This window comes from Oncorhynchus kisutch, linkage group LG22, assembly GCF_002021735.2.
Source record: "Oncorhynchus kisutch isolate 150728-3 linkage group LG22, Okis_V2, whole genome shotgun sequence".
Taxonomy (NCBI): Eukaryota; Metazoa; Chordata; class Actinopteri; order Salmoniformes; family Salmonidae; genus Oncorhynchus; species Oncorhynchus kisutch.
The window spans coordinates 45,137,377-45,281,555 of NC_034195.2; the positions used below are offsets into that span (position 1 = coordinate 45,137,377).

The window sequence follows — 144,179 nt, forward strand, 5'->3', positions numbered from 1 at the left end:
TGCAGACTGTACTGTGCGTATCCAGGCTAAACAGCCTACGGTATCTCCCCCTCCATAAGTAACCTCCATGCAGGTTTTGACTCCACATGTATGTAATCATGGATTGGATGTACTTGATATTTCCATTTCAACATCTCTGGATTGTTCTGAGAATATAGGCTGGCCTCCCAGTCTACCGTAGATCATCATCTCGTACATGAATGCGTGTGACAGCCAACCATGCACACTGGATTATTTATACCACTTGCGTAAGATAGCGATGAGTCAACGTTAGATGAAGAACGTGGGAGATTAAATAAAAAATCAGGCATCATCACACTCAATTTCAGTACGTTGTATTCTTGCTTAGAGAGACCACTATTTACCCCTTAAGCTAGACTGGCTGCCTTGCAGCAACTACTGGACAGAGAGGCTGTTAACAACCAAACAAGAGCCTCTTTTCATACAGATTGTATCTAAACTCAGCAAAAAAAGAAATCTCGTTTTCAGGACCCTGTCATTCAAAGATCATTCGTAAAAATCCAAATAACTTCACAGATCTTCATTGTAAAGGGTTTAAACACTGTTTCCCATGCTTGTTCAATGAACCATAAACAATTAAGGAACAAGCACCTGTGGAAGGCAATTAAGGTCACTGTTATGAAAACCTAGGACACTAAAGAGGAATTTGGTGGTTGGTGGTTGAAGATATCCCTCTAGTGGTGTGGGGGCTGTGCTTTGGCAAAGTGGGTGGGGTTATATCCTTCCTGTTTGGCCCTGTCCGGGGGTGTCCTCGGATGGGGCCACAGTGTCTCCTGACCCCTCCTGTCTCAGCCTCCACTATTTATGCTGCAGTAGTTTATGTGTCGGGGGGCTGGGGTCAGTTTGTTATATCTGGAGTACTTCTCCTGTCCTATTCGGTGTCCTGTGTGAATCTAAGTGTGCGTTCTCTAATTCTCTCCTTCTCTCTTTCTTTATCTCTCTCTCGGAGGACCTGAGCCCTAGGACCATGCCCCAGGACTACCTGACATGATGACTCCTTGCTGTCCCCAGTCCACCTGGCCATGCTGCTGTTCCAGTTTCAACTGACCTGAGCCCTAGGACCATGCCCCAGGACTACCTGACATGATGACTCCTTGCTGTCCCCAGTCCACCTGGCCATGCTGCTGTTCCAGTTTCAACTGACCTGAGCCCTAGGACCATGCCCCAGGACTACCTGACATGATGACTCCTTGCTGTCCCCAGTCCACCTGGCCATGCTGCTGCTCCAGTTTCAACTTCCACCTGACTGTGCTGCTGCTCCAGTTTCAACTGTTCTGCCTTATTATTATTCGACCATGCTGGTCATTTATGAACATTTGAACATCCTGGCCATGTTCTGTTATAATCTCCACCCGGCACAGCCAGAAGAGGACTGGCCACCCCACATAGCCTGGTTCCTCTCTAGGTTTCTTCCTAGGTTTTGGCCTTTCTAGGGAGTTTTTCCTAGCCACCGTGCTTCTACACCTGCATTGCTTGCTGTTTGGGGTTTTAGGCTGGGTTTCTGTACAGCACTTTGAGATATCAGCTGATGTACGAAGGGCTATATAAATACATTTGATTTGATTTGATTTTGATTTGAATTCTACTGACTCTGAAAAACACCAAAAGAAAGATGCCCAGGGTCCCTGCTCATCTGTGCGAACGTGCCTTAGGCATGCTGCAAGGAGGCAAGAGGACTGCAGATGTGGCCAGGGCAATAAATTGCAATGTCCGTACTGTGAGAGGCCTAAGACAGCACTACAGGGAGACAGGACGGACAGCTGATCGTCCTCGCAGTGGCAGACCGCTTGTAACAACACCTGCACAGGATCGGTACATCCAAACATCACACCTGTGGGACAGGTACAGGATGGCAACAACAACTGCCCGAGTTACACCAGGAAAGCACAATCCCTCCATCAGTGCTCAGACTGTCTGCAATAGGCTGAGAGAGCCCGGACTGATGGAGGCCTGTTGTAAGGGAGGTCCTCACCAGACATCACTGGCAACAACGCTGCCTATGGGCAAACCCACGGTCACTGGACCAGACAGGACTGGCAAAAAGTGCAAAAAAAAAAAAAATGGCCACCGTTTTACGGTCTCCTAACCAATTGTGCTATTATGTGTTTTTTTCTTTCAATATTTTAAAATGATTTTGTACATAATGTTTCTGCAACCGCATCTTACAGCAGAAAAGAGCTTTGGGATATCATCATATTCTATATACTTTCGGCCCGTCTTTGGACACTGTGCTATCTAACCTCCAAACAAGCTTCAATGCCATACAACACTCCTTCCGTGGCCTCCAACTGCTCTTAAACGCTAGCAAAACCAAATGCATGCTTTTCAACCGGTCGCTGCCTGCACCTGCATGCCCGACTAGCATCACCACCCTGGATGGTTCCGACCTAGAATATGTGGACGTCTATAAGTACCTAGGTGTCTGGCTAGACTGCAAACTCTCCTTCCAGACTCATATCAAACATCTCCAATCGAAAATCAAATCAAGAGTCGGCTTTCTATTCCGCAACAAAGCCTCCTTCACTCAAGCCGCCAAGCTTACCCTAGTAAAACTGACTATCCTACCGATCCTCGACTTCGGCGATGTCATCTACAAAATGGCTTCCAACACTCTACTCAGCAAACTGGATGCAGTCTATCACAGTGCCATCCGTTTTGTCACTAAAGCACCTTATACTACCCACCACTGCGACTTGTATGCTCTAGTCGGCTGGCCCTCGCTACATATTCGTCGCCAGACCCACTGGCTCCAGGTCATCTACAAGTCTATGCTAGGTAAAGCTCCGCCTTATCTCAGCTCACTGGTCACGATGGCAACACCCATCCGTAGCACGCGCTCCAGCAGGTGTATCGCACTGATCATCCCTAAAGCCAACACCTCATTTGGCCGCCTTTCGTTCCAGTACTCTGCTGCCTGTGACTGGAACGAATTGCAAAAATCGCTGAAGTTGGAGACTTTTATCTCCCTCACCAACTTCAAACATCAGCTATCTGAGCAGCTAACCGATCGCTGCAGCTGTACATAGTCTATTGGTAAATAGCCCACCCTTTTCACCTACCTCATCCCCGTACTGTTTCTATTTATTTACTTTTCTGCTCTACTGCACACCAATATCTCTACCTGTACATGACCATCTGATCTTTTATCACTCCAGTGTTAATCTGCAAAATTGTAATTATTTGCCTACCTCCTCATGCCTATTGCACACATTGTATATAGACCCCCCCTTCGTTTTCTACTGTGTTATTGACTTGTTAATTGTTTACTCCATGTGTAACTCTTTGTTGTATGCTCACACTGCTATGCTTTATCTTGGCCAGGTCGCAGTTGCAAATGAGAACTTGTTCTCAACTAGCCTACCTGGTTAAATAAAGGTGAAATAAAATAAAATAAAAAAAATCAGGACAGCGATCACTCACCTCGGATTGGACGAACATTTCTTCAACAACAACAATAACCAGGATTCAAACGATATTCTCCTAACACCCCACAGGGCAGACATCCCAATTATTCGCAAAAGGAAGCGACACAGATGACGAAGAGCCGGATGCCTCGTCCAGACCCGCAGAAGACAACTAGGAAAGCTGCCGTTACCGTCCATACTACTTGCCAACGTGCAATCATTGGACAATAAACTAGACGAGATAAGATCATGAATATCCTACCAATGGGACATCAAAAGCTGTAATATCCTATGCTTCACCGAATCGTGGCTGAATGACGACATGGATATTCAGCTCACGCGATACACCCTGCACCGGCAAAATAGAAGAGCACACTCCGGTAAGACGAGGGGGAGCAGTCTGTGCATATTTGTAAACAGCTGGTGCACGAAATCTAAGGAAGACTCTAGATTTTGCTCGCCTGAAGTAGAGTATATTGTGATAAACTGCAGGCCACACTACTTGCCTAGAGAGTTCTGAACTATACTTTTCGTGGCTGTTTATTTACCACCACAGACAGATGCTGGCACTAAGACCGCACTCAGTCAGCTGTATAAGGAAATAAGCAAACAGGAAACCACTCACCCAGAGGCGGCGCTCCTAGTGGCCAGAGACTTTAATGCAGGGAAACTTAAATCAGTTCTACCAAATCTCTATCAACATGTTAAATATGGAACCAGAGGGAAAATATTCTAGATCACCTGTACTCCACACACAGAGACGCGTACAACGCTCTCCCTCACCCTCCATTTGGTAAATCTGACAACTCTATCCTCCTGATTCCTGCTTACAAGCAAAAATTAAAGCAGGAAGCACCAGTGACTCGGTCTGTAAAAAAATGGTCAGACGAAGCAGATGTTAAACTACAGGACTGCTTTGCTATCACAAACTGGAACATGTTCCGCGATTCTTCCGATGACATTGAGGAATACACCACATCAGTCACTGGCTTTATCAATAAGTGCATTGAGGACGTCGTCCCCACAGTGACTGTACGTACATACCCCAACCAGAAGCCATGGATTACAGGCAACATTCGCACTGAGCTAAAGGGTAGAGCTGCCAATTTCAAGGTGCGGGACTCTAACCCGGAAGCTTACAAGAAATCCTGCTATGCCCTGCGACGAACCATCAAACAGGCAAAGCGCCAATACAGGACTAAGATTGATTCATACTACACCGGCTCCGACGATCGTCAGATGTGGCAGGGCTTTGCAAACTATTACACACTAAAAGGGAAGCACAGCCGCGAGCTGCCCAGTGACACAAGCCTACCAGACGAGCTAAATCACTTCTATGCTCGCTTCGAGGCAAGCAACACTGAGGCATGCATGAGAGCATCTGCTGTTCCGGACGACTGTGTGATCACGCTCTCTGTAGCTGACGTGAGTAAGATCTTTAAACAGGTCAACCTACACAAGGCTGCGGGGCCAGACGGATTACCAGGACGTGTGCTCCGGGCATGTGCTGACCAACTAGCAGGTGTCTTCACTGACATTTTCAACATGTCCCTGATTGAGTCTGTAATACCAATATGCTTCAAGCAGACCACCATAGTCCCTGTGCCCAAGAACACAAAGGCAACCTGCCTAAATGATTACAGACCTGTAGCACTCACGCCCGTAGCCATGAAGTGCTTTGAAAGGCTGGTCATGGCTTACATCAACACCATTATCCCAGAAACCCTAGACCCAGTCCAATTTGCATACCGCCCAAACAGATCCACAGATGATGCAATCTCTACTGCACTCCACAATGCCCTTTCCCACCTGGACAAAAGGAATACCTATGTGAGAATGCTGTTCATTGACGACAGCTCAGTGTTCAACACCATAGTACCCTCAAAGCTCATCACCAAGCTAAGGATCCTGTGACTAAACACCTCCCTCTGCAACTGGATCCTGGACTTCCTGACAGGCCGCCCCCAGGTGGTGAGGGTAGGTAGCAACACATCTGCCACGCTGATCCTCAACACTGGAGCTCACCAGGGGTACGTGCTCAGTCCCCTCCTGTACTCCTTGTTCACCCACGACTGCATGGCCAGGCACGACTCCAACACCATTAAGTTTGCTGACGACACAACAGTGGTAGTAGGGCTGATCACCGACAACGACGAGACAGCCTATAGGGAGGTCAGAGACCTGGCCGGGTGGTGCCAGAATACAACCTATCCCTCAACATAACAATTTTTAGGGCCTTCCTCTGACACCGCCTGGTGTAGAGGTCCTGGATGGTAGGCAGCTTAGCCCCAGTGATGTACTGGGCCATACGCACTACCCTCTGTAGTGCCTTGCGGTCAGAGGCCGAGCAATTGCTCTACCAGGCAGTGACGCAACCAGTTAGGATGCTCTCGATGTTGCAGTTGTAGAACCTTTTGAGGATCTCAGGACCCATGCCAAATCTTTTTAGTTTCCTGAGGAGGAGTAGGATTTGTCGTGCCCTCTTCACGACTGTCTTGGTGTGTTTGGACCAATCTAGTTTGTTGATGTGGACGCCAAGGAATTTGAAGCTCTCAACCTGCTCCACTACAGCCCCGTCGATGAGAATGGAGACGTGCTCGGTCCTCCTTTTCCTGTAGTCTACAATCATCTCCTTAGTCTTGGTCAAAGACCCCAGCCACAGACTGTTCGCTCCACTTCCGCATGGCAAGCGGTACCGGAGTGCAAAGTCTATGACAAAAAGGCTTCAACATGGCTTGGGGGCTTCAATACCCCCAAGCCATAAGACTGCTGAACAGGTAACCAAATGGTTACCTGGACTATTTGCATTGTGTGCCCCCCCAACCCCTCTTTTATGCTGCTGCTACTCTCTGCTTATCTTATATGCATGCATAGTCACTTTAACTATACAGTCATGTTCATACTATCTAAATTGCACTGACCAACCAGTGCTCCCACACATTGGCTAACCGGGCTATCGGCATTGTGTCCCACCACCCGCCAACCCCTCTTTTTACACTTCTGCTACTCTGTTCATGATATATGCATAGTCACTAACGATACCTACATGTACATACTACCTCAATAAGCCTGACTAACAGGTGTCTGTTTTTAGCCTTGCTACTCTTTTCAAATGGCTTTACGGTTTTATTTATTTACGTATGTACACACACACACACACACACACCTTTTTTATTCGCACCATTAGTTAGAGCCTGTAAGTAAGCATTTCACTGTTGTAGTCGGCACACGTGACAAATAAACTGATGGATTAAAAGTACATTTACATTGAAAGCACATTCCAATAGGAATATGACATAAGGGAATGATTGAAACCCCTCCCTAACTATGCACAGACTACTTCATTAGATGGTGTTCCCTTGCTATTGAAAGCATATAGCAAGGGGTTGCTGTGTATGTGTAGAGGTCAGGAGAGGGATACACCCTACTACTGACTGTAAGCCTAGTGGAGGTGAAACTACGGCATGGGGAAGAAAGCCATTGTTTTGGTGCCGGCTGCCACAAAAAAGACAATGGACCCTGAGAAAAATGGGGCGTCCTTGAATTGTGCACCACTTCCATAAGAGTGGGTGGAACGAAGTCACACAGCCTTTTTCCCGTGGGTGGGTGGGGGTCCATGTCAGAGTTCACTGTTCCACCCGTGTGAAGTATTGTAGCTGCCACATTAGCCTGCTAGCGACACTGGTCCCTGAGGGGGATTGAGTATGCTAAGTAGGTATGTTGGAAAGGGAAACACACACGCAAGAACATGCACACATGCAAGAACGCAACGCAAAGCGTTGTGTCGTTAACACCCCTAGTAGTATTGACTGTTAAAGGTCCCGTCTGCCAGTATGAACCAAGCAGGAGACTAATCATTGCAAAAAACTTTATTAGGTTGTTACAGTGTGAGGATAAAATATAAAGTGCAAGAGAAATAAAGGAAAGCCAATGGCACTTATTGTGAAGACTGCGAGGGAAACCGATTATAATATAAAAAGACTGCAGGAAGGAGAGAAGGCAGTAGATAAGTTGACTCCACAGTACAGATAACTACTTAACGATTTCTGATCATTTTAAGATGTTCTGAAGATATGACATCACCTGCCTTCACATTTCAGTGATGTTGTCCATAATAATGTCACTTGTGAAAGCCTGCGTTATCAGGGGTTCTCCAGGACTGGGTTGGGAGAATCAGTTGGTCACATTGCATAGTCTGCATAGCCAACACTGAAAGGCTGCTTCCTGCAGAACAGAAATACTGCACAAAGTATCACGTATTGTAATACTATTACACTGCAATTGTTAATCATAATACTGCTTCGAGTTCAGTAGTACATTCTAGAAAGAAAGCAGAGGGATTTGAGAACAACCCAAAGAAGGACACTGTTCTTGACATGGTACAGAACATTAGTAGACAAGTTATGTTTTCTGTGGACCCTAGGAAGAGTAGCTGCTGCTGCTGCTTTCGCAACAGCTAATGGGGATCCTGATATAATACCAAAAAAATACTTGAGTAGACCGAGTTGAGAATCATCCATAGCTGCTTTAAACTCAGAAGGAAAGTGTTCTGAAAAAAAACTCCAACCAAATGAATCTCAGATCGAACAAAACAGTGCATGTAGAGAGAAGATGTAGAGGAGAAGACGAATCAATAGATTTAAGGCATTATTTTCCCCATCCCATCAGGAACTTGGAAACTGAAAATAATTAGCTAAGCTCTTGTGGTCAAGTCTAATTAATAATTTCATTGTTAGACTATTGTTTGTATTCTAGACCAGGCTTAGTTCAAATTACGATTGTGGTCGGGATGCCGGAGAAGATTGAGCTGCTGTACGGTACACTGCGGTCACGGTCTTCTCTAGGTCATGGTCTTCTTCTTGCACTCGACAGAGCAGAAGAGCATTCCCTGTATGGCCATGAAGCGCTCTCCAATTAGACACTTAGCACAGCAGGAGCACTGGAAGCACTGAGGCTCAGCGTGCCAGTGGAACTCCCCGTAGGACACTCGCTGGGCCTCGGGCTCCACTGGGTTCTGACAGGCCGTACACACCTGGAGAGAGAGGGGATGTTTGTTTAAAACACACACACGTATCTAGCACAGTTACAGTTGAAGTCGGAAGTTTATGTAAACTAGTTTTAATGACTCCAACCTAAGTGTTTCAACCACTCCACAAATTTCTTGTCCTACAAACTATAGTTTCCTCCTCAGGAAGGAGACGCATTTCGTCTCTTAGAGATGAATGTACTTTGGTGCGAAAAGTGCAAATCAATCCCAGAACAGCAGAAAAGGACCTTGTGAAGATGCTGGAGGATACAGGTACAAAAGTATCTATATCCACGGTAAAACAAGTCCTATATCGACATAACTTGAAAGGCCGCTCCGCAAAGGAAGAAGCCACTGCTCCAAAACCACCATAAAAAAGCCAGACTAAGGTTTGCAACTGCACATGGGAACATAGATCGTACTTTTTGAAGAGAAGTCCTCTGGACTGATGAATCAAAAATAGAACTGTTTGGCCATAATGACCATCATTATGTTTGGAGGAAAAAGAGGGAGGCTTGCAAGCCAAAGAAAACCATCCCAACCGTGAAGCACGGGGGTGGCAGCATCATGTTGTGGGGGTGCTTTGCTGCAACAGGGACTGGTGCACTTCACAAAATATCATAATCATGAGGAGGAAAATTATGTGGATATATTGAAGCAACATCTCAAGACATCAGTCAGGAAGTTAAAGCTTGATCGCAAATGGGTCTTCCAAATGGACAATGACCACAAGCATACTTCCAAAATTGTGAGAAAATGACTTAAGGACAACAAAGTCAAAGTATTAGAGTGGCCATCACAAAGCCCTGACCTCAAATTATAAACCTGACTCAGTTACACCAGCTCTGTCAGGAGAAATGGGCCAAAATTCACCCAACGTATTGTGGGAAGCTTGTGGAAGGCTACCTGAAACGTTTGACCCAAGTTAAACAATTTAAAGGCAATGCTACCAAATACTAATTGAGTGTATGTAAACTTCTGACCCACTGGGAATGTGATGAAAGAAAGAAATGCTGAAATAAATAAATACTATTATTCTGACATATCACATTCTTAAAATAAAGTGGTGAGCCTAACTGACCTAAAACAGGGAATATTTACTAGGATTAAATGGCAGAACTTGTGAAAAACAGTTTAAATGTATTTGGTTATGGTGTGTGTAAAATTCAGACTTAAAACTGTATCTCATGTATACAATACACATTGTACAGGGTATCACCCACGTACTGCACGCACGCACACACACACTCTCCCTCTTATTCCTTACCGCGGCGTGGCTCTTCATGTAGCAGGGCTTGCAGACAGGCTTGTTGTTCTCCATAACGTACGTCTCTCCAGCCAGCACACAGTCACAGTCAAAGCAGCAGAAGTGCTTCAGATGCCAGTTCTGGTCCTCAGCCTGCGTGTACTCATTACTGAAGATCAGCTGCAGACACACACAGACAGACCAGGTTAATGTGGGGAGGTAGAATTGGGAAAGGATTATTTTAGTTTTCCTCTCATATTTAAAAATATACTCCAGCTCCGACATTCTTGCTCCACAATGTGTTTAAAGGATCTCAAACATATACTCATCACAGCCTCCACCGCTGGGCTTCTCGCCGTCTCCTCAGTGGCGTCCGTGGTACAGCTGTCCCTTCTTTGCTCACCTCTGACCCCTCTCATCCCTGCCTCCCCAACCCCTCACCTCATCACAGCCCCCGCAGCGTGGCTTCTCACTGTCTCCGTAGTGGCGTCCGCAGTACAACTGTCCCTTCTTCCAGAAGTAGATCATGTCGACCAGGAGCTCTGAGCAAGTGCAGCACACGAAGCAGGCTGGGTGCCACAGATTGTCATAGCCAGCACGCTCTGCGTACACTGCAGGCTCACCCTGACGCATGGTCAGCTGGCACTGGTGGCACGACTGAAGAAGGGGAATGGGGATAGAAGGAGAGAGGAAGGAGCAATACAAGAGAAAAGACCTTCGTTAGCAATGCCCTCACTAAAACATTGGCCCTGTAGCACAGCCTCATCCTGGTATTTTATGCCATTATAAACTTAAACTGCATAATGATGATTATGATTTAAGACACTGCCTGACAGCTCCCATAAATCCAAATATTAATTCATTTGGAATAACTAACTGCATATGGGGAGAGACGGGTAGAAAGACAGACAGGCAGTCTGTAGGGGTTTGCATGAACCAAAACCCTGTTTAGATGGAAACATTTTTCATCACGCTTCAAAACCAAACTAAGCAAATCAATATACAAAACTATTCAAAATGAGTCACTCATATTTTCACTTCTGGCTCCATCTTGTGGCCAGTTGAATGTCTGTCCTCATTCTACACTAGCCAACAGTATTCTCTGCTGAGAATATACATTTCAACTCAAATGTGAGACTGTTCTACATTTCAACTCCAGCATATTTTCCTTGAACATATGGACATTGAACGAGAGAGAGTGACAGAGAGAAAAAAGGTAGAGACCGTATCCATGACAATAAATATACACAATATGAAAAGCTAGCTTGGTTCTAGAATTAGTGATGGACATATACAGTGTGGCAAAAAAGTATTTAGTCAGCCACCAATTGTGCAAGTTCTCCCACTTAAAAATATGAGAGAGGCCTGTAATTTATCAATTTTCATACACTTCAACTATGACAGACAAAATGAGAAAAGAAAATCCAGAAAATCACATTGTAGGATTTTTTATGAATTTATTTGCAAATTATGTGGAAAATAAGTATTTGGTCAATCTCAATACTTTGTTATATACCCTTTGTTGGCAATGAGAGAGGTCAAACATTTTCTGTAAGTCTTCACAAGGTTCACACACACTGTTGCTGGTATTTTGGCCCATTCCTCCATGCAGATCTCCTCTAGAGCAGTGACGTTTTGGGGCTGTTGCTGGGCAACACGGACTTTCAAGTCCCTCCAAAGATTTTCTATGGGGTTGAGATCTGGAGACTGGCTAGGCCACTCCAGGACCTTGAAATGCTTCTTACGAAGCCACTCCTTCGTTGCCCGGGCGGTGTGTTTGGGATCATTGTCATGCTGAAAGACCCAGCCACGTTTCATCTTCAATGCCCTTGCTGATGGAAGGAGGTTTTCACTCAAAATCTCACGATACATGGCCCCATTCATTCTTTCCTTTACACGGATCAGTCATCCTGGTCCCTTTGCAGAAAAACAGTTCCAAAGCATTATGTTTCCACCCCCATGCTTCACAGTAGGCATGGTGTTCTTTGGATGCAACTCAGCATTCTTTGTCCTCCAAACACGACGAGTTGAGTTACCAAAAAGTTATATTTTGGTTTCATGGTTTCATATGACATTCTCCCAATCTTCTTCTGGATCATCCAAATGCTCTCTAGCAAACTTCAGACGGGCCTGGACATGTACTGGCTTAAGCAGGGGGACACGTCTTGAATGTCTTCCATTTCCTAATAATTGCTCCCAAAGTTGATTTCTTCAAACCAAGCTGCTTACCTATTGCAGATTCAGTCTTCCCAGCCTGGTGCAGGTCTACAATTTTGTTTTCTGGTGTCCTTTGACAGCTCTTTGGTCTTGGCCATAGTAGAGTTTGGAGTGTGACTGTTTGAGGTTGTGGACAGGTGTCTTTTATACTGATAACAAGTTCAAACAGGTGCCATTAATACAGGTAATGAGTGGAGGACAGCGGAGCCTCTTAAAGAAGAAGTTACAGGTCTGTGAGAGCCAGAAATCTTGCTTGTTTGTAGGTGACCAAATACTTATTTTCCACCATAATTTGCAAATAAATTCATTAAAATCCTACAATGTGATTTTCTTTTCTCATTTTGTCTGTCATAGTTGAACCTATGATGAAAATTACAGGCCTCTCATCTTTTTAAGTGGGAGAACTTGCACAATTGGTGGCTGACTAAATACTTTTTTGCCCCACTGTACTTCATATGAAAGTTAGTTGAAGTACAGTTTGACAACACACACTTCACTTATTCAGTGAGTTGATCTACGGCTTCTCGGAGAAAATCACTCCCTTGTTCAGTCATTCTCTAGTCTCTCTAATCTAATCGTAGCTTCACAAAGGCACGTGTCTGAAGTGAGTCTGACAGTGAGGGGGGGTCATATGCTTTCAGGGCTTTTAAATCCATGATGAGGAGAGAGGGCATTGGAAAGAGATCAAAATCAGGGAACCAGAATGTACCAACAGTGACTAATCAAAAGGCTCTCTTCAATATACATGATGAAGGAAGAGAGAAAAGACATACAGTAGGAAGGAAGGGGACCAAATCTGAGGATAACAACCCACTGTCAGTCATTCATAATATCTCACACTTCAATTGGAGAGTATACTTACATAGTGTCCACAGGGTCCAGCCAGGTGATCTCCAGGGGCTCCCGGAATACCCATGGCCCCAGCAGTGGCAGCAGTACCCATGTCTCCTGGTCCACCTTCTCCTGCCCCAGGGTAACCTCCAGCCCCCATCCCAGGTGGACTCTGTACCACTAGCCCGAGTATACTCCCAGACCCAAGCCTTGTTCGATGACCAGAACCTCCAGGCCCAAAGGCTACCCCAGACACAATTCCAGGCCCAAAGGATCCCCCAGGCCCAACGGATCCCCCAGGCCCAACAGATGCCCCAGGCCCAACAGATGCCCCAGGCCCAACTCCAGGACCAAAGGATCCCCCAGGCCCAACTCCAGGACCAAAGGATCCCCCAGGCCCAACTCCAGGACCAAAGGATCCCCCAGGCCCAACTCCAGGACCAAAGGATCCCCCAGCTCCAACTCCAGGACCAAAGGATCCCCCAGCTCCAACTCCAGGACCAAAGGATCCCCCAGCTCCAACTCCAGGACCAAAGGATCCCCCAGCCCCAACTCCAGGACCAAAGGATCCCCCAGCCCCAACTCCAGGACCAAAGGATCCCCCAGCCCCAACTCCAGGACCAAAGGATCCCCCAGCCCCAACTCCAGGACCAAAGGATCCCCCAGCTCCAACTCCAGGACCAAAGGATCCCCCAGCCCCAACTGGAAGCCCAGGGGCTCCCATCCCATGTCTTCCCATGCCTGGCGCTCCCTGTCCTGGTCCTCCCTCCTGACCCATCATCTCCTCAGGCAGTTTGATGTCTCCCACTCCCAGGGCCTCGTCTTTATACTTGCGGACGAACTGCTGCATCTGTTTGACCTCTGCAGGGGTCAGCTCATGGCACTTGGACGGATCCTGGTCGTGCTCCGGTAGCTGCACTGCCATCTGTTGCCGGCGGTAGGCTGCACCCTCCGTGCCCGCTATGGGACGCCTCTCTGGGGGCAGGAGCTCGATGTAGCGTACCGCCTGACAGTCAATTGGAGAGCAAAGGAGAGGGAATTAGGACTTTGTTAAGAAGGGAGGAGAAGAGAGAGAGAGGGAGGGAAGGAAAGACATGAAGAGAGAAAACAGACAAAAATTAGGAAAAGGAAAGAGGAAGAGTCAGAGGAACAAACAGAGAAAGTGAAAACAAAAAGAGAGCTACAGAGAGAGGCAGTGAAGATCTAACTCAGTCTTCCCTGGGCTCGTGACTAAAATTAAGCTGTGTTGCTGTGATGATCTTGTTAAGGGAGAGATTGGGAGAGGCAACCAGTTGTTATAGGACATCTTACAACCTCTCCCTAACTACCACTACTTAACACATACTTGAGGGATATGAAGAGATACAAAGTGTGACCTCTAGTGGACAGTCTGTTTCTAGTGATTAGCCTGGTTAAATCAGACAACCTAAAACATTTGTTTTTTACTCTGCTAGGCCACGATGACATTCCTTACAGAAACCAAGGAATCAATACTGGCAAGGTTCTTCTAGACCGGTGTTCTCAACCCTGGGATTATCATAGGTATTCTAATTCTATGAAACAGTAGTTATATACTGTTATGTTACTGAAGATAAACTGTTGTTATACCCTTACCATGTGCTGTTTCACCCCTGGAGGAGCCCACTCGTAGGTAACAGACTTCAGGGGAACGGCATCCTTCCTGACAGGTACGACATTGGCTGACACAGCAGTGGCTCTGATTGCCCCAGGTTTGGGCATGGTAGCGGGTCCAGCCCCAGCTCCGGGCCCAGCTCCAGCACCATAGCTAGCCCCAGCACCATAGCCAGCTCCAGCTCCGGACCCATAGCCAGCTCCGGGGCCAGCTCCAGCCCCGGACCCAGCTCCAGACCCATAGCCAGCTCCAGGCCCAGCTCCAGCCCCGGACCCATAGCCAGCTCCATCCCCATCACCATAGCCAGCATTGGCTGGCACATTGTGGGCAGACTGGGGACTGTATGGAACAGCGGTTCCTGATATGGGGCTGGCAGAGATGGAGAAGGTGACCTGGTTGCCCTTGTATGTGGGTACACCGTCAGTTTTGAGCTTGGCAATGAGGCCAGTGTACTTGGTATCCTCGAACAGCTTGCCCACCTTCCTGTTATCATCAGAGTTCATCTGCACATCGTGGTCCGTAAGCCCACACTTACAGTTCCGGCAGATCTTTCTGTGATGGGGAAAGTCAATGGGGAATATGTTAGACTAGACGTATGGTTGGGTCTAAGTACTCACCAAAAATGTTTAGGTTTCCTTTATGATCACCTAACTAGGAAAACCTCTACCAACTGGGCACAGACTTTAATTCAATATCTATTCTACGTTGGTTCAATAACATTATATTGATATGACGTGGAAACAATGTTCAACCAGCGTGTGGCCAGTAGGTAGGCCATACAGCCCTGAAACTCATCACTGAACCTCAACTGCTTTTAAAAATATATATTGTTTCCTTCTAAGCAGGGACTGATTTAGACCAGGGACACCAGGTGCATGCAATGAATTATCAGGTAGAACAGAAAACCAGCAGACGTCGGACCTCATAGGGTCATAGTTGAATACACCTGCCCTATAGCGTAAAGCAGGTCAAAGGCCCAGGCGTTTAGATAGATACCCTATTGCTTTCACATCTTTTCAGATCAGTGGTCATGGAAGAGGAAATATTCATAACTTTCGGGAAACAGTCACAAGCTTGTGAGTAAGTAGAGTTGTGGGAGGCAGGATAGTGGACAAGTGAGATCACCACACTTCTGCTAAGGTGGGATGAGTGATGTCGTCACCTTAGGATCAAATTGCATCAAATAACACAGAATGGCTTTCCTGTTCCGTTCTTATTTCCAGACTGGGCTTGCCCTGCACGCCTGACCAAGACGGAAGGAATTGTGGCAGTTAGGTGTTGCCATAGCAACTGGCCACTGCAGTAGGCACCGGGGCACCTGTTGTGATGTCTTCAGGAAAGCTAGCCGAGTGTGGATAATTGTCAGGGGAAGCAGGAATGCTGGCTTGACTTGAGGACAGTGGGGGACACCTATTTTCATGAGGCATTGGTCCAGATAAAGACTGCATTGTAAGTCCAGAAATCAGACAGGAAGTCAAAGTAATGTAGGACATTAAGGTTATTTCAAATTTAAGAGCACAAAAACTGTAATAGTAGACAACAATGATCGGTTGCAACATGCTTTCAGGGCCTGTGGCTTTCCCTGTTGTGAAGCGAAGAGAAAATAAGCATCGTTGTTGTCCCCATCGAGTCTGGATTATCTTGAATTCAATATATGAAAAATGATAATAAGTATACAGCAGAGACAACAATACAGTACAAACCTCCAGAAGTGGAGCTCAAACCCCTCACACTTGTCCTTGCATTTCAGACACGCCGCCCCAGCGCCAATTTCATGGCCCAGGGTCATCTGCAAACAGACAGAACACAGCACATTAATTAGATTAACAGACGTACGTGGTCTTTAGAAATTACTTCATACCAGCCAGGGCTTGATATTTACTGAAGTTCATATGGTGCAGTCACTATTTAGGCTTAATTGTTTTTGGGATGGCCTTTTCAAATACCCTCGTTAGCAGAATCTGCAGCGTTCTGTAGATGTACAGCGTCACCTTGACATTTGCATATAAAACAAATAAAAACAGAAACTGATGTCCCGTTAATCAAAGATATATTCCAGATTTGATGAGTCAAGCAACAGCCCAATTTCTCAACCATTCTGCATGCATTCTCTTCTATTCGGATTAGTTTACCTCCAGTGCCTATTTTGGATGTTAGGCTACTTGACAACTAAACAAGACTCACTAGGCTATAGGCCTAATTCCAGAGTTTATAGTCACAGCGGATACTGTAGAATCCCCTTCCCCCTTCACATTCGTATCACTCAGACTACCTTCTCTACTTCAAAACACCAGTGTTGTCCGTCTTGCACGTTACTGCTGTCTGAGCCCTTATACGGTCAAGTAATCCACAATGCTGAAAGAGAGCCCCTCTCCAGGGTTGAGCCCCTCTCCAGGGTTGCATCCCAAATGGCACCCTTTTCCCTATACACTTCAAAAGAAGTGCACTACATAGGGATTAGGGTGCCATTTGGGAGGCAAAAACACTCTCCTGTTTGGTGAAGGCCGTTTTTGGCTCAGGGAGCCCTGAAAGTGGAGCAGTGAACCCCCCTCGGCCTTTGGGAATGAGCAGCCGGCCTCTAAAGAGGAATGCCAAGCTCAAGCCAGACTAGAGCTTATAAGAATGTGACCTGTAGATAATATTTACATTAACCATCACCCCCTTTTCTCCACTTAAAGCTGCAATAGGTCACTTTTTGGCAACCTGACAAATTTCACATATAAATGTGTGTTATAGTATAGGTCTGTCATTCTAATAGAAAGCAAGTCTAAGAAGCGGTAGATCTGTTCTGCGCGCTATTTCTATACTTCACATTTTTAAGTTTACTTTTTTGAGTCTTTTACTTTCGGTTTGGTGCACAAGATTCAAACAGCTGAAAATACTATATTTTTGGTTCTGGAAAATATATTTCACAGAGGTTTAGATGGTACAATGATTCTACACTATAGTTGCTTGTTGTGTCACTAAGTGAAATTAGGCAAACTATTAGAATTTTATCGACCAGGAAATGCCGGAGATATATCTGCATAGTGCATCTTTAATAATAGTAAATGATTAAAGAAAGGGAAGCCTAGCTATTGGTGAGTCAGACATACAGTTGAAGTCGGAGGTTTACATACACTTAGGTTGGCGTCATTAAAACTTATTTTTCAACCACTCCAAATTTCTTACTAACAAACCATAGTTTTGGCAAGTTGTTCATGACACAAGTAATTTCCCCAAAAATAGTTTACAGACAAATTATTTCACTGTATCACAATTCCTGTGGGTCAGAAGTTTACATACACTAAGATGACTGTGCCTTTAAAAATGTCATGGCTTTAGAAGCTTGATAAGCTAATTGACATCATTTGGAGGTGTACCTGTGGATGCATTTCAAGGCCTACCTTCAAACTCAGTGCCTCTTGACATCATGAGAAAATCAAAAGAACTCAAACAATAGTACGCAAGTATAAACACCAAGGGACCACACAGCCGTCATACTGCTCAGGAAGGCGACGCATTCTGTTTTCTAGAGATTAACGTACTTTGGTGTAAAAAGTGCAAATCAATCCCAGAACAACAGCAAAAGGACCTTGTGAAGATGCTGGAGGAAACAGGTACAAAAGTATCTATATCCACAGTAAAACGAGTCCTATATCGACATAACCTGAAAGGCCACTCGACAAGGAAGAAGCCACTGCTTCAAAACCGCCATAAAAAAAGCCAGACTACGGTTTGCAACTACACATGGGGACAAAGACTGTACTTTTTGGAGAAATGTCCTCTGGTCTGATGAAACAAAAATAGAACCGTTTGGCCATAATGACCATCGTCATGTTTGGAGGAAAAAGGGGGATGCTTGCAAGCCGAAGAACACCATCCCAACTGCTGCAGCTCACAAAATAGATGTCATCATGAGGGACAAAAATTACATAGATATATTGAAGCAACATCTCAAGACATCAGTCAGGAAGTTAAAGCTTGGTCGCAAATGGGTCTTCCAAATGGACAATGACCTCAAGCATACTTCCAAAGTTGTGGAAAATGGCTTAAGGACAACAAAGCCAAGGTATTGGAGTGGCCATCACAAAGTTCTGACCTCAATCCCATAGAATATTTGTGGGCAGAACTAAAAAGCATGTGCGAGCAAGGAGGCCTACAAACCTGACTCAGTTACACCCACTCTCTCAGGAGGAATGGGCCAAAAGTCTCCCAACTTATTGTGGGAAGCTTGTGGAAATTTACCTAAGTTTAAACAATTTAAAAGGTAATGCTACCAAATACTAATTGAGTGTTTGTAAACTTCTGACCCAATGGGAATGTGAGAAAAGAAATAAAAGCAGAAATCAATCTCTATACTATTATTCTGACATTTCACATTCTTAAAATAAAGTGGTGATCCTAACTGACCTAAGACAGGGAATTTTTACTAGGATTAAATGTCAGGAATTGTGGAAAAACTGAGTTAAAATGTATTTAGCTAAGGTGTGTGTAAACTTCCGACTTCAACTGTAAGGCTCTGCAGTGTCCATCTCATTCTGTATTCAGAAGTCCATCAAACAGCCTTGCTTGCTTCCTCTCTTCTGAAAATATATAGTGAGCAAAAAATTTTTTTTTTAAATAACATGGAACAATTTCAAAGATTTTACTGAGTTACAGTTCATATAAGGAACTCAGTCAACTGAAATACATGAGGCCCTAATCTATGGATTTCACATGACTGGGAATACAGATATGCATCTGTTGGTCAGATATGCATCTTTAGGGGTGTGGATCAGGAAACCAGTCAGTATCTGGTGTTACCACCATGTGCCTCATGCAGCACAAAACATCTTCTTCGCATTGAGTTGATCAGGCTGTTGATTGTGGCCTGTTGTCACACTCTTCTTCAATGGCTGTGCGAAGTTGCTGGATATTGACGGGAACTGGATTCAGAGTAGAGGTCGACCGATTAATCGGAATGGCCGATTAATAGGGCCGATTTCGGAAATCAGTAAATCTGTATTTTTGGACGCCGATTTTGCCCCAATTTTTTTTTACATCTTTATTTAACTAGGCAAGTCAATTAAGAACAAATTCTTATTTTCAATGAAGGCCTAGGAACAGTGGGTTAACTGCCTTGTTCAGGGGCAGAACAACAGATTTTTACCTTGTCAGCTCTGGGATTCAATCTTGCAACCTTACAGTTAACTAGTCCAATGCTCTAACCACCTGCCTCATTGCACTCCAAGAGTAGCCTGCCTGTTACACGAATGCATTAGAAGCAAAGGTAAGTTGCTAGCCAGCATTAAACTTATCTTATAAAAAACTAAATCAATCATAAATCACTAGTTAACGACACATGGTTGATGATATTACTAGTTTATCTAGTGTCCTGTGTTGCATATAATCGATGCAACACTGGGGGATGATTGAACAAAAGCGTATTTGCGAAAAAAAGCAATCGTTGCACGACTGTACCTAACCATAAACACCAATGCCTTTCTTAAAATCAATACACAGAAGTATATATTTTGAAACCTGCATATTTAGCTAAAATAAATCCAGGTTAGCAGGCAATATTAACTAGGTGAAATTGTGTCACTTCTCTTGCGTTCATTGCACGCAGAGTAAGGGTATATGCAAAAGTTTGGGCCTGGCTCATTGCGAACTAATTTGCCAGAATTTTACATAATTATGACATAACATTGAAGGTTGTACAATGTAACAAGAATATTTAGATGCCACCTGTTAGATAAAATACAGAACGTTTCCATATTTTACTGATATAATAAACATTTTGTTTTTGAAATGATAGTTTACGGATTCGACCATATTAATGACCAAAGGCTCATATTTCTGTGTGTTAATTACATGATTTGATATAGCAGTCTGACTGAGCGATGGTAGGCAGCAGCAGGCTCCTAAGCATTCATTCAAACAGCACTTTCGTGCATTTTGCCAGCAGCTCTGTTTATGACTTCAAGCCTATCAGCCTAATGGCTGGTGTAACCGATATGAAATAGCTAGCTAGTTAGCGGGGTGCGCACTAATAGTGTTTCATACGTCACTCGCTCTGAGACATGGAGTAGTTGTTCCCCTTGCTCTGCAAGGGCCGCGGCTTTTGTGGAGCGATGGGTAACGATGCTTCGAGTGTGGCTGTTGTCGGTGTGTTCCTGGTTCGAGCCCAGGTAGGAGCGAGGAGATACTAAAGTGCCTATAAGAACATCCAATAGTCAAAGGTATATGAAATACAAAATGGTAGAGAGAGAGAAATAGTCCTATAAATACTATATTAACTACAACCTAAAACCTCTTACCTTGGAATATTGAACTCTCATATGAAACATGTCTCATATGTTCTCATGTTCTGAGCAAGGAACTCAAACGTTAGCTTTATTACATGGAACATATTGCACTTTTACAACACTTTCTTTTTGCATTATTTAAACCAAATTTAACATGTTTCATTATTTATTTGAGGCTAAATGGATTTTTATTGATGTATTATATTAAGTTAAAATAAGTGTTAATTCAGTAGTTGTAGTAATTGTCATTATTACAAATAAATTAAATTGAAAAAATGAATAAAAAAAAATAATAAATACATTTTTTAATTTTTAAAACTGCTTTTTTTGGTCCTCCAATAAATCGGTATCGGCGTTGAAACATATCGGTCGACCTCTAATTCAGAGCATCTCAAACATGCTCAATGGGTGACATGTCTGGTGAGTATGAAGGCTGTGTAAAAACGAGACATTTTCAGCTTTTTCAGTGTCCAGATCCTTGCATCCTGGGGCTGTGCATTATGCTGAAACATGAGATGGGGGCGGATGAACAGTACGACAATGGGCCTCACGATCTCATCACGGTATCGCTGTGCATTGAAATTCCCATTGATAAAATGCAATAGTGTTGGTTGTCCATAGCTTATGCCTGCCCATACCATAACCCCACCGCAGGACACTCTGTTCACAATGTTGACATCAGCAAAATGCTCACCCACACAACACCATACACGCTGCCATCTGCCCGGTACAGTTGAAACCGGGATTCATCTGTAAAGAGCCCACTTCATCATGCCAGTGGACATCTAAGGTGAACATTTTCCCACTGAAGTCGGTGTCGACGCCAAACTGCAGTCAGGTCAATATCCTGGTGAGGACAACAAGCACACAGATGAGCTTCCCGGAGTCAGTTTCTGACAGTTTGTGCAGAAATTCTTCAGGTTGTGCAAACCCACAGTTTCAGCTGTCAGTGTGGCTGGTCTCAGATGATCCCGCAGGTGACGAAGCCGGATGTGGAGGTCCTAGGCTGGTGTGGCTACACGTGGCATGTGGTTGTGAGGCCGGTTGGACGTACTGCAAAATTCTCTAAAACAACATTGGAGGTGGATTACAGTAGAGAAAGTAACATTAAATTCTCTGGCAACAGTTCTGATGGACATCCCTGCAGTAAGCATGCCAATTGTACACGCCCTCAAAACTTGAGACATCCGTAGAATTGTTGCACTTTTCAGAGTGGCCTTTTATTGTCCCCAGCACAAAGTGCACCTATGTAATGATCATGCTGTTTAATCAGCTTCTTGATATGCCACACCTGTCAGGTGGATGGATTATCTCAGCAAGGGAGAAATGCTCACTAATAGGGATGTAAGGAAATTATTTCACAACATTTGAGAGAAATAAGTTTGTGCGTATAGAACATTTTAATTTTAGCTCATGAAACACGGGACCAACACTTTACATGTTGTGTTTATATTTTTTGTTCAGTATAAATTGTCAATGTTTACTTAAACTTCTCAGGAACACCCTAGACGCCTCTCTTCCCAGAAACCCATTAGTGACATAATGATGCCTTTAGGATACTGATTAATGAAGATAGATAAGAGTGGACTAGAGCCACATACATGTAAATAAAGCTAACCACATATAGCAATCATGATAGCAATCTGTCAGTCGATGATGTAGCATGCAGCCATTGGTTGATGCATGCAAAGTTTGATCAAGGGAACATGACCAATGACACATTGCCATGAGGTGTCTCAGGTTGACAAGGGAAAGTAGCCACAGTCCAGAAAATCTGTGAATTTCAAATGCCAGATGATCTTATGAGCAAGGGCCCAAATACATCTTGAACTTGATGCCTTCAGAATGCATTAACAGAGTTATATTATTGATACTCTTTGAAGATTAGCGAGCAGACAATCAAAACAAGTAGTTTTCTTTGATCAAAGGTCATTAGCAGTTTGACACAATTATCGGGGTCTCACATTTATGATTAGTGATCTAGTAATTATCGCGGCTTCACGCTGGTAATCTACTGAATCTTAAAGGCCATTACTGCGACGTTTTCCCTTTGTACAGGCGCGTGGACCTTGATGATAGCTGACAGATAAAGGCTGGAATCATGGAGCCCCCACTCCACTCCACTCTCATGCCTTAATCTCTCTTAATCTCTTGACAGTTGAATTAACAGAGAATGGTCCTTTGTTATAATGCTATAAATACAATTGAGTGACTCAATCGATGTAGTAGTTAGGTGCTTTGTTGTATCTAAACGATGCTGTCTGCTGCATCAGACCGGTATCATTGATGAGTGGTCGCGCGTGGGAGACGGGACGTCCGTCCTCACCTTCAGAATCAGATTATTGAAACATGATATTGAGAGAACGACACCAATGGTTAGGATGCGAACAATGTAAAAACATATTAGACCAACTACGGGTTTGTTTTATTTGATAAACTGACCTTGCACAGAAGCAAGAAGTTCGAAGGTTCTAGCAATTGGCTACATATTGCTAACACATCTCGTATTTTACAGTCAAAAAGGTAGTCTATGTAGCAAAAGTTACTGGCTTTAATAAAGACAGAACGAGCCATCTCCTTGCTGACTTTACTAGCTTGTAGGATACACCTCTAAGGGCGTTGCCATGTCTTATCTGGAACTATACACAGGCATGAGAACTTACCTTCTTGATTTCCTTTTCTACCTCCATTTTCAGTTCCCCGCTGTAGGCTATGCTGGTTTAGACCCGCCGTAAACTTTCAAAGTAAATACACAAAAACTTGGACTCACTTTACGTTGACACTTATCTTTAGAAACACAAACGAAAGTTTATCGGGTTTATTCTGCCACCACTTCTTCCGGAACGGTCCCGTTCATTGCTTTGTTACTATGAAAGGCTTCCGCTATACAAGTTCTTCAATTCTGGACCAATTGAAATTGAGTGAGCAACCAATAAAGTACAGGACAGCCAATCATCGTTTAGCAAGGGGGGCCTCCTCAACAATAAAACAAAATGAATGAACACGTGAACTACAGTAGTCTATAGGTTCATCCTTTCAATGCTGTTTTGTTGGGTGTGGTTGTATTGGTTCTGGTGGAGCAAATATATTAGGCAGTCATGAGCCTATTGTTGTTAGTGTTTACAGTCAATGTATATACTATTTACAATTAAATGTGTCCTCTTACAGAATATGCCGATAGTTTTAGGGGGGATATTTGACCAAATACTAGACAGAGGAGCAGCAACTTGGTATTAACACTTATGAAATGTATCTGTCGTGTGCAACACATTTCACATTTATGACAGAGATTAATAGTGTGTCTGTCACGCAGATTATACATCGACCCTCTGGTTGATTGGTTGAGTCTTGACACAGTCATGGATAGCAGCTACATTTACTATATAGCCATCCCTCCCAATCTTAAACCTGCACATACTTATCATGCAGATGCAGGAAGTATGTAGTAATGATGTGGTTTAGAGACATCCTACGTCATGTGCATCTGTTTCGCTGTCCTTTTAAAAGAAGGCCTTGGGTGTTCCCCAGCTTGTGGCCTTGTGTAACTGTGTTACAGACAAACTGCAAAACAGGTGGGTATGTAGGCAACGGTATAAATCATCATAAAATCATCATAAGGGGATGATTTGTGTAATTTATCAAACTCATGATAAATTCAAATGTAATTTCTTTCGATGCAGGCATGATTTTGTATGCCCTGTCTTTGCCAGTTGGTATGCAGAGTAATCTTGCATGTGAGAGAGAAAAAATAATTTCAAAACAAAATATTGTTAGACAAAATAAGGTCATGTGTCACGCCCTGGCCATAGAGAGTCTTTATATTCTCTATTTTGGTTAGGCCAGGGTGTGACTAAGGTAGGCGTTCTATGTTCTTTTTTCTATGTTTTTGTATTTCTTTGTTTTTGGCCAGGTATGGTTCTCAATCAGGGACAGCTGTCTGTCATTGTCTCTGATTGAGAACCATACTTAGGTAGCTCTTGCCCACATGGGATTTGTGGGTAGGTATTTTCTGTTTAGTGTTTTTGGTGCGCCTTGCAGAACTGTTCGTTTGTTGTTTTTGTTCCAGTATTCATCTTTATTCAAATTTGTTATGAATACGTACCACACTTCTCTTTGGTCCTCTTCTCCTGACGACAATTGATACATCATGGTTCAAATGCATTCTAACAGGATTTTGTGCACAGTGCTACTTGACAAATGTATTGCTGTCTTTTAGACAAATGTGTTGTGGGTGTGCCTGTCTGTAAGTTAATGATTTACTTCTAGATATGGAAAAACCAACATGTACAGTATCTTTAATCTGTCATTCTTATCAGCTCGATTGCATAAAACAGACTACAGTTACCCTTTCTAGAACGGGCACAGAGGGAGGGCAGAGAGATCTGGTAGTGCATACTGTTTCGGTCTCAAATGAGAGTGCCTATATCAACCAAACATAGCCTAAAGGTAATTGAACAGTTTGTCAAATTATGTCTTAATTAAACTGCCTTCCCAGCAAACAATGAATGTTCCTACCTCTTACAGCGTTCCTACAGTAGACACCAAATAGAACTTTTCAATTCAATCTGACATGAGGAAAAATATTTTGATGTGATATTTTGAAAGCAAGCAGCCACTGTATCTATTTTATTTTTGGTACTTTACCCCTTTTTTTGTGATTTCCAATTGGTTGTTACAGTCTTGTCCCATCACTGCAACTGCCCTATGGACTCGGGAGAGGCGAAGGTCGCGGCTCCTTTACACACTGCTCGCTTGACCTAGAAGCCAGCCGCACAAATGTGTCGGAGGAAACACTGCACAGCTGGCAACCAAAGTCAGCTTGCATGCGCCCAGCCTACCACAAGGAGTCGCTAGAGCGCGATGGGACAATGAAATCCTCAAATTCTCCCCTAACCCGAACGCTGGGCCAATTGTGCGCCGCCTCATGGGTCTCCCGGTCAGGCCGGCTGTGACACAGGCTGCAGCCTAACTATCATAAAACAGTTCCATTTCACTATGTTGCGCTTTCTGTTTTAATTTAACTCCGCTAATTATAGTGTTGCTGAATCTGACACTAACGAGGCAGTACTGTAGCACAACTTCCTGAATACAGGCTGACACAAATGCATTGGCCTACATCTGGTGCTTTGCCAAATGTGGCCCTTTTGCCGCACTTCATAACATGTCATAGGAATTTTCTTATGATTGCTTTCTGAAGTATTTATATAGGCCTTAGAAAGGGTTTATAATGGCTTCCTTAAGCCTTAAAAGTTATTGTTTGTGTAAAGCTGGACTGAGCACATAAGTCAAATGCCTTAACTTGTAGGCCTAGTATACCCACTCTACATGTTTGTTTCAGATTTATTCATAAATACATGTATTTTTCTAGATAACTCAAACTAAAGCAAATGATGGCAAAGGTACAGAAACAACCCATCTGGTATTTCCCAGGATCTCCTGGCTGGCATGGGAAGCAAAGCAGCAGGCATCATACGCAAGTCCCCTTAAGCAAGGTCATGTGACCAGGACCATGGCATAAAAGGTGGTGGCCAAGGTGTGTGTCTCTACTCTATTGGCAATGATGAAGGGTCTGCTGGTTTTGACTGTGCTGTTTGTGGCCATTTTCGGCAAGGAAACATTTGAGGGGTGAGTGGATACACCAATGGTTGGTACTCATTTTGGGGAATATGTCCAATTCTATTTGGTGTCATGTTTGATATATCACCAGTAGTTGCTATATAAAGATTGTTATAAACTGGGTGGTTCGAGCCCTGAATTCTGATTGGCTGAAAGCCGTAGTGTATCAGACGGTATACCATGGGGTATGACAACATTTATTTTTACTGGTCTAATTACGTTGGTAACCAGTTTATAATAGCAATAAGGCACCTTGGGGGTTTGTGGTATATAGCCAATATATCACGGCTCAGGGTTGTGTCCAGGCACTCCGCGATATTTTGTGCATAAGAACAGCCCTTAGCCGTGGTATATTGGCCATATAACACACCCCCTCGGGTCTTATTGCTTAACTGAACCATAGGAAGGGTAGTATAAACATATGTCCTGTTTGCCTCTGTGATTCTGTAGACATGAGTTGCTTTTTCAATCTGTGTGACAGTCCGGCTTTATTACTTTTCAGTAAATTCAAATTAATCATTAAAGATGGCTACTCAATTTTAACTGTTGAGAGGGAACAAAGCTTATGGTCAAGGTTGACTCCAACTGTAAGTCATTATGTTGCTAAGCAGACGTTTCACCACAGTCTATGCTACTCAACTTCTCCCTTTCTCAACTCCAACCTCCCTCTCGGACCATTACCCAAGCATAGTTCAAATCTGAATGGTTCTCCTGTCTTTGCAGTGACAAGGTCCTTCGTATCACTGCGAAGAATGAGGTCCAGCTCACTCTCCTGAAGGACCTGGCTGAGATGGAACATCTCCAGGTGTGGCATGACAATGACAATGATCATCATCATCATCATCATCATCATCATCATCATATCCACCACTGAAGCCACATATATCTAACCCCACCACCTCATTCAATACACTATAGCCTACTGCATTGGCATTTCCATTTCAATACGAAGTTTGACAAACATTGCAATGACCACAATATGAATTCATATTAATTCACTTGTCCAAGGCCTGGGAGGGATAAATAATATGTTTGTCATGGTCATGGGCAAAGAAACTCAAAGGGGGTGATAATGTTCATTAACAATCATTTTGATCCGATTGTGCAAACAGATCCTCAAGGAAGATGGATCCTTTTAAACATGCTGTTGGACCAAAAACAGATTTGGCTAATTAATCTGGTCCAACAATTGATGATCCACACTTCTGTGAAAATATATACAATAATCTATTGAGCTCACAAGTAACAAATGAATCTATTATTATGGTGGGAGATTATAATACGGTTACAAATACCTCAAAGGATCGCAAAAGAAATGACATTACAAACTATCACCCTCATGCAATTAAGGAGATCACGAAGATCATGGATACATTAGAGCTAGTGAATATATGGAGGCTAAAAAACCCTGCCCTAGTGAGATATACAGTACATGGAGGAGGCTTAATCAAGCTAGCCATCTTGACTACTTCCTTGTGACATTCCTGCTGGCATCAAAATGTACAAAAGACCGAATGAGAACGGACCACCATCTAATTGGCCTCCACATAACTCTTACAGAATTTCCATGATGATGGGGATGGGGATATTAGAAATTTAATCAAAACCTACTGGATGACAATTTGTTCTTAACCAACACAAAATAATTCATAATTTGATTTTTTCTGCACAACATAGGTACTGGAGATCCCCTTATTGTATGGGACACTTTCAAATGTACTTTTAGAGGCCCTTCAATACAATACTCAAACATTCAAACAAAAACAGTTTTGATTAAAAGAGATTAGACTAATATAGAAAATAGGAAATAACAGTGGAGGTAGATAGCAATAACAATTGTACAATAGAGGCACAAAATAAGTTAGAGGAAAAACAAAAATAATTAGAACTAGATTAAAATGAGAACTTATTCAAGAACGATGAAATGTAATTAATTGTAAAAATAAAGCTAACTGGACGGAACATTTTGAAAAATGCACTAAATCTTTCATCTTCAACATAGAAATGCTACCAAAAAGAATTTACAGAAACTCGTTACAAATGACGGAGTCATCCATGATTCACCAAATGATATTTTGAAAGAGGAAGCTAAATATTTTAAGCATATGTTTTCTTTTCAGTCTCCTCCATCTCCACTGAATGATGCTAACTGTATAGATTTCCCCCCTAATAATAATAATGTAAAATTAACAAATGTACAGAAAGACCTGTGTGAAGTTAAATAAAGGTGAAATTTAAAAAATATTACAATTCCAACTTACAGAGGATAAACATCTTTTTCATTCTGGGAAAATCCCAGGGTTTGGTGGTATACCAGTAGAAGGTTAAAGTTATGTACTGTATAGCAACCACAGTTGTAAAATAGTAAATAATGACTCCTTCTCAGAAAGATTTGAGCTGCCAAGAGGAGTAAAACAAGGCTGTCCATTGTCTCCATATCTATTTGTTATGGCTATTGAAATGCTAGCTATTAAAATCAGATCCAACAAGAACATCAAGGGGTTAGAAAAAAACAAAAGTGTCAATGTATGCCAAAAACTCAAGTTTCTTCTTAAGTCCGCAATCTGGATCCCTGTATGTTCTCATTGAAGATCACTTTTCTAGCCTCTCTGGACTAAAACCCAATCATGATATGTGTACCATATTAAGTATTGGATCTTTAAATTACACAATTTTTACACTACTGTGCCCTGTAGTTTACTAATAAAATGGGCTGATGGTGAAGTAGACATGCTTGGTATTCCTATCTCTAAAGATGTAAACAAACTTACCACAACCAATTTCAATAGAAAGTTAGCAAAAATAGACAAGATGATGCATCCATGGAAAGGTAAATACCTGTCTATTTATGGATAAATCACATTGATTAACTCTTTGGTCCAATCACAGTTTACTTACGTACTTATGGTGCTGCCTACTCCAGATGATTAGTTTTTAAAATCAAATGAGCAAAAAATATTTCACTTTATTTGGAATGCTAAGCCAAACATAATTAAACATGCCTTTTTATATAATGAATATGAGTTTGGGGGGCTGAAAGGATGAAATATTACAGCATTAGACCTCTCACTAAAAGCTTCACACATTCATAAATTATACTTAAACCCAAACTGGTTCTCTAGTAGATTACTAAGAAAGGCTCATCCTTTGTTCAAAAATGGCCTTTTTGCAACTTATCATTTCAGATTAATTGAAAATAAAACTTTGTTCAAATTACCACCCTTTCTTAAACAAGCCATACAAAGCTGGTTACAATTTTTAATTTATCCTCCAGAAAAAAACAGAACAAATATTACAACAAATATTATGGTTAAACTCAAATATTCTGATTGATAAAAAATATTATGAAGTTATGTCACATATTCAGCTATCGAAAATAAATGGGAATGTTTGTTCAAACCAACTGATTGCAGTATTACCATAAACATGGAAGAGGCAAGTGGAAGAGGGAGAATGTAGGGAACTGGTTTGTCTGCCATATATTAAAGACAAAAATTGTCTGAAAAAGATTGGCATAAATAGACAAATATACCAGTTACATTTGAGGACAAAAATGTTGACAGCTGCGCCATATAGGTTGCAAAATCCCCTGCTGATTTTGTACATTTGCCCACTGACAAAGAAATGATCAGTCTATAATTTTAATGGTAGGTTTATTTGAACAGTGAGAGACAGAATAATAACAAAAATTATCCAGAAAAACGCATGTCAAAAATGTTATAAATTGATTTGTATTCTAATGAGGGAAATACGTTTTTGACACACACTTAATCAGAAAGATTTCTGGCTCCCAGGTATCTTTTATACAGGTAACGAGCTGAGATTAGGAGCACACTCTTAAAGGGAGTGCTCCTAATTTCAGCTTGTTACCTGTATAAAAGACACCTGTCCACAGAAGCAATCATTCAATCAGATTCCAAACTCTCCACCATGGCCAAGACCAAAGAGCTCTCCAAGGATGTTAGGGACAAGACTGTAGACCTACACAAGGCTGGAATGGGCTACAGGACCATCGTTAAGCAGCTTGGTGAGAAGGTGACAACAATTGGTGCGATTATTCGCAAATGGAAGAAACACAAAAGAACTGCCAATCTCCCTCGGCCTGGGGCTCCATGCAAGATCTCACCCCGTGGAGTTGCAATGATCATGAGAACAGTGAGGAATCAGCCCAGAACTACACGGGAGGATCTTGTCAATGATCTCAAGGCAGCTGGGAACATAGTCACCAAGAAAACAATTGGTAACACACTACGCCGTGAAGGACAGAAATCCGCAAGGTCCACCTGCTCAAGAAAGGACAAATACATGCCCGTCTGAAGTTTGCCAATGAACATCTGAATGATTCAAAGGACAACTGGGTGAAAGTGTTGTGGTCAGATGAGACCAAAATGGAGCTCTTTGGCATCAACTGAACTCACCGTGTTTGGAGGAGGAGGAATGCTGTCTATGACCCCAAGAACACCATCCCCACCATCAAACATGGAGGTGGAAACATAATGCTTTGTAGGTGTTTTTCTGCTAAGGGGACAGGACAACTTCACTGCATCAAAGGGATGATGGACGGGGCCATGTACCGTCAAATATTGGGTGAGAACCTCCTTCCCTCAGCCAGGGCATTGAAAATGGGTCGTGGATGGGTATTCCAACATGACAATGACCCAAAACACACGGCCAAGGCAACAAAGGAGTGGCTCAAGAAGAAGCACATTAATGGTGGTAGTAGCAAATATTCAAACGAGAGCTTTGAAGGCCAAAGTGGAGAAGGGTTCCATGTGAACAGCAGTTGAACATGGGTCAATCGGTCCTAAGAGATGGGCGAACACCATTCGGAAGGGAGGGGGCGAAGGCCTCCGTTGCCCCCGGCCGATCGAAAGGGAGCCGGGTTCAGATCCCCAAATCCGGAGTGTCGGAGATGGGCGCCGCGAGGCGTCCAGTGCGGTAACGCGACCGATCCCGCAGAAGCTGGCGGGAGCCCCGGGACAGTTCTCTTTGTGAAGGGTAGTGTAATCTTAATCCCAGCACAGAAGAGGTTTGAGCGGCAAAGAAGGTGTACAGTGGGGCAAAAAAGTATTTAGTCAGCCACCAATTGTGCAAGTTCTCCCACTTAAAAAGATGAGAGAGGTACACTTCAACTATGACAGACAAAATGAGAAAAAAAATCCAGAAAATCACATTGTAGGATTTTCAATGGCCCCGGTGGTAATAAATGGCCCCGGTGGCAATAAATTAATAAAACCAAAAGCTTACCTTGACTTAGAAGAGTTCCAGTGTTGGATAGCCAGTTAGGTAACATAGCATCCCTCAATGTTTGAGCAAGGTGTTTGAGTAGGCTCAAATAGCTAGCTGCATTCGATAGCTAAGTAAGTGAAAGTGAAAGTGAAAGTTTTCATTTTTGAAGAAATACATTTGTTCAAAACTGTTCAACTACTGTCTTTCTCTCTCTTTGAGTCAACTACTCAACAACTTTTTATGCACTGCAGTGCTAGCTAGCTGTAGCATATGCTTTCAGTACTAGATTCATTCTCCGATCCTTTGATTGGGTGGACAACATGTCAGTTCATGCTGCAAGAACTCTGAGAAGTTGTCATAATTACTGTTTAAGTCTATGGAATGGGGTGAGAAAAATAAGGTTTTCTATTGAAGTCAATGTATCCAGAGGAGGATGGAAACTAGCTGTCCTCCGGCTGCACTATGGTGTTACCCTATAGAGTGCTTTTGAGGCTACCGTAGACCTTCATTGCAAAACAGTGTGTTTGAATCGATTATTTGGTGACATCTGAATATATTTAGTATAGTTTTATCTAAAAAGGATAACTTTCACAATTTTCTAAAAATGAAATTCACTTAGGAGGATGGTCCTCCCCTTCCTCCTCTGAGGAGCCTCCACTGACATACATGCATACATACATTCATTAGATTTTACTATGGTATACATTATATGTAGTGTTTTCAATTATACCATCACCGATCATGAGCTCTTTAATCCCACCCCTCAGCTACTGTCAGCCCATCCCACCGGTCACAGACCGTGGACCACCCTTGTTTAGTTTCCATGTGTCATACATTTTTCAAATATGGTGTGACATACATTTTCAACCTGTAAAAAGTACAGGTGACCATTTGATGAATTGTTCAGCAGTCTTATGGCTTGAGGGTAGAAGCTGTTAAGAAGCCTTTTGGACCAAGACTTGGCCCTCCGGTATCGCTTGCCATGCGGTAGCAGAGAGAACATTCTATGACTTGGGTGACTGGAGTCTTTGACCATTTTTTGGGCCTTCCTCTGACACCGCCTGGTATATAGGTCCTGGACGGCAGGAAGCTTGACCCCAGTGATGTACTGGGCCATACACACACCCTCTGTAGCGCCTTGCAGTCAGATGCTGAGCAGTTGTCATACCAGGCGGCGATGCTCTCGATGATGTAGCTATAGAACTTTTTGTGGACCCATGGCAAATCTTTTCAGTCTCCTGAGGAAGACAAAGTGTTGTGCAAGTTCTCCCACTTAAAAATATGAGAGAGGCCTGTATGTATATTTATGTACTGTATGTATGTATGTATGTATGTATGTATGTATGTATGTATGTAAAATATATATTTGTCAGGTGAATGCTGTATATGAAAGTACCATTTATGTAGTATGTGAAATGTAATATATATAATGTGTGTATATGTAACAAGAAAGCTTTAAAAACCCAAAAAGCTACAGATGGGTTAAAAATATTAAAATATTAAAAAGTAAAAATAACAATAAATATTAACTTGACCATGCATTTCCTTTTCAATAGCTGTTCAAAGTGCTTGCTATGTTGGCTTAACATGTCAACTTGTCTTCTGTCCTCCTCCTTCCTGCTCTCTCTCCTTCCTGCTCTCTCTCCTCCCTCCTCTCTCCAAGCTGGATGTGTGGATGGAGCCCATTGACCTCTCCACTCCTGTGGACATCAGAGTTCCCTTCACCAGCCTGCAGACCGTCAAGGCCTTCCTGGAGACTGAAGACATTCCGTACTCCGTCATGATCATGGACCTACAGGTAGGATCATACAGACACACACAATATAATTATGGGGTGGGTAGGAGTCGAGGAGGAAGTGACTGAGCTCAGGGAGATTACTTCAGTCTTTACTATGTCTTGAAATAGTATATCCATGTCATGACTTACAGTAAATAAATAAGATGGCTAAATAAGATTATGTGCAAAAGCTACATTTTATCTGTGCTCACAATGATCAAAAGAGATTTGGGTAAGTCATATGGGATAACTACATATTGTTTCATAATAGTGTTATAAATCATTGTAGAGTGTTATAAAGCCTTGTAGTGACCTTTTGACCCCCGTTATGCCCACAGGTTATGTTGGACGAGGAGCAGGACCAGATGCTGAGTGCACGTGCCGCTGCCCCCAGAACCACCGATGACTACGACTACTCCAACTACCACGACATTGCTGATGTACAGTTGAAGTCTGAAGTTTACATACACCTTAGCCAAATACATTTAAACTCAGTTTTTCACAATTCCTGACATTTAATTGTTTTAGGCCAGTTAGGATCACCACTTTATTTTAACTTGTTATGGCTGCAATCCCAGTAACGGGATCGATATGACAACTACCAGTGAAAATAGAGGGCGCCAAATTCAAACTACAGAAATCTCATAATTACAATTCCTAAAACATATTTAGTGTATGTAAACTTCTGACCACTGGAATTGTGATACAGTGAATTATAAGTGAAATAATCTGTCTGTAAATAATTGTTGGGGGAAAAAAATTACTTGTGTCAGGCACAAAGTGGATGTCTTAACTGACTTGCCAAAACTATAGTTTGTTAACAAGAATTTTGTGGAGGGGTTGAAAAACTAGTTTTAATGACTACAACCTAAGTATGTAATCTTCCGACTTCAACTGTAAGTACCAACCCATCACACAAGTAGCATGGAGAATTGGCCCATTTCACATGATCACTCTGAACTCATACTGAGTGAGACATCATTAATACTGTCATCGTAAGACCTACCTAAGAATTCTGTAAGCAATACAAGCCACTGTTTTCTGTTGTTGAAACCTACAGTATTTTGGGGAACACCTTATTTGAAGTGTCCTCACATAAGGAGTTCATAAAACATTCAAAAGCAGAACATACGGATTCATGAAACATTCAAAAGCAGAACATACGGATTCATGAAACATTCAAAAGCAGAACATACGGATTCATGAAACATTCAAAAGCAGAACATACGGATTCATGAAACATTCAAAAGCAGAACATACGGATTCATGAAACATTCAAAAGCAGAACATACGGATTCATGAAACATTCAAAAGCAGAACATACGGATTCATGAAACATTCAAAAGCAGAACATACGGATTCATGAAACATTCAAAAGCAGAACATACGGATTCATGAAACATTCAAAAGCAGAACATACGGATTCATGAAACATTCAAAAGCAGAACATACGGATTCATGAAACATTCAAAAGCAGAACATACGGATTCATGAAACATTCAAAAGCAGAACATACGGATTCATGAAACATTCAAAAGCAGAACATACGGATTCATGAAACATTCAAAAGCAGAACATACGGATTCATGAAACATTCAAAAGCAGAACATACGGATTCATGAAACATTCAAAAGCAGAACATACGGATTCATGAAACATTCAAAAGCAGAACATACGGATTCATGAAACATTCAAAAGCAGAACATACGGATTCATGAAAAGCTTATGTCAACAACCGCAAATTGAGAGTAACAACCTCTTTCTGTCTCTGTCTCTTTCTCTATCTATCTCATCAGATCTATAGTTTCCAGGACATGCTTGTGGCTGAGAACCCCAATCTGGTCAGCAAGATCGTGATTGGCCAGAGTTACCAGGGACGCACCCTGAATGTGCTCAAGGTAAGTTCCTGACGAGAGTGGCATGTTTTATCTGCTATGGCCTTGTAAAGAGTACTAGTAAAATGACAAGTGAAAAGTCAGTGAAGGTAGTTTTTTCCTAATCCCGGACGAGGCCCTATTTTTTGGTACATGTTATATGTTACATGGTTGTATGTTAAATTTGTATCAAGTTTACAGTATTTGAGGATTGTAGTAGGTGTTCTTTACACCCCCTTCGTCTCTCTTTTCTAGTTCAGTACTGGTGGAACCAACAGACCTGGTATCTGGCTTGACACAGGAATCCATTCCAGGGAATGGATCACTCAAGCTAGTGGCACCTGGTTCGCCAAGAAGGTTCATCAGTGTTTTCTCCACCACAGTCTTTAAACCTTTCCCCTCTCTTCATCTACACATGTATCACTTGAACCTTCTGTTTCCATATCCAGATTGTGACCGACTACGGACGTGACGCCGCTCTCACCGCCATCCTGGACAAGATGGACATCTTCCTGGAGATTGTGACCAACCCCGATGGCTACTACTACACTCACAATAGTGTGAGTCTCTCATCACAATAGAAAATGCCCTTACATTTCTAGGTTGATCACAAATTTTGATTACAATGTCATCTCTCCATTTCAATTGACCTCTTCTTTTTTCAGTGATTATTTTACAAGGTCAAAGGGCACATATCAGACTAGGGAGTTGAACACAACAGCCACTGTCATCCTCTTTGATTACTAACTACATATTACATATGTATGCGTGATCGGAATCTCTATTACCAAATATCATCTATCTAATATTGCTTTCAAAGTGTTTCAGTGTTGTTTCCTGCTTTGTCATTTGACTTTGTTCTGACATCATCAACTGCTGCTCACAGCTATGCACTAGACAAAACCAAACAAACCATGAGTCACGATGACTGTTTATTTTCCACAGAACCGTATGTGGCGTAAGACCAGGAAGCCCAACCCTGGCTCTTCCTGTGTTGGAACTGACCCCAACAGGAACTGGGATGCTGGTTTTGGAGGTATACTTTTCCTTGTCACTTGAATGTTGCAAACACTTTATATTCAAATACAATAGATTCAGAGGTCACAAATTGAATAAGATACCAAATCTTTCTAAAGTTTTTGTCAATTAAAATGGTATCTCCTTGCCCTTGGTGAGATAGTATTTTACTGTTAATGTTTAGTTGGGCACTAATCTTTCTTTACCATTTGTCTCCTCTCTGGTCTTTGGTAGAGCTCGGCTCCAGTGGCAGTCCCTGTTCTGAGACTTACCGCGGACCCGAAGCTCACTCTGAGTCTGAGGTCAAGTCCATTGTGGACTTTGTAAAGTCTCACGGCAACCTGAAGGCCTTCGTGTCCATCCATTCCTACTCCCAGATGCTCCTCTACCCCTACGGTTACACCAGTACCCCCTGCAAGGACCAGAGCGAACTGGTGAGTCTAGCAACCATCAACTAGTTGTCTTTGACATGTCTAGTAACAACTTGTGGCATTTGTTCCACTAGGGAGTGCCCTGCCAGCATTCTGCACCATATGTGACCTCACCGGGGGAAGGGTGATGCGAGCATGGTACTTTTACATGACTAGTATTATCTTGTCACAGCACGACCTGGCCATGAAGGCAATCACTGACCTGGCTTCCATGTACGGAACCTCCTACAGATACGGCAGCACCATCAACACCATCTGTAAGTGTCAAACACCAGCTAAAAATGTTCACTGCTTTAATGGCTCCCATCCCATTCCATTCCAATGTAGTCCAGCTCATTCTACCAACATGAGTACACCCCATCTGTATAACCTAACCAAAGTTTTTACAATATTCTTATCTTATGGTTTGTATACTGGTACATACTCTGTGAATTAAAAACAGAAACTATGGTCTATTCCCTTCTTTCTTGTCATTTCCAGACCAGGCTAGTGGTACCACTGTTGACTGGACCTACAACCAGGGCATCAAGTACTCCTATACCTTCGAGCTGAGAGACACCGGTCGCTATGGTTTCATCCTGCCAGCCAATCAGATCCTCCCTACTGCCAAGGAGACTTGGCTGGCTCTGATGGCCATCATGGAGCACACCAAGGACAACACCAACTAGGGGAGTGACCATGACAACCTACTGGACATTGTGAATCCACTAAGGTTGTTTACAGGCCACAAACAGAGGAATAAATGTCCACTGTTATACCTGATTTTGTCTTCTATTTCATTTTACTTGAGGTGATGTTGAAATGAAGCAAAGAGAAAGGTTGTTATGGTTGAAGGTCTTAACATGGTCATTATAATGTATTGCAACAAAAAAGAACACTAGTCCATAGAGAGTACAGCATTCAATTTCACCATTCTACACTTTTTAAAGTAAGGATAACTATTTTTGTATTCTTCGTATTCCTAACTCAAATGATGACATGAACTGCTACTGGACAACTTAGTGATTCCGCAAATGAAAAATGTAAAGTTCATATGTTGTATAATTTTGGGTTGTATAAGTTGTTTATGTGTATCTCTCACATAGGGTGCCCATGCTAGAAAACTGGTTATGGTTTTCCCAATGAAAATAAGCACCCTTTTGGGCGTGGGAAATGTGGACATTTCTAGGGAGTGGTGTGCCATATAAAGCAGTTGTGGTGTCTCTCTGTCTCCAAGGCTTGCGGCCTACCAAAGGTTTAAAGACGTTCAGCTGGATTGCCCAGGTCATGTGGTTTAGAAAGGTAATGGGTGTGATTAACCGATCGGAAACACATTTCACCTGGTTGAATGTACATGTATGGTGGTTTGTATTAGTTAGCTTGTTAGATAAACTACAAATAATCGGTGACAGATGTATGTCTTTAAAGGAGACACAAGCCTGGGTCTCGACCCCGCCCTGTGCAACTGGGTACTGGACTTCCTGACGGGCCGCCCCCAGGTGGTGAGGGTAGGCAACAACATCTCCACCCCGCTGATCCTCAACACTGGGGCCCCACAAGGGTGCGTTCTGAGCCCTCTCCTGTACTCCCTGTTCACCCACGACTGCGTGGCCACGCACTCCTCCAACTCAATCATCAAGTTTGCGGACGACACAACAGTGGTAGGCTTGATTACCAACAACGACGAGGCGGCCTACAGGGAGGAGGTGAGGGCGCTCGGAGTGTGGTGTCAGGAAAATAACCTCACACTCAACGTCAACAAAACTAAGGAGATGATTGTGGACTTCAGGAAACAGCAGAGGGAACACCCCCCTATCCACATCGATGGAACAGTAGTGGAGAGGGTAGTAAGTTTAAGTTCCTCGGCGTACACATTACAGACAAACTGAATTGGTCCACCCACACAGACAGCATCGTGAAGAAGGCGCAGCAGCGCCTCTTCAACCTCAGGAGGATGAAGAAATTTGGCTTGTCACCAAAAGCACTCACAAACTTCTACAGATGCACAATCGAGAGCATCCTGTCGGGCTGTATCACCGCCTGGTACAGCAACTGCTCCGCCCACAACCGTAAGGCTCTCCAGAGGGTAGTGAGGTCTGCACAACGCATCACCGGGGGCAAACTACCTGCCCTCCAGGACACCTACACCACCAGATGTCACAGGAAGGCCATAAAGATCATCAAGGACAACAACCACCCGAGCCACTGCCTGTTCACCCCGCTATTATCCAGAAGGCGAGGTCAGTACAGGTGCATCAAAGCTGGGACCGAGAGACTGAAAAACAGCTTCTATCTCAAGGCCATCAGACTGTTAAACAGCCACCACTAACATTGAGTGGCTGCTGCCAACACACTGACTCAACTCCAGCCACTTTAATAATGGGAATTGATGAGAAATGATGTAAAATATATCACTAGCCACTTTAAACAATGCTACCTAATATAATGTTTACATACCCTACATTATTCATCTCATATGTATACGTATATACTGTACTGGTTATATCATCTACTGCATCCTTATGTAATACATGTATCACTAGCCACTTTAACTATGCCACTTTGTTTACATACTCATCTCATATGTATATACTGCACTCAATACCATCTACTGTATCTTGCCTATGCCGCTCTGTACCATCACTCATTCATATATCTTCATGTACATATTCTTTATCCCCTTACACTTGTATCTATAAGGTAGTAGTTTTGGAATTGTTAGCTAGATTACTTGTTGGTTATTACTGCATTGTCGGAACTAGAAGCACAAGCATTTCGCTACACTCGCATTAACATCTGCTAACCATGTGTATGTGACAAATACAATTTGATTTGATTCGATTTCTTCTTGGTGTGAGTATACAGTATATGCTCAAATAGACTCTCTGACTCAGTTCTCAAAAAAGGTTGCGGCGACCCTTGTGGGCATAGCTTTTACAGTGTAGGGATACAAACACAGGCGAACTAAGTAAATGGAATGGGAGGATAAAAACTAGACAATCTGGTCCATCCATTTTCATCAAACTTCTGAGAATCTGCTCCACAAATACATACCATCAGTGTTACATCCGAGTCGTTGTGGAAAACAGAACAGAAGGAGAAAACACCTGAGGATAACATCAACTTACAAACCAAGGTAAAAAGTGCTGGGCAGGGTGTGTGGCTCTGACTGCCTTTACTGTATTAGGTACGATGAAGGTGCTGCTCGTCTTGGTTGCACTGTCTGTGGCCGTTATCGGCAAGGAGACCTTTGAGGGGTGAGTGATCATCAAACAGTACTGAAAAGAAAGCACTTTGTGACAACTGCTGATGTAAAAAAGGGCTTTACAAATACATTTGATTGATTGACTGATTGATTGACTGATTAAGTGATTTCAACTTGTTGTGAACAGCAGTGGTAGCTGAGCAAAGGGTAATGACATATGATTTGTTGACTGTCATAAATGGATTAAAACACCCTTTTTAAAAAATAAGATTCCCCGTCTCTTAATTCTAATTATTAGGAATGATAACATCGTTGTTGTAATATCTTTAAAGGCACCAGGTGCTTCGTATCACTGGGAAGGATGAGTTCCAGCACTCTCTCCTGAAGGACATGGCTAAGATGGAACATCTCCAGGTTGGGAATGATAACAGTGATCATCCTATGAGATAATGTGATTCATGTACTTCTGATAAATACGAATTTCAGAGGAAAACAATCAAGTGTAGAATGATCAGAACAGAACCCCTCAAACTGTACAACCAGTCCATTTTCTATTTTCATCTGCATGTTCCTTTCCTCCTACCTCTCTCCTCTCTCCTCTCTCCTCCCTTACCTCTCCTCTCTCCTCCCTTCTCTCTCCTCTCTCCTCCATCCTCTCTCCTTCCTTCTCTCTCCTTTCTCCTCCATCCTCTCTCCTTCCTTACCTCTCCTCTCTCCTCCTTCCTTCTCTCCTCCATCCTCTCTCCTCCCTTACCTCTCCTTTCTCCTCCTTCCGCTCTCCTCCCTTCTCTCTCCTTTCTTACCTCTCCTCTCTCCTCTCTCCTCCCTTACCTCTCCTCTCTCCTCCCTTCTCTCTCCTCTCTCCTCCATCCTCTCTCCTTCCTTCTCTCTCCTTTCTCCTCCATCCTCTCTCCTTCCTTACCTCTCCTCTCTCCTCCTTCCTTTCTCCTCCATCCTCTCTCCTTCCTTACCTCTCCTCTCTCCTCCTTCCTTCTCTCCTCCATCCTCTCTCCTTCCTTACCTCTCCTCTCTCCTCTTTCCTCCCTTCGCTCTCCTTTCTCCTCCATCCTCTCTCCTTCCTTCTCTCCTCCATCCTCTCTCCTTCCTCTCTCTCCTCTCTCCTTCACTCCACTCCCCTCTCTTCTGTCCCAGCTGGATGTGTGGATGGAGCCCATTGACCTCTCCACTCCTGTGGACATCAGAGTTCCCTTCACCAGCCTGCAGACTGTCAAGGCCTTCCTGGAGACTGAAGACATCCCGTACTCCGTCATGATCATGGACCTACAGGTGAAGTAGGACACCTTTCTCATCTGGGGAGGAAAGAGAGCTCATCTGCCCCTCTAAAGTCATTGTTATTCTTAAGGTAATAAGGGGACAGACTGTGGTGCCACCAAAGTTATCCCCCTGAAATCTAATCATCGTTGAATGAACAAAGGAGAGTGATCAGCAGTATGAAACCTTTTGCCCCATGTCTCTCAGGTTATGTTGGACGAGGAGAAGGAGCAGAGGCTGAGTGCTGCACGTGCCACTGAGCCCAGAACCACAGATGACTACAACTACACCAACTACCACAACGGGGATGAGGTTAGTACCCAATCACAAAGCCAAGACCACCTGTTCTTGCTTATCAGCTATTATAATGTCTGTCATAACACTGTTATAACAATGATATCAGCCCTGTTTTAAAACTCCAGTCCTCAGAGCTATTTGGTTCAAATTAAAGATGATTTCTCTCTCTCTCCAGATCTACAGTTTTCAGGACATGCTGGTGGCTGAGAACCCCAAACTGGTCAGCAAGATCGTGATTGGTCAGAGCTATGAGGGCCGCCCTCTGAATGTGCTCAAAGTAAGTCATCGTTTTTCAATACTTTTTTGGTGTTTGAAGATTATCATGGATTTTCTTTGCACCTGATAAAGTTAATGCTCCCCTTCTCTCTCATATAGTTTAGCACTGGTGGCACCAACCGTCGTGGCATCTGGATTAACACTGGAATCCACTCCAGAGAATGGATCACTCAGGCTAGTGGCACCTGGTTTGCCAAGAAGGTGATCAACTTCTAGTCTCATTCTTTCCAGTCAGAGCCCCTGGGGGTTGGATTCCCCCACATGCTCATGAGTCACAATGCAAACTCCTGTTTTCTGCTAAGAATAGCAATTATAGTGTAATAAAGGCTATAGGGCCATTGGAAAAAATGCATTATGAAGGCTAGGGGGTCATTACAGTATATTTGCTATGCTTAAAAGCAAACTGGAGTTTGGCTTGTGACTCATGTAGAGGAATCCAACCCCAGGGCTCATGAAGGGAGTTAAGTCTCTTTATACCCATCACAGGCAATTCCGGTTCTGAATACCCACTGGGACGTTCCTACTCCCACAGGTTGCTGAATTGGCCCCCTTGAGCCCAGGTATTCTCTGTTCAGTATGATAATGTGCATAGATATTTCTGTTTCAATGACCACCAGATTGTGACTGACTACGGACATGACGCCACACTCACTGCCATTCTGGACAACATGGATATCTTCCTGGAGATTGTGACCAACCCAGATGGCTACAACTACAGCCACAAAACTGTGAGTTCCTTAACAGCAAAAATGTGTATTAATTATTAATAATCCATCCACCAATCCTCTGTAATGGCAGATATGATGCTTCATTCATTCATTGTGTCAGTCAGAGTGAATGCGCATGGATACTTACCAAACCATTGAATATGTTGACCTTTTATGTTCCACAGAACCGTATGTGGCGTAAGACCAGGAAGCCCAACCCTGGCTCTTCCTGTGTTGGAACTGACCCCAACAGGAACTGGGATGCTGGTTTTGGAAGTAAACTATGTCTTCTATCGGCTTCTTGAATGATGCTTGAGACATGCTTTAAAATTGCATAAATTGTCCACGATACAGTATGCCTTACGACAGCCTTTCCCCAAACCCGGTCCTGGGGAGCCCAAGGGGTGTACATTTAGTTTTTTGACCTAGTAAAACACAACTGATTCAAATGATCAACTCATCATCAAGCTTTGATTATCTGAAACAGCTGTGTAGTGTAAGGGCCAAAAAACTAAATGTGCACTTCTTGGGATCCCCAGGATTCTGCCTTATTTAATTGTCAGGCTTAAATACATCGTTTTTGTTGTTGTTGAGAAAATGATCTCCTCCCCTATGGTGACTTACAGTTTAAAGGAAGTGTGTCAATGTTGTGATTGGACTGTCCCTGGCCTGATGTTGGTTGTATTCAACTCTTTTTCCCTAGCCGCTGGCTCTAGCGGTAACCCCTGCGATCAGACTTACCGCGGGCCCAAGGCTCACTCAGAGTCTGAGGTCAAGTCCATCGTGGACTTTGTCAAGTCTCATGGCAACCTGAAGGCCTTCATCGACATCCACAGCTACTCCCAGAGGCTCATGTACCCCTACGGCTACACTGCAACCCCTTGCAACGACCAGAGAGAACTGGTGAGTCTGGCAGAGACAGGCTTCCTGCCTTCCCTTGGCCCTTAGCCATGTCTCAGTCATCTGTATGTGAGCTAATAATGCAATTTTATATAATCAAACAGGGTACAACTGGTTTTGCTTAAGGCCTTTGACAGGTCAAGTTCAGTGTACACAAAAAGGAAACGTTAAGCCATCGAAAATAAATTGTCAAAAGCTGTACAGATCTCTTGATGTTATTTTACATTTCACCCACAGCACGACCTGGCTAGGAAGGCAATCACTGGCCTGGCTAGCCTGTACGGAACCTCCTTCAGATACGGCAGCGTCATGACCACCATATGTAAGTGACGGGCCACTCACTTTCACTAAGTCACTGAAAATACATGAAAGGCTACATCTTAGGCTCAATACAGCCACAACAAGGTCTAATACAGGAACAACGTATACAAATCATGCGCTTATCTTCCACTAGACCGAGCCAGTGGCATCAGTATTGACTGGTCCTACAACCAGGGCATCAAGTACTCCTACACCTTCGAGCTGAGAGACACCGGTCGCTATGGTTTCATCCTGCCAGCCAATCAGATCATCCCTACTGCCAAGGAGGCTTGGCTAGCTCTGATGGCCATCATGGAGCACACCAAGGACAACACCAACTAGGGGGGTCACCATGACAACTACAGTATACTGTCCAGATTAACCAATTGTATATCTCTCTTTGATACGGTCATGTGAATGCCTGTGTAAAACAAAGTTATGTTTGTCTGTACTGTTGTAGATATACAGTATCTAGCTCAAGCTGATGATACCATCCAGCCCACAAGAGTGCACTAGAAATCACATCAGTAAAATGCTCAACAAAATGACCAGTTCACATCAGAATATACATTGTGCGTTTTATTTAATATACAAAAACTAAACTGAGACCAACCAGTTTAATGGATGGAGCGTAATGACGGACAGTTAATGTGTTCATTGTCAGGAATAGAAACGACAGTTGTCTTGCATCTGATATACACAAACAGGCCAGACGTCAGCCTCAAAGGTATTGTACTCCTCCAAAGACCACGTTTTACAGTAAATGCACAAGACCCTGCAATTTATCTTCACCCCAAAAATCGCTGACAAAGAAAATACAACAAAGTTCACAACCTCAAAGCACAAATACTGTTTCACATTTATCGGACGTATTAAGATCTCCTCGGGGTAACCATGACTACCATCCCATAATGCCCTACTCCACCATGATGATGTTTCATCATAGGCTGCATGACATCACCAAATCTTATGAGAACAGACACAAACATGTAGCGCTTCTGAGCATCTCACTTCATATTATATCACAATATTCCAGGAGGAAGTTCCCCTTAGAGAAAATATCACATAAAAAATATTACATTTCACCTCTTAAAATAGAGAATGCCCTCAAACAACAACCATCACCTCTGGTTATTTGTAATGTACAACAAAGCATATGGGATATAATTTTAGTACCCCGCTACCAAGTGAAATGACCTTAAGTTAATGAGGGTTGATGGAGATGGACACGATCAATGGCTGACTGCTTTTTACCAATGACAGGCATCACACACAGAGACAGCCAGAGCGCGAACTGAAGTCATTTTAGGAAAGCAACATCTGCGAGTTTATGATAATTGAGTGCAAGGCAAATACATAAATCATCATCTTACGATCACTGATGAAATTTTTTTATATTCATTGTGCAACAAATTCAAAATCAACACACCAATTCCTATTATCCTACAACAATAAAGCAGATTTGGGCCCCTGAGGACAACAGTTGGGTATCCCTGGGGGAGGGAGGGGGGGGGTTGGTGGGTGGCCCTTTCACAGAGGGGCACATGGGGGGGTGGTAGTGAAATAAGACTTTATTTGGGTTGAGGGTTATTTCCACGGTCGGCTGCTCTGGGATCTGGCGGTTTCAGAGCCGGCTAAAGAGGAAGTGTGTAGACTCCGAGCGCTGGATGCTTTGGACTGGGCACTGCTGGTGGACATGCGGCTGCTGAACCGGCCTAGAAAACGCACACACAAAGACAGTCACACATCTCTAAAAAGTAACATGCTTTCAGGAAATTATTCTCTACGTCATTGTCAAGGGTGGCCAACCCTTTGAGCTAATGGGGTGTTTAGGGCTGGAACAAACACCCAGCTGGCTCCAGGCATAAGCGGTCGCTTAGGAATAGAATAGACCAGGTGCAATTTTGGAATGTGTTTGTGAATCATACAGCAGTTTTTCTTGTTATGTCAGTCACTAAATTAGCCAATTTTTAGATTGGTAGTTAGCTGACTAGACTATCTAAACGCAGGGCATATGCCATATTACATGGCATAATTCATGGCAAAACGTGTAGAATTGCAGGAAATTATATTTCAATTGTATATTTCTATTCACCATCAAGAGGGGGGCCACTAAAATGTTGCACAAGGTGTGTGTGTGTGGGAGGGGGGCTACCAAAAGTCCATCCCAGCTGTTTGCTTTTTCTACATGTTATCACCATCTACTGGGAAATTGTTGTTACTACCCAAAGCAACAGATCAGGGAGTGATGCTTTCCTGTTGGAGTCAGTTAGCTGTTGGCATAGCCTTCCCGTTGGAGTCTTAACGGTCTTTTCTGTGAGCCTGTTAGCTGTTATATGTGCCTTACTGTTGGTGTCCGAGGGAACGAGCATCTCCTCCAAGTGTGCCTGGATGTTGGCCATGTCGTCTGAGGTGAACCTCCACTTCCTATCGGCTGGCATGAAAACCTGTCTGTGGGTGTAGCGCTTCCTGCCCGCTGTCACCTTGGGAGACGGGAGGCACGACGCGGGGATGGTGCCTGTTGTCATCCCGTCTGGAAACTTCTGCGCAATCACCTTCAGGCCTGGGGGGCAGTGGAGTGTGACATTGCACTGATTCCAAAGCTTCCACTTGAGCTATTACTTGCCCACAATACAACATCAACTGACCTCCAGATAGCATGAAGAGGTTCTGGAAGCCCCGTTCACACATGGCAGTGGCTGCCTGGGCAGCTATCCTCTCATCCTCATCATATACGATGATGATCTTACCAGAAACATTTTTCTACATCAAGTCAAGATTAATGGGATCAGAGTACAACAGTGAAGCAAACAAATGGATATTCAAACATGTACAGTATATGGATATTTTACTAGTGTGTTTTGGCCCATTTCAGATTGCCTGGTAATGCGAGTTATGAAATAATAATACAGTTATTTGTTTTGGTGGAAGGATACATAATCCAGCACCTCCTTGGTGTAGGGATTCATTGTTCTTGAGAGGGTTGCGATGGGGTAACTGTATGCTGAGGGAAAAAAATGTGAGATGTCACAAATACGTACAGTATTACATTGGAGTGAAAAGCCTCCTAAAAAAATACCATCAAGGACAAACAGTTAATATCCTGTCCTATAAGTTTCATAACTACTGCCACCATTTGCAACTCTGGTTACGAAATTCTGGCCAATATAAGTTCAATTCTAAAGATGATATCATGAAATAGCAATCCTGACGGATATCATTTTCATTTCAGATATACTATGCATTTACAAAGCCCCTGGTGGGGTAAGGCTCAGAATTCCATTAATTATATTTATAGTGTCTGAAATCTATTCATTCTATGTCTGGAATTAGATTTCTATTCATTGTACTTCTATGGTCCCCCTACCGCTGATGATGTGACACTGGTCGTACTGCTCTCTGTCCCTGACGTCCAGCAGCAGGTATGGACAGTCTGGGTAGGGTCCATCTGGAACCCGAGGGCTGGACACGGTTGTCAGAGTCACTGTCTTCTGACCGTTCTTATCCAGATCCAGCTCTCCCACCCCGCTTATTACACTGTAGTGAGAGTCAAAAGTGTCAGGGTATACACGGGTCAAGGACACTTTCTGTATGTGAAAAAACACCAAACATTCCAACTCAAAATATTGAGAGTATATTGTGAATGACATAATTTTAATTCTATAATGTCTGACATTGCAATCATCAGTTACAGTATTCCAAATGGAACTGAGCTCAACTCTGTACAATCCCAGCTCTGTCACTTTAGCCAGGCTGTGGAGGTTTAGCTTGCCAGTGAAGGTGATCTAATGCCATGGTTTTAGGGAGGCCCCAGGGAGGCGATAGAGTTACAACCTTCTGTTCTAGTGAGGGGGCAACGGAGCTTGGACCCTAGGGAAAAAGCTGCTATCAAATATCATACACAATGAAGGGGTAGGAGGGTTGTCGAGGGGGAGAGAACTCTGCTGGGATATGCAGATAGATGTGTGGGTTGAATGCTGAGGGGGATACAGCTGTGCCTGGGGTTATGGGTTGTGGTTATGTATGTGGGCTTTGAGTGAGAGTACACATCAGTGGAAGTCATTGAGAACAGGTGTGTCGTTGGTAGGGAAAATGGAAAATCCTGGTGTGTGTGTGATGCTGTTCAAAGTGGGGTGCTGGGAGTTACCTTTGAAGTGTCGACCTGGGGGAGTAGCCAGCGTCCCCTGCGTCATTGTTGTTGTCGAAGAACTGAGCAGGTGTGGGCGTAGGCAGGGGGGAACCGTTGTTCTGCTCAGACAGACGCTCCATGTCGGCTTCAGGTGGAAATAAAGCATAGTGATGTTGCTGTACAGTTACAGTACTGCCTCAATGTTCATTCAAATCAACGTTGAAGGCAACTGCAGGAAGGTCCTAAAAATTGTCAAAGACTCCAGTCACAGACTGTTCTCTCTGCTACCGTATGGCAAGCGGTACCAGTGTACCAAGTCTGGAACCCAAAGGACCCCGAACAGCTTCTATCCCCAAATAAGACTGCTAAACCAGACTGCCAAAGAGCTAATCAAAATGGTTACCCGCTGCTACTACGGTCTATTATTTATCCTGTTGCCTAGTCATTTTAACCCTACCCATATGCGCATAGCTACCTCAATTACCTCGAAACCCTTGCACATTGACTTGGTAGTAGTACTCCCTGTATATAGCCATGTTATTCATTATTCACTGTGTATTTACTCCTCATGTCACTATTTCCATTTTATATATTTAACTCTGCATTGTTGAAAAAGGACACGTAAGTAAGCATTTCACTGTTAGTCTACACCTATTATTTACGAAGAACATTTTGATTTGACTTGATGGGAATTCTCAGTTCATTTAAAATGTAAACTGGGGCTCCAGATCAAATCGATAATGGTATAAAACATCAATAGCGCCCTATTTGTCCCCCCAAAAATATTCTTACCTTCCAGCCTTGGTGTTTCGCCATCACTCACACTTTCATTCAAGTCCGAAACCGATGCTACCTGAATTACCTGATTTAAAAACATTATAAGATAGTGATTGAATAACATGTAGGCTACTTCCATGAAAACAAAAAAGCAGATGTAACTGAGAATAAAAAACATGTCTTTGCCATCACTGACGTAATATAATGTTTCACTCACCAACTGTGCAAATGTTGTAACTTTAAGCCTTTTGAAGAGTTCATCCTTTCTGTACCTGTAATCTAATCAAATACATTTTCAGTTTCTCTCAAAATAATGAGAGCAAAAGACATGAAGAAACCCTGAGGATGTTCTCTTACAACTATCCTACAAGTACCAAGTCAATCTCAGGCCCCTCACCAGCATATCTCACCTGGGTCATGCATGTCAACCCTTTGCTCATCCTCCCCTTGTCCCAACATATCACTAAATCTCAACTCCAATGTGTCCATCTCCATAACATTACAGCTCTGGGGGAGATGGTAAGACACCTGTGCTCAATACTGGCTGCTCAGCCCTCTTTTAACATTGGCATTGGCCAAAGTGTGATCTGACTATCACACCATCCTCTGTCTCTGTTGGCACCCGCACAATGTAGCCTAATACCTCCTACATCAGCCCTGACAGATAAATTATTGTGAACAACACAAATCGCCCACTGCCGAATGAAGGAATCAGTGTTGCTTATCCCTGAGAAATCAGAAAAGCCAGAAACAAAATGGCCACAACAGACAAAGTGCTTATTCTCTCAGATAGCCCCAGTCACCAGGTTGTAAAATATCAGCAGGACATGGCTTCTCTGGGTTACCCATGAAAGTGCATGAAGTAAAACACCAAACAGAATGTGATAGTGGACCACAACTGTTCTTTAAAGACAGGCTACTTGAGTTGAGGGGGGGTGCAACTCAGCATTTTCTAACACTGTCCACTGCTCCTTTTTTTACTTTGAATTTTTTTGTTGAAATTACATGGAAACAAACAGATTTTGCCCATTGGGGAGTTGAATGGCGAAGAGTGTGGGCGGACTGGAGTTCTGACTACATCGAGTAGCTGTCAGTCGAAACTTGTAAAATCTTAAACACTTACATACCTATGTTTGTTTTGTGTAAAGTCGGGCCTTTCTTGGTTTGCTGAAATGCAAACTTTTTAATAAAACGTTTGTGAAATACAACCATCGCCTGTTTCAACATTTTCATTGCCCTAATATGGCACCAAAACTTGTGATAAAAAAGTATGGATTTCCAGAAACAAAGAAAGGCCCGACTTTACTCAGGACAAACATAAGAACACGGTAAGATTTTAAATGTTTACAAGTATCGACTGACAGCGGCTCGATGTAGTTGGAACTCCAGTCCGCCCACACTTGTCGCCACTCAACTCCCTTTTAATTGTACATTTTAATTTATTTAACTAGGCAAGTCAGTTAAGAACAAATTCTTATTTACATTGATGGCCTACCCCGGCCAAACCCTCCCCTAACTCAGACAACGCTGGGCCAATTATGCGCCGCCCTATGGCACTCCCGATCACGGCCGGTTGTGATACAACCCAGGATCGAACCAGGGTGACGTATCTAGTACTGCGATGCAGTGCCTTAGACCGCTGCACGACTCGGAAGTTAAGATTTCTTAACCGCCCTGACCCAATCTCAAAAGCCTGTAATGAAATGTAACTTACTTTTCTTTATCTCCTCCAGCCTCTCCACATACTTCGTCAGGCTGCATCCTTTCAAATGACAACAGGTTTCACAACATTGAAGATAAGCAAAGATTATGTATACATCAATACGATCTACTGATAAATGTCAATAAATATGATGCATCTGAGTACTTTGGCACTGGTAGCCAATGCTAGAACACTTGAATAACCTGAGTTGTGGAATAATACCTGTGTCAAGCCTTGTCCTCACATGTTGATATTTGGGGTTCTGAGGTATTCTTCTTTTCATGTACTGTGAGATGGGGAATACACAAACATTTCTGATTTGCTGTGTTGTCATGGTAGCTACTTCCTTTTTTACCAAGCTGTTGAAAACATTAAGCACATTACATTACCCATTGAGATAGGATTTCTCCAGTGAGCCTACATAAAGGCCTAGCTAACTCTAGTTAGCAATGTCTGCCACTGGACAAAGCAGCCCTTTCAGCAGCTGAACTGTTCTGTCATAGTAATACCAAATATTCCTTGTTTTATCCGTGGTCATACCGTTCCATGTTTAGTACATGTTTATGAAAGGTGTCTGTCAAGTCAACCCAGGAAACTAGCTAACATTAGCTCATTAAAAATACACGTTTTGGAAGCATAACATGCTAACGTTAGCTAGCTACAGTAGTTAGCTAACTTGATGACCGAAGATCTAACGTTAGCTAGCTATGATGGCTAAAATAGTTACGTAACGTTTTCCTCAATCAACTAATTTAACTAGCTAACATCGTTACAAACAGCAGAAGGGGTTAACGTTACTGCTCAACAGAAACACTGTTGGCTTGGCAATGCCTTGATAGCTAACAGCACCATTGCCACCCACCAACCTGGGCTGTTACATGTACAACTCGCTAAAAACTATAGCTTGCTATATTTACCTCCGTGTTGCCAATACTGCTCTTTGTCGACATATTTTCAAACGGAATAGAGAAAAACCAGACCCAAAGTTCCAAGTTTAACAAACTTGGCGCTGATTGAGCCGAGAGCAACCATTGACCAATCAATGACGCTGTTTTAACGATGTCGGTTTCTACCGTTCCACAGTTTGATGTAGTTGCGTAGCAGCAGAATACGCTTAACTCCTCCCTGGTTGTTTCTTTTTCTCGCGGCTGTTGCTCTAGCAAATGTGCGGCATGTCTCTCCTAAATATAGAGTTGCTAGTTCTTATTACAGCTCAGTGGTTGCTAGTAGCAATTAACTAACAACAACTTCACTCACATTTAGCTGATTTAACCAAGGCTTCTGTGGAATTGATTAAGGTTAACTGCATGAGCCAAAATCGTGTTTGTATGTTGATAAAAGTTAGCTGATTAGCGTATCGGCGCTCGACTAGCAAAGTCTGAGGAATTGGGCGTGCACTATGTTTTTCACTTTGACTGGCAGACAGATGGAAGTCATGACTTGGATGCACCAACTTTCCCCGCTAATCTTTAAAAAATCAAATGCACCGCAAATGTAAGGATTATCGTAATCAATGCATTAAATGGCATCAGTTATGGTAAGTGTGCTGCTTACTTTGGTATTATATCGGTGGCGCGAGCTAACTAAAGCTTGACTGCCCTTCCGATAAGCATGCTAGCTAGTTATCTGAAAGGTAGTTAGCTAATAGGATTTAACTAGCTGTCTAGTATCTTATCTTGGTTGTTGGATAGGCAGTATTGTCATGTCATCAGCCGAGTTTATCCAGAGCTTTAATTAGAAATTACTCAGTTACTTGCAGTAGCTAATTCATTTGGCTACCATTTCGAAAGAATACTGATTGTCTGTAATGCATAACTAATTAAAGTGAAGTCGCATTCGAAGTAGTTTCCTTCAACCTAAAGCATGCAACCTAACTCAACCTAACTAGTACATTTAGCTAACACAATTTTAGTGTTATAGTATGTCATTCAATGTTTTCTCATACTTGGCAACTTTGGCATGCCAGCCATACCTGACCCTGTGGTGAACTCTGTCATTGCAGGAGGACCCCACCCTCGAGCGACACTTCAAGGGCCACAAAGATGCTGTCACCTGTGCAGACTTCAATTCCAAACACAAACAGCTGGGTATAGATCCACAACACACCACAAATCCCTATTGCATCATGTCTTTACTTAGCCTACTAACCAGTCTGTTTCTGCTCCCTTACTATCTCCTTATTGAATTGTCATGTTTGGCTTCCCAATGAGTTGGCAAGAACAGAAACAGAGCTGGGACCAGGCTAGTCTTAACTATCTGGAAATATCTAGAATTCATTCTCATCTCATGTTCATTGTGTTTCCATCCATGTTTCTCTCAGCCTCAGGGTCTGCAGATAAGACCCTGATGATTTGGAATCTGAACCCTAAGGCCAGGGCGTTCCGTTTTTTTGGACACAAAGATGTCATCACAGGGGTCCAGTTCTCCCCTGCAGGAGATCTGGTCGTCTCTGCATCCCAGGACAAGACTGTACGGCTGTGGACGCCCAGCATGTGAGTGGACAGAGAAGCACCTGATATCCCGGGGATCGAACTCACTATCATGGTGTTGCAAGAGCCATGTTCTACCAACTGAGCAACAGAGGACCACACCCACACCTGGCTTTAAATGCCACTTTCATGCAGTCTCTGACAGTTGTCATTAAGATTGCAACAACCTTTAGCTAGTACCTAGACTAGCCAACTTCATTGACATTTGAACAACCTGAGATATTGTATTCTGTAGCTAGTGCCTACCTAACTTGAATGTCTCCTCGCACAGCATTGAACATTACCTACTAGATTCACCTTAGTGCATTTCTTTTAGATGTTTGTTACCCATATTTCCCTCTCTGAGCACTTCTCTTTCTTTCTTGTGTGTTCTTCAGTAAAGGAGAGTCGATGGTGTTCAAAGCCCACACGGCTACAGTACGCAGTGTCAGCTTTTCTCACGACGGCCAGAGGCTAGTGACTGCCTCAGACGACAAGTCTGTCAAGGTGTGGAGTGTCCACAGACAACGTTTTGTCTACTCACTCAACCAGCACACCAACTGGGTCCGCTGCGCCAGGTACTGAACCAACAACTGTCTGTATGTGTTTGTGGTTGGTTTGCACAATAAAATAGGGCTATAACGATTCATCGATATGCATCGGTCTGCGGGACCCCATACTGACCTAAATGTAGCATTCATTGGTCAGAAAATCGACTCAAACATTATGAATTTTCGGTTCACTGAAGTGTTTTTAGCAGCCTCTCTTTGTTTAGTGATGGCTGTTTAACAGTCTGATGGCCTTGAGATAGAAGCTGTTTTTCAGTCTCTCGGTCCCAGCTTTGATGCACCTGTACTGACCTCGCCTTTTAGATTGTAGCGGGGTGAACAGGCAGTGGCTCGGGTGGTTGTTGTCCTTGATGATCTGTTTGGCCTTCCTGTGACATCGGGTGGTGTAGGTGTCCTAGAGGGCAGATAGTTTGCCCCCGGTGATGTATTGTGCAGACCGCACCACCCTCTGGAGAACCCTGCGTTTATGGACGGTGCAGTTGCCATACCAGGCGGTGATGCAGCCTGGCAGGATGCTCTCAATTGTGCATCTAAAAGTTTGAGGGTTTTTGATGACAAGCCAAATTTCTTCATCCTCCTGAGGTTGAAGAGGCGCTTCTGTGCCTTCTTCACTACACTGTCTGTGTGGGTGGACCATTTCAGATTGTCTGTGAGGTGTAAGCTGAGGAACTTAACTTTACATCAGCTCCGCTGCTTTCCCGTTGATGTGGATTGGGGGGGTGCTCTCTCTGCTGTTTCCTGAAGTCCATGATCATCTCCTTTGTTCTGTTGATGTTGAGTGTGAGACAAAAAGCAAACATTGCCCCCCCCCCCCCCTCCCCTCCACTAACTTTTAATGGGGTGGTTTGCTACCCAGTTTCCTTTATAGCTCAGCTTAGGTGCCTATATACACACACACACACAGGTGAGCTTGGACATCTGCATCGTATGGTATCGGAGCCCCATGTGTCTAGATGTGTATCAAATCGTCTTGAAAGGGAAAGATGCACATCTCTTCCAGAAAGTTTATGTATGTATCTTTGTAAGTGATGCGGCCACACTGGGATTTGAACCCTGCAGTCCCTAAAGGGGGAAACAGATTGGACATTTTCCATATTCCAAAAATGTTGCTCACCAAATGTTTGCTGCAGTGGGACAAATGAGAACTAGTCATGATACTAAAAGTGCTGAAAACATATTGGTTCTTTATTTAAGAAGATGGTGAACAAGCTATGAAGGACAAATACTGCAAGTTTTGGTGCAGGTACAGCCAACTAGTGCAAAATTAATATTGCAATATTGTCAAACTATATGATATACCCTCAAATAATATCCCGAAATATAACTGATTCGATATAATTTTTTCTCCTCCATCACAACTGATGAAGATTGTCTGTCTGCGCTGTAACTGTTTTGTCATTTAGGTTTTCTCCTGACGGCCGTCTAATTGCCTCCTGTGGTGACGACCGCACAGTGCGACTGTGGGACACCTCCACCAAACAGTGCATCAACTGCTTCACAGAGTATGGAGGGTAAGAAATATACTTATTTTATATATTTGAAGGCTATATTAAACCTGTCATTGTTTTATTTGGCATTTGTAAAAAAAAACAAAGTCAGTTTATATTGATGTAACATGACTGTCTGTGGGGGGAGGGGAGTCTAACCACTTTCAAGGGTTTTCTACATGACCACTTGGTGGTGCTGTTGTATTGCATTTTATATTTGGAACCACCTAACATGGTTGACACCTTTTTAAGTAGTAGCCTATTCCCTCCGCCTTCTTAGATCAGCAACATTTGTAGACTTCAACACCAGTGGCACATGCATAGCATCCTCAGGAGCAGACAACACGCTGAAGATCTGGGACATACGGACAAACAAACTGCTCCAGCATTACCAAGGTAACAAGCTTTTAAAAGGCTTAAGAATTCTACTGAATGACAGCCTGGTTGCCCAACATTTTTCTATTTTAGAGTGTACTTTACTAGAAACACACCTGGCAACCAATCTTCCTGTATTAGAGAGGCCAGGTTCAATGTCTGCACACACAAACCTCTGTTTTTGGTATCAGTCCACAGTGCAGGGATCAATTGCTTTTCCTTCCACCCGTCTGGAAACTATATGATCAGTGGCTCCAGTGACAGCACAGTGAAGATCCTGGACCTGCTGGAGGGACGCCTCATCTACACCCTCCACGGACACAAGGTAAGGCTTAGGCCACACTTAGGACCACGCTAAGGCTGTTCTTTTTGCTACAGTATGTGGACACGCCCATCTGAAAAGAACAAGAAGGACCGTAGACTGTTTATGCTCCCAATTCACCTCTTTAGTCACTACGTTTCGATCCGAAACGGATCTTCATCAGGTCAAACGGACTGCGTGCTCACATCCCCAAATATACGCTTTTGACCTCACATGACCATTACGCACATGACGTATGTGGAAACAATGCAATTCACTTTTGCACATAGTCAATCTATAATTAATCACACAGGTACATATAGTCATATGGGTCCAAGTTTAAACCAAGGATACCAGTGTACTGCTCTCAGAGAGCTGATATTGTGATGAGCCTCCATGATTATGCACAGGCTTTCTCTAATTAAGAGTCCTGATTTAGAGGTCGACCGATTAATCGGAATGGCCGATGAATTAGGGCCGATTTCAAGTTTTCACAACAATCGGTAATCTGCATTTTTGGACACCGATCATGGCCGATTGCACTCCACGAGGAGACTGCGTGGCAGGCTGACTACCAGTTATGCGAGTGCAGCAAGGGGCCAAGGTAAGGTGCTAGCTAGCATTAAACGTATCTTATAAAAAACAATCAATCTTAACATAATCACTAGTTAACTACACATGGTTGATGATATTACTAGTTTATCTAGCTTGTCCTGCGTTGCATATAATTGATGCGGTGCCTGTTAATTTATCATTGAATCACAGCCTACTTCGCAAAACGGGTGATTTAACAAGCGCATTTGCGAAAATAGCACTGTCGTTGCACCAATGTGTACCTAAACATCAACGCCATTCTTAAAATCAATACACAAGTATATATTTTTAAACCTGCATATTTAGTTAATATTGCCTGCTTACTTGAATTTCTTTTAAATAGGGAAATTGTCACTTTTGCGTTCTATTCAACAGAGTCAGAGTATATGCAGCAGTTTGGGCCGCCTGGCTCGTTGCGAACTCTGTGAAGACCATTTCTTCCTAACAAAGACAGCCAACTTCGCCAAATGGGATGATTTAACAAAAGCGCATTTGCGAAAAAAGCACAATCTTTGCACAAATATACCTAACCATAAACATCAATGCCTTTCTTAAAATCAATACACAGAAGTATATATTTTTAAACCTGCATATTTAGTTAAAAGAAATTCATGTTCGCAGGAGATATTAAACTAGGGAAATTGTGTCTCTTCTCTTGCATTCTGTGCGACAGAGTCAGGGTATATGCAACAGTTTGGGCTGCCTGTCTCGTTGCGAACTAATTTGCCTGAATTTTACATAATTATGACATAACATTGAAGGTTGTGCAATGTAACAGCAATATTTAGACTTAGGGATGCCACCCGTTAGATGAAATACGGAACGGTTCTGTATTTCACTGAAAGAATAAACATTTTATTTTCGAAATTATAGTTTCCGGATTTGAACATATTAATCACCTAAGGCTTGTATTTCTGTGTGTTATTATAATGAAGTCTATGATTTGATAGAGTAGTCTGACTGAGCGGTGGTAGGCAGCAGCTCGTAAGCATTCATTCAAACAGAACTTTACTGGGTTAGACAGCAGCTCTTCGCTGTGCTTCAAGCATTGCGCTGTTTATGACTTCAAGCCTATCATCTCCCGAGATTAGGCTGGTGTAGCCGATGTGTTCCTGGTTCGAGCCCAGGTAGGAGCGATGAGAGGGACGGAAGCTATACTGTTACACTGGCAATACTAAAGTACCTATTAGAACATCCAATAGTGAAAGGTATATGAAATACAAATGTTATAGAGAAAGTCCTATAATTACGACAACCTGAAACTTCTTACCTGGGAATATTGAAGACTCATGTTTAAAGGAACCACCAGCTTTCATATGTTCTGAGCAAGGAACTTAAACGGTAGCTGTTTTACATGGCACATATTGCACTTTTACTTTCTTCTCCAACAGTTTGTTTTTGCATTATTTAAACCAAATTGAACATGTTTCATTATTTATTTGAGACTAAATAGATTTTATTGATGTATTATGTTAAGTTAAAATAATTGTTCATTGTTCATTCAGTATTGTTGTAATTGTCATTATTATTAAATATTAATAATATTATTATTAAATATATATATATATGACGATTAATCAGTATCGTCTTTTTTGGGGGGGGCGTTGAAAAACCATAGTCGGTCAACCTCTAGTCCTGATTTTACTCCTTGTTTTGCTATCCTTGTTTTCAGAGCTTATTTAGTCTTTCCTATATAGCATAGACCACAAATACACTTGATCCAGTATACCACGTCTTCTGTGGAACACAGAATGATGCCAAATAGAAGTGATTTAATAAAGTGAATTGTTTCCACACCCACCATGTGTTGTGTGCGTGTGTGTAATGGTCATGTGAGGTGGGCTGTGAGCACTCGACCTGACAAAGATCCGCTTTGGAAATGTAGTCAGTAAAGCAGTGAATTGGGAGCGTATGCGGTGTGCAAGTCTTCCTGTTCTTTACTGCCATTCTTTATTAGCCCAGAACCTGAGGACGTGTGTCTGATCACCAACGTTTCTATAGACATACCCATCTGAACTATAGAAATAGAATTGCTAGATTATTATTAGTAAATACAATTCTATGATCTGAACATCTGAAGCAAGGAGCTGTCATGGTCTCTAGTCTTATCTTATGTTGTAGTGTCTGTGATTTGAAGTGTTTTAGTTGTTTTGACTCCTAGGGTCCTGTCCTGGCTGTGGCCTTCTCCAGGGGAGGAGACTTCTTTGCCTCAGGGGGTTGTGATGCTCAGGTGGGTGGACTAACTGTGTTCATGGTATGAAGGGAAGCAGATAGCTCAGTAGAGAACACCAGCAAAATATTTTTCTGCATAATCTGATCAGTCTTCTTATTGGAAAAATTTCTTCTTATTAACTGATTTAGTTAAATAAAAAATCTACTTATTTGCAATGATGAGCTGGTTTCCTGCCCTAATGGCTCACATCTATCAACATTTACATTTGTCATTTAGCAGAGCCATTTACAGGAACAATCAGGGTTAAGTTCCTTGCTCAAGGGCACATCGGCAGATTTTTAACCTAGTCTGCTTGGGGATTAGAAAACCAGCGACCTTTCGGCTCAACGACCTTCCAACACTCTTAACCGCGAGGCTACCTACCACCCCCAGGTTTTAATGTGGAAGACCAACTTTGATTCTTTTGACTACCGTGACGTCCTGAGCAGACACAGCCAGCGGGTCAGCCCCGACCCCCCTCCTCACCTGACAGACATCTACCCTCGAGGACCACACCTCCACTCCGCCCAGTCTGGGGCTATAGAGGTCAGAGGGCAACACAGACATAACCACACATGGATAAACAAATCATCTTCTCACTGACTTCACATTATTTGATTCAGACATGTAAAATTCATATTCCTATAAATGCACCCATAATGCATTGCATACAGGTGGTGTTTGTATTCCAAATGCTTCACACTGTTGTGACCATTGTTCTCCTCCCCATAGATCAGTCCCATGGTGGCAGACACCCAGACCACTGCCCCAGCTGTCATAGAGGTGGGCCAGACCCTCTACACAGCCACTACGGTAAGAACCATTCTACCCACCAGCACGATCTCCCTCACAGCCAATCAGCACAGTCAGATGTCCGTTTCATCTGGCTATAACTGAGTCATCTTCAGTAGGCATGAAACAAAAGGAACCGCTCCAAAACTGTGTGAAACAGGGTCTTTTCCAATAAGAAACCGTTTTAATTTTCCTTTACTGTGTGTCCTAATGAACAAGTGTGTGTGTTGGTTGTCTGAGGTTCCCAGGTAGACTTCAGGATGTGTAACATGTATAGTCCACCAGGTGGGGATACAGACCCGTGTTTAATTGTGCCATTGGTGACAACAGCATTATCAACACCTTCTCTGTGTGTGTGCTCTCCATTGCAGTGCCCTGACCCACAATGCACTCAAAGGAGTTCACAATACCAGCGAGCTGTTTTAGGTTGACAAACAGAGCAGCACTGTACTGTAGGCAGCTTGGGCTTCTCTGTGGTTGTTGAAGAGTAATATGTAGTTTATTCATTCATGAGTTTATTCATTCATGAGTTTGTTCATTCATGAGTTTGTTCATGTGTTCATTCATGCCAGATTGGCCTAAATGGGTGTGCTGCGGACAGACAGTTTAACATGGCATTGTTGGTAGCATCCAGCATCTTTGTAGATGGTGTGTTGAGTTAATGATATCACAGTACATGATGTGGGAACAACATGCCTACTGAATATGCAGATCCCATTCATCCATGTAGGCAGCAAAGAGCTTCTCTGTACCTCCCCCGTCTCTGCACTGTGAGTACTGCCTTTGGCTTAAAGTACGGTCTGGCTGCATGTACTATCTCCTTTTCCTGTCTCTCTCGCTCTGTCTGTCTGTCGCTCGCTCGCTCTGTCTGTCGCTCGCTCTGTCTGTCGCTCGCTCTGGCTCGCTCGATCTGTCACTCTGGCTCTCGCTCGCTCGCTCTGTCGCTCTGGCTCTCGCTCGCTCTGTCGCTCTGGCTCTCGCTCGCTCTGTCGCTCTGGCTCTCGCTCGCTCTGTCGCTCTGGCTCTCGCTCGCTCGCTCTGTCGCTCTGGCTCTCGCTCGCTCGCTCTGTCGCTCTGGCTCTCGCTCGCTCGCTCTGTCGCTCTGGCTCTCGCTCGCTCGCTCTGTCGCTCTGGCTCTCGCTCGCTCGCTCTGTCGCTCTGGCTCTCGCTCTGTCGCTCTGGCTCTCGCTCGCTCGCTCTGTCGCTCTGGCTCTCGCTCGCTCGCTCTGTCGCTCTGGCTCTCGCTCGCTCGCTCTGTCGCTCTGGCTCTCGCTCGCTCGCTCTGTCGCTCTGGCTCTCGCTCGCTCTGTCGCTCTGGCTCTCGCTCGCTCTGTCGCTCTGGCTCTCGCTCGCTCTGTCGCTCTGGCTCTCGCTCGCTCTGTCGCTCTGGCTCTCGCTCGCTCTGTCGCTCTGGCTCTCGCTCGCTCTGTCGCTCTGGCTCTCGCTCGCTCTGGCTCTCGCTCGCTCTGGCTCTCGCTCGCTCTGGCTCTCGCTCGCTCTGGCTCTCGCTCGCTCTGGCTCTCGCTCGCTCTGGCTCGCGCGCTCTGTCGGGCTCTGGCTCGCGCGCTCGCTCTGGCTCTCGCTCGCTCTGGCTCTCGCTCGCTCTGGCTCTCGCTCGCTCTGGCTCTCGCTCGCTCTGGCTCTCGCTCGCTCTGGCTCGCGCGCTCTGTCGGGCTCTGGCTCGCGCGCTCTGTCGGGCTCTCGCTCTGTCTCGCTCTGTCGGGCTCTCGCTCTGTCTCGCTCTGTCGGGCTCTCGCTCTGTCTCGCTCTGTCGGGCTCTCGCTCTGTCTCGCTCTGTCGGGCTCTCGCTCTGTCTCGCTCTGTCGGGCTCTCGCTCTGTCTCGCTCTGTCGGGCTCTCGCTCTGTCTCGCTCTGTCGGGCTCTCGCTCTGTCGGGCTCTCGCTCTGTCGGGCTCTCGCTCTGTCGGGCTCTCGCTCTGTCGGGCTCTCGCTCTGTCTCGCTCTGTCGGGCTCTCGCTCTGTCTCGCTCTGTCGGGCTCTCGCTCTGTCGGGCTCTCGCTCTGTCGGGCTCTCGCTCTGTCGGGCTCTCGCTCTGTCTCGCTCTGTCTCGCTCTGTCTCGCTCTCGCTCTGTCTCGCTCTGTCTCGCTCTGTCTCGCTCTCGCTCTGTCTCGCTCTGTCAGGCTCTCGCTCTGTCTCGCTGTCGGGCTCTCGCTCTGTCGGGCTCTCGCTCTGTCGGGCTCTCGCTCTGTCGGGCTCTCGCTCTGTCTCGCTCTGTCGGGCTCTCGCTCTGTCTCGCTCTGTCGGTCTGTCGGGCTCTCGCTCTGTCGGGCTCTCGCTCTGTCTCGCTCTGTCGGGCTCTCGCTCTGTCTCGCTCTGTCGGGCTCTCGCTCTGTCGGGCTCTCGCTCTGTCGGGCTCTCGCTCTGTCGGGCTCTCGCTCTGTCGGGCTCTCGCTCTGTCGGGCTCTCGCTCTGTCGGGCTCTCGCTCTGTCTCGCTCTGTCTCGCTCTGTCGGGCTCTCGCTCTGTCTCGCTCTGTCTCGCTCTCGCTCTGTCTCGCTCTGTCTCGCTCTGTCGGTCTGTCGGGCTCTCGCTCTGTCTCGCTCTGTCGGGCTCTCGCTCTGTCTCGCTCTGTCGGGCTCTCGCTCTGTCTCGCTCTGTCGGGCTCTCGCTCTGTCTCGCTCTGTCGGGCTCTCGCTCTGTCGGGCTCTCGCTCTGTCGGGCTCTCGCTCTGTCGGGCTCTCGCTCTGTCGGGCTCTCGCTCTGTCGGGCTCTCGCTCTGTCGGGCTCTCGCTCTGTCGGGCTCTCGCTCTGTCGGGCTCTCGCTCTGTCTCGCTCTGTCGGGCTCTGTCTCGCTCTGTCGGGCTCTCGCTCTGTCGGGCTCTCGCTCTGTCTCGCTCTGTCGGGCTCTCGCTCTGTCGGGCTCTCGCTCTGTCTCGCTCTGTCGGGCTCTCGCTCTGTCGGGCTCTCGCTCTGTCTCGCTCTGTCGGGCTCTCGCTCTGTCGGGCTCTCGCTCTGTCGGGCTCTCGCTCTGTCGGGCTCTCGCTCTGTCTCGCTCTGTCGGTCTGTCGGGCTCTCGCTCTGTCGGGCTCTCGCTCTGTCGGGCTCTCGCTCTGTCTCGCTCTGTCGGTCTGTCGGGCTCTCGCTCTGTCGGGCTCTCGCTCTGGCTCGCTCTGTCGGGCTCGCTCTGTCGGGCTCTCGCTCTGTCGGGCTCTCGCTCTGTCGGGCTCTCGCTCTGTCGGGCTCTCGCTCTGTCTCGCTCTGTCGGGCTCTCGCTCTGTCGGGCTCTCGCTCTGTCGGGCTCTCGCTCTGTCGGGCTCTCGCTCTGTCGGGCTCTCGCTCTGTCGGGCTCTCGCTCTGTCGGGCTCTCGCTCTGTCGGGCTCTCGCTCTGTCGGGCTCTCGCTCTGTCGGGCTCTCGCTCTGTCGGGCTCTGTCTCGCTCTGTCGGGCTCTGTCTCGCTCTGTCGGGCTCTGTCTCGCTCTGTCGGGCTCTCGCTCTGTCGGGCTCTCGCTCTGTCGGGCTCTGTCGGGCTCTCGCTCTGTCTCGCTCTGTCGGGCTCTCGCTCTGTCTGGCTCTCGCTCTGTCGGGCTCTCGCTCTGTCGGGCTCTCGCTCTGTCGGGCTCTCGCTCTGTCGGGCTCTCGCTCTGTCGGGCTCTCGCTCTGTCGGGCTCTCGCACTGTCTCGCTCTGTCGGGCTCTCGCTCTGTCTCGCTCTGTCGGGCTCTCGCTCTGTCTGGTTCTCTCACCTGCTCTCTCGCCTGCTCTGTCTGGCTTCCTGTGTGTGTCGCCAGAGCATGGCCGAGTGGATGCCCGTGCCTGCCAGCAGAGAGAGGAAGAGAAAGTGAAGGAGCGAAATAAAAGCATCTCATGGCATCTCCCAGACTAACACACACACTCTGTTAGCTAACAGAGGCCTGTACTGAATGAAGGGACAAGGGTGGTTCACCCCCTGGTCCTTCCTTGTCAGCTCCCATCACCGGGGAGGACTACTAGATATCCTCCAAACCCACACAGTATCTTCCTGCCCTGGGTTAGTGTTTCCTAATGTTGCTTCCTTAACAAGCGTAGTGAGCGAGGGAGGGAGGGGCTGAATTCTGCTTGGAGGGGGTCTTTACCCACTGACAGTCATTATTTCAGGGTGATTCCGTCTGTGTGAGTATGCTTTTATATGTTATAGGCTGTTTGTGCTTATGCATGTGTTTATGTCTTGGAGACTTTTGTGTGTGTGTGTGTGGCGGGGTACAGTGTGCCTATGCCGATGAGGCTACATGCCAGTGTCATGTATGCTTGCGTGCGTAAATCTATGGGGTAAATTGTGACGCACTTTGACATGACTCAATTCATGTAGATTCTCATTGCTTTCTACTTAATTGCCTGTTCTCTCTTCCCCTTTGTTCTCTGGCTCATTTTCTCATTCTCTCTCTTTCCCTCTTATTCTCGTTCTCTCAATTCAAATGGCTTTATTGGCATGAAACGTGTTACCACATACAGTGCATTCGTAAGCTATTCACATTTTGTTACGTTACAGCCTTGTTCTAAATTTTATTAAATGTTTTCCTCATCAATCTACATACATATGATGACGTGAATACAGGTTTTTAGAAATTTTAGCTAATTTATTTAAAATAAAAACATACTTTATTTACATTAGTATTCAGACCCTTTGTTTTGAGACTCGAAATTGACTTCAGGTGCATCCTGTTTCCATTTATCATTATTGAGATGTTTCTACAACTTGGAGTCCAACTGTGGTAAATTGATTTGGAAAGGCACACCTGTCTATATAAGGTCCCACAGTTGACAGTGCAAAAACAAAGCCATGAGGTCGACGGAATCGTCCGTAAAGCTCAGAGACAGGATTGTGTTGAGGCACAGCTCTGTGGAAGGGTACCCAAACATTTCTGCAGCATTCCAGCATTCCCAAGGCTTCCACTAGATGTCAACAGTCTTTAAAACATTGTTTGATGCTTCTACTGTGAAGGGGGGCCGAATGAGTGGGGATTGAGCCAGGTGTCTGGCAGATTGCCACGAGCTCGTGACGTGCGGTCATGTGAAAGTTAGCTTGCGTTCCATTGCTTTTCTACCGACAAAGGAACTCTCCGGTTGGAACATTATTGAAGATTTATGATAAAAACATCCTAAAGATTGATTCTATACTTCGTTTGACATGTTTCTACGACCTGTAATATCACTTTTTGGACTTTTCGTCTGACCTTTTGGCTGGACTTGCACTCGCGTTTGTATTTGTTTACACCCTAACAAAGGGAAGCATTTGGACATAAATGATGAACTTTATCAAACAAATCAAACATTAATTGTGGAACTGGGATTCCTGGGAGTGCATTCTGATGAAGATCATCAAAGGTAAGTTAGCATTATAAATATTATTTCTGACTATTACTGACTCCACAACATGGCGGATATCTCTTTGGCTGTTTTGGTCTCTGAGCGCCGTACTCAGATTATTGCATGGTATGCTTTTTCCTTAAAGTTTTAAAAAAATCTGACACTGGTTGCATTAAGGAGAAGTTTATCTAAAGTTCCATGTATAATAGTTGTATCTTTTATCAATGTTTATTTTGAGTATTTCTCTAAATTGATGTGGCTCTCTGCAAAATCACTGCATGTTTTGGAACTACTGAATATAACACGCCAATGTAAAATTATATTTTTGGATATAAATATGCACTTTATCGAACAAAACATGTATTGTGTAACATGAAATCCTATGAGTGTCATCTGAAGATCATCAAAGGTTAGTGATTCATTTTATATTTCTGCTTTTTGTGACTCCTCTCTTTGGCTGGAAAAATGGCTGTGACTTGTGTGACTTGGTGGTGACCTAACATAATTGTTTGTGGTGCTTTCGCTGTAAAGCCTTTTTGAAATCGGACACTGTGGCTGGATTAACGAGAATTTTATCTTTAAAATGGTGTAAAATACTTGAGGAATTTTAATGATGAGATTTTTGTTTTGAATTTGGCGCCCTGCACTTTCACTGACTGTTGGCGGGGTGGGACGCTACCATCCCGAATATCCCAGAGAGGATAAATGGAAGAAGTTTGGACCCACCAAGACTCTGGCCAGGCAGCCAGCTCTAGGAAAACTGAGCAATCAGGGGAGAAGGGCCTTGGTGAGGGAGGTGACTAAGAACCCGACCGTCACTTGGACAGAGCTCCATAGTTCTTCTGTGGAGATGGGAGACCCTTCCACAAGGACAAACAGCTCTGCAGTACTCCACCAATCAGGCCTTTATTGTAGAGGCAAGATGGAAGCCACTCCTCGGTAAAAGGCACATGACCGCCTACTTGGAGTTTGCCAAAAGGCACCTAAAGGACTCTGACCATGAGAAACCAGATTCTCAGGTCTGATGAAACCAAGACGTGTCTCTTTGGCCTGAATGCCAAGCGTCACGTCTGGAGAACCTGGCACCATCCCTTCGGTGACGCATGGTGGTGACAGCATCTGGATGTGGGGATGTATTTCAGCAGCAGGGACTCGGAGACTAGTCAGGATCGAGGGAAAGATGAACGGCGCAAAGTACAGATCCTTGAGGAAAAACTGCCCCAGAGCGCTCAGATTGAGGGCGAAAAAATAAGTTAATGTACAGTTGAAGTCGGAAGTTTACATACACTTAGGTTGGAGTCATTAAAACTCGTTTTTCAACCACTTCACAAATTTCTTGTTAACAAACTATAGTGTTGGCAAGTTGGTTAGGACATCTACTTTGTGCATGACACAAGTAATTTTTCCAACAATTGTTTACAGGCACAGTGAAATCATCTATCACAATTCCATTGGGTCAGAAGTTTAATACACTAAATTACCTGTGCCATTTAAACAGCTTGGTAAATTACAGAAAAGGATGTCATAGCTTTAGAAGCTTCTGATAGGCTAATTGACATAATTTGAGTCAATTGCAGGTGTACCTGTGGATGTATCTTTAGGCCTACCTTCAAACTCAGTGCCTCTTTTCTTGACATTATATAGTCTGGATTTGAACCAGAGTTTTTGCTGCGCCACCCGGAAGCCGTGTGTGTGTGTGTGTGTTGGGGATGACTCAAAGGCAAGTGGTGCGTTCATGTTTTTCCACTGCTCTGCTGTGTCCCTCGCCTGCCTGTCTGTCATCTCACTCCGCCTCCTCTCTGGGTTTGTGGCTGAGACAAAGGGAGTGTACCTTGAGTGTCAACTGAAATTGCATTCAATTGAAATCACATCAACTGAACTACATGAAGTAGGCAGGCGTGAAATGAGTCCAGAGCAAATGGCAATATGATGTAATACAATTTTTTTTCTTCTGTCATGCTACCGTGTAAACAAGAATCTGCCAGCACCAAAGCTTCCATCCTGTGCAGTATGAACAAGAAATACAGGATATTGGATGGCCCAGAGGTGTGGATACCAAATTTAAGTGCTGTGGATAGAAAAGCACGAGTGACCAGACATAATGGAAGTGGCTTCAGATAGACACACACACAGTCCCCAGGGGAGCAAGGTTCACTTTCCACCAGGAGAGGACAGCTCGCAGAGTCCTCCTAACCGCGTGAGAGTGAACTCTACGTACAGAGAAATACACTGAGGGATGTGTACCAAACTACTATAGGCCCTAAAAAATGATCCGTATTACGATATATTTGCCTCAATTATCAGGACATTAGTGTGCACCAGTTTACTTTTTTGTGTTAACCTTAACTACCACTACTGCTTTCAATGTTTTAGCTATCAATTATCTTGTTCTAATGGCCCATATTGTTCAAGCTCTATCTTAGAGACTTCCTCCTAACCGCCCGGGAGTGAACACGGTCTTGTCTTTGGCTATGCCGGATTAAGTGATATGACATGCTATTCTATAAAATCATTTCTCCGTAATTAATATTACCTGATTGCGCTAATCATGTAAATGTAATTAACTAGAGAGTCGGGCACCACAAAATAATATTTATAGAGCTGTTATCTTCCGAATAAACTCTTAAAGACCTAGTAATATTTTACATCAATAGCAGTCAATATTAATCCTCATCTTAATTGTCTCATCTGAAAGTTGTAAATTCTTGGTTATCCGCACGAACCCTAGCTAACATGTCGAATCAGCAATACAAAATTTTGTTTTAGTTAGGTATTTAGTAAATAAATGATTAATCACACAGAATTACACAATTCAATCATAACTTGATTACAAATGACGTAAAGGAGAACATCCCTAGTGGGCGGATCAGATATGACAGCTTGTTACACAAAAGAAAAGGGGCTGGGTTTGAGTGAAAGAGCGGGAAGATTGAGGAACAAAGGGAAGAAGCTGTGCTATCGTAAATAGAGTATCTTATGCATTCTAAATTACCGCCCATTTGGAAAAGGAAAATGCAATAAATATTTACTCTGAGCTGTGCTTCGGTAGGTTGGTGGTAGATGGAAGGCCGTGTTGCCCAACCGAGTCCTTTGAAGAATGTCTCGGGTTGTCAATTGAATACGTTGTAGTAACATCGTTGGTTGATAGATGGGATACTCGGTCTGTTCCTTCCTAACCCTCGTTTGCAGCTGCTGTTGCTAACTCAACGGCTAGAAGGTATCACTTCTGTAGTGAATAAGAGTTCAAAGTTCATACCATTCGCAACCAAAGCTCACGCTGATTTTGGCTTTGTTCTGTAGTTATTATCTGAACCATTCTGACATAGGACTGTCGTCCTCTGAAGAGGAGGTTATATTGTCGTCAAGGGCTTATAAAGGAAGGAAGGGAGAGGAGGGCGTGTTTTATAGCCCATGTCCCTTCACAGGGGCGGGCCACTGATTTGAGCAGAGCCCTGTCTTATGAAAACCCAAATCTCACATTTTAGAAGCTAAAATTACATTTCATCCCATCACAAATAATTTAATGTTCAATTTAAATGTTTGAATAACAATTCCATGTGATTCCAATAAACTCTACAGTGGAAAGTCTACACATCAGAGTTATGTCATCTTATCATTGATGAGAATGTCTGATGACAAACGAACTGACATAATATTCATTACGCACCACCGCATATGTTCCATTGGTCGGATTACCAGAATATAGTTCATTTCCCCCCACCTTCTGATGTTCTCAGAATCTCTGTTAACCAAGGGTTTTGCAAATGTAACTTCAGTAGGGTAGAGAGAGGGGGAAGAGGTATTTATGATTGTCATAAACCTACCCCCCAGGCCAACGTCATGACAACACTATGCTTCAAATAAATCTTCTGTGTATGTTCTATGCACTTAGACTTCTGATGTGCCAACATAAACATGATTTCTCTCAATGAATGCTCTGTCTTTTCAGGTCCTGTAAAGATATTGATCGAATGAACCATCTCTCCTCTGAGTAACAAAGGCCTGCATATCGACAAATTGTCCTTTTTGCTGTTCTGTGATGTACTTATTGTGGAGGTGGTGTTCCTGTAACTGAGGTTTACGCAACATTTCCCAACTAGTAAATCATCTGGTGACGGAGGGGACAAAACGGAAAACGTCACAAGACACTGTATACGTCTGGTATTCCTCTATCGGCCCTTTCTCTCCAAGCAGCCCACACTGCAGTCGCTGTGGCGTTGGCACATTGAGTGGCCAAACATGATCTCATTCATCAAAGATGCAGGCGGGGCAAGCCTGATCACTAATTTAGTAGGGTTTACTCGGTCTCTCCTTCCCTCCCTCACTCAGTCTCCCTCATCTCCCCCTTATGCAGTGAGCACTCACTCAGAGGAAGCAGGCAGGCTGTTGCTTGAGGGCTGTGCTGCTGCCTTGGAATACCCAAGGCTGGTCCGCTTATGAGACAGGATTAGGTGGCTGCACATGGCGGCAGATTGACAAGGCTGGCATTTTCTGAACTAAACTGACCATGACCCATCTCCAACAACACAGAAAAACTCACAATTCTGCCCAAATACAATGACATTTTCTCTCAACCAGTGGCGTATGGGCTTTTTTTTTTAGGTGAGTGCTGATGGTGCCCTATGATAAGCAGTGCCCACTTTGTCAAAGGCAGCGGCGCAAAATATTTTTCTTGTCCATTCCAAGCACGCCTCTCTTGAGGTACTTTTGGAGATACGAATCGCTGAGGCACTCCAACATTTAGTCAGAAAAATAATCTAAGGTAAATCATATGATATATTAGAAAGAGTATGGGGCCTTTTCTGCAGTCTACAGGCTGGAGATAAAATCTATGACAATATAATGACATACTTTTTACATAACTTCTCAGGTCAAATAACCTAACCTAAATGGTCGCCCAATCAAATAAAAAATCTAACGAGATGTTAACAAACACACTATATATACAAAAGCACCCCTTCAAATTAGTGGATTTGGACATTTTAGCCACACTAGTGTATAAAATCGAGCACACAGCCATGCGGTCTTCATAGACAAACATTGGTAGTAGAATGGCCTTCGTGAAGATCTCCGTGACTTTCAATGTGTCACTGTCATAGGTTGCCACCTTTCTAACTAGTTAGTTTGTCAAATTTCTGCCCTGCTAGAGCTCTCCTAGTCATCTGTAAGTGCTGTTATTGTGAAGTGGAAACGTCTAGGAGCAACAACGGCTCAGAGAACAGGACCACTGAGTGCTACAGCGAGCAGCGCGTAAAAATGGTCTGTTCTTGGTTGCAATACTAACTACCGAGTTCCAAACTGCATTTGGAAGCAATGTCGGCACAATAACTTTGTCGGGGGCGTCATGAAATGGGTTTCTATGGCCGAGCATCGGCTGGAGTGGTGTAAAGCTCACCACCATTGGACTCTGGAGCAGTGGAAAAGAGTTCCCTGGAGTGATGAATCACGCTTCACGATCTGGCAGGCCAACGGACAAATCTGGGTTTGCTACTTGCAGAATGCATAGTGCCAACTGTAAAGTTTAGTGGAGAAATAATGGTCTGAGGCTGTTTTTCCTGAGGGCATGGCCCCTTAGTTCCTTTATAATAAACAGATATATATATATATATTAGAGTTGTTACAAACAAACCAGTTGATTTGCAGTGAAACCAAACATGACTTGAAAAGTCACGTTCTGTGTGGGTGATTTACCTGGAATGAGACGAAATTCACTACACAAGCGGTTCACAAAATGTTTCGTATTAGGCTATAAAAACGGATTTTAATGCAGTTTGTGATTATGTTACCCCTGTGCTGGTTAAAATGTTTGTTTTTTTATGGGGCTCTATGCTCAGATAATCGCATCGTATTCTTTCGCAGTAAATCCTTTTTTGAATCTGACAACGCAGTTGGATTAGCAAGATTCTAGGCTTTCGATACATGTGAGACACATGTATTTTCATGAATGTTTAATATGACTATTTATGTAGCGATCACCGTATGTTGTGGAATTTCAGCCCGCTAGTGGGTTCCGTGTGCAGAGAGGTTAAAGTGTTGCCAGTGTGGCGGGGTAGGGGTCCACCCCCCTCCCGCTTCCTCCTCTTCCCTTCCCCATGGGCTAGGTCCGTCTTCTGTGCGTGGCCCTGCGGCCCATCCCGTGCCCCCTGCCCTCGTGCCTTGAACGCTTTCAGTGGATAAAGCTGGAGAACTGCAAGGCAATCCCATTGTGTGCCACTCAGGAGCCATGAACAATATGACCAATGTATATTGTCCTGCTAATTACAGGGTTAATAATATATCTGTGAGAATATCCAACAAGCTTTTATATCATTCTAAATTAATAATAATAATCGCTTTGTTTTCAAATAACTTGAGCGAGGAAAAAGGCCATTCTGAACATGGGGTGAGACATTGTTACTAATTTGTAAATAAAGCCAGTTTATTTAGAATGATTGATTTCTGTTTTTAGAGGGAGAGAAACCAGAAGTCTACAGTCATCTCATGGGTCTCCCAGTCGAGGACGGGCACTGGTATTGAACCAGCATCTGTAGCTTCACAGCTTGCACTGCTAATGCAGCATCTTAGACCGTTGCACCACTCAGGCACTGTACAGCATGCCCAGTTGGGAGTGGCCTACAGTACTTCAGTAAGACCAAAATAAAATGGTTAAAAACCTTAGTGTAACAACAGTTTTAGTAAGTAATATTGAAGTCGTACACAATTATTTTCTATTTAGGTTAATGTCGCCCATTCATTGTCAGACACAGTAGGACCCAAAAGCATAGTCAGTGCTCTAACTCCCCCTTGCGCTGGTCTGGAGCAATGAAGTGGTGACGCAGGGTACCGTACTAAACCACAAATTACCTCTAAATCCTGCAGCATAATTTCAATACTTTTAGTGGAGCAACCACTGTAAATTACATTTTCAACTTTCATCCAGAAATGAAAATGAACCTGATTTGAAAGACCTCTTTTCACCTTTCATTCAGAATCTAAATTTAATTTAACTTCAACATCTGGAAAAATACGTATTTTATACTTTTTTTAAATGTCATTTTGTTTACTGGGACTATTCTTTGATGGGCCGCATTTTTTTTTGTCTCACCTAGGACGACAGAACGGCTGTCTTTAAACTAGGCTTTTCTTCCCCCTTAGCCAAGTGCTTGCAGCCAAACTTGCTTTTCCTTTAAGGTTAAAGTAAAGCCAAGTGTCTCTCTCTCTCTCTCGTGTGCTTTGGCTATGTCTCACTAATCAGAATTTGCTTCTCAACCTTCCTTTGCCTTCTGATCATTGAAGGGTCTCTACAGATGTGTTTTAACTGTACTGTACAAGTATATCGTAAAAAAAGATCTGTCACACTGCTTTAGAAAATCCTACACAATTTGCATAGCAGCAGCGATCACCTCAGCTACACAAGGCTCTGCCTCCCTCCCTCCCACTCTCTTTCTCTCTGCTGCTCTCTCAAGGGTACATGCTGTGTCCGGAGGGGCCTCTGCTGAAATGCGCTGACAGTAAGTCGACACAGGAGGGCTAAATATAGCCCCGCAGGTCTATTAAAGGTATTCTGTCGGCTGGGGACCTCAAAGGCCAATGAAGCACTCTTTGTTTTTCCTCTCCCGCTGTCTTTTTTGACTGATTTTTATCTCTCGCTACCTTGGTTAGATGATGAGAATAGAACTGGTGTCAGTCAGGACAGGTGTTGTGATTTTGATGATGGTACAGATATTGATTGTAATGTAATCTGCTCACTGACGTAGTGGAGCTATTCCTCATGGTTATTGGTTGCTGTCTGAAGCACTGGCTGAAACCTCTTCTCCTTTTCATTCCTTCTCCATCTCTTTTGTGTATAGGAGGATACGAAGGCCATCGAGCTAGTAGTAGTTCAATAAAATTCCCTGTAAAGCACCACAGTTTGTACAGTACATCTGTATTTCTGAGACCTCGTTAGTCTAATTGTGAATCATGTTTATGTACAGTAGCTGTGTGAGGGGTTCCATGGCACCTCCTTATAGCTGGCATCAATAAATATCACCAGGCCACAACACTGTGACCCCTCCTCAAAACGGAAGCACCCTGCAGTTCACCAGCCGTGCGGTTTTACATGGCACTGCTTTATCTTTTCCCTGGTACATGGCTGTTGACCCTAAACCATTTAAACACTAATCAACAGCTTGGGCCGTCACAATACCAAAATATCACAATACTTAGGTGCCGATATGCAATGTATTGCGACGCTCACGTTTCTATATGTATTGTAAATGAATCATGTGATTTGAGGTTCAAACATTGCTCACCATATGTCTGGTGCAGAGGGACAACAGAGAACCATGAGTTTTGATCAGTCATGGAAATAAAAGTGCTGAAAACAGATTGTGTCCCTATTTAAAAAGATGGGGAACACGCAATGAAGGGAAAATGCTGGAGTTTTTGTGCAGGTACAGCCAACAAGTATGTCAAAACGAAACGATATATCGTCAAAAATAATATCCCAATATGTAACTATTGATTCTGTATGTTTTTTTTCATCACCATCACCAGCCATGTATCAGTGCGATATGTATTTGACTACTCTGTGAACGTCAGTTAGGCTGCCTCTGCTGTGCTACTTGTGATTAGCCAGTGTGGAGGCAGAGAGAAGGGGAGAGGCCGTGGCCTGGTGAACTGTGTGGGTAGATCAAAAGTAAAACTCTGCCATTGGCTTGAAGTGGGTTTATTCCTGCGTGGGGGGGAACAGACTAATTCATCTGTAGAGAAGTGTTTTTTTGCCTGCAGACTTGTGACTGCAGGCCAAGGTCGATGGGAGTTGGGTTGCAGGGGTGGTTTTGTGCTCTTGGATGTAGGGATTTTTTTTTTTAATGCTATTTTGAGTGGGTTTGTGCGTTGAAATTTGTGTGTGCGCGCGCCTGGGGTGATTATCCAAATTCAATCTATTTCATGCATAAAAAGGAAGGGAGCGGAATGTCAAATCCTTATCTATATCCAAATCTATTTTCCTCGTGTGTGTGTGTGTGTGTGTGTGTGTGTGTGTGTGTGTGTGGAGAGGATTACTGGGAAAGGGATAGGAAAACAAATCCGCTTTCCTGTTAGGGGAGAGGGCTAGGAGGTCACAGGCTTCGTCCGCTCCATCCGGAGGTATGGCAGACACCCGACACTGGCGGGGGTCCCAGGTTAACCCCCATCAGAGGGGCAGCCAACCCACGGTCCACCTGTTTTGGAAGTCATTAATCTCTCTGTTCCACATTCACCCACCCATTTACTCAGCCAAGAGCCAATCACCCTTCCCTTCTCTCCCTGGCCCCCTCAAGTGTTTGGTGGGTTTCATTGTTTGATCTCCTCTCTTTTCTCTTGTTCCTTTTTTTGCTTTTCTCAATATTGTTGGCCTCACTTTCTCTCGCTTCTTTACTCATGGTCTCTTGACCTTCTCCTTCCCTCCCTGCTTTGTCCTGTAGTGTCTGTCTTCCCACTCCCTAAGGTCTGCCTGCTGCCTTGACTCTACTCTGTCAGGTTGGTGTATGATGCTCAGACTAGTACCTGTCCAAACTAAGCAGTGACAGAGGATCCTCTAAGAGTACTGATTCTTTTATTGAGAGAGTATTGAAAAAATCACTTTTTATTGAGTAAATGTAATGAGTTGAAGGTTATTTGTTGACGTGAAAATATACATTTACTGATTTTTAAGGTTGGATCATTAGAATTGGGATGGGGTCCCCAGAAATTCTGGTGAACAAAATGGGTTCCCTGCTGAAAACGTGTGAATACCACTGCTCTAAACTGAACTCCATGCCTTATACTGTACACCCCATTCACTGTCTATATGAACCTGAACTCAAACCCTACAGGCTGGGTGGATGTTATTATCACCCTCTTTAGGATATGAACTTTAACCCTAACCCCATTCCCTTGAACTATCACTTCATTCATAGAATACCATTCCTAACCTCAGGCTCAACTTCAGCCCATTTATTCTTAGGGTATGACCTTGAATCTCTAATCCTGTTGTCAGAAATCTGAGGGGTTTGGATATGACCTCTAACTCCTTCTGTCCAAAGGCTTGCAACGTCAATGTCTGTCTGATGAAGGTCTGTTTAGACCGAAACGTCACACTGTTTTATCCTCTGCGCACCGATCGCTACATAAATAGTCATATTTAACATTCATGAAAATACAAGTGTCTCACGTGGTTCGAAAGCCTAGAATCTTGCTAATCCAACTGCGTTGTCATTTTAAAAATTATTTATTGCGAAAGAATACGCTGCGATTATCTGAGCACAGACCCCCATATCAAACTACTTATTCAGCCAGCACTTGCGTCACAAAATCACAGACTGCATTGAAATAAATCGTTTACCTTTTGAAGATCTTGCTCTGGTTGCAATCCCAAGGCTCATTGTTACACAATGAATGGTCTTTTGTTCGGTTTAATCTGTTTTATATAGCCTAACACAAAACAATTTGTGAACGCTTATCTCGTTGAATTTCGTGTCATTCAATTCTCGACTTAACATCCAACGTAAAATAGACAGACTTTCCCTGACTTTATCCAGTCATGTTTGGTTTCCTTGGAATCAACTGTTTGTTTGTAACACAACCAAACCCGAGGGGTCATTTTGCGGGACGTATTGACCCGGAAAAAATGATTGGAAGACAAGTGACGAGCCCATTGTGCACCAATTATATGACCACTGTCTCGTTGATTGACTGTCTTTTAACCCAATGACCACTGATCGTCTTGAAATCTAGCTGGGTAGATAGCCAATGAGCATAGGTAAATGGCAATATCCCATGATTCTTTGTAAGAGAAACCTTTCCATTGAACGCTGGCGTAAGGACCATTCTTTCGCCATTGCCAATTCTACCGCGAAGGAGCTAAGCTTATTACGCACAGCAGTATTTCAGTGACTTGCATCTTCAGCTGTTTATTTATCCAACATAATGGCGAATAAGTCAAGGAAAGCTAATTCTAAGACTAGATATACGAATGTAGACACAATTTTAGAGGAAATTCATTGTGAAAGTGAGACCTGCTTTTTTTGAAGACTCCATTTTGAAGACTGAAACTGAGGCATATTTTTGGAACGGAGAGGACATTGTTTTGGACTGGTAAGTTGCTCTCATGCTAATGCTGATTGAAATTAATATAAATTATTATTTGTGATTTGTTTTTACACTTTATTTGCAATATATAAAGATGTAATGAAATGGGTAAAGTGCACGTTAGCTAGTCATTGTGAGAGGGTCTGTTTGTTTGTATGAGAACGACTATAGCCTGTGTATGTGTTAGAATACCATTTTGGTATTTTGTATATAGTTATTTGTTTCAAAATGTATACCTTCACCAATTTGGCCACTTGGGTACATTTGGGCTACTTGTGTGGGACACCTGGGTGACTTCATGATAAATGTCATGTAGCACACTCATTTTGGAAGTTATCATTCTGAAACGTTGCACAAGTACTGTTGCCCTCTTATATTTTTCACTGAAATTGTCCACATCATCCTATCTGAATGTTTGTTTTATCTTGTTCATTTTAACGATGATACAAAAATAAAAAACATGTTTTTTTTCATTGTTTTATCTAAACCAGATCTATTGTGTTATATTCTCCTACATTCAATTCACATGTACACAAACTTCACTGTTTTCTTTCAAATGGTACCAAGAATATGCATATCCTTGGTTCTGTGCCTGAGCTACAGGCTGTTAGATTTGGGTATGTCTTCAGGCGGAAATTGCACAAAGTAGGGGGGGAGCGCTTAGAGGTTAATAGAATAAAATAATGGAGAGAGAACTTCCCCTTCAAATGCATTATAAAATGGTGTTCTTCCTCTGACCAGAGAGGTCTGAGGTGTGGTGAGCCCTTGAGATGAGTGGTCTGATGCTGCATGGGGAAACTAACGGAGAGGAAGCTAGGGGCCAGCCAGTGTATGAGAGTGGAGTGAAAGAGCCCTTCACAGGCTCAGCATTCCTCATTCCTCCCGGGCCTCACTTGTTTGATCCTGATATCCTGGTGACTAACGCTAACATGCTACCCCCTGTGACGTCCCTCTCAGAGACCTGCCAAACCACTCACAGATCCAGGTCAGAATCAGATCATCCATAATCGCACCAGTTTTAGTAGGTTTGGTTTTTGTGTGAGATCCTGATGAAAAGTGGTTTGGTTGTTGTTCTGTGGTAGTTCAATCTGGACTAATGACCCGTTTCTATGATCTTTCTTTTCAAAAGGGGCACGTCTGAGACGTTTTGGCTAGAAAAAAGTGATGTTTTTGCCCCAAAAGTTTATTTTGCCCAGCAAAAATATATTTTTCATACCATTTAGTATGCCCTTTTTGTTTTGTGTTTTCATTTGTGTGTTCTGCTTAAGTATCAGCATTAAACTTACCCCTGAATTAAAGATGCTTAGGCCTCTAAGTGTTTGTTGCGGGGAGTGAGCCCAAAATGTGTGGGAACCCAGGAAAGGTTAGAATAGCTTGGACTGGAGCATGGTCTGAGAGGGTTATTAGCTGGGCTAGCCTAGCTTAGTGCTCCCATTGTTTTACATTGGGGAAATTAGCTCTTGGCTTACACAGCGAGTAGTGGGTTCCCACAGGTGCTTTACACTCCGTTTGGTATTAGCTCAAGAGCTAAAGGGGATTATGAGGCATTTGTAAGGCAGCTTTGCTCAAGTCAAATCCAGCATAGCGACCCTTTGGCAACTTCTTGTGTATTGATGCTTTTCCAAGTATTCAGTCAATGCTTTTACCAAAATGTTTATACTCTTTGAATGTGTAAATTGCATGTTTTCTACTTGTGTACCTGGCAGAGGCACATTGAATGAATGAGGACTAGTCTAGATGGTGACTCTGTTTCCTCTGTTTTGTGAGAAAGCTTTCAGCATGGTTCCTCACAGGGTTTGGGATTGAAATCTTTCCAGGTACTGATATGTTGGGTCACCCTTTGTGCAATCCACCATCCCATCTCATATAATGTGTGCCTTGCGGTCTTTCACATGTCCCATCACATACCCTCCCTCTGAAGAACCAAGCTTTTACTTGACACCAAACATTGCTGCAGTTTGTTTTGAGATTTACCTACAGCACAGTTCAGGTGTCAGGCCCAGAAGGGCACAGGGGCATGTGACCCCTCAGATCTGTCCTGTTTCAAATTACTTTATTTTTTACTATTAGCCACCTAGCAATTTTATGAAGTTGGCTTCAGCTAGCCCAGGTGGGGAGCCTATCTCCCAACTTCATAATTAGCTACCAAGAAGCCATTTCAGGCTTCCAATCAAGTTGCTGAAATAAGACTCACATTCCTTTCAATCTTTTACCCAGATATTAGCAGATAGGCAGAGAAGCATATTTAGTTTCTTTAGAAAAATAACCACCAGTCAGGTATGCTTAGATATGTGGAAAGATATACAGTGCCTTGCGAAAGTATTCGGCCCCCTTGAACTTTGCGACCTTTTGCCACATTTCAGCCTTCAAACATAAAGATTATAAAACTGTATTTTTTGTGAAGAATCAACAACAAGTGGGACACAATCATGAAGTGGAACGACATTTATTGGATATTTCAAACTTTTTTAACAAATCAAAAACTGAAGAATTGGGCGTGCAAAATTATTCAGCCCCCTTAAGTTAATACTTTGTAGCGCCACCTTTTGCTGCGATTACAGCTGTAAGTCGCTTGGGGTATGTCTCTATCAGTTTTGCACATCGAGAGACTGACATTTTTTCCCATTCCTCCTTGCAAAACAGCTCGAGCTCAGTGAGGTTGGATGGAGAGCATTTGTGAACAGCAGTTTTCAGTTCTTTCCACAGATTCTCGATTGGATTCAGGTCTGGACTTTGACTTGGCCATTCTAACACCTGGATATGTTTATTTTTGAACCATTCCATTGTAGATTTTGCTTTATGTTTTGGATCATTGTCTTGTTGGAAGACATCTCCGTCCCAGTCTCAGGTCTTTTGCAGACTCCATCAGGTTTTCTTCCAGAATGGTCCTGTATTTGGCTCCATCCATCTTCCCATCAATTTTAACCATCTTCCCTGTCCCTGCTGAAGAAAAGCAGGCCCAAACCATGATGCTGCCACCACCATGTTTGACAGTGGGGATGTTGTGTTCAGGGTGATGAGCTGTGTTGCTTTTACGCCAAACATAATGTTTTGCATTGTTGCCAAAAAGTTCAATTTTGGTTTCATCTGACCAGAGCACCTTCTTCCACATGTTTGGTGTGTCTCCCAGGTGGCTTGTGGCAAACTTTAAACAACACTTTTTATGGATATCTTTAAGAAATGGCTTTCTTCTTGCCACTCTTCCATAAAGGCCAGATTTGTGCAATATACGACTGATTGTTGTCCTATGGACAGAGTCTCCCACCTCAGCTGTAGATCTCTGCAGTTCATCCAGAGTGATCATGGGCCTCTTGGCTGCATCTCTGATCAGTCTTCTCCTTATATGAGCTGAAAGTTTAGAGGGACGGCCAGGTCTTGGTAGATTTGCAGTGGTCTGATACTCTTTCCATTTCAATATTATCGCTTGCACAGTGCTCCTTGGGATGTTTAAAGCTTGGGAAATCTTTTTGTATCCAAATTCGGCTTTAAACTTCTTCACAACAGTATCTCGAACCTGCCTGGTGTGTTCCTTGTTCTTCATGATGCTCTCTGCGCTTTTAACGGACCTCTGAGACTATCACAGTGCAGGTGCATTTATACGGAGACTTGATTACACACAGGTGGATTGTATTTATCATCATTAGTCATTTAGGTCAACATTGGATCATTCAGAGATCCTCACTGAACTTCTGGAGAGAGTTTGCTGCACTGAAAGTAAAGGGGCTGAATAATTTTCAGTTTTTGATTTGTTAAAAACGTTTGAAATATCCAATAAATGTCGTTCCACTTCATGATTGTGTCCCACTTGTTGTTGATTCTTCACAAAAAAAATAGTTTTATATCTTTATGTTTGAAGCCTGAAATGTGGCAAAAGGTCGCAAAGTTCAAGGGGGCCGAATACTTTCGCAAGGCACTGTATTTGCCCTAGAATTAAGCTTAATGATAACGTCCCTCCGGATCTCTCCTCTTAATCCATATCTCCCTTGATCTCTCTCTCTATCCATCGCTAACCTATCCCTCTCTCCGGTCTCTCTTCATCCATTGTTCCCTCTCTCTCCCTCCTACCTCCTTCCTGTTATATACTTTAGCATGGTTAACTGTACGTTCTGTGTGATGATGTAAAGCCGCACTTGGCTCGCTGTCCAGATTACCTGGGACGATTAACCTCCCTCTGTCCTCCACTCACTCACTCACACTCACTCACATTTAAACCTCCATATGGCCACGTACCTTACCCTTTCAGTCCCTATCCACTTTTCTCAGTTTCTCTTTTCTTCCCTCTTTCACCGATCGCTCTGTCTGCATTTACCCTCCACGGTCACACTACACAGTATGGCCATATAGTTTCTGTGAATTTGACCAAAAAGTAGTGATGCACTGATAAGACACTTTTGACAAAAAAATGAAACCAATATTTAACATTTTAGCATCCTTCTAAGCATTCTAGTTAAATAGTTAACACAGACACATGGACCTGGCATTCTAGTTAAATCGTTAACACAGACACATTGACGCAGCGGTCTAAGGCACTGCATCTCAGTTGTTCGAAACCAGGCTGTATCACATCCAGCCATGATTGAGAGTTCCATAGGGCGGAGCACAATTGGCCCAGCGTTTAAATTATTTTTTTACGTAGATATTACACATAGTGTAATCAATCACTCGTATTTCATATGTCACAACGATTCAACGATATGTATGCTATGATGCTGTTGTCTCGCGCACCTACAGTGCTGGTCATAAAAAAAGCTAGCTAGCTTATGGATGCAAACAATGTTCTTCCCCAAAAACATAGCAAAAGGACCTGTTTCAGTAGCTTTAGTTAGCTAGCTAGCTATGTAGCTAGGGGTCATCATCTAAAATTAACCTAATTTGTAAGACAGTTCTTATTTGATTAATGGTGGTTGGACCCATCTATGTAAAGCTAGCCACAATAAGGAATAGCCACAATAGTGGACTTTGCGGTTAGCCTTCAAAATAAGTTTGTCGTTGACAGTGATGCATATGAATACAAATAGTATAATTATGCCATAGAATAGATCATTCTAAACGAGGTTGGAATGTTATATAAAATCATCAAAAGACAATTTGTTAATTTGACAAATCTATTGAAATCGCACTGGATGTGTTATACTTTAGAATTGCATTGGAGGCATACTTATTTCACTGTGCAGCCTTACCTGTGGATCAAATCAAATCAAATGTATTTGTCACACACATGGTTAGCAGATGTTAGTGCGAGTGTAGCGAAATGCTTGTGCTTCTAGTTCCGACAATGCAGTAATAACCAACAAGTAATCTAGCTAACAATTCCAAAACTACTACCTTATAGACACAAGTGTAAGGGGATAAAGAATATGTACATAAAGATATATGAATGAGTGATGGTACAGAGCGGCATAGGCAAGATACAGTAGATGAGTATGTAAACAAAGTGGCATAGTTAAAGTGGCTAGTGATACATGTGTTACATAAGGATGCAGTAGATGATATAGAGTACAGTATATACGTATACATATGAGATGAATAATGTAGGGTATGTAAACATTATATTAGGTAGCATTTTTTTAAGTGGCTAGTGATATATTTTCCATTTCTCATCAATTCCCATTATTAAAGTGGCTGGAGTTGAGTCAGTGTCAGTGTCAGTGTGTTGGCAGCAGCCACTCAATGTTAGTGGTGGCTGTTTAACAGTCTGATGACCTTGAGATAGAAGCTGTTTTTCAGTCTCTCGGTCCCAGCTTTGATGCACCTGTACTGACCTCGCCTTCTGGATGATAGCGGGGTGAACAGGCAGTGGCTCGGGTGGTTGTTGTCCTTAATGATCTTTATGGCCTTCCTGTGACATCTGGTGGTGTAGGTGTCCTGGAGGGCAGGTAGTTTGCCCCCGGCGATGCGTTGTGCAGACCTCCCTACCCTCTGGAGAGCCTTACGGTTGTGGGCGGAGCAGTTGCCGTACCAGCCGGTGATACAGCCCGACAGGATGCTCTCGATTGTGCATCTGTAGAAGTTTGTGTGCTTTTGGTGACGAGCCGAATTTCTTCAGCCTCCTGAGGTTGAAGAGGCGCAGCTGCGCCTTCTTCACGATGCTGTCTGTGTGGGTGGACCAATTCAGTTTGTCTGTGATGTGTACGCCGAGGAACTTAACTTACTACCCTCTCCACTACTGTTCCATCGATGTGGATAGGGGGGTGTTCCCTCTGCTGTTACCTGAAGTCCACAATCATCTCCTTAGTTTTGTTGACGTTGAGTGCGAGGTTATTTTCCTGACACCACACTCCGAGGGCCCTCACCTCCTCCCTGTAGGCCGTCTCGTCGTTGTTGGTAATTAAGCCTACCACTGCTGTGTTGTCCTCAAACTTGAAGATTGAGTTGGAGGCGTGCGTGGCCACGCAGTCGTGGGTGAACAGGGAGTACAGGAGAGGGCTCAGAACCCACCCTTGTGGGGCCCCAGTGTTGAGGATCAGCGGGGTGGAGATGTTGTTGCCTGGATCAATGACATGGGGTGTCAGTCTACTCCGTGACACCCAGAGAACATTGGCATCGTAGCTCATATTGCGGGACTCTGAAACAACTGTGAATTAATACCCCATTTCATTGCTTCACATTCCAACTTTGTTTAACATTATCTAGTCTAAATATGGCATGATTCCACCAATTGTAACCTTCTGCATCACTTTCAAAGAGGTACTTTTATTTTGAAGGCAAACCGCAAATTCCAGTGTTGTGCCTAATCCTTATTGTGGCTAGCTTCACAACACTTAACCCGGTCAGGTCGAGCCTCACTAGCCAGATGAAGCTAGCTGGCTGCTTATAATGTTAGCTTTGGGCAACAGGGTTAAGTAGCTGGCTAGCTATTTATTTTCATGAACTGAAGTTGAGTTTCAATAGGCGAACAATGAGTGACTACCTAGCTAATACTTACAAGGATTCCTAAATCATTGCTAAGAATAATGAAAATGACTGCAGTTTCTACCGGTTATTGTTTTCAGGCTGGTTGTATTGGTGCTAGCTAGATACCAAGCTAAAGCTAGCTAGTTACCCCATGAGTTACGGTCAAACAAATAATGCATAGTTCGAGGTCGGTTTTTGCTTGTTTGCAGAGTTTTTTTTTTTTTTTTACAACTTTGACAGCTACTGATAGTAGTGGTGGCGCTTGGCTTGCACGCGCAAATTCAGAACATACAACATTCTATAATAGAACCGTGTTGTTTGACATATAGGTATGCACGTCAGCTTTGACATCTCTTTTTCATATCCGCGTTAACCTAGACAATGGCATTTTTTTGCTAATATCGTCAGATTCCAATATGTTCACCGATATAGTGTGTATCACTACCAAAAAGGTCTAAGTTTTGTGACTTGGGCCCCTTGTGACCAACTGGCTATATTTCAACACTGCCTTAATGAAATGAAGTCACCCATTTTTAGTTCTATTTCTACCCCTCTTATTTTTAGAAACTTCACTCTGTAGGGAATTAGTGATATACTTCTGGATTGATTGCGTGACCGTTGTCAGAGTTCCCCACTCTGCGGCCTTTGCAGTAGTTATTTAGGGAATGGTGCATGTGAGGGCAATCAGTTAGGAAGGTCCAGACAAAGAGACTGATGTGATTGATGTCAATCAGATTAAAGCTTAAATCAAATTACCTTCACATAGCTGACCGAACATATGGTTTAAAGGCTGAATGACGTGCGATGGGGTGTTTTTCAGATTTTTCCGACGGCAGCAAAAACATTGGAAAGAACAAGATTCCTGACACAGGCCGATATTAGGCACAGGCCGATATTAGGCACAGGCCGATATTAGGCACAGGCCGATATTAGGCACAGGCCAATATTATGGAAGACAATCCTACAGGGTTCATTAGGTTCAAACAAGTCTCCCTTTCGCTCATCACTGTACAATACAATCAGACCTGTGTGTGTTCCACCTAGTAAGTTCTGTTTCAGGTTGACCCCTGACCTTGTGGAGGTGGCTGATTGGGTGGGTGGACAGGAGTCAGGACACTGAAGGCTCAGTTTGTCCTGTTTTACTAGCCTCTGAGGCTTGACAAGGCCTCTCCTCCAACTCTGAATAATTATTCTCCCTCCTCTGCTGCTTTCTTTCATTTCCCAGGTTCTTTTCGCCTCCCAGTTCTCTTCTCTTTATTGTTCCCCATCTCCTCTCTCTCTCTGACACACCTTTTTAGCTCGGTCTGCTTGAACATCTCTTTCTCTCTGACATTTTTTGCATTGTCTCTTTGAACATCCCTTTCTGTCTCTCTCATCACTCAACCCCGTCTCCTCTCATCGATCTCTTTTTTTCCCCCTCATCCTCTTCTTTCCTTTTAACCTCGTCTCCTCTTTCTTGACCTTACCTGACCCCTATGTGGGTGACTGGGTGCAGGGGCTGCACGTCCCTTCACATTTGTGTGTGTGTGTGCACATGTATGAAACAGGAGCGTGTGATGCTCCTGTTAAATATATGTGCGCCGAGTCAGTTTTCCTCAAATTCTCAGGATGCCTCGGCATTCCAGCGCGGTCCCCTCTCTTGCTGTTTCTTTCCGGCAGGCCGCTGACTTTCCCAGTTATTTACGAGGGTCTTGGGAAGCCGATCCCACCCTCTAGGAGTAGGGAAGCTAAAATTAGGGGGGTCCATACACCCTTTCAAAAAGCAGCCATATTTGATACCCGCTGTTCCGGTGTTGGTGTGGATGGCGGTCTTCATCCTACTTCCTTTCTCAGTTGTTGTTTGGCAGAAAGAACCAGGGTTCCAGTACCGACTGGTTCTTCCTTTCATCGTGTGAAAACTTTCTGCTGTGGGGAGTGTTCTGACACAGAATTCCCACCGTACTACTTCACCCAGATGGGTGCTACACATTGGAGAGTTCCCACCTTACAAATGTGAAGCACATTGAAACTTAGAGAAAAGTGTTGTACAAATGCAATCCTTAGCTTCTCCTCTGTAGTTGTTGATGCCTCTTCTCCAGAGAAGGTCTTGAGAGAGGGGAGACACAGCAGATTGGGGGGGACAATTTGCTGCCATCAGTTTGGGGGCACGCGATGGGAATGTTGGTCATGGAGAACTGGGGCGATCAGGGATTTTGGGCATTTGGATTAATCAGCTTTGGTCACAATGCGAAAGAACTGTAGTTTCCTTTGTTTACTGCAACACCTGTTAAAGTGCATAGTGTGTCAATTTAGTCATACGCAGACGGGGCTAGGATTAAAACAGATTAAGAATTAAACAGAATAATTCTACATTGCAACCCATTACTTACTATAATTAAGAATATTCAATGTACACACACTCCCACACTGCGGAACCAGGGTAATGTGCCCTACCTGTTGCGAGAGGGGGGTGTCCTGTTGTGTAATGGGGGAGTGGATGTCAGCCCCATTTAGAGCCTCAGCCAGGCCCCCTGTAGACTGACATCTGCATCAGAATCACCTGTATTTGCCACATGCATTTCCATGTACAGGAATTTGACTGTTTGAAATGGTGCTGCCACAACGAGCAGAATGTGGACAAGATGTGTAGACGTGGAATTTAGTCATACAGTATGTACCCAGTAAACGCCAAGCTAAAAAAAGACTAAACTAGAAACACTATAATCTGCATTATGAATACTGTACCACTACTGACCCTAGGCCAGGGAGAGGAAGAGGATGAAGACCTCTCTGAACTGATACTACTAGTGCCAGCATAAGATCAGAGAGAAAGAATAATGGATGTTTTGCTGTTCCTGTCTGTTAGCGTTCTGCAGTTTGTCATGTTTTGCTGTTCCTGTCTGTTAGCGTTCTGCAGTTTGTCATGTTTTGCTGTTCCTGTCTGTTAGCGTTCTGCAGTTTGTCATGTTTTGCTGTCGCTGTCTGTTAGCGTTCTGCAGTTCGTCATGTTGTGCTGTTCCTGTCTGTTAGCGTTCTGCAGTTTGTCATGTTTTGCTGTTCCAGTCTGTAAGCGTTCTGCAGTTTGTCATGTTTTGCTGTTCCAGTCTGTAAGCGTTCTGCAGTTTGTCATGTTTTGCTGTTCCTGTCTGTTAGCGTTCTGCAGTTTGTCATGTTTTGCTGTTCCTGTCTGTTAGCGTTCATCTCTTCAGTCTGCAGCTCTAGTGTGCTACTGTTCTCTGTTCACATAGAAAGGACGGTCACATGACATCCCATGGATCCTCAGTTTCCCCAGTGCCACTGGGTGGCTGTACTTTCTCCAGACAACAGCATTGCCTCGCACAGTTTTCAAATGCTCCAGTTGAACAGCTGTCTCGGGTATGGTTTTCAAGACCAGGACGGCTGAGCAGTGCAGGGAGAGGATGTCACGTTGCAGCTGACTGCAACAACACCCCCCCCCTCCACACACACACACACTTCTTCCCCTGTTCCACTCACACAGAGCCCTTCCCTATTTATCCTACATGTATGCAGTACATACAGTAGACACAGTGCACGTACAATACCCCAACCATAGAATTACACACAGAACACATTAATTATAGGATCTCTGTCCCCAACACTGTGCCACCAGTGTGTCTCCTGTATGATAGACTAGGGACTGCTGTCTGCACTGTGGGGTCTTTAATGACCCCAATGACCCCCAAGCAGACTCTGAAGGGCACAGCGTGTCATTTCACCTGTCAATCAAACTGGAATAGGTATACACACTATTATATTTCTATTCCAGACTCTGACCTTCACCTGATTTTATTTTGTATTATTGGGATTATTTGGGTGTTTAGTATCGTACTGTTAAACATCTACTGAACTGCTGGAGCTTTGTGCTGCACCTGCTTTAACATCTGCTAATCTGTGTACGTGACAAACTTTGATTTCACACGGACACGCGTATATATGTGCATGGCACTTCTGTCAGTGAAGTCAGTCAATTGTACATTTTGGAACATGCTCACATTGTGTGTCGGGCTGTCAAGGCTGTCCATTAAAAAGTATTCTCTGACTCCCCCCACGTCTGCTTCGCTGCCTGCTCCTACAGTACATTACAGACCATGAGACCTACTGTATTGTGTACCTTTTGCGTCCGTGCAACTTCAAACCGACACATGACCCATGACCAGAGTGTTATGGCTGATAAGACTGGCTCTCACTCACAGCTCAGAGCTAAGATCTTGTGTTGGTGACTGGTTGAACTCCAGTTGTCAGCTCTGCATCGGCCATTCTGATGACAGTATTCAGTCCTATTTAAAGGAGTTCATATATGTTTCTATTACTGTATCTAGCTTACATGACTGATTGTGTGCACTAAAAGGTGTTAAATTAACCCACTGTTGCAAAGCCTGCTTTGAGTCTTACAGTTTATACGTTGTTTTAAGCAGATTGAGATTTCAGTAGAATCTACTGCATGTATATAGTGTGGGGCAATTGGGTGAGAATATGCATAAATTGTGAATAATGCAGGTAAATCTTTTGTAAGGGGCTTTTAAAAAGGTCTAATCTAATGCAATGCCACAATGAAGCTCATTCACTTCCTAACCCTGACGAGATTGCATGGCCATAACCTCCTCCACACTTCAGCCTTGAAAACCATCAGCATTCATGCTACTCTTTGCTTCATGCAATTTCATATTAGATCAGATTCATGCCAATTTTGTTTAAATGCTTTTAATCCACAGTTATCACGTCGTGATGGAAACAGAGCAGTTTGGTTGTGTCCTAGTTTCTATGAGAAAAGAGTAGGCCGTAAAATGTATTGCACATAAGCCAAGCCAACACGAGCTAAGTCTGTAACTTCCCCTCAGTGACATTTAGTCACAGTTGGCCTTCTGTTTGTTTCCAGGTCCTCTGACTATCTGGACCTGCCAGACAGCCAGTGAAGAGTTGATATTGTTTACTAACAGACAAACTGACAACATGAATGTCCTATTGCACGCGAGTGTGAGAGGGAGTGTGAGAGGGAGTGTGAGAGGGAGTGTGAGAGGGAGTGTGAGAGGGAGTGTGAGAGGGAGTGTGAGAGGGAGTGTGAGAGGGAGTGTGAGAGGGAGTGTGAGAGGGAGTGTGAGAGGGAGTGTGAGAGGGAGTGTGAGAGAGAGAGTGTGTGAGAGAGAGTGTGTGAGAGAGAGTGTGTGAGAGAGAGTGTGAGAGAGAGAGTGTGAGAGAGAGAGTGTGAGAGAGAGAGTGTGAGAGAGAGAGTGTGAGAGAGAGAGTGTGAGAGAGAGAGTGTGAGAGAGAGAGTGTGAGAGAGAGAGTGTGAGAGAGAGAGTGTGAGAGAGAGAGTGTGAGAGAGAGAGTGTGAGAGAGAGAGTGTGAGAGAGAGAGTGTGAGAGAGAGAGTGTGAGAGAGAGAGTGTGAGAGAGAGAGTGTGAGAGAGAGAGTGTGAGAGAGAGAGTGTGAGAGAGAGAGTGTGAGAGAGAGAGTGTGAGAGAGAGTGTGAGAGAGAGAGTGTGAGAGGGAGAGTGTGAGAGGGAGAGTGTGAGAGGGAGAGTGTGAGAGAGAGAGTGTGAGAGAGAGAGTGTGAGAGAGAGAGTGTGAGAGAGAGAGTGTGAGAGAGAGAGTGTGAGAGAGAGAGTGTGAGAGCGCAGGAGGAGGAAGCAAAAGTGCTGACTGCAGCACAGTATGTGGAAGAGCTGGAGAAGGGGAATAGAAAGTTACAGAAATGAACAAAAATAAAGGGAAGAATGAATCTACGCCCATTACCTAAAGCATCTAAATGGAGCGGTGTAATAAGTGTCATGCCAAGTATAGAAAGGAACAAGGCGTGTGTGGAGGGAAGGGCGGAAGCAGGCAGGACATTGTGCAGCCCGAGGGGAACAGGTGGGAGGAGCGGAGGAGCAAACAGAGAGGTGGGGCTAGTTAAACAAAGATGAATGGATCAAATATGGGGACTTAGTGTGCTGCAAAATGTAGGTTAGGCCTACCTGAATGTGTCGTCTAAAATAAATGTGTGTGTGTGTGTGTTTGCGGGTACGTTGTGAATCTGTGTGTTTATCAGCATCTGTTGGATTGTGTGTAGGATCCAGGGTGTTTGTTCTCTAGGTGTTTGCAGAGTGGAATATGGCTCTGGTTAGAACAATGTTCTCCTACTCCATCAGCCCTTAACCGCTCATAATGACAGCTTTATCTACGCTCTCTCTTCTCTCATCTATTATCTCTCTCCTCTCTGTTCTCTCTCTATGCTCTCTTCTCTCTCTATGCTCTCTTCTCTCATCTATTCTCTCTACTCTCTTCTCTCTCTCCCCTCATCTATTCAATTATATTCAAGGGACTTTATTGGCTTGGGAAACATGTGTTAACATTGCCAAAGCAAGTGAGGTAGATAATATACAAAAGTGAAATAAACAATAAAAAAATATATAGTTAAAGTACACAAGGGAAAATAAATAAGCATAAATATAGGTTGTATTTACAATGGTGTTTGTTGTTCACTGGTTGCCCTTTTCTTGTGGCAACAGGTCACAAATCTTGCTGCTGTGATGGCACACTGTGGAATTTCACCCAGTACATATGGGAGTTTATCAAAATTGTGTTTGTTTTTTAATTCTTTGTGGATCTGTGTAATCTAAGGAAAATGTGTCTCTAATATACATACATTGGGCAGGAGGTTAGGAAGTGCAGCTCAGTTTCCACCTCGTTTTGTGAGCAGTGAGCACATAGCCTGTCTTCTCTTGAGAGCCATGTCTGCCTACGGCGGCCTTTCTCAATAGCAAGGCTATGCTCACTGAGTTTGTACATAGTCAAAGCTTTCCTTAAGTTTGGGTCAGTCACAGTGGTCAGGTATTCTGCCACTGTGTACTCTCTGTTTAGGGCCAAATAGGCTTCTAGTTTGCTCTGTTTTTTTATTAATTCTTTCCAATGTGTCTAGTAATTAATTTTTTGTTCTCTCATGATTTGGTTGGGTCTAATTGTGTTGCTGTCCTGGGGCTCTGTGGGGTGTGTTTGTGTTTGTGAACAGAGCCCCAGGACAGGCTTGGTTAGGGGACTCTTCTCCAGGTGCATCTCTCTGTAGGTGATGGCTTTGTTATGGAAGGTTTGGGAATCGCTTCCTTTTAGGTGGTTGTAGAATTTAACGTCTCTTTTCTGGATTTTGATAATTTGATAATCTGCTCTGCATGCATTATTTGGTGTTCTACGTTGTACACGGACGATATTTTTGCAGAGTCTCAATTTGGTATTTGTCCCATTTCGTGAAGTCTTGGTTGGTGAGCTGGCCCCAGACCTCACAACCTTAAAGGGCAATGGGCTCTATGACTGATCCAAGTATTTTTAGCCAGATCCTAATTGGTATGTTGAATTTTATGTTCCTTTTGATGGCATAGAATGCCCTTCTTGCCTTGTCTCTCAGATCGTTCACAGCTTTGTGGAATTTACCTGTGGCGCTGATGTTTAGGCCAAGGTATGTATAGTTTTTTGTGTGCTCTAGGGCAATGGTGTCTAGATGGAATTTGTATTTGTGGTCCTGGCGACTGGACCTTTTTTTGGAACACCATTATTTTTGTCATACTGAGATTTACTGTCAGGGCCCAGGTCTGGCAGAATCTGTTTAAAATATCTTGGTGCTGCTGAAGGCCCTCCTTGGTTGGTGACAGAAGCACCAGATCATCAGCAAACTGTAGACATTTGACTTCAGATTCTAGTAGGGTGAGGCCGGGTGCTGCAGACTTCTAGTGCCCGCGCCAATTCATATATATATATATATATATATATATACATTGAAGAGGGTGGGTATTAAGCTGCATCCCTGTCTCACCCCCTGGCCCTGTGTGAAGATTTATTAATTTTTTGCCAATTTTATCCTCACACTTGTTGTTTGTATACATGGATTTTATAATGTCTTGTTTTACTCCCAACACCACCACTTTCCATCAATTTGTATAGCAGACCCTCGTGCCAAATTGAGTCGAAGGCAATTTTGAAATCAACAAAGCATGAAGACTTTGCCTTTTGTTTTGGTTTGTCTCTATCTATTATCTCTCTCTCTACTGTCTATTCTCTCTCCCCCCTCTATCTAGTCTCTATTTATTCTCTCTCTCCCTTCTTTCTACTCTCTATCTATTCTCTATCTTTTCTCTATCTGCTCTGTCTATTATCTCTCCCCCCTCTATCTAGTCTCTATTTATTCTCTCTCTCCCTTCTTTCTACTCTCTATCTATTCTCTATCTTTTCTCTATCTGCTCTGTCTATTATCTCTCCCCCCTCTTTCTCTCCTCTATCTACCCCCTCTTTCTCTCCTTCTCTCCTCTATCTACCCCCTCTTTCATATGGTTAGGGTTGAACCATCACATAGGCTAAATGTCAGGGAAACAATGGAGTTGTAAAGAAGTTTGAATCGCACGTTGTAGGAAATGTATTATTTGATGTCTAAATTGGTACAATTGGGTTATGTTACTTATCACACAAGGCTTGTAGTACCTCATTTACTAGGGCATCAAAATAAACTAACATGATACCACTTCTCACCTGGTGCATTCTCTGTGTGACTTTGTTGGCATCATGCTTGTTTATAGTAATAATACATGACGGTCTATTGTCTCACCTCCTGGCCTTCTTTTCAAATTGGAAGATAGCTGGGACAGTGAAGTGCCTGTAGTGTTATTAGTGATTGACCACTAGCCAAGGAACAGGTCAGGGAACATTTACTACTGTATGTCTGTAGGAGCTGTGTTACGGTCATTGGTAGATAAGCTGCATCTTGTGTCAAATTGTTGTAAAAAATGGAAATGTTTTTCATTTTAGCTAACTGTAACCCTTTTCCTTTTAATATAATTATCCTAACCTGCTTTGTTTATTCTCTTAATCTGCATTCAAAAGTCAATTCTGACATAAGCTGTATACTATCTAGTCAAAACCCTGTGTTACATGTCAAGTCATCACTACTAAAACACTCAGACACCAACAACATTTCACAACAAACACTCACATTTGTCAAAAAACTAAATCTGTCAGGGAGCCAGTTGGCAAACTCAGACAGTTCACATTCAGGCTGTCTGAATTTACTGCCTATTATATAAGGATAGAATCTAGCAGCTAGATGCCTGAGTTATGGGTTTATGGCATGCTTATGAGTAGCTATACGTGCTTATGTAGAAGGTCATAGGAAGTGTTGCTGGAATAACATTATCAATTGACTTGATATTGGATGCAGCATTATGCAAGCTAACAGCAGCTAGCTCATTGGCTGGCCTTATAGTGACTCTAATATCTCTGACTACAGTACTTCTAAATATTTTGCGTCATTCACTGCAGGGGGAATGCTCAAATGTGGGTTTAGTCATCTAGCTGTGTGTGTGTGCGCCACTGACACACATACAGACATTGAGCCTATGGAAGGCCGTAATAATCAATTACCCGCGGGGAAGGAGTGCTGTGACATCAGGAGAGGAGGAGGCTGGGGAGAGGTTTGGCAGCAGCAGCAGAATGTCATTTCCTGCCCCTCATCCTCATCCGCCTGGTAATGCCATGTTAATAGCTTCCTGCTCTGATGTATTACGGCACTGCTCGCTGCCTGCCCTCTGCCTGCCGCCCGGCTCGCTCATCTGTGTCTCACACACACACACAACAATTTGTATCTGCCACAGCCCGCCAGCTACTATTAGTCTACAAGGCTGACCTGAACCCAGCACTGTCTGCAACCCACACACACTGTATCTACTGTGTGTTTGTGTTTGCCTTTTTATGTAAAACCACATTACCACTCCCCCTCATCTCTCGTTCTCTCTTCTGCTGTGGCAGACCTGGTATTGTTATTGAAAAGCATCTCCAGATGGGTGTCTACCAAAAGCTTGAGACAGTTTGTTCCTATGTGCTTTGAATTCTAGGTAAAGCATCATGGTTCTAATATGGAATAGTGTCCACTTATTACAACAATGTTTCTTTCATGTTTTTATGCATAACATAAATCCTATTGTCAAGTTTTGGTACGTTAGCATTGAGGCATTATGACAACATTTAGATTTATAATGAATACAATACTATCTGCACTAAAACTCTCTTGACATTTTTGCTGTCAGAGTAGCCAACCTGACATGCAACACATCACAGGCTTGGAGCAGGCTGAGGCTCAAGCAAAGGGGCTGTTATGTCAATGTTGTTGGATTTGAAATGCACTCCACGGTATGATTCAAACAGCACAGCAGTCACTGACAACGAGTATGACTCACACCTCTCTCTCTTTCTCTCTAGTTTCAGTCACTACATTGTTGCCCTGTTTCAACCCATATAGGTGATAGATGGATACACATACAGAACGAGACCTGTGTGTGAGACAACTCGGCCTCTGATATTCCTGGTGTGTTTGCGTGAGACAGGTGAGCGGGGGTGTTGCCCTGCAGGACGTTTAACCTCCACTTCCCTTTACGATTACATTGGCGTACTGTTATGTTAGAAAGACCAGGATGCTGGGTTGGTGTCCTGGATCTCTGCTACACACAGTCACAACCAAACACCTAGGGTATGTCTCAAATGGCACGCTATTCACTATATAGTGCGCTACATTTGACCAGGGCCCATCCAAAGTAGTGCACTATATATGAAATAGGGTGGTGATTTGTACACAGCCACACTGAAGCATCTATTTGAATTCTGCCGCCAGTGGCAGGCATATCAACAACACAATAACAACCGCTCCAACTAAACGAGGTTATTGAATGAATGAGCCGTCAATGGAGCTGAAATGAGCTTGGGTTAGTGTCTGCTGCACAGAGACCTGTCTCGTTAACTTTTACCACTCTGACCTCTGTCAACGGCACACAAACATCAACAATAACGACCGCTACAATTTGAAGTGAAGCAATGGGCTCCCTGAATGTTTTGAAAGCAGCTATTTGTAGGTATGCACTCTATATCCTGTCCTTTTTTAACCTGCACCTCTGTATGGTTAACAACATCATACATGTTAACAATGGCAGCCTCAGACACAACTTTACAAGTGAACCCATGTAGCTATTGAGTAGCATACAGTACTGTTAATCCCAGTTGCATCAATCCCTTCTTCTTGAACCATGCCTGGCCGACGGTTGACAACTGGATACACTATATATACAAAAGTATGTGGACACCCATTCAAATGAGTGGATTTGGCTATTTCAAGCGCACCTGTTGCTGACATATGAAATTGAGCACACAGCCATGCAATCACCATATACCAACATTGGCAGTAGAATGGCCCGTGCTGAAGAGCTCAGTGACGTTCAATGTGGCAGTCATAGGATGCCACCTTTCCAACAAGTCAGTCCGTCAAATTTCTGCCCTGCTGAGCTGTCCGTGCTGTTATTGTGAAGTGGAAACGTTTAGGAGCAACAACGGCTCAGCTGCGAAGTGGTAGGCCACACAAGCTCACAGAATGGGGTCCCCCAAGTGCTGAAGAGCTTAGCGCCTAAAAATCGTATGTCCTCGGTTGCAATACTCACTACCGAGCAATGTTAAGCGTCGGCTGGAATGGTGTAAAGTGTTCTCTAGAATGAAGAATCACGCTTCACCATCTGGCAGTCCGACGGACAAATACGGATTTGACGGATGCCAGGAGAACGCTACCTGCCGCAGGCATAGTGCCAAGTTTAAAGTTTGGTGGAGGAGGAATAATGGTCAGGGGTTGTTTTTCATGGTTCTGGCTTAGTTCCAGTGAAGGGAATTCTTAATGCTACAGCATACAATTACATTCTAGATGATTCTGTGCTTCCAACTGTGTGGCAACAGTTTAAGGAAGGGCCTTTCCTGTTTCAGCATGACGATGCCCCCGTGCACAAAGCGATGTCCGTACAGAAATGGTTTGTCGAGATTGGTGTGGAAGAACTTGACTGGCCTGCACAGAGCCCTGACCTCAACCCCATCAAACACCTTTGGGATGAATTGGAACGCCGACTGCGAGCCAGGCCTAATCGCCCTACATCAGTGCCCCACCTCACAAATGCTCTTGTGACTGAATGGAAGTACCTGCAGCAATGTTCCAACATCCAGTGGAATGCCTTCCCAGAAAAGTGGAGCAGGGCAGCAAAGGGGGGACGAACTCCATATTAATGCCCATGATTTTGGAATGAGATGTTAGAAGAGCAGTTAGTGTCCACATACTTTTGCTCATGTTCTGTATAAACCTGAACAATAAAAAATACAATTTGACACGAATGACTAGCTCTGGATTGAAGAGCTGTGAAGAGATCTGGGTGGGTTGCCATGGTTATTTAGCAGCGCTCAAATCCACATCAGGACTCGTCCGCAAGTGTGCATACATCTTAGAGAGAGAATTGAATGGAGGGGTTGGTTCTGATGTTGAGAAGCGTAATAATCGTCCACCTCGTTCCCTGGTAGCACTAACAACGGTTCTATCACCATAACAACGCTGCAAATGGGTAACAACATAACAGCCTGTATCGCTTTGTCTCAGGACAGATGCATGTTATGCTGTTACACAATATAAATGACAACAGCTGAACAATTTAGCATAGATCACAATGTCATAGCACATCTCATGTCCAGGCAGTGTTGCTACATAAATGTTACATCAAGGTTGATATTTGGTTGTGTTAATGCATGTCTCTCTCTGCAGGACGGTTCGTTGTTTCAGTAGCACATGATCGTGCCCGCCTCTTCATATTACTGGACTGCTTCATAGCTTTGCTAGCACAGTAACACATGATCGTGCCCGCCTCTCTTCATATTACTGGACTGCTTCATAGCTTTGCTAGCACAGTAACACATGATCGTGCCCGCCTCTCTTCATATTACTGGACTGCTTCATAGCTTTGCTAGCACAGTAACACATGATCGTGCCCGCCTCTCTTCATATTACTGGACTGCTTCATAGCTTTGCTAGCACAGTAACACATGATCGTGCCCGCCTCTCTTCATATTACTGGACTGATTCATAGCTTTCCTAGCACAGTAACACATGGAACATGGTTACAACGGTACCAGTAGAGCACTGAGACATTCAGAGAAGCATACGCCTCCACTGTGTTTCCAGTGTTGTAGTGTCTGTTCTCTGTTGGTGATGAGTAATCAGTCTTCTCTCAGTAGGAATGGGTGACATCTCATCCCTCCTTCCTCCAGAACTGGGTCAGAACACCTCTTCGCCTCATCTGTTCTCCCTTGTTTGTCTGTCTGCATCTCTTCTGCCAAGATTCTCGCTCTCTCTTCCCTTCTCTCCTTCCTTTCCTATTCACGTTGCTGCTCCTTTTCAGGAATACTCTATCTTTCTCTACTGTTTACCATGTTGCCTTGGCATCAGAGTTCCCTTCACAGCCATTTGTCTTGTCAGAGTTTTAGGTAGCCTACAGGGCAGCAATATGGAGATAAATACTAAAGATACTTGTTCTAGATAAAGGAGGATGGTTACAATTTAAAGAGGGAGTTGTGCGCGTGTCCGTGAGATGGCGATACCAGTCCACCTGTCATTGAACCTTGACGGCTCAGTCAGTGCTGTTTTTATTACCGGGGCCGGTTGTTTACTGTTCCCATTCTCCCTCCGTGCCCCATGCTACCTCCCTCGACCTGGTTACAATCACAACATGACATAACCACTTAGTTGCACAGAGTTGCTTATAAAATGCAGTGCTGTCTTTATTTTTTATGGCATCTGTGGAACAGGATATTTGAGCCCATGTGTGGGAGGACTCATTTCAGATGTCTGAGGCGAGAGGGAGAGAAAAGAGAGACTGAAAGAGGGCAGGATGGGCTGAGGGGGAGAGAGGGATAAAGAGGAAGTGGCCTCTTCTTCACAGCCACAAGACCCACCTCCAGTTTCCTCTTCTTTCAAAACAAGCTTTTCAAGAGAATAATAGACTTCATAAAAAACCGACACAATATCAAGTTAGATCACATCTGCTGGAGATGTTTGTGTTTGTGAGGGAGATTGAGATAAGGGAGATTTAAATGTATACAATTTAGTGTGAGAATTTATCTGTGTACATGCACACGGTTGTATTTGTGCGCTTTTGTTTGCCCTCATCCACTGTCATGCAATGGGTAGCCTAGCTGTACTGTAAAAGGATCCCTCCATCCACTCTGCTACCCAGACTGTTAAAATGTAGAGCCCAACAGGAAATGGAGCTTTAGAGCCCTCTGAGCCTCACCTGACTAGGTGACAGGGGACAGCTGTGGCTTGTCCCAACACAGGAAATGGCCTACTTTAACAGGACACCATATTTTGATATCACCCCAGCAGCCAGCCAGCCATAACTGACTGTATCCCAAAATGGCACCTTATTCCAAAGCCCTGTGGGTTCTGGTCAAAAGTAGTACACTAAATAGGGAATATGGTACCATTTGGGAACGCAGACCATAAGGCTATTTATTCACCCTGGGGTGACCACGTACTTGTTATGCAGTCTAAATAACAATCCACTAACTGCAGGACAAAAGGAACGTAGGGTGTTGTTGTTCTGTTAGCTAAAATCAGATATAGATTTTGTACTGTATTACAGATATTATATAGCAAGGTTAGTTAATGAAGGATATGTTGGGCACTAATATGAACAAAGCAAGCTAAGCAGCCTAGTTGTACTTGGTTCTATTCCCCTGGCCATCTTATCCTGATGGTAGCTGAAAACATGGTAAAGTTAGTGTGTATCCTGATGATGGTAGCTGAAAACATGGTAAAGTTAGTGTGTATCCTGATGATGGTAGCTGAAAACATGTTAAAGTTAGTGTGTATCCTGATGATGGTAGCTGAAAACATGGTAAAGTTAGTGTGTATCCTGATGATGGTAGCTGAAAACATGGTAAAGTTAGTGTGTATCCTGATGATGGTAGCTGAAAACATGTTAAAGTTAGTGTGTATCCTGATGGTAGCTGAAAACATGGTAAAGTTAGTGTGTATCCTGATGATGGTAGCTGAAAACATGGTAAAGTTAGTGTGTATCCTGATGATGGTAGCTGAAAACATGGTAAAGTTAGTGTGTATCCTGATGATGGTAGCTGAAAACATGGTAAAGTTAGTGTGTATCCTGATGATGGTAGCTGAAAACATGGTAAAGTTAGTGTGTATCCTGATGATGGTAGCTGAAAACATGGTAAAGTTAGTGTGTATCCTGATGATGGTAGCTGAAAACATGGTAAAGTTAGTGTGTATCCTGATGATGGTAGCTGAAAACATGGTAAAGTTAGTGTGTATCCTGATGATGGTAGCTGAAAACATGGTAAAGTTAGTGTGTATCCTGATGATGGTAGCTGAAAACATGGTAAAGTTAGTGTGTATCCTGATGATGGTAGCTGAAAACATGGTAAAGTTAGTGTGTATCCTGATGATGGTAGCTGAAAACATGGTAAAGTTAGTGTGTATCCTGATGATGGTAGCTGAAAACATGGTAAAGTTAGTGTGTATCCTGATGATGGTAGCTGAAAACATGGTAAAGTTAGTGTGTATCCTGATGATGGTAGCTGAAAACATGGTAAAGTTAGTGTGTATCCTGATGATGGTAGCTGAAAACATGGTAAAGTTAGTGTGTATCCTGATGATGGTAGCTGAAAACATGGTAAAGTTAGTGTGTATCCTGATGATGGTAGCTGAAAACATGGTAAAGTTAGTGTGTATCCTGATGATGGTAGCTGAAAACATGGTAAAGTTAGTGTGTATCCTGATGATGGTAGCTGAAAACATGGTAAAGTTAGTGTGTATCCTGATGATGGTAGCTGAAAACATGGTAAAGTTAGTGTGTATCCTGATGATGGTAGCTGAAAACATGGTAAAGTTAGTGTGTATGGGTGAGAAGAGGGATCGGTCTCTGAATGGCCGTTGGTTGGTGGTGGGTTAAATAAAGAAAAAACTATGCATTAAAAATCCATGAATGTAGAATTATTGTGCAATTTGTATACTGCTACATTGAGGTTTTGTCTTTCATTATTTTTTATCTGCCGTTAGTACGTAGCCTAAGCTTTAGGGCCTAACTGTAGCATGTCAAATACACACCAATTGACAAATGCTTTTGGGAACTTTACGTCGATCCACTGAGGCAGAAAGGAAAATGTAGGAGTTTAATTCAATAAGAGAAAAGCTGTGAAATAGAGAGTTCAACATGAATAGAAGGGCCAGAACATTAGTCTGTTTGGTGAAGTGTTATTTGTGAGTTGCTATACAAATTCGACAGTCACAAGATGGAGACTTCAAAATGATACATCAAGTGAACTGTACTGTTCAGATAGGCTACTATTCCATTTAACCCATCTGAAATCTGGACACCGACTGTAGGTCTATAGCCTCTCACATATCCTAATATTATAACTCCTGAAGCATTTCTTGCAGTAAAAATATAACCCTAATGTAAATTTTGACTCCGGAAACAGGAGTGTAAAAATATGATTTATTTATTTAATCTGAGTGTGCGTTTAGGGACCATCTGTAAAGGTGGTATCTTTATCAGCATCATACACGCTGATCGTATTTCAACCACACAAAATATGCATCTAAGCCAAAGAAATCACGTTGGGTCGTTTCAATAGCTTTTAATTTCCTTAAAACCGGTCAAACCGATGTCACTTGGACATTTTTACATGGAAAATGTTTCCAATTGTATTATTATTTTTAGCATTTTCTCCCCGGTCCCTAAACGTCTTTGTTGGGCGAGAGAAGCAGAGATAAAAGAGAAAACAAACTTACCAATAATTCTATCGATTTATTACATTATTCTAATGCGTAAATGTTTACTTAGTCTTCTAGAGCAACAAGCACTGACCGAAGAGAAGCTGCATGTATCGAATTATAGACAAGATTACATTATAAGCAGAAACAGGCTTATCTAAAAAGGCCTGTCAAAATTGTTGTGCCATCCATATTTTCTATGTTCGCAGGTTAGGGTCAGGTGCTGACCTCAGATTTTCACTTTATCACAGAGTCGGGCTGTAGCAGCTGCGGGTGAACAAACCGCTGACCCGCGTATCTCACACAGACTGACTGAGGCCAGAGAGCAGACACTTTTAACCTGGCCAGCCAGTTCCCCTCCAGCAGACCTTGGTTCAATAGTTATTTGAAATACTTTAGCTGGAGTTGATTGAGCTTGCCTGTTGCATTGCAACCAATAGAAAAATCCTGAAAGTGCTAACCCACCTAGCACTACAGGTGTGCTAAAACAGTGGTTTTGAAACATATTATTTTTTACACGTGGCCCCCTTTCCAGCATTGGGGAACATCCCGCTTGCCATGTCGATTTCGATGGGCACAAGCACTGTTCATGACACACTGTTTACACCCCTCTTGTTGGTGGAGAGAATTTTGTAGGTTTAAAGCTTATTTCCAGCAGTTCTACACATTTTGTCATGGGGTGCAAAGAAAATGTTGCCGTTTTAAAGCACATTTCTTTGAAGTCTATACATTTTGCCCTGTCTGTATTCATGTGATATTTGAGTGACAAAAAAAAGTTTAAAAGTTAGCTGACATGGGCTAGTTGATTTAGACATTTCTGACACGTTATAAATATAAATTACTAACATGACAAGAGGAACTAATAATGCACTACCCAGTTTTGAAATTACACCCTGTTATAGCTGGACTTGGCACCGTCCTCTGTCCCCCCCCCCCCCCCCCCCCCCCCAAAGTTTGAGAACTACTAGGCTAAAACAAATGCTCAAGTTTTTGAAAGACCCAAAATGGTATTTGAACCCAGGTACTCATTGCTACGAACTCCCACAAACGCTTTGATCTCCAAGACTCATAAAGGAAGATGGTCAAAATGACTGCAGTGTGTGAGACAGAACCTGGGCGGGGTCAGGGGAGATAGTGCCTCCTTTGATTTCCATAAGGATTTCAAATCCAAATAAGTGTGGTGTTCGCGTACACAGTTTAGGAGATGTTATAGGGGGTTCATTGAAATGCTTTTTACTAGCTCTTAACAGTGCAGTAAATTGTCAAACAAATGCACAAATAATCAAAAACAAGAAATCAAGAATGTCAGAACGAATCCAATTAACAACCCATTTCCTTGTTCTCTGAGGCTGACTAATGGTGTTACCATGGCATCCTGTGACGAGGAAATGTTCCCTTCCCCATCAGCAGGCGGACAGAGAGTAGCGGCACTCTGCTCTACTTGCCTATGTGTTTATAGGGGAAGGGAATGGAGAAATGTGGACTGAGGACACGTGCGTGCACACACACACAAAACCTTGCATTTTCTCTTTTTAATATCTGTGTATGATATACTGTACCAGTCAAAAGTTTGGACACACCTAGTCATTCAAGGGTTTTTCTTTATTTTTACTGTTTTCTACCTTGTACCGTAATAGTGAAGACATCAACTATGAAATAATACATGGAGTCATGTAGTAACCAAAAAAGTGTTAAAGAAATCTAAATATATTTGAGATTCTTAAAAGTAGCCACCCTTTGCCTTGACAGCTTTGCACACTTTTGGCATTCTCTCAACCAGCTTCATGAGGTAGTCACATGGAATGCATTTAAATTAACAGGTGTTCCTTGTTAAAAGTTAATTTGTGGAATTTCTTTCCTCGATGCGTTTGAACCAATCAGTTGTTGTGACAAGGTAGGGGTGGTATACAGAAGATAGCCCTGTTTGGTAAAAGACCAAGTCCATATTATGGAAAAAACAGCTCAAGTAAGCAAAGAGAAATGACAGTCTATCATTTACTTTAAGACATGAAGGTCAGTCAATCCAGAAAAAGTTGAACTTTTGAAAGTTTCTTCTAGTGCAGTTGCGAAAACCATCACGCGCTTTGATTAAACTAGCTTGCATGAGGACTGCCACAGGAAAGTAAGACCCAGAGTTACCTCTGCTGCAGAGGATAAGTTCATTAGAGTTACCAGCCTCATAAATGTCAGCCCAAATAAATGCTTCAGAGTTCAAGTAACAGACACATCTCAACATCAACTGTTCAGAGGAGACTGTGTGAATCAGGCCTTCATGGTCAAAATTTTGCAAAGACACCAATAAGAAGAAGAGACTTACTTGGGCCAAGAAACACGAGCAATGGACATTAGACCAGTGGAAGTTCAAATTTGAGATTTTTGTTTCCGACCTCCGTATCTTTGTGAGACGCAGAGTAGGTGTACGGATGATCTCCGCATATGTGTTCCCACTGTGACGCATGCAGGAGGTGTGTGGTTGTGCTTTGCTGGATACACTGTCTGTGATTTAGAGTTCAAGGCACACTTAACCAGCATGGCTACCACAGCATTCTGCAGCAATACGCCATCCCATTCTTCACAATCACCCGCCCTCAACCCAATTTAGGTGGTTTGGGATGAGTTGGACCACAGAGTGAAGGAAAAACAGCCAACAAGTGCTCAGCATATGTGGAAACGTAATCAAGACTGTTGGGAAAGCATTCCAGGTGAAGCTGGTTGAGAGAATGCTAAGAGTGTGCAAAACTGTGAAAGGGGGGCTACTTTGAATAATCTCACATTTAAATATATTTTGACATTAACACTTTTTGATTACTACTTGATTCCATATGTGTTATTTCATAGTTTTGATGTCTTCAATATTATTTTACAATGTAGAAAATAGTAAAAATTAGGAAAACCCTGGAATGAGTAGGTGTCAAGTTTTGACCACTTGTGTATGTGTGTTTTTATTTATCTATTTTCCTTTAATCTAACACTTTAGTCAACAACTCAATCAAACTAGTTTGGTAACATGGCATGGTAGCTGTCTAAATCCACAAGAGAAAGTAAGAAATCAACTTACCCCCCCCTAACAACAACACTATAATTGTATATTTGCTGTGCTATATATCCCACAGCAACAACAGACACAGCTTAACAATTATTCTGATTGTTTCTTCTCTCTCAGACCACTCTGCTGGAGTAGCTCATAAATATAGAATGAGTACCAAATGGCACCCTATTCCCTTTATAGTGCATTTCTTTAGACCAGAGCCCATAGGGTATTCATCAACAGTAGTGCAGTGCATAGGGAATAGTCTGTCATTTTAGACGTACTCATTTCTAATCGTCTGGGTGAGATGGAGAGGCTGGCTAGTGGCTGGCGAGGACAGGGAGATAAATGAATTGGTCATTGGCATTAATTTGGTACACTGCTGGCGCTGGCTGTCCACCTGTGTCCACTTCAAAATCTGGGACAGAGTGTTCACTGTAGACATTGTGGCATGACCTTATATGGGCTGAAGATGCTGCTAATGGAAACATCACAAGCCTTAAATAATGTGTAAACAATTATCATACGTATCTAATATTGCTATACGTTATCCATTTCTGTAAATAGATTCTGTCAATGACACTTGCTTAGGGAGCTGATATTAAAACAGTACTCTTACCCTTTACCCGCGGGTATGTTACAGAATATTATGCCAGCCCTTCTGTAATAGTAACAGATAACGGCCTTCAGTTGTCAACCTCAGGATTGAAGTTTTCATAATATTACATACTAACACTGTGGTATCAGACCAAGTGTTACAGTGGTATCAGACAGACTGTGCTCCAGCTCTGTTATCTATCTGGGAATGGTTCTGTAGTTTGATTAAAGTTTCTGTTCGCCCACTCTTCTCCCACCGACCAACCGAACAGACAGCCGAGCTGGCAGAATGCCACCGATGGCCTTGCTTGCTGTGGCAATGAGCCGTGTCTCGCCATTCCACATGACATGGCAAACGAGCACAGTGTGTGTGTTTAGTGATTGACACATGGTATGCTGCCTCTTAATGTCTGATTGCTCTCCAACTTCCTGCAAGAGAAGGGAAAGACTCAAGAGGAAGCGAAAAGAGAGATGGATGGAGTCTGGGTCTGCTGAGCATTAATGAACACAACAGATGTTGCCCAGATGCGGCCCAGGGGGGGTCAGAGAGAGAGAGGGGGGAGAAGGGAGGGGAAAAGTGAGATAGAAAGGAGTCCAGTTGGAATCCCTCTTCACACACTGACAGCTTTGTTCACCTCCAGTCAGGACCAAGCCCTCCTTCCTCTCCCTTCCACCCTCTTCTCCCCCCCAAGACTCTTTGATGTAAGTGCACAGGAAACAAGGCAGGAATCGATTCCTCCATGCATTAAGCCCCCACTCACCACCTCCTTCCTCTCCTCTTGTCTCATTCCTTCTCTTTATCTCTATCTCCTCGCCCCTGTACCTCCCTTACCCTGCCCAGGAAGCTCGCTAGCACGTTGTTTTTGTCTGTGTCCATGTGTATGTGTATTGTACGGGGCCGTTGGAGCACAGGGACACATCTTGTCTGTATCTTTGTCTGTGTGCTAGAAGTGATCTGAAGTCTGTGTGTTGCAGCAACATTGTAGATCGTGTTGATCCTTGTCTGTCTGCGTGGTCTTGGGTTGTGTTTCCAAAGCAGGAACACGTGAGCCTGCTTTGAATAAAGAAATTCCTTTTGAATCAAATGTATGAAATTCAATGATTTACTGTCTCTAAGGATGGGCTGCAGCTAGTTTCTATTGTTTATCTTGCTTCAGGAGGTATGGATTTGGTCTCAGAATATGTAGGAAAGTTCTCCAACTCGTTGACCCTGTTTTTGAACTGTTTGCCTGTTTTATTAGGAGCAAGCCAATACGATGAGTCCTAAACCCCAAGTCTCTCGGGTCATAACCGCTCAAGTTAACAAGTAAAATGTCATTTGTCACATGCTGTAGACTAACAACAAAATGCTTAATAACAGGCCCTTACCTACAATGCATATAAAATTATAGAAAAATAATAACACAAGGAATAAATACTCAATGAGTATCTATAACTTTGCTATCTACACAGGTACCAGTACTGAGTTGATGTGCAGGAGATAATTGAGGGTGTGCTCAGCCCTCCCTTTCCTGTAGTCCACAATCAACTCTGTTGTCTTGTTGAGGGAGAGGTTATTGTCCTGGCACCACACGGCCAGGTCACTAACCTCTAATAGGCTGTCTCATCGTCGTCGGTGATCAGGCCTACCACCGTCGTGTCGTCATCAACCTTAATAATGCTGTTGGAGTCGTGCGTAGCCACGCAGTCGTGGGCGAACAGGGAGTACTGGAGGGGACTAAAGACGCACCCCCGAGAGGCCCCTGTGTTTAAGGTCAGTGTGGCGGATATGTTGTTGCTAACCTTCACCACCTGAGGGCGGCCCATTAGGAAGTCCAGGATCCAGTTGCAGACGGAGGGGTTCAGTCTCAGGGTCCTTAGCTTCGTGATGAGCTTGGAGGACACTATTGTATTGAACGCTGAGCTGTAGTCAATGAACAGCATACTCACGTAGGTGTTCCTCTTGTCCAGGTGGGAGAGAGCAGTGTGGAGTGTAACTGTGGATCTGTTTTGGTGATTTGGAGTGGGTCCAGGTGTCTGAGATGATGGTTTTATGTGAGCCATGACCAGCCTTCTAAAGCATTTCATGGCTACGAACGTGAGTGCTACGTGAGGGTGATTGTCTTTTAGAGATGTTACCTTGGCCTTCTTGGGCACGGTCTCTCTCCTCTCATCGTCTCTGTTCCTCTACTGTAAAAACATTATTGGCCAGAGGGAGGGATGTAGAGGGGGAGGGGAGAGAGACTGGCTAGGCTTTACAGCTTATAGGATTCATGAACTAACACATTTGCCATGTTTTGTCATTAGCATTACGGCTTCCTCTATGTCAGGGCTTCCCAACTGGCAGCAGTCAGGGCTTCCCAACCGGCAGCAGTCAGGGCTTCCCAACCGGCAGCAGTCAGGGCTTCCCAACCGGCAGCAGTCAGGGCTTCCCAACCGGCAGCAGTCAGGGCTTCCCAACTGGCAGCCCATGGGGGATTTTATTTGGCCCCCCAAGTTTTCTGAGCAAAGGGTTACATTGTAATTGTTTATTGTTTTATTGTTGGAAATAAGACTGTAAATACACCAGCAAATCAGTTGTTATTTTTATTTTGGAAATCTGTTCCAATGTATTCCCCGCATAATAGAGAGAGAGAGACCCTGAGTCTACAAAATATTAGGAACACCTTCCTAATATTGACTTGTACCTGTGCTTCCCACAGTTGTGTCAAGTTGGCTGGATGTCCTTTGGGTGGTGGACCATTCTTGATACACACAGGAAACTGTTGAGTGTGAAAAACCCAGCAGTGTGGCACTTCTTGACACACTCAAACTGGGAGCCCGGCACCTACAACCATACCCGGTTCAAAGGCACTTCAATATTTTGTATTGCTCGTTCACCCCTTTCATCTACACTGATTGAAGTTGATTTAACAAGTGACCTTTTAATAAGGGATCATAGCTTTCACCTGGTCAGTCTGTCATGTAAAGAGCAGGTGTTCCTAATGTTTTGTACACTCTATGTAAATGATCGTAAACAAATGTAAACAAGGTTTGAAATGGTTATATTTTATTCAAATATTATGTCTGTTTGGGCTTCTTGCATTAGATTTGCTGTCTATAAATGATTAGTAATTATGGTGCGGCAGGGTAGCCTAGTGGTTTGAGCGTTGGACTAGTAACCGAAAGGTTGCAAGTTCAAATTCCCGAGCTGACAAGGTACAATCTGTCGTTCTGCCCCTGAACAGGCAGTTAACCCACTGTTCCTAGGCCGTCATTGAAAATAAGAATTTGTTCTTAACTGACTTGCCTAGTTAAAAAAAAAACATTTAAAAAATATATATATATATTCTGGCCCCCTGACCCTCCGCTCATGAAAAAATCTGCTTGCGGCCAAATCTAGTTGATGATCTCTGGTCTATGTATTGTCAATGGGTTGTTGATGAAGCCGGCTAGATTACGTTGTCTCATAAAACCAGTCTTTACCTGGTTAATAGCCCTCTCACATGACGTCTACGCAACCACAGATCTTACTGTTGTGATGTCCTGTTCAGGTCAGAAGTCCCCGCACCAAGAAAACCATTGAGTTATAAATTGCAATGCTTTCCCTCAAATTCAGTTGTGAGGTCCTTAAAGTTAATGTTCACTTCAAAATCAAGCAAACCTGGTCAGCTGTTGCATTCACCCTCCCCTCTTTCTTTCAAGGCTGTCAACGGCCATGCAAACAATTTGCCAGCACGGCGGATTGCCAGTACCATTCTCAACCCCAATGAAGACTGCCACAGTAGTGGACAGGGTTCGACATCTGGGTCCCAGTCCGGGCAGATGGGAGGCAGGAGGGGGGAGGAACAGGGGATGACGTACCCTCTGGAGATGCGCTCAGACCTCCCCATGAACTTCAGCAGCACCCTGGAACGCATCGTCCAGCAGCTTGACGTCCTCACTCAGGTCAGTCCCTTAACTCTTAATCCAAATCTGGCAGCCCTGGCTAAACCACTTCATTTCAACCCAATCTGGCAACCATAAAATACTTCCCCTTCCATCCCAATCTGGCAACTCAATTGTAATGTTTATGAAAGAACAGCAGATGATACAGAGTTAGATGTTGAAATGAGTGAAGTGTTGACATAGTCGTGAAAGACTTTTAGTCTAAAACTGGTGTGTGATCCTCTCCTACCCCATAGACTGTCTCTGTGTTGGAAGAACGTCTCACCCTGACGGAGGACAAACTGAAGGAGTGTTTATTCAACCAGAGTCAGATCCTGCTGCAGGTGCGAGGGGAGGAGAAGGACCGAAGGAGAGAGAGGGTGGAGGAAGAGAGGGAAGGTGAGAGCGGATCCCCTGTCGCCTCAGCCTAAGGTCACCCACCCACCTCCCTCTCCACAGACACACACTCCTCCCTTTGACTTGGTCGTGTGTGTGTGTGTGTGTGTGTGTGTGTGTGTGGGGGGGGGGGGGTCCTTAACCTCCACCTTGGTGGTCTTTCTCAGGGGTCATTGTCTTAATCAAATCCTCCCTCTATCTCGCCACTCTTTTAAAGATTATTCAACCCTACAGCACAGTGTGTCTGCGACACTTAAACCAAAGCTTTTTGGCTATGGACTGGGGTGAGTTTTTGTACATATACCAGTGTGTGCATATGTTCATCGGTGTGTGCGCGGGTGCGTGCGTTTGGAAGGTCTTTGCGAGGCCCCTCCGTAATGAAAGGTTGATGAAGGGGAGCGGAGGACACGACGGCACAGCTGCAGCTATGAAAACAGCCGGTCTGTCTGTCTGTGGACAGTGAAGGGAGCAGAGCGTGCTGGGCCAGGCAGGGGCTCCCTTCACTGTCCAATTCCTCTGGTCTCCTTCTCCTGGACAGGCCACCATAAACATTCCTTCCTTACACCTCTCTCCCTCTCGTGTGTGTGTGCGTGCATCGCTATGGGTTCTTGTACTAGCATTTATTAGTAGAATCTATGCATTATGTCATGTGCTGATGAAGCGCCTGTGTGTGTGTGTGTGTATGACCATAAACCCCCACTCTTGTATAGTGTACGGCATATTTTCTCATGCGTTCCCTTTCATACTATGAACTAAATAAATTGAACATATTGCACTGGCATGTCTCCATGTGTGTCATTTTTACATCAGCAGTTGCTCTATAAAAGCCCACAAGTATCCAAAACTCACTCTGTTTCATGGTCCATCGACCCAGATCATGGGCTTTTCCACACAAAGTGCTTTACAGTAACCTTGCCTAGACCTCAAATGGCAAGCAGTACCAGCAGAATCTACAAGTATTACAGTCCGTGTCAGTTCCTCTTTGAAGCCAGTGGTCTTGTTGACTTTTCCAGCGACAGTCAAAGATGTGGATAGCACTGGAGTGGCCCCTCTTTATAAATACATATACAATAAATGTGTGTTCATCTACATATCTATCTACAGTGCATTCGGATAGAATTCAGACCCCTTCACTTTTTCCACATTTTGTTACATTACAGCCATATTTTAAAACGGATAGTTTTTTTCACTCATCAATTTACACACAATACCTCATAATGACAAAGCAAAAACAGGTTTAGACATTTTTGCAAATGTATTAAAATGTTTAACTGAAATAACATTTACATAAGTATTCAGACTGTTTACTCAGTACTTAGTTGAAGCACCTTTGGCAGTCTTCTTGAGTATGATGCTTCAAGATTGGCATGTATTTGGGGAGTTTCTCCAATTCTTCTCTGCAGATTCTCTCAAGCTCTATCAGGTTGGATGGGGAGCGTCGCTGCACAGCTATTTTCAGGTCTCTCCAGAGATGTTGGATCGGGTTCAAGTCTGAGCTTTGGCTGGGTCACTCAAGGACATTCAGAGACTAGTCCCAAAGCCATCTGCATTGTCTTGGCTGTGTGCTTAGGGTCATTGTCCTGTTAGAAGGTGAACCTTCGCCCAAGTCTGTGGTCCCGAGCGCTCTGGAGCAGGTTTTCATCAAGGATCTCTCTGTACTTTGCTCTGTTCATCTTTCCCTCGATCCTGACTAGTCTCCCAGTCCCTGCCGCTGAAAAACATTATGCTGTCACCACCATGCTTCACGGTAGGGATGGTATTGGCCAGGTGCGGTGCTTTTTCCTCCAGACATGACGCTTGGCATTCAGGCCAAAGAGTTCAATCTTGGTTTCATCAGACCAGAAAATCTTGTTTCTCATGGTCTGAGTTTACCTTTTGGTAAACTCCAAGCTGGCAGTCATGTGCCTTTTACTGAGGCGTGGCTTTCATCTGGCCTCTACCATAAAGGCCTGATTGGTAGAGTGCTGCAGAGATTATTGTCCTTCTGTTCCTTCTCCACAAGGAACTAGAGCTCTGTCAGAGTGACCATCGGATTCTTGGTCACCTCCCTGACCAAGGCCCTTCTCCCCCGATTGCTCAGTTTTCCCGGGCAGCCAGCTCTAGGAAGAGTCTTGGTGGTTCCAAATCTATTCCACTTAAGAATGATGTTGTCTCGGGGCCTTCGATGCTGCAGATAATTTTTTGGTACCCTTCCCCAGATCTGTGCCTCGACTCAATCCTGTCTCGGAGCTCTACGGACAATTCCTTCGACCTCATGGCTTGGTTTTTGCTCTGACATGCACTGTCAACTGTGGGACCTTTATATAGACAGGTGTGTGCCTTTCCAAATCATGTCCAATCAATTGAATTTACCACATGTGGACTCCAAGTTGTAGAAACATCTCAAGGATGATCAATGGAAACAGGATGCACCTGAGCTCAATTTCGATTCTCTTCGCAAAGGGTCTTTCAGATATTTCTGTGTGTGTGTGTATATATATATATATATATATACTGCAAAAAAAAATAAAGGGAACACTTAAACAACACAATGTAACTCCAAGTCAATCACACTTCTGTGAAATCAAACTGTCCACTTAGGAAGCAACACTGATTGACAATAAAGTTCACATGCTGTTGTGCAAATGGAATAGACAACAGGTGGAAATTATAGGCAATTAGCAAGACACCCCCAATAAAGGAGTGGTTCTGCAGGTGATGACCACAGACCACTTCTCAGTTCCTATGCTTCCTGGCTGATGTTTTGGTCACTTTTGAATGCTGGCGGTGCTTTCACTCTAGTGGTAGCATAAGACGGAGTCTACAACCCACACAAGTGGCTCAGGTAGTGCAGCTCATCCAGAATGGGACATCAATGCGAGCTGTGGCAAGAAGGTTTGCTGTGTTTGTCAGCGTAGTGTCCTTAGCATGGAGGCGCTACCAGGAGACAGGCCAGTACATCAGGAGATGTGGAGGAGGCCGTAGGAGGGCAACAACCCAGCAGCAGGACCACTACCTCCGCCTTTGTGCAAGGAGTAGCAGGAGGAGCACTGTCAGAGCCCTGCAAAATGACCTCCAGCAGGCCACAAATGTGCATGTGTCTGCTCAAACGGTCAGAAACAGACTCCATGAGGGTGGTATGAGGGCCCGACGTCCACAGGACACCGTGCAGGACGTTTGGCATTTGCCAGAGAACACCAAGATTGGCAAATTCGCCACTGGCGCCCTGTGCTCTTCACAGATTAAAGCAGGTTCACACTGAGCACGTGACTGACGTGACAGTCTGGAGACGCCGTTCTGCTGCCTGCAACATCCTCCAGCATGACCGGTTTGGCGGTGGGTCAGTCATGGTGTGGGGTGGCATTTCTTTGGCGGGACGCACAGCCCTCCATGTGCTCGCCAGAGGTAGCCTGACTGCCATTAGGTACTGAGATGAGATCCTCAGACCCCTTGTGAGACCATATGCTGGTGCAGTTGGCCCTGGGTTCCTCCTAATGCAAGACAATGCTAGACCTCATGTGGCTGGAGTGTGTCAGCAGTTTCTGCAAGAGGAAGGCATTGATGCTATGGACTGGCCCGCCCGTTCCCCAGACCTGAATCCAATTGAGCACATCTGGGACATCATGTCTCGCTCCATCCACCAATGCCATGTTGCACCACAGACTGTCCAGGAGTTGGCGGATGCTTTAGTCCAGGTCTGGGAGGAGATCCCTCAGGAGACCATCCGCCACCTCATCAGGAGCATGCCCAGGCGTTGTAGGGAGGTCATACAGGCACGTGGAGGCCACACACACTACTGAGCCTCATTGTGACTTGTTTTAAAGACATTACATCAAAGTTGGATCAGCCTGTAGTGTGGTTTTCCACTTTAATTTTGAGTGTCACTCCAAATCCAGACCTCCATGGGTTGATAAATTTGATTTCCATTTATAATTTTTGTATGATTTTGTTGTCAGCACATTCAACTATGTAAAGAAAGAAGTATTTAATAAGAATATTTCATTCATTCAGATCTAGGATGTGTTATTTTAGTGTTCCCTTTATTTTTTTGAGCAGTGTATATATAAATATTTAAAAAATTAGCAAAGGTTAACAGCTTTAGTCATTATGGGGTATTGTGTGTAGGTTGTATTTAATCCATTATAGAATAAGGCTGCAATGTAACAAAATGTGGAAAAAGTAAAATGGTATGAATACTTTCTGAATGCACTGGACATGTATGTTTTTAGTCAGTTCCTCTGTGCAGTTGGCGTGGTCTTGTTGATGTTTCCAGTGTGACCGAGATGTGGTTCACACTGAGGCGGTCCCTCGCCGGCGGGTGGAGGCTGTAAAAAGCCACACAAAGGGGTGCTCTGCGCTGGCTCCTGTTTGGTCTCTGTACCACATCCTTCCTCGTTTCTCTGGTCCCCCCCCCTTTTACATAAAGTGGTGCAGCCCTTAAAGAGAGAGGGCTGGAGACGTGTTTTGGGGAGGATTTGGGGTTTCATGCAACGTTTAGTCAGGAAGATACTACATGCTCGCGCACTCTCTCACTCTGTCTCTTTCTCACTCTCCCACACTCTCACACTCTGTCACTCACTAACACACACTCACTCACTCACTCACACTCAGGTCCTTTGTCCCACTTCCACCTCAGCATGTGCACCGATTGGCTTCATTTCAGTTGGAGAACTTTATGGAGAATTTCTACCAATCCTTACTTCCCCTCAACATTATACTGTAGCAAAAAACACACTCCCACCCGTGTGTGTGTGTTATTAGCAGTGTAAACCCATAACTTCCCTTTAATGACTTCCTGTAGGCAGGGCTTCCTGTTGTTGTTGGTGGGGGTTCTCTTTGACACAGATGTTCTTGTTGACTATTAGAATGCATGTTACAAGACTGTGTGTGTGTGTGTAAGCAAAAAAGTAACAGCGGCATGCAGGTACATGTCCCCACGACGTCAAAGGCCATTTTAAGGTTTAGAGTTAGGGAAAATAATGTTTTGAATGGAAAACAAGGATAGAAAATGTGTGTGTGTGTGGCGCAAGCCAGGCAGAAATGATCACTTGGGGGCACACATGGTAAAGACATTCCCTCTCAGACACACAGAGACAGGAGAGGAGAATGGTTATCATTACCACTTCCTCCTTTAACTCCTGGTTGGCGGATGCTAAAAGCAGAGAGATTATCTTTTAGGAAATTCCCTGTAACCTCCTTCAGGGGATGAACAGATAAACACGGACCGGGACAAAGGAGGGAGTGGAACGAGGTATAGAAGAGGAGAGGAGGGGCGCCACACTGATCAGATTACAAGGAAAGGCCTCTGCCCTATACTCAGTAGGATCCGTTCATATCCCCAGGTACTCGTACTACACACACACACACACACACACACACACACACACACAGTGACACCTGTTCAAATAGACAGATTGGATAGGTTAACCGCGACACACCTGCATACTGTTAGCTTACTGTTTGTTCCAGTTGGTTTTACATTCTGTTTATTTGTTTTTGCTCTGCCTTCTGCACAGACACATACAGTATAGTGGTTAGAGGGTGAATCCCAAATATGGACAGCTCTTCATCTTCTACTGTAGAAGATGTGAAGCTACTACACTCTTAGAAAAAAGGTTACAAAATAGTTATTCGGCTGTTATTGGTTCCAGCTAGAATTGTTTTTGGTTTCCAGGTGGAACTCTTTTGGGTTACTTGTAGAATAGCTAAATAAAGCTTAAATAAAATTTAAAATTTAAAAAACATGTAGAAGGGTTCTACATGGAACCAAAAGGATTCTCCTGTTGGGACAGCAGAAGAACCCTTTTAGGTTCTAAACCTTTTTTCTCTCAGTTTAGATAAGTAAGCAAAATAATACTTCATTATCCACTATCTCAGTTGTTCGGGGAGGGGAGGAAGGAAGGTTGTTGAGTGCAAAGTGTGTTGACCGCAGCCCAACCTAACTCGCAGATATTCACAACTACATACGAAAGTGTTGCTTGAAATAGTTTAACTGACTATATATTCTCAGTAACTTAGATTCAATTTGAGCTTTCTGTGAATGAGTGTGTGGCCATGTTTAATGATCAAAGTTTTACAGGCAAATCTTATTGATACAACCCTTTTAGTACAGAGACCTGGGATAGGCTCAGGGAGACAGTGACTGCCTGGTGTAGACAGGATCCACAAAGTGTCGTGACACCTCTGCTCTACAGACAAGGCCAGGGCTCAGGCCCTCATGGTCTGTTTTTCCAGGGCTTTGTGTGTTGAAAGCCCATCTCCGGTGCAAGGAGGGAGGGAAGGGGGGATAAGAGAGAGAGAGAGTGGGGGAAAAAGCTTACTTCCGTAGAGAGGTTCAAAGGGACCTCCGCTCTTGCATGATCTGTTTGTCATTTGATCCCTGAGTTGTTTTTCTTGTTCCTTTTTTTCTATTTGAGGGGATATAGAGAGACGAAAGAGAGATGAACATGAAGCCATAGCTAGCTCCTTTTACAATCTAGCCTTTTACAATCTAGCCTCTCCTTTTACAATCAAGTTCCTCTTGATCAGATTGCATGAACCAATCCAAGGGTCTATATTCAAGCTTCTCTCAAGTTCTGTGTGACTAAACTTTACATTACATACATGTAGGCCATTGACGCACTGGTAGATTCCAGAATAGCTACTGTAATTGCCGTGAAATAGGCATATAAGCAATTTTAGCTATGCAGTGTTTATCATATATTACCTACATTTAGTCAATGTTTTCTTAGAAACCCGAATTGTGGTAAATACTACTTGAATGCCTGTCGTTTCTTACATACCGATCTGCTATCTTCATTTGCTCACTCAGTTGTTGCAGAGAGTTTTCCTGGACAGTAGGAAATACAAATTGTAATGTATTCCATTTTTTAAAAGGCTTCTAAAGTTTAATTTCAACTTTAAAATGTCTGACTTGATTTGCCCCGATGAAAAATATATCAACGCACATTAATTATAATACATTTTAAAGTTGCTGCAGGATTATTTTCATACTGTGAGAAGCAGGGTCAAATGTGACCGACCGGCTCGATTCGGTCTCATGTAGCAAACTTTGAAATTGTGTTTTTTTTACATTGAATAAATGTAGAAAAATTGTATATCATACACTGCAGTTGAGAAACAATGGGAAAGTTATTTTGCTTTGAAAATGTATAAACCTGTAACCTCACTTTTGAGAAAATTGCCCTTGAATGTTTTGGTACCCGTCTGGGAGAGGTCTTCTTTGTCTACACCCATTCAGCATTGTTCACATTGACCTAACAGCAGTCAAGCACCAAAGCCAACTAGCTAACGTTGGCTAGCTTGCTAGTTACTTCCAGAAACAAATCAGAGAATATCTCACTGACCATTTTACTCGCCCTAGCAGAGCGGGTTAGGCTGTTTTTATGTCATCCAGAGCGTTGGTGACTGCAACTGTGCTTCTAGCAACAATTTAGTTACGCTTTTAATATATATATATATATATATATATATATATTTTTTTTTTTTTTTTTTTTTTTACTGTCACGGCCATATTCAACGGGTGTTGAGCGTTCATAAATTCGTCAGTTATTCTGCGATCTGGCACACTCAGACGAGAGTGTTCTGAAATCAGAGTAGATAGCCAGAGCGAATTTACCAGCTACGTCTATCGACAGTTGTCGCAGTGACATTAACATTATATTGAAATAGTGACTTGCATAGTGGACACTTTTGTTTAGACATGTAGCTAGTTAAACAATGAACCATAATCCCAACTCACAACGTTACTATCCTGCATGAATCTGCAGGTAGCTAACCATCCAGGTTCAATGTTTGCTAGCTAACATTAGGCTATAGCTGGCAATGCAAATGGCTCTGAGATACAAATAATATTACTACACAGATCATACATGTAATGTTATCTAGCTTGCCAGCCAGCTAACATAAGCTTGCTAGTGAACGGTACACTTTAACTTGAAATGAAATCGACTTTCTGACAAAATTAGAAACGTAATATCTAAAAATTAAACTAGTTAGACTATCTTACCCGTATACATGGATGGACGCTTCTCCCTCTCTGTCATGGATGCCATGGTTGCCCTTAGTTTGAAGATGTAATTTGGAGACAGGTGTTTTATACAACAGCCTTCTGTGTTTTCGCTTTTCAACTTAGAATTTTCTCCATCTCCTTAGCTATATTACTCTAATTCCACTGATTTCAAAACTCGGTCCTCCAGAAAAAGTAGAGCAACACTTATGCATATTTTTATGCATCTTTCAGGAAAGCAGCGTTATAAAGGATTACCTACACATACTGACCATCTCATGTTAGACAGGAGCGTGCTACATGGCAGACCATTCCGAACTCATCTCTCGGCATGTCCAGCCCACTCATTATCTTAGCCAATCATGGCTAGTGGGAAGGTTGCTGACTTTTTCTGTGGCGAAACCAACTTAGGCTCCTAATTTAACAGTTGTATTAGTATTTACAGATTCCATACACATTTGTTATTAAGGCACATGAAAGTTCACATGTTCCAGAAGACATTTCTGCCAAAAACACATTTTGATATAATAACATTTTAAAAAGAGTTAATGTTCAAATGGTGCTCCTGTGAAGTAGTGATGAGTGACATACTTTAACCAGAGCTCATAGGGCTCAGGTCAAACTAGTGCACTATATAGGGAATTGTAAAGTGTTTCCTTCCAGTCTTACAGGGAAAAGTAAGGTCATATCCTTAGTTTTTAAATTGTGTAATTACATTGAACAGTACGAGACAGAGCAAAGATCTATTTAGGCCCACTGAACCATGTGGGTTGTTTGAGTCAGTAGGAAAATAGAGTAAGCCAATATACAGTATGTTCAGAACAACATTACTTACAGATGTGGGATCATAATTTTATCACTCTTTTGTTGCTGAGAATTTTCCTTCACCACAGGAAATGCAAATGAGCTTCATGATTTACATAAATTCATTGAAATCCCACACTTATACACTGTCTAACAGTATTGCACTTTTCATGTAGCCTACGTTTGGCCAGCTAATAGCCCAACCACAATCAAGTAACATTATGGACTAAATGAAAACCCATACGAATACATGGTTATATTAACAGTATTGCACTTTTCATATAGCCTACTTCTGGCCAGATAATAACCTAACCACAATCAAGTAACATTATGGACAAAATTTTCAAATAATGTTTCTGCAGGATACTTTTGCTGTTACAATATAGATCAAATTAAGATCCTACATCAGTAAACTGCTGCAATTACAGTTATGGTAGAGGAAGTGGGAAGAAGATGTGCTTTTGGCACATCAATGTCAGGCATTTTAAACATTGTCACAGTGCCAAGGTACACACTGAAACCAACGGAAGCCACCGGTTTCGTGGCATATGTTTATAGAGGACAGGACATTTTTGAGGAGTCCATAAGAAGGATAATATTGAATTCGGTCCAAATTATGTTAAATATTTTTGAGTTGTGATAGCACAGTATGTGTACATGTGTATTGTTTTGCAATAATGTAGCATAATATTATTATTCAACCCAACCACCTTTTTTTGTCCTAGTGACTATCATAACTGTTAACATCTGCACTTTTCCACAGTTCCCAGAAACGCCCCACCTCCACGACAATCCCTTTTCTCATAACACCTCATGGGTAGCATGGCTATCTGTGTTTTTTTTTGCGGTTTCCGTTTAGTGGAACACTCTGTCCCCAACCCCGTGATAAGGAAGCAGTGGACTTCCCACCTTCCTGGCATTTTTGATTGGTCCAGGGTCGTGGCCGTGCTCCATATGGGTCAGAGGTCAACTCTGGTGAACCACATATCCTGCCTGTCTCTCCACTCCACCCCAGTACACTACACTAGCTGTTTAGGATCTGTTCTCTCTGTCTTTCTCTCACTCTCAGTGGCCTGTATTCATGGATGCCAAGGGAAGCCAGGCTTTAAAATGGCAGATTGTGGCTTCTTCCAACGTAGTTGTCTACATCATTTCCAATCCCCCATATCTTTTTTTGTAAATATATATATTATTTTAATTATATATATTTGTAAAAACTTTTAAATTATTTATTATTTTCCCCTAACCATACCACCCCTCCCCTAATTGTAGTAAACTAATGGACAACAATACTTAGGCTTCCACTTCCAGATTATACATACTATATACATTTCATGGACAGTATATTTGAAACTATCTTTTGTTTGTTTTTAGTCCCAGGCTTTAGCTAGAAGACCATTCAGTTTTGATTTCTAGCAGCCTTTTTTTCTACTGTGCTGTGATGTTTCACATAAATTCTGAACCTTTCTATTCTCATCATTTCTACAGATTGTAAATCAAAGATAAACACCTTTGCTAAGAGTATTATTATATTATTGATCGATTGTCCATGACTTTTCAAATCACCTAGCAGTGCTATTTGCAGAGTTAGCGCCATGTAAATGTTGCAAATCTTCAGCCATTCCTAAACCTGTGAACAAAAACAAGCTGCATGTGGGCAGTACCAGAACAAATGACCTGATGACTGTCTCTTCGCAGCTAAATCTGCGGAGCCGGGATGATTGTATCCCCCATACATGTGTGTGTATATATATATATATATATATATATATATATATATATACACTTACACACATATACAGTGCCTTGCGAAAGTATTCGGCCCCTTTGAACTTTGCGACCTTTTGCCACATTTCAGGCTTCAAACATAAAGATATAAAACTGTATTTTTTTGTGAAGAATCAACAAGTGGGACACAATCATGAAGTGGAACGACATTTATTGGATATTTCAAACTTTTTTAACAAATCAAAAACTGAAAGATTGGGCGTGCAAAATTATTCAGCCCCCTTAAGTTAATACTTTGTAGCGCCAACTTTTGCTGCGATTACAGCTGTAAGTCGCTTGGGGTATGTCTCTATCAGTTTTGCACATCGAGAGACTGCAATTTTTTCCCATTTCTCCTTGCAAAACAGCTCGAGCTCAGTGAGGTTGGATGGAGAGCATTTGTGAACACTCTCACTCTGTCCTGTTCCCCTTTCTCTTTCTCTCTCTCTCTCTCTCTCTCTCTCTCTCTCTCTCTCTCTCTCTCTCTCTCTCTCTCTCTCTCTCTCTCTCTCTCTCTCTCTGTTTGTTTTACCCTCTGTGGAGTGAAAGAGAAAGGGATAAACAACCAACTGCCAAACTGAATGGCTGCGTAGAGCTTGAACAAGCCTTGTTTTTGACACTGACAGTGATGTGTGTGTGTTTGTTTATGTGCGTCTGTGTGTGTGTTGGCGCCTGCTGAACCCATGGAGCATGTGGGTGACAGCTGGGGACTCAGACTTCCGGGAAGTGCCAGCTGGGTGGTGGCTGGCATATCCCGTTCTCCCTCCCTCAACCCTCATCCCCTCCCTAACCCAAACCATCTCACTCAGCCCCCGACAACTCTCCACGTGTCCCCAAATCAAATTTCTAGGCCATGTAATTAATGTTTGTCCATCTTTAGCATATTGTATGGTCTTTTTAGCTTGGGGTGTTTCTATTGGTTAAAGTCACTTGTAGCCTACTGGCCCTTACTGTTCTGTCTTCCTGTCCCCTACTGGCCCCTAATGCGCTGTCCCCTACTGGCCCTTACTGTTCTGTCCCCTACTGGCCCCTAATGCTCTGTCCCCTACTGTCCCTTACTGTTCTGTCCTCTACTGGCCCCTAATGCTCTGTCCCCTACTGGCCCTTACTGCTCTGTCCTCCTGTCCTCTACTGGCCCCTAATGCTCTGTCCCCTACTGGCCCTTACTGCTCTGTCCTCCTGTCCTCTACTAGCCCCTAATGCTCTGTCCCCTACTGTCCCTTACTGTTCTGTCCCCTACTGGCCCCTAATACTCTGGCCCCTACTGTCCCTTACTGTTCTGTCTTCCTGTCCCCTACTAGCCCCTAATGCTCTGTCCCCTACTGTCCCTTACTGTTCTGTCTTCCTGTCCCCTACTAGCCCCTAATGCTCTATCCCCTACTGTCCCTTACTGTTCTGTCCCCTACTGGCCCCTAATGCTCTGTCCCCTACTGTCTCTTACTGCTCTGTCCTCCTGTCCTCTACTGGCCCCTACTGCTCTGTCCCCTACTGGCCCTTATTGCTCTGTCCTCCTGTCCTCTACTGGCCCCTACTGCTCTGGGTCTGGCCAGGGCCAGGCAGGGTCAGCATGAGACCAGATGGAATACCACAGATAGGAATCATGGTTAGGAATCATGCATACTGTAGGCCACAGCGAATTGTTATAAGCACAAACGATTGATAAATACTAAGAGTAACTCATCATTAGAAATCATCACACTTTTGATATCTCTTAATTGGAGTGTCTACTATGTCTGAGACACTCATTTTATTCACTAGTTTATTTCATCACAACCATCACCACCCCCCGCCATTTTTCCTCTCGAGGTCAGCTCCCATAATTCACCACTCTGCGGTCCTCTCCTGTCACCAGTCACCACTGTTCCTTTCCTTTTATCTCTGATGGGATTGGCATACACACCTCTGCCTTTCACTCAACTGTTTGTTTACTGCTCTCTCCATTCTCATCCTCAGTCTGTTCGGGTCAAAGGAGCCTTCTCTCGCTTTTCTGTTATTATTGTGTGTGTGTGGTGTGTGTGTTAGTCTCACTCAGACTTGACTGTTTGATGAAGCACAGAGAAACTTGTCCATCCCTGGCCAAATAGCTTTGGTTGCCACTCATCTCCTGTAGCTTTTATACCACTTACCTACTGGCCAATAGAACACCACCTGAGTGGTTGACTGAAGTAATGCTTTTAAAGGGACATTTATTTTCTGTCTAAAGTGTCAAAATAGTGTTGTTTTTTTACCAAAAAGAAACACTTTGTAATAGTCGTCTGTAAAATGGCAAGCTTAGGTAACTGTGCTTTTTGGGTGGGAAAGGGCAGGCTTAAGGTTATGTGTGTGTGTGTGTGTGCGTGTGTGTGTGGGAAGCCCCAGTTCCTCCACACACACACACTGTGTCTCAAGTCTAATCCACAGAAGTGCCAACAAAGCACTAGAGAACACAAGAGCTCTGGGTTTACCCCCCTCCCTTATCCTCGCTCTCCATCCCCCCAACACCCCTTTATAATCCTCACCAGGTGCTCTCTGCCAAACCTAAAACTGCCCCCCTCCCATCTCCTCTACTCGCCTACCCTCTCTTCCCTGCCGCCCATCCTTCCCCTCCCGCCTCTCCTCCCCTGTCCACCTCTCTGTTATCCGTCAATCTCTGTAATCAGACAGATTCTGTACCTGTCATCTAGCAATGTTGTTTTAGCTAAGCGTCTTCACTCCCTCCCTCCCCCCATCCTCTAAATCCCCACACCCAGATATCCTAGGTCCATCTGTCAGGTAGTCTATCCCAAACCAGAGGGAGGAAAGATGACAGATGAAAGAAAGGGAGGATGATATCTGATAGTCATGCATAGATGTGTCACTTGCTTACTGAATTGATAGTGCAATTATCGTTGTCTCTAGTAGGTCCATAGACTGAATGATCATCATGTGGGATGGGGGAATCCCCTTACCTACCTCTAGTTTCTTTTGACTGTCCCTCGGTTTGACTTGGATTGGTGTTGGATTTCCACGCATCATCAATCCAAGACTGCGTAACCCAATCAGAGCTCTTTGTTCCCCACATCAAAGAGCTTTCATTGGACTAGAGATCAATCAACGATTGAGCGTGAATGGGGAACCCGACCACTATGGGGGTTTGTTTTGAAACTATTTCCCTCATCAATACTCTGACTAAAGTGAGGATATCCCCCACTTTGAATGAAATGATTGATAAGCGGTTTAGTCTACTCATGATAAATACAATATTATCCCTTTCCCTCATTGCCTTTCTGATTATGATTCTTTTTCATGCTACTCGTAGTCTTAGGTTTTTGCTAATCTCTGCCCCCAAACTGCATTAATAGAAATTATTTCAATGGACTGTTGATGTAACATGTCAATTTCAATCAACTGCGTAGACCCTACTGTAGTTGCTGTTTCCTTGTTTTGTTTTATCTTTTGAACTGTTAGTCATGGAGTCATTGAGTTGCTGTCGCCTGAGGTCCTGGTAGCCCGTCATGCAGAGAGTATTCACCCAAACACTCAGTGACCTCGTGCCCTCTCAGCCTCTCTTCCTGACTGGTGACATGGGAACGCAGCATTCTGTTGTGACTATGTCATAATCAGGCGCCAGGAAGTCAGGAACCAGATTTTCACATAAACACAACGTTTCATTACCCACCCATAGTGTTTTCTGTTTTATAAAACTCTGGCTTGGATTATTAAGCAAATAAATGCTCTGTTTCTACATAGAACACAAACCAAACACATATGTACAAACAAATACACACAATAACAACACAAATATCTTTGGTGAAACATTTTATCCAAGAACAACAAAGCACAGTGGAGGTTACACCCACACATGACTGCATCCACTCTAGGATACACCTTATTTCTCTTGGCGTGTGTGTGTGTATGCGCGCACATATGTGTGTGTTTCTGTATTAGAGAAGCATGGTACACAGCCATACAAATGACGATATAGACAGACAGATCAATAGACGGCATAATTACAAACTTTCAAAATGCTGCCGTCCCTGGTCTCCATTTCCTAACCTCTCTGTACAAGACTAGGTCACATAGGTACAGTAATACACTCGTTCCTACCAGGCTGTGTGGTGAGAGTTTAGCTGTAGTTAGTGGCCCAGTGACTTAGATGTAGTCGCGGGAGGACTGTGACGTTTAATCTAAGGCCTTCTGCTCACTCCAAAGCGCTTAAGTGGCTTTACAGCCTTTAGGGCCGGGGAGATCCTTTAAGATGCTGCTACTGCTGTGCACCAGACCCGCTGGCAGCTGGCCCTATCCACGACCGTCGCATATGGGAGGGATGAAAGGAGGGAGGTAGGGAGAAAGGGCAGCCTGTCTCATTCCTCCAAAGCCCCGACGTCAGTCACCCCGGTGGTACAGGAGAACACCAAGCAGCATGGAGGATTAGTGATGTTTGGCTTTACAGTCCAGTGGGAATGGAAATAAGGGTGTGTGGTGTAATGGGTTTGTGTTGGGGTTGGCAGGTTGATGTGTGTGTGGGGGGTGGAGGGGTGTTATTTTAACCTTTATTTGATATTTTGCAGTAACAACCTGGTCAAATGTGTGCGTGCGTGTATGTTCTATCTTTGTGTGTGAGTGTGCGCACCATCTTGAACGCACTTGACAGAGAGTCCATGACAGTTGGTCCATAATTGGTGAATGTGAAGCCTGATTTAAGAGATAAGAGTTGTGTTGTCACAAAGCTGAGAGGTTAACGGTCAAAAAGTTGTCCCCTTAATCTCTTCACCAGCTCAGCTATCTGAGCAGCTAACCGATCGCTGCAGCTGTACATAGTCTATTGGTAAATAGCCCACCCTTTTTCACCTACCTCATCCCCATACTGTTTTTATTTATTTACTTTTCTGCTCTTTTGCACACCAATATCTCTACCTGTACATGACCATCTGATCATTCATCACTCCAGTGTTAATCTTCAAAATTGTAATTATTTGCCTAATTCTCATGCCTTTTGCACACATTGTATATAGACTCCCCCTTTGGTTTCTACTGTGTTATTGACTTGTTAATTGTTTACTCCATGTGTAACTCTTTGTTGTCTGCTCACACTGCTATGCTTTATCTTGGCCAGGTCGCAGTTGCAAATGAGAACTTGTTCTCAACTAGCCTACCTGGTTAAATAAAGGTGAAATAAAAAAATAAAAAATATATATACTGTATACACATATGGTTGTTTTAAAATGTTCTACCACGCAATGTCTACCCTAAATTCACGACAGTGTTTGCGATGGCTAGTAATGTGTATACAGGCCTGCATTCATATTATTGTCCACTTACCTTCCATCTGGGCAGTAAACTCCATGGTTTACATTGCCTTCAATGCCAGAGATGATGTATACTTTAAATGGCGGCATGCAGAGAACCACATGTGGTGGACATGGGCTTCTTGTGGGTGGAGTGTGCTACACCATAGTCCCAGTCAGTGACAATCACACAAAATAATGACTATCGCTTGTATTGGGAATTCAGTAAGACTTTTTTTTGGGGGGGGTCAATAAATCGCTCTTTAAAACTGCACATTTTAGAGTGGCCTTTTATTGTCACCTGCTTAAGGTGTACCTGTGTAATGATCATGCTGTTTAACTTCTTATGGCTGGGGGCAGTATTGAGTAGCTTGGATGAATAAGGTGCCCAGAGTAAACTGCCTGTTACTCAGGCCCAGAAGCTAAGATATGCATATTATTAGTATATTTGGATAGAAAACAATCGGAAGTTTCTAAAACTGTTTTAATGATGTCTTTGAGTATAACAGAACTCATATGGAAGGCAAAAACCTGAGAAAGAATCCAACCAGAAAGTGAGAAATCTGAGGTTTGTTGGTTTTCAAGTCTTTGCCTATCCAATGTACAGTGTCTATGGGGTCATATTGCACTTCCTAAGGCTTCCACTAGATGTCAACAGTATTTAGAACCTTGTTTCAGGCTTCTACTGTGAAGGGGGAGAGAATAAGAGCTGTTTGACTAAGGTGTCTGGCAGAATGCCAGGAGCTCAGTTTACGTGTGCCCGTGAGAGTTAGCTGCGCTCCTTTTCCTTTCTAAAGACATAGGAATTGTCTGGTTGGAATATTATTGAAGATTTATGTTAAAAACATCCTAAGGATTGATTCTATACATCGTTTGACATGTTTCTACGAACTGTAATTGAACCTTTTGACTTTTCGTCTGGCCTGCACCTTGTGAATTTGGATTTTTTAACTAAACGCGCAAATAAAAAGGAGGTATTTGGACATAAATTATAGACTTTATCAAACAAAACAAACATTTATTGTTGATCTGGGATTTCTGGAAGTGCATTCTAATGAAGATCATCAAAGGTAAGTAACTATTTATAACGCTATTTCTGACATTTACTGACTCCACAACATGGCGGGTATCTGTATGGCTTGTTTTTGTGTCTGAGCGCTGTACTCAGATTATTGCATGGTGTGCTTTTTCTGTAAAGCTTTTTTGAAATCTGACAGTGGTTGCATTAAGGAGAAGGATATCTTTAATTCCATGAATTAAACTTGTATTTTCATCACCATTTATGATGAGTATTTCTGTAAATTGATGTGGTTCTCTGCAAAATCACCAGATGTTTTGGAAGCAAAACATTACTAAACATAACGCCCCAATGTAAACTGAGATTTTTGGATATAAATATGAACTTTATTGAACGAAACATACATGTATTGTGTAACATGTAGTCCTATGAGTGTGATCTGATGAAGATCATCAAAGGTTAGTGATTCATTTTAACTCTATTTCTGCTTTTTGTGACTTCTCTCTTTGGCTGGAAAAATGGCTGTGTTTTTCTGTGACTAGGTGCTGACCTATCATAATCGCATGGTATGCTTTCATCGTAAAGCCTTTTTGAAATCGGACATTGTGGTGAGATTAACAACAAGTTTATCTTTAAAATGGTGTATAATACTTGTTTGTTTGAGGAATTTTAATTGATATTTCTGTTGTTTGAATTTGGCGCCCTGCACTTTCACTGGCTGTTGTCAACTTGATCCCGTTAACGGGATCTCAGCCATAAGAAGTTTTAATCAGCTTCTTGATATGCCACATGGTCAGGTGAATGGATTCTCTTGGCAAAGAATAAATGCTTACTAACAGGGATGTAAGCAAATTTGTGCACATTTTAGAGAAATAAGCTTTTTTTTGCATATGGATCCTTTCTGTGATCTTTTATTTTGGCTCATGAGAAATGTGACCAAGACTTTACATGTTGCGTTCATATTTTTGTTCAGTATGTATGACAAACACTGAGTCACATGATAACAAAGTGAAGTAATACGAAGGTGTCATGAACAACATTTCACCAATAACACCTAGCAGAGTCACACAAGGAAGTCCGAAATAAAAATGTAAAAGACACTATACTATTGTTACCTCACTACTGACCGAAAACTTAGAAAATTGAGTTAGCATCTGTAGTGACTCTTTCATTTTATGTTACCACAATTCCCTAATCTTTTAGACTATAGTCTGTTCATTTTCCTCCCATAGACTCTGGTGGGTTCAAAGGTCATTCTCATAGGAATCGTTTTAGGAGGATGTAATGAGGTTAGAACTGCTGATCCTGGACCTTTTCCAAGGAATCAGAAAGGAGAACAATGGAGGCTGTGGGTGGTGGTCTGGGATGGCCCATATCTCTGCCTGGGTGGTCTGGGAGTCTCTGGTCTGCTGTGTGTGGAGGATTGGGTTTAGGGGGTCCGCTATGCACCCAACCACCGCACCTCGCTGAAATGGTCTGAGACCTTCATGTAGGTCTATGTTCAACCTCCTGGGAACTTCAATGGAAAGACATCCAGTGTTCAACTGGACTTGAATATGAGTGTCCTGATGTTCACCCAGTCCTATTAACAGTACTGTTCTCTCTGGCATCTATTGAAGAAATGGACTTGAATATGAGTGTCCTGATGTTCACCCAGTCCTATTAACAGTACTGTTCTCTCTGGCATCTATTGAAGAAATGGACTTGAATATGAGTGTCCTGATGTTCACCCAGTCCTATTAACAGTACTGTTCTCTCTGGCATCTATTGAAGAAATGGCATGGTAAAATAGTAAAGAAATCATAATAATTAATTAATGATGTTTGTTTTTGGGATTAATTTAATACCTGCTAATTTCTATACCACAAAGTAAAGAGCTATGTTTGGCTTTAAGGTCCAGTGGGAATGGAAATAAGGGTGTGTGGTGTAATGGGTTTGTGTTGGGGTTGGCAGGTTGATGTGTGTGTGTGTGGGGTGGGGTGGAGGGGTGTTATTTTAACCTTTATTTGATATTTTGCAGTAACAACCTGGTCAAATGTGTGCGTGCGTGTATGTTCTATCTTTGTGTGTGTGTGTGCGCACCATCTTGAACGCACTTGACAGAGAGTCCATGACAGTTGGTCCATAATTGGTGAATGTGAAGCCTGATTTAAGAGGTAAGAGTTGTGTTGTCACAAAGCTGAGAGGTTAACGGTCAAAAAGTTGTCCCCTTAATCTCTTCACCATATACTGTATACACATATGGTTGTTTTAAAATGTTCTACCACGCAATGTCTACCCTAAATTCACGACAGTGTTTGCGATGGCTAGTAATGTGTATACAGGCCTGCATTCATATTATTGTCCACTTACCTTCCATCTGGGCAGTAAACTCCATGGTTTACATTGCCTTCAATGCCAGAGATGATGTATACTTTAAATGGCGGCGTGCAGGGAACCACATGTGGTGGACATGGGCTTCTTGTGGGTGGAGTGTGCTACACCATAGTCCCAGTCAGTGACAATCACACAAAATAATGACTATAGCTTGTATTGGGAATTCAGTAAGACTTTTTTTGGGGGGGGGTCAATATATCACTCTTGATGGAATAGAAACTAAAAGGATTTTATTTGGAAGTACTTGGTGCAAGTACCCCATTGATTAATTCCCAATAGGCCTGAATGGGGACTGCATGATGTTGCATTTGTACAATCCAGAGAAAGGCGTGTTACTACGGAATAAAAATATAAATGCAACATGCAACAATTTCAAAAATGTTATCTAAATTACAGTTCATAGAAGGTAATCATTCAATTGAAATGAATTAATTTGGCCCTTATCTATGGATTTTACATGACTGGGCAGGGGCGCATTCATGCGTGGGCCTTGGAGAGCATAAGCCCACCCACTTGGGAGCCAAGTCCACCCACTGAGGAGCCAGGCACAGCCAATTAGAATGAGTTGTTCCCCAAAAAAGGGCTTTATTAAATACAAAAATACTCCTCAGCACCCCCCTCCCCTTCCTCAAATGATCCCACAGGTGAAGAAGATGGGTATGGAGGTCCTGGGCTGGCGTGGTTACCCATGATCTACGGTTGTGAGGCTAGTTGGATGTACTGCCAAATTCTCTTGGACAATCCTGCAGTCAGCATGCCAATTGCACACTCCCTCAAAACTGCACATTTTAGAGTGGCCTTTTATTGTCCCCAGCTTAAGGTGTACCTGTGTAATGATCATGCTGTTTAACTTCTTATGGCTGGGGGCAGTATTGAGTAGCTTGGATGAATAAGGTGCCCAGAGTAAACTGCCTGTTACTCAGGCCCAGAAGCTAAGATATGCATATTATTAGTATATTTGGATAGAAAACAATCGTAAGTTTCTAAAACTGTTTTAATGATGTCTTTGAGTATAACAGAACTCATATGGCAGGCAAAAACCTGAGAAAGAATCCAACCAGGAAGTGAGAAATCTGAGGTTTGTTGGTTTTCAAGTCTTTGCCTATCCAATGTACAGTGTCTATGGGGTCATATTGCACTTCCTAAGGCTTCCACTAGATGTCAACAGTATTTAGAACCTTGTTTCAGGCTTCTACTGTGAAGGGGGAGAGAATAAGAGCTGTTTGACTAAGGTGTCTGGCAGAATGCCAGGAGCTCAGTTTACGTGTGCCCGTGAGAGTTAGCTTCGCTCCTTTTCCTTTCTAAAGACATAGGAATTTTCCGGTTGGAATATTATTGAAGATTTATGTTAAAAACATCCTAAGGAGTGATTCTATACATCGTTTGACATGTTTCTACGAACTGTAATTGAACTTTTTGACTTTTCGTCTGGCCTGCACCTTGTGAATTTGGATTTTTGAACTAAACGCGCAAATAAAAAGGAGGTATTTGGACATAAATTATAGACTTTATCAAACAAAACAAACATTTATTGTTGATCTGGGATTTCTGGAAGTGCATTCTAATGAAGATCATCAAAGGTAAGTAACTATTTATAACGCTATTTCTGACATTTGCTGACTCCACAACATGGCGGGTATCTGTATGGCTTGTTTTTGTGTCTGAGTGCTGTACTCAGATTATTGCATGGTGTGCTTTTTCTGTAAAGCTTTTTTGAAATCTGACAGTGGTTGCATTAAGGAGAAGGATATCTTTAATTCCATGAATTAAACTTGTATTTTCATCACCATTTATGATGAGTATTTCTGTAAATTGATGTGGTTCTCTGCAAAATCACCAGATGTTTTGGAAGCAAAACATTACTAAACATAACGCCCCAATGTAAACTGAGATTTTTGGATATAAATATGAACTTTATTGAACGAAACATACATGTATTGTGTAACATGAAGTCCTATGAGTGTGATCTGATGAAGATCATCAAAGGTTAGTGATTAATTTGAACTCTATTTCTGCTTTTTGTGACTTCTCTCTTTGGCTGGAAAAATGGCTGTGTTTTTCTGTGACTAGGTGCTGACCTATCATAATCGCATGGTATGCTTTCATCGTAAAGCCTTTTTGAAATCGGACATTGTGGTGAGATTAACAACAAGTTTATCTTTAAAATGGTGTATAATACTTGTTTGTTTGAGGAATTTTAATTGATATTTCTGTTGTTTGAATTTGGCGCCCTGCACTTTCACTGGCTGTTGTCAACTTGATCCCGTTAACGGGATCTCAGCCATAAGAAGTTTTAATCAGCTTCTTGATATGCCACATGGTCAGGTGAATGGATTCTCTTGGCAAAGAATAAATGCTTACTAACAGGGATGTAAGCAAATTTGTGCACATTTTAGAGAAATAAGCTTTTTTTTGCATATGGATCCTTTCTGTGATCTTTTATTTTGGCTCATGAGAAATGTGACCAAGACTTTACATGTTGCGTTCATATTTTTGTTCAGTATGTATGACAAACACTGAGTCACATGATAACAAAGTGAAGTAATACGAAGGTGTCATGAACAACATTTCACCAATAACACCTAGCAGAGTCACACAAGGAAGTCCGAAATAAAAATGTAAAAGACACTATACTATTGTTACCTCACTACTACAAAACTTAGAAAATTGAGTTAGCATCTGTAGTGACTCTTTCATTTTATGTTACCACAATTCCCTAATCTTTTAGACTATAGTCTGTTCATTTTCCTCCCATAGACTCTGGTGGGTTCAAAGGTCATTCTCATAGGAATCGTTTTAGGAGGATGTAATGAGGTTAGAACTGCTGATCCTGGACCTGTTCCAAGGAATCAGAAAGGAGAACAATGGAGGCTGTGGGTGGTGGTCTGTGCTGGGGTCTGGGATGGCCCATATCTCTGCCTGGGTGGTCTGGGAGTCTCTGGTCTGCTGTGTGTGGAGGATTGGGTTTAGGGGGTCCGCTGTGCACCCAACCACCGCACCTCGCTGAAATGGTCTGAGACCTTCATGTAGGTCTATGTTCAACCTCCTGGGAACTTCAATGGAAAGACATCCAGTGTTCAACTGGACTTGAATATGAGTGTCCTGATGTTCACCCAGTCCTATTAACAGTACTGTTCTCTCTGGCATCTATTGAAGAAATGGACTTGAATATGAGTGTCCTGATGTTCACCCAGTCCTATCAACAGTACTGTTCTCTCTGGCATCTATTGAAGAAATGGCATGGTAAAATAGTAAAGAAATCATAATAATTCATTAATGATGTTTGTTTTTGAGATGAATTTATTACCTGCTAATTTCTATACCACAAAGTAAAGAGCTACATACAGTATATCAGCCTGTGAGGCAACTTGTGAGGCCAGTCATAAAGAAACTAGACCACAGCATTGTCTGTGTGGGATGTGATGTTATGTGAAAGGATGGCGGCTAGGAGGTGTTTTTAGCTGTTTGTGAAGTTAGCATTTTAGTCCTATTGAGCAATATGTGTTTTTTACAAGTTGAGTGAGTGGGTGTTCTCGTAAAACTTGTCCTAAAGCAAGCAGAAGTGGTCATAGTGAAGTGTTTTGTCTTGTTCCTCAAAAGCGAGTTGTGTCAAGCAGATTTTGATGTGAAATATGCTGCTGAAATAAACCCCCATGTCCCAACACACACGCACTCTCTCTCTTTCTTTCCGACATGTTCAGGCTTGCCGTAGGGGAGGATATGGCAAGGCGAGGGGAAGGCCTCGGCAGCATGGTGTTTAGATCTGCCGTTTTGGCTGGCCGCTCATAATAACACTACAGTGTAATTACAGGTTTCCCTGTATAGCAAAGTCACACAACAGCTACCTAACAACCACAACCATCTAACAACAATCTAACAACCACCTAATGGCCCTCATCCTGCTCTCATCTAATCACGAGCTCCGTTCCGGGGGTCATTACCACGATGCTCTAGGGCCGCCCACGCCCCCGTCTCGCTCAGTGTTTACTAAATTCCTCCCATACTTCTCCCATTTGGGGAGGAGCGGAGAGAGGGATGCATGGGAGGCAGGGCGTGGGGGATGAAAACAGCTGCCGAGGAGTGGAGGAGGTCATGTCGGAGCTTGTACAAAATGTACGTCTTGATTAGTTTCCTGGCATGCGCTAACTGCTTCGATAGACAGAGCGGCCGTCATGGATGTTGTAGCACACGGCGCCAGAATGCGACGTATGCAGAGACTTCATCATCATCAGGATATGTTGTTATATTGAGGAAGCCCAATTGTTATGTTTTTAAAAATTGGAGGCCCATTTTATAAGGAGCTATTTCCTTAGAGGTTGGGTTGGATTGTGAGGTAAATGTGTTGGGGTTCTTGTGGTGACATGTGTTTAATGCTACCTGATTGGGTGTTACAATGCACCTTTGTGTGTGTGTGAAACACTTAGACTAGACACACCCTATTGGGTGATAATAGTTCAGAACACTGGACAGTGCTTTCCATATTACAAACAATGAGAACGTTGCACAACACTACTGGTTGGGGTGGAAATAGTGAACAACACAATGAGAACGTTGCACAACACTACTGGTTGGGGTGGAAATAGTGAACAACACAATGAGAACGTTGCACAACACTACTGGTTGGGGTGGAAATAGTGAACAACACAATGAGAACGTTGCACAACACTACTGGTTGGGGTGGAAATAGTGAACAACACAATGAGAATAGTGAGGTGTGTGTGTTTACATTGGATGAGTCTAATTCACATTTGCTTCCCTATGTATTGTGTGAGAGTGGAAAGGACACATCATGGGTAAACAACTCCAGTATCTACACATCCTTTAAAGCAGTGGTTTTTAAAGTCGAGGTCGCGACTGTAGTGGGGTCACAGGGGAACTGCAGTGGGCTCGCCCCCCCAAAAAAATCATAAGATTAAGAGTACAGGTGTGTCACAATATACAAAAGTTTTTGAGAAACATAATTTGAAAAACATTTTATTGAGTAAATGTATTTATTGGTTTCTTTTAAATTTGATAAGAGACCAAAAATCCTATGAATTGAAGGTTATTTATTGATCTACATTTTCCCATTTTAAGGTTGTGACATTATGTTTGTCGTGAGGTGGGGTTGCGAGAACTTCTTGGGATAAAAATGAGATCCCCAGATATTCTGGTGTGAAAAAAAGTCACAACACCGTGTGGTAAAATACTTAGTAACAATCGGGTTACCTATAATTACAAACATTATGTTTTTGTTTTTTAACATATTTATTAACGTATTTACAGATATCTTCCAAACTACCCACAATGCACTATTTCTCAACGCCATTAGAATAATCTACTCTGCTTTAGCTAGCTCGAGCTGAATAACATTAGCCATGCAGATCGAGTGTTGGCAGTGAACAACAATCCACCAATCACGAGGAGGTGTGATTGAAACAACCAATCAGATTCCCCACATGTGGGGGCTGCATGATCTTGCTCGGCTGCTCCAGGCAACACTGACATCTCCTGCAGCTGCAGGCTAGCTCAAAGTAAAAGTGGAAAATCATTCCTGCCTGATCTAGTTGTTTAGTACCTCATCTGTTCTTTGTTTGTTTTTCGTCCCCCACTTTGTTTAGTGAACTTTTCTACTTTTCTAGGCTACCAGTTTTTCAACCTTTGCTTGAAACTAGTACGCTACAGTAGCTGGCTGACTGTGCTGTTGTGATCTTTTCCATCTGCTGGAGCCTTCCTCCAATGGCTGTCTTATTGTTGACTCTTCTCCTTGTCTCCTGTGCCCAATGCCCCTAGATTATTGCCTCTGGAATCTATCTACTTTGAATTTACCTCACTATATCGCTATTGGATTAGCTGACTCTCCCTTGGACGGTGAAACAGCCTCTCTCTCCGAAGCACCTCTGTCATTGGCTCTTCTTTGGTTGCTAACTCAGCTGTCAATCGGTAAAGATGTCCACATGCTTCCCTGCCGAAACAGCTCGGTAGAGTTTGTGTATTTTGTTTGTTTTTGTTCATTTTTGACTTCCGTGGAGGCAAAGTTCGCAGCCAAAGTATACGCCCCTTCGTCGGTGATTGGTCAACAGTAGGGATTCTTTAATAAAGTCTTTGTTGTCATTGAACAAGAGATGACTCATTATAATTCACATTTTTTTATTGAAAAATACTGCACCAAACAACTTTGGCGAGCCAGCATCCAAATTGAAGCATGCTGATGCCATAAGTCTCTAGTTAGTTAGCTGGCTAGGCTAGCTAGCAGACTAAAATAACTAACTTTAGCTTGCTGGCTAAGATAACTGCATATACAGGTAACATTATTTGATAACTGGTTAGATGGCATTACGTATTTCCAAAACGTTGGTTTACTTTAATGTAGCTGTTAGGTAGGTATTGATAGCAACTGGCTGACTCATATAGTGCTAATGGCAGGGCGGCAGGTAGCCTAGCAGTTAAGGGTGTTGGGCCAGTGACTAGGTGAAACATTTGTCTGTGTCCTAGAGCAAGGCACTTAACCCTAATTGCTCTGGACAATAGCATCTACTAAATGACTCAAATGTAGGGATAACGTTAGCAGGTGGCGCTAACGTTAGCAGGCTAGTTGGCTAGCAACCTAACAAGCTGATTTGTAACAATAAATTCATAAAGTATTTGCTTGTAAGTTGGGCTGAAAATTAAATTGAAACCAGTAGTCATGAGTTCAAACTAACGATGCATCAATATGACATTTTTGGCCGATACCAATATCCAATATTTTCTTTGCCAAAAAAAACGATACCGATAACCGTTATTACATTTTTTTGCAGCCTTTTAAGCATTCTAGTACAGTTAAATAGTTAACACACACACACATGGATGCAGCTGTCTACGGCACTGCATCTCAGTGCAAGAGGCGTAACTACAGTCCCTGGTTCGAATCCAGGCTGTATCACATTCGGCTGTGATTGGGAGTCCCATAGGGTGAGGTAGTAGTGGCCCAGCATTGTCCAGGCTGCCATTGTATATAAGAATTGGTTCTTAATTGACTTGCCTAGTTAAATAAAGTTTACACACATATCCCACACTGACCAAAAAGTTATTTTGTTGGCGTTTACGTATGTCCCCATTACCAGTAAAACATAATCAAAACCTATTGCTTTCACTTGCTGTGCTGTTTCGTTGTTAATTTGTTCAGTCATTTCATTCTTAATCAGGATTTCTATGGAATGCCGTTTGGGTCTTTGCGTGTCAAAAAAGATACACGTCAAATGGCACTATTTGAGTGTTAAATAAGCTTGTTGACCAGGACATGAATATGACTGCAAAAAAAATTTACGCGTTCATAATTTGTTAATGTAGTTATTACACATTGATTACACTATCACTTCCATTTCATATGTCACAATGATTCATCGATACATATGCTATGATGCTGGTAAAGTTGTCTCGCGCACCTACAGTGCTAGCTCATGGATGCAAAGAATGTTCTTCCCCAAAAACATAGCAAAATTACATCTGTTTCAATAGCTATAGATAGCTAGCTAATTATATAGCTAGGCGTCATCATCTAAAATAACCCTAACCCTAGCTTCTACGTGAAGCTAGCCACAATAAGAATTAGACACAGTAGTGGACTTTGCGCTTGGCCTTTAAAATAAAAGTATGGCATAATTCTACTATTTGTATTCGTTTGCATCTCTGTCAATGACGTACTTTCATTTTGAAGGCAAACTGCAAATTCCACTATTGTGCGTAATCCTTATTGTAGCTAGCTTCACAACCCATAACCCGGTCCGGTCGTGCCTCACTAGCCAGATTACGCTTGCTGGCTGCTTATAACGTTAGCTTTGGGCAACAGGTTTAAGTAGCTGGCTAGCTATTTCATTTCATGAAATGAAGTTCAAATTCAATAGGAAAACAACAAGTGGCAACCCATCTAATACATACTCACAAGGATTCCTAAATCATTGCTAAAAATAATTAAAAATGACTGCGGTTTCTACTGTTCATTGTTTTCAGGCTGGTTGTATTGGTGCTAGCTAGGTACCAAGCTAAAGCTAGCTACCCCAGAAGTTGCGGTCGAACAAATGATGCTTTATTACCAACGCGGTATTGTAAACACATTGTTCGTGGCCGGTGTTTGCTTGTTTACAGACTTTTTTGACACACAAAGATGTATGTATGTCGTGAAGCAAATAGTAGTGACGCTATTACTGTGTAACTCCGATAGGGCAACATCTGAAAAATAGTGCACTTGGTAGTGTGTACCAGTGCTCGACCAGTCGGCGAAAACAAACATCACCCACGACTGTCAAGGGCAATGAATTCCATTATCTTGGCTTCAATGGATTTCGACTTTGAGTTGTCTCGCTGAAGTTTTCTTACTCTTTCAAATGGCTGCTCGACTTGTTGACTGCTCGATCCACACAGCAGACATTGTGTGGGCTAGGTTAGGAATGCTGTGTTGCATGTGTGATGTTGTTCCCCTAGATTTTGCACCAAGTTGCACACAAGGACCAGTTCGAATAGGCCAAGTCAAGAGGGGATGTTAATAATTTGATAATAATAATAATAATTCAGTGTGTTTTAATTTATTTTTATTTTATTACAGCTGCATAGCTAATATTATTTTTTGGTGTACAAACACTTTTTCATATCTATATTGTAAATACACTTGATTGTAAAAGTTTAGTATATTTTGGTTTGGTCCATCGCGGGTTATCTGTATTTCCGTACTGCCTTATTGTTCTCTTTTGCCTGACCTTCAGCTAGCGAGGTATGTTGTCCTTGGCTCTGCAATTGTTAAATATAAAACCGTGGTAATGTTACACAATGTGCTGTTATGCAACCGTAAGTTTTGTCACAATGTGGACAATATAAAGATAAAAATATCAAGTTTCACTGAGCTCGCTAACTAGGGTACCCATTGTAACTTGTGAGTACCTGGGACAGTGTTTGAGTGAGTTTCCATGTGCTCGTGCAGGTGCCTGAGAGCTGTGACTGCGCCATCGATTAAAATGTTGTGTGTTGTTGCTTCGTGTGCAGGTATGTCTTTTATTTTGCCCGAATTATGTTGCATATCATTTTACTTGTTTTGTATGGTGTGCTGTTGTGCACTGAATGTGTGCAAGCAGCACCTGTTATTTCTTTTTGGTTCTCTCTTTTGCCTGACCTTCAGTTAGCGAGGTGCCTGAGAGCTGTGACTGTGCCAAGGGCTAACATATTGTGTGTTGTCTCTTCGTGTGCAGGTGCCTGAGAGCTGTGACTGTGCCAAGGGCTAACATATTGTGTGTTGTCTCTTCGTGTGCAGGTGCCTGAGAGCTGTGACTGTGCCAAGGGCTAACATATTGTGTGTTGTCTCTTCGTGTGCAGGTGCCTGAGAGCTGTGACTGCGCCAAGGGCTAACATATTGTGTGTTGTCTCTTCGTGTGCAGGTGCCTGAGAGCTGTGACTGTGCCAAGGGCTAACATATTGTGTGTTGTCTCTTCGTGTGCAGGTGCCTGAGAGCTGTGACTGTACCAAGGGCTAACATATTGTGTGTTGTCTCTTCGTGTGCAGGTGCCTGAGAGCTGTGACTGTGCCAAGGGCTAACATATTGTGTGTTGTCTCTTCGTGTGCAGGTGCCTGAGAGCTGTGACTGTGCCAAGGGCTAACATATTGTGTGTTGTCTCTTCGTGTGCAGGTGCCTGAGAGCTGTGACTGTGCCAAGGGCTAACATATTGTGTGTTGTCTCTTCGTGTGCAGGGCAAATAAAAATCCAACATGCAGACCTCCAGTTGTGGCAGTGTCCTAATTAAATCACACAACGCAGAATGAACCACGCTACACATGTGTAGCGCAAAATTTACGTGGCGTCTTTATGTCATATACCTACGTTATATAGGTATGCACGGTAGTTTTGACATTGTTTTTTAACATCGCCGTTAAATTAGACATCATATTTTTAGCTAATATCGGCCGATTCCGATATGTTCACCGATATATCATGCATCCTTAGTTCAAACGATTTGTTTTAATTTGAAATTACACATTTGAAGTTATTTCTGTTGGAGTTTACGTTATAGGGTATAGGCTGGCATGCCGGGTCTTCCATTTTACGTCACACCCCGCAAAAACATTTTCCGGCATGAGTTCGGCATTCTGATTCGTTTTTATGTAATAACACAAAAAAAAATGAAAAGGGGGGTGTACATTTGCATTGGGAGTTTGATGTGCATATGAATGCAAATCATGTGTTTTCATTTATGCAGTGGTGTAATGTACTACTTAAATACTTTTTTGGAGTATCTGTACTTTACTATTTATATATTTGACTACTTTTACTTTTACGTCACTACATTCCTAAAGAAAATTATGTACTTTTTACTCCATACATTTTTCCTGACACGCAAAGTACTAGTTACAATTGGTCCAATTCACACACTTATCAAGATAACGTCCCTGGTCATCCCTACTGCCTCTGAACTGGTGGACTCACTAAACATAAATGCTTCCTTCGTAAATTATGTCTGAGTGTTGGAGTGTGCCCATGGCTGTCAAAAAAAGTTATAAAAAAGGAAGTAGTTGCTGTCTGTGTCACGTTCTGACCTTTATTTCCTTTGTTTTGTCATTATTTAGTATGGTCAGGGCGTGAGTTGGGGTGGGCAGTCTATGTTTGTTTTTCTTTTCGGCCTAGTATGGTTCTCAATCAGAGGCAGGAGTCATTAGTTGTCTCTGATTGAGAATCATACTTAGGTAGCCTGGGTTTCACTGTGTGTTTGTGGGTGATTGTTCCTGTCTCTGTGTTTGCACCAGATAGGACTGTTTTGGGTTTTCACATTTCTGGTTTTTGTATTCAGTTGTTCATGCGTACATTTACGTATTAAACCGCATATTGGTCCTCCGATCCATCTCGCCTCTCCTCTTCAGATGAAGAGGAGGACGACCGTGACAGTCTGGTTTGCAAAATATAAGGAATTTGATGTGTAGCATTTACTTTTACTTTGTACTTTTACTCAAGTATGAAAATGAGTACTTTTTCCACCACTGTACTTAAGTACATTTAAAATCTGATACTTTTAGACTTTTACTCAAGTAGTATTTTACTGGGTTACTTTTACTTGAGTCATTTTATATAAAGTTATCTTAACTTTTACTCATATGACAATTTAATACTTTTTCCACCTCTGCTTTTATGCTACTTATCCTTTAACTTCCTGTAATGGGCCCAAAGAAGAAGGTTGATGGGGCTTCGGGAACTACTTGTTCCTAAATTCCACCATCATACATGCTGACACACACACTACTCCTAGACGTCAGTCCTATGGTGCGCTCCCCACTGTGGCAGATCTCACTTCCTGTTTTCTCTGCATGGTGCTGTGCTGTAGAGGGTTCCAGCGGGCCTGTTTGTTTACAGCTTCTCTCAGGGGAGGCCTTTCAACACAACACCACTTCCTGTTTTTATTAAGCCAGCGAGAATGAGAGAGCGCTGAGTAGCAGTGTTTCCCTCTGCAGTGCCCTGATGGTCCAAAACATATCTTTTAACTGCTGTATTAATCACCATAGTGCCCTCAAAGCTCATCACTAAGCTAAGGACCTTGGGACTAAACACCTCCCTCTGCAACTGGATCCTGCACTTCACTTCCAACTCCAGGTGGTAAGGGTAGGTAACAACACATCTGCCACACCAATCCTCAACACGGGGACCCCTCAGGGGTGCGTGCTAAGTGCCCTCCTGTACTCCCTGTTCACCCATGACTGTATGGCCAAGCACGACTCCAACACCATCTTTACGTTTGCCAATGACACAACAGTAGTAGGCCTGATCACCGACAACGATGAGACAGCCTATAGAGAGGAGGTCAGAGACCTGGCAGTGTGGTGCCAGGATAACAACCTCTCCCTCATGTGATCAAGACAAAGGAGATTATTGTGGACTACAGTAAAAGGCTGGCTGAGCAAACCCCCATTCTCATTGACGGGGCTGTAGTGGAGCAGGTTGAGAGCTTCAAGTTCCTTGGTGTCCACATCACCAACAAACTTTCATGGTCCAAACACACCAAGTCAGTTGTGAAGAGGGCAAGACAATGCCTATTCCCCCTCAGGAGACAAAAGTTTTGGCATGGGTCCTCAGATCCTCAAAAAGCTCTACAGCTGCACCATCACCACCTGGTATGGCAACTGCTCGACCTCCGACTGCAAGGCACTACAGAGGGTAGTGCGTACATCCCAGTACACCACTGGAGCCAGGCTTCCTGCCATCCAGGACCTCTATACCAGGCAGTGTCAGAGGAAGCCCTATAAATTGCCAAATACTCTAGCCACCTTAGTCATAGACTGTTCTCTCTGCTACGGTTCGGCAAGTGGTACCGGAGCGCCAAGTGGTACCGGAGCGCCCCCCTCCCCTCCATCCAGTGTCTCTGTTATTTTGCCCATTTTATTATTTTATTTATGTTGGCCAGTCTGAGATATAGCTTTTTCTTTGCAACTCTGCCTAGAGTTGCCTCATCACTGTTGATGTTGAGACTGGTGTTTTGCGGGTACTGAAGCTGCCAGTTGGGGACTTGTTAGGCGTCTGTTTCTCAAACTAGACACTCTGATGTACTTGTCCTCTTGCTCAGTTATGCACCGGGCCCTCCCACTCCTCTTTCTATTCTGGTTAAGGAGTGTTGTACGGGATCTTCAGTGTCTTGGCAATTTCTCACAAAGAATAGCCTTCATTTCTCAGAACAAGAAGAGACTGACGAGTTTTAGAAGAAAGTGCTTTGTTTCTGGCCATTTTGAGCCTGTAATCGAACCCACAAATGCTGATGCTCCAGATACTCAACTAGTCTAAAGAAGGCCAGTTTTTTGCTTCTTTAATCAGAACAACCATTTTCAGCTGCGCTAATATAATTGCAAAAGGGTTTTCTAATGATCAATTAGCCTTTTTAAATTATGAACCTGGATTAGCTAACACAACGTGCGATTGGAACACAGGAGTGATGGTTGCTGATAATGGGCCTCTGTACGTCTACGCAGATATTCCATAAAAGAAACCTGCCATTTCCAGCTTATTTCTGATCAATTTTATGATATTTTAATGGACAAAAAAAATGTGCTTTCCTTTCAAAAACAAGGACATTTCTAAGTCACTCCAAACTTTTGAACGGTAATGTACATATTACCCCAATTACCTTGACTAACGTGTGACCCCGCACATTGACTCTCTACCGGTACCCCTTGTATATAGCCTCGCTACTATTATTTTATTGTTGCTGTTTAAATATTTGTTATTTTTCTATTTTGGTTTATTTTTCTATTTTATTTATTTTTTCAGTTTATTTTTAAATACTTTCTTAACACTTATTTTTCTAAACTGCATTGTTGGTTAAGGGGTTGTGAGTAAGCATTTCACTGTAAGATCTACAACTGTTGTATTCGGCACATTTTGATTTGATTAAAATATGCACACATACACACCTTGACACGTTTTTTTGCAGTGGTTCTTTGTTTATCGTAGTGTCAATAGTTCCAGCATTATGACCATAACATTGGCATGGCCACCTGCTTAGGCTGCTAGTTTTCACATATATATTTTCCATTCTACCATTCCATTCTGAGATTATTGTGTAACAAAATGGCCCCAAAAGAGAAATGGGAACCACACTACACAGTACATTACATGGGTTTAAATCTGGAATTGTGATAAGTGAAATAATCTGTCTGTAAACAATTGTTGGAAAAATTACTTCTCATGCACAAAGTAGATGTCCTAACCGACTTGCCAAAACTATAGTTTGTTAACAAGAAATTTGTGGAGTGGTTGAACAACAAGTTTTAATGACTCCAACCTGAGTGTATGTAAACTTCCGTCTTCAACTGTACATACTTGTTACATTGAAAGTTACATACTCCGTTATTAACCCATATTTACATGATTCCCCTCCAGTTACCCTGAAATAATGCCTATGCAATGTAAAGTTATGCTGAAATGTGTTGAACACACAGAGGATGTTTCCAAACGCTGGATGTTGGAGATGAAGGTTAGATTCCGGGGAGGACAGTGAGACTGACAGAAGTGGATCAAAGGAAGAGGATGTGGACACCCAGCAAAGAGGAAATCTTGCTCTCTTTCTCCGCACATACACACACAACCAACGCATACACACACTCGTACTGGCCCACCCCCATCGTGCATGACCCTTGACCTACTGGGTCTTTGTGAGAGCTATGCTCCTGTTTTACACATATACACACACACACCGGCGCAACAACAGACGGCCCCGACGCAGTGCAGAGACAGGGTGATGGGGCCAACTGATAAGAGTAGAGACGCCATTGTCTTCGGAGTGCCTAGACTAGGGTGTGTGTGTGTGTGGCCTCTCACGAAACCGCATTGGTCACCCCACCTCTGCCTTAGAGCCGCAGGAAAGCAGAGTGGTGTGTGCGTGTGTGTGAGATTGTCAGGGGGACAGATCCTCATTCCATCCTATTACAGGAAGTGTGTCTGGTGTGTGTGCTGCCCTGTGGTTCTCCAGACCCCATGTTGTTCCTGTTGTCAATATGAAGGCCCCTGTATTTCCATTTGAATAGATGTGGAAAGAGCCCGCAACAGGGCCCGTCTCCACTATCAATCAGAGCCTTGATCTCAGTCCCATCACCAGCATCTCAGGCTCCAACTGGAATATAACCTGCTGCTCATTTGGGCACATGGAAAATGGTGCCCTATTCACCTTGCTTGGGTCATAGATACTGTTATCTGAAATGTATGAGTTGTCACTGAATTAAGTGCATATTATCAAATCAAAATCCAATCAAATTTGTATTTGTCACAACAGGGTGTAGGTAGACCTTACTGTGAAATGCCTACAAGCCCTTAACCAACAATGTAGTTTTAAGAAAAATAAGAGTTAAGAAAAATATTTACTAAATAAACTAAAGTAAAAAATAAAAGAGCAACAATAAAAAAAGAACAACAAGGCTATATACAAGTGGTACCGGTACAGAGTTAATGTGCGTGGGCACAGGTTCGTCGAGGTAATTGAGATAATATGTACATGTAGATAGGGGTAAAGTGACTATGCATAGAAAATAAACAGCGAATCGCAGCAGCGTAAAATAGCCTGGGTAGCCATTTGATTAGCTGTTCAGCAACCTTATTGCTTGGGGGTAGAAGCTGGTAAGAAGCCTTTTGGACTTTTACTTGGCGCTCCGGTCCTGCTTGCCGTGCCGTAGCAGAGAGAACAGTCTATGACTAGGGTGGCTGGAGTCTTGGCAATGTTTATGGCCTTCCTCTGACACCGCCTGGTATAGAGGCCCTGGATGGCAGGGAGCTTGGCCCCAGTGATGTACTGGGCCGTACGCACTGCCCTCTGTAGTGTCCTTGTGGTCGGAGGCCGAGCAGTTTCCATACCAGGAGGTGATGCAACCTGCTCTCGATGGTGCAGCTGTAGAACTTTTTGAGGATGTTTCTGTTTGTATGAGAGTAACATACATATTTGTGTGTGTATGTGTTTGCACGCCCATGTGTGTCTGTCTATTTGGGTAGGCTACTGCAGATTACATCATTGTTGTTAAAACAGGAGATAGACTGCAGTTGTTATCAACCAGTGACAGTAGTCTGACAGGTCTCTGTTGTTATCAACCAGTGACAGTAGTCTGACAGGTCTCTGTTGTTATCAACCAGTGACAGTAGTCTGACAGGTTTCTGTTGTTATCAACCAGTGACAGTAGTCTGACAGGTCTCTGTTGTTATCAACCAGTGACAGTAGTCTGACAGGTCTCTGTTGTTATCATTCAGTGACAGTAGTCTGACAGGTCTCTGTTGTTATCAACCAGTGACAGTAGTCTGACAGGTCTCTGTTGTTATCAACCAGTGACAGTAGTCTGACAGGTTTCTGTTGTTATCAACCAGTGACAGTAGTCTGACAGGTCTCTGTTGTTATCAACCAGTGACAGTAGTCTGACAGGTCTCTGTTGTTATCATTCAGTGACAGTAGTCTGACAGGTCTCTGTTGTTATCAACCAGTGACAGTAGTCTGACAGGTCTCTGTTGTTATCAACCAGTGACAGTAGTCTGACAGGTCTCTGTTGTTATCAACCAGTGACAGTAGTCTGACAGGTCTCTGTTATCAACCAGTGACAGTAGTCTGACAGGTCTCTGTTATCAGCCAGTGACAGTAGTCTGACAGGTCTCTGTTGTTATCAGCCAGTGACAGGAGTCTGACAGGTCTCTGTTGTTATCAACCAGTGACAGTAGTCTGACAGGTTTCTGTTGTTATCAACCAGTGACAGTACTCTGACAAGTCTCTGTTGTTATCAACCAGTGACAGTAGTCTGACAGGTCTCTGTTGTTATCATTCAGTGACAGTAGTCTGACATGTCTCTGTTGTTATCAACCAGTGACAGTAGTCTGACAGGTCTCTGTTATCAACCAGTGACAGTAGTCTGACAGGTCTCTGTTATCAGCCAGTGACAGTAGTCTGACAGGTCTCTGTTGTTATCAGCCAGTGACAGGAGTCTGACAGGTCTCTGTTGTTATCAACCAGTGACAGTAGTCTGACAGGTTTCTGTTGTTATAAACCAGTGACAGTAGTCTGACAAGTCTCTGTTGTTATCAACCAGTGACAGTAGTCTGACAGGTCTCTGTTGTTATCATTCAGTGACAGTAGTCTGACAGGTCTCTGTTGTTATCAACCAGTGACAGTAGTCTGACAGGTCTCTGTTATCAACCAGTGACAGTAGTCTGACAGGTCTCTGTTATCAACCAGTGACAGTAGTCTGACAGGTCCCTGTTATCAGCCAGTGACAGTAGTCTGACAGGTCTCTGTTGTTATCAACCAGTGACAGTAGTCTGACAGGTCTCTGTTGTTATCAACCAGTGTCAGTAGTCTGACAGGTTTCTGTTGTTATCAACCAGTGACAGTAGTCTGACAGGTTTCTGTTGTTATCCACCAGTGACAGTAGTCTGACAGGTCTCTGTTGTTATCAACCAGTGACAGTAGTCTGACAGGTTTCTGTTGTTATCAACCAGTGACAGTAGTCTGACAGGTCTCTGTTGTTATCAACCAGTGACAGTAGTCTGACAGGTCTCTGTTGTTATCAACCAGTGACAGTAGTCTGACAGGTCTCTGTTATCAACCAGTGACAGTAGTCTGACAGGTCTCTGTTATCAGCCAGTGACAGTAGTCTGACAGGTCTCTGTTGTTATCAGCCAGTGACAGGAGTCTGACAGGTCTCTGTTGTTATCAACCAGTGACAGTAGTCTGACAGGTTTCTGTTGTTATCAACCAGTGACAGTACTCTGACAAGTCTCTGTTGTTATCAACCAGTGACAGTAGTCTGACAGGTCTCTGTTGTTATCATTCAGTGACAGTAGTCTGACATGTCTCTGTTGTTATCAACCAGTGACAGTAGTCTGGCAGGTCTCTGTTATCAACCAGTGACAGTAGTCTGACAGGTCTCTGTTATCAGCCAGTGACAGTAGTCTGACAGGTCTCTGTTGTTATCAGCCAGTGACAGGAGTCTGACAGGTCTCTGTTGTTATCAACCAGTGACAGTAGTCTGACAGGTTTCTGTTGTTATAAACCAGTGACAGTAGTCTGACAAGTCTCTGTTGTTATCAACCAGTGACAGTAGTCTGACAGGTCTCTGTTGTTATCATTCAGTGACAGTAGTCTGACAGGTCTCTGTTGTTATCAACCAGTGACAGTAGTCTGACAGGTCTCTGTTATCAACCAGTGACAGTAGTCTGACAGGTCTCTGTTATCAACCAGTGACAGTAGTCTGACAGGTCCCTGTTATCAGCCAGTGACAGTAGTCTGACAGGTCTCTGTTGTTATCAACCAGTGACAGTAGTCTGACAGGTCTCTGTTGTTATCAACCAGTGTCAGTAGTCTGACAGGTTTCTGTTGTTATCAACCAGTGACAGTAGTCTGACAGGTTTCTGTTGTTATCCACCAGTGACAGTAGTCTGACAGGTCTCTGTTGTTATCAACCAGTGACAGTAGTCTGACAGGTTTCTGTTGTTATCAACCAGTGACAGTAGTCTGACAGGTCTCTGTTGTTATCAACCAGTGACAGTAGTCTGACATGTCTCTGTTGTTATCATTCAGTGACAGTAGTCTGACAGGTCTCTGTTGTTATCAACCAGTGACAGTAGTCTGACAGGTCTCTGTTGTTATCAACCAGTGACAGTAGTCTGACAGGTCTCTGTTGTTATCAACCAGTGACAGTAGTCTGACAGGTTTCTGTTGTTATCAACCAGTGACAGTAGTCTGACAGGTCTCTGTTGTTATCAACCAGTGACAGTAGTCTGACAGGTCTCTGTTGTTATCAGCCAGTGACAGGAGTCTGAC

General features: G+C 43.3%; 4 protein-coding genes across 12 annotated transcripts; 2 read left to right on the plus strand and 2 right to left on the minus strand.

Annotated features, from left to right (window-relative positions):
- Positions 1 to 7,279: 7,279 nt before the first annotated feature.
- tes (testis derived transcript (3 LIM domains)) lies at positions 7,280 to 23,553 on the minus strand. Of its 2 annotated transcripts, XM_031801907.1 has the most exons (8): positions 23,311 to 23,546; positions 16,082 to 16,167; positions 14,360 to 14,930; positions 13,397 to 13,751; positions 12,777 to 13,366; positions 10,139 to 10,354; positions 9,719 to 9,877; positions 7,280 to 8,457 (listed from the first exon to the last, which is right to left on the minus strand). In XM_031801907.1, the coding sequence occupies exons 1-8, from the start codon at positions 23,335 to 23,337 to the stop codon at positions 8,266 to 8,268; spliced, it is 2,196 nt and encodes a 731-aa protein (XP_031657767.1). In that variant the 5' UTR covers positions 23,338 to 23,546; the 3' UTR covers positions 7,280 to 8,265. The 2 variants fall into 2 exon arrangements, with proteins under 2 accessions (XP_031657767.1, XP_031657766.1); XM_031801906.1 differs by having other exon boundaries at positions 12,777 to 13,751; positions 23,311 to 23,553.
- A 2,589-nt stretch (positions 23,554 to 26,142) lies between these two features.
- cpa5 (carboxypeptidase A5) lies at positions 26,143 to 44,828 on the plus strand. 3 transcript variants are annotated; one of them, XM_020456636.2, is made up of 11 exons: positions 26,143 to 26,272; positions 26,987 to 27,068; positions 40,928 to 41,062; positions 41,255 to 41,359; positions 41,520 to 41,621; positions 41,720 to 41,821; positions 42,238 to 42,348; positions 42,513 to 42,603; positions 43,031 to 43,230; positions 43,465 to 43,549; positions 43,682 to 43,918. In XM_020456636.2, the coding sequence occupies exons 1-11, from the start codon at positions 26,205 to 26,207 to the stop codon at positions 43,867 to 43,869; spliced, it is 1,269 nt and encodes a 422-aa protein (XP_020312225.1). In that variant the 5' UTR covers positions 26,143 to 26,204; the 3' UTR covers positions 43,870 to 43,918. The 3 variants fall into 3 exon arrangements, with proteins under 3 accessions (XP_020312225.1, XP_020312226.1, XP_020312227.2); XM_020456637.2 differs by lacking the exons at positions 40,928 to 41,062; positions 41,255 to 41,359; positions 41,520 to 41,621; ... (4 more) ...; positions 43,465 to 43,549; positions 43,682 to 43,918 and adding exons at positions 33,156 to 33,290; positions 33,608 to 33,709; positions 35,066 to 35,167; ... (4 more) ...; positions 36,764 to 36,848; positions 37,072 to 37,353 and having other exon boundaries at positions 26,144 to 26,272; XM_020456638.2 differs by lacking the exons at positions 26,143 to 26,272; positions 26,987 to 27,068 and adding exons at positions 39,345 to 39,827; positions 40,108 to 40,189 and having other exon boundaries at positions 43,682 to 44,828.
- Positions 44,092 to 51,552, minus strand: cep41 (centrosomal protein 41). Of its 5 annotated transcripts, none has more exons than XM_020456017.2 (11): positions 51,053 to 51,552; positions 50,358 to 50,421; positions 50,148 to 50,195; positions 48,651 to 48,712; positions 48,449 to 48,518; positions 47,675 to 47,801; positions 46,895 to 47,064; positions 46,464 to 46,531; positions 46,176 to 46,290; positions 45,875 to 46,090; positions 44,092 to 45,242 (listed from the first exon to the last, which is right to left on the minus strand). In XM_020456017.2, the coding sequence occupies exons 1-11, from the start codon at positions 51,083 to 51,085 to the stop codon at positions 45,115 to 45,117; spliced, it is 1,101 nt and encodes a 366-aa protein (XP_020311606.1). In that variant the 5' UTR covers positions 51,086 to 51,552; the 3' UTR covers positions 44,092 to 45,114. The 5 variants fall into 5 exon arrangements, with proteins under 5 accessions (XP_020311606.1, XP_031657902.1, XP_031657905.1 ...); XM_031802042.1 differs by having other exon boundaries at positions 50,358 to 50,494; positions 51,053 to 51,196; XM_031802045.1 differs by lacking the exon at positions 51,053 to 51,552 and adding an exon at positions 50,525 to 51,014.
- On the plus strand, positions 51,276 to 107,490 carry poc1b (POC1 centriolar protein B). Of its 2 annotated transcripts, XM_020456016.2 has the most exons (12): positions 51,276 to 51,672; positions 52,138 to 52,222; positions 52,456 to 52,627; positions 53,002 to 53,181; positions 54,576 to 54,683; positions 54,940 to 55,055; positions 55,226 to 55,359; positions 58,091 to 58,159; positions 58,535 to 58,687; positions 58,874 to 58,954; positions 106,095 to 106,337; positions 106,574 to 107,490. In XM_020456016.2, the coding sequence occupies exons 1-12, from the start codon at positions 51,658 to 51,660 to the stop codon at positions 106,745 to 106,747; spliced, it is 1,530 nt and encodes a 509-aa protein (XP_020311605.1). In that variant the 5' UTR covers positions 51,276 to 51,657; the 3' UTR covers positions 106,748 to 107,490. The 2 variants fall into 2 exon arrangements, with proteins under 2 accessions (XP_020311605.1, XP_031657901.1); XM_031802041.1 differs by lacking the exons at positions 106,095 to 106,337; positions 106,574 to 107,490 and adding an exon at positions 68,186 to 68,805 and having other exon boundaries at positions 51,349 to 51,672.
- Positions 107,491 to 144,179: the final 36,689 nt, after the last annotated feature.

Coding starts and splice junctions, on each gene's coding strand:
- tes (XM_031801906.1), bottom strand. CDS start 23,337: ATGGAGGTAGAAAAGGAAATCAAGAAG. Junction 9,878..10,138: donor GCTGCGGGGGCTGTGATGAG/GTGAGGGGTTGG, acceptor GTGTGTCTGCAG/CTGATCTTCAGTAATGAGTA. Junction 8,458..9,718: donor ACATGAAGAGCCACGCCGCG/GTAAGGAATAAG, acceptor CTCTCTCTCCAG/GTGTGTACGGCCTGTCAGAA.
- cpa5 (XM_020456636.2), top strand. CDS start 26,205: ATGATGAAGGGTCTGCTGGTTTTGACTGTGCTGTTTGTGGCCATTTTC. Junction 41,622..41,719: donor GCCCTCTGAATGTGCTCAAA/GTAAGTCATCGT, acceptor TCTCTCATATAG/TTTAGCACTGGTGGCACCAA. Junction 42,349..42,512: donor ACAACTACAGCCACAAAACT/GTGAGTTCCTTA, acceptor TATGTTCCACAG/AACCGTATGTGGCGTAAGAC.
- cep41 (XM_031802042.1), bottom strand. CDS start 50,469: ATGACAACACAGCAAATCAGAAATGTTTGTGTATTCCCCATCTCACAG. Junction 47,802..48,448: donor CGAAACACCAAGGCTGGAAG/GTAAGAATATTT, acceptor TTCCACCTGAAG/CCGACATGGAGCGTCTGTCT. Junction 46,532..46,894: donor CCAGTGTCACATCATCAGCG/GTAGGGGGACCA, acceptor TTTTTCCCTCAG/CATACAGTTACCCCATCGCA.
- poc1b (XM_020456016.2), top strand. Junction 55,056..55,225: donor ACTGCTCCAGCATTACCAAG/GTAACAAGCTTT, acceptor TTTTGGTATCAG/TCCACAGTGCAGGGATCAAT. Junction 55,360..58,090: donor ACACCCTCCACGGACACAAG/GTAAGGCTTAGG, acceptor TTTGACTCCTAG/GGTCCTGTCCTGGCTGTGGC.